Genomic DNA, 142994 nt, shown 5'->3' on the forward strand with positions numbered 1-142994 from the left:
TATTAAATGTTTTAAATACAATGCTAAGTAGCTCACCACCTAAAAGCACAGTCCTAGAACAATCAACCTGATTATTTGGTTTTAAGTAAATAATTGATTTTGCTGCTTTTATCTTTCTATGAGAGGGTTGGAAGGAAGGATGGATGATCATGTTATTGAGTGGACTAGTTAAATAACCTAGGTTCTTTACACTGTAACTAATATTAATGCCAAATAACTCTGGGAATGAATTTGTTTTTACTTAGTGTGAACAGAGAGCTGTAGTAGTTGCATGCTGTATTAAACATAAAAACAGTGTTTAAATACAGGTGGAGTAGGAATTTCTGAACCAGCAAGTGCAGCAAAACTTGAATGAAGCTTCTTGTTCAATTAATTGTATGTTGGTAAGTGTATACTAACCTGTGAGCCGGAGCCGCGTAGTCTGCTGCTTCTCCTGCCCATAAAAATAAAAGCAATGTGTACCTTCAGCAAACTCTGCCCATGTCTGCTTTAAGTCCTACTTTTGCTAGCAAGGGGGAGGGGAGCGTTTTAAAGAAAAACCAAGCTCCGAGGGGAGCAGCAGTTGACCTGTGATGGGCAGCAGCGGCTTGAGGGAGCACGCTGCAGCTGACAGCATATGTGGTGGCTGGAGTCAGGATTTGGGTGCCCGAAGTCGTGAGCTGGGTCAAAAGCTCCTTGGTTCATTGCCTATAGGTATGCTTTGGCAGTGAAGTAGACTCAGCAGCCGAAGTCCTAAATCTGGAGCAATAACCTTTTATTCAGTTTTTCTGTAATATTTATTTTAGTATAGGGAACAGTTGCTCTGCTCCTGATTGCCTTCCCGCCCCCCCCCCCCCCCCCCCCCCCCCCCCCTTCAGTTGATCTTACCATGAAGTGTGTTTCTGAACCGGGGACCAACCTTGGTTAGATCTTAAAATGCTTTGCAGAGAAATACGTATAAAATCAACTTAGGAGGAGGAAACCATTGCTAGCAGTTGTGTGAAACTGTTCATGCAGATGATGCTGACTTGCAATGAAAACATGTACTACTGTATTTATACCCTTAACTTCATTATGCTGACATGCTTAAGTGGTGATTCTCACGAGATGTACGTATGCACTCTCAAGCATCCCCCTTCACAGTAGCTTTTTGTGACATACAGTCTTTTTCAGCGCAGTTTACCTTGGTGTTTATTCAAGCAGGGTTTTCTGCTGAAAAGGGTATTTTAGCTATCTTATCATAAGGTTTACAAAAGAATTGCGTTTAATTGCTCACACTGAAGTGCTAACCCCTTCCCACTTGCACACACTCTGCCCATGAAACGTGTTAATCCCCTCCCACCCTCCCCCCATTGAAGAAGCCTGATACATTTCCTTTTGCATTAGTTAGGCCTTCTGGGAAATACATGCAGAAATAAAAGGCTTTTCTATAGCCCTTTCTCCCTCAGGAATGCATAGAAACCAGCTCCTTGGATCTGGTCCACAAACCTGAAACTTGATTTTTTGGGGGGGAGAGGAGGGGAGGGAGGGAATCTATAATCCTGTGCACATGTTACTGAGAGAGTCCCAATTACAGATTGAGGCAGAGGTATAGGATCTCATAAGATCTCATGGTACTTTAAAAAAAAAAATCATGTTCCTTATTTGCAATCTGTATGTTGTGCTGAGGTTTGTCTCCAAAGCAGGTATTTAAAACTCTCTTAGCTTTGTGACCTTTGTTTGTCCTTCATCTTTGTTAGCAGTATGTACCCAGACAGTCTACATAGAAGAGGCTTATTTTGTTTACAAAGATTACTCAAGTAGGGTGATGGTTTCTCAACTACCAATAGTACTCAGAGATTTTACCTTAACTACAGCAAGAAGTGTGCCCTTTGCCTTGGAATAACTATCTGTGCATACTAGTTACACATGCATGAAAACCCATGAGAAAAGGTACTGCAGGTTTTTGCAGTGATATCTCTATATTGATAGCTGATGTCAGTACTGTACCACAGGCAGAAAGGCCAGGCTGAGCCTGGTGTAGTCTCCGCTCCTCTGTGCATTGGGATGTATAGGAATGCCTGCAGCTTGGGGTGGGCTGACCATTGTGTTACAAAGGACCCTGAGCTTTGAGCTACCTATGCGTCTCAGTGGCTCTTGGGGCACGTAGGTGCTGTGCCTTCCTAAGAAAGACCTTGTGAGGAGCTAACCTGTGGTTAGCCATGGTGGCATGGTGGGGCTGTCAGGGTAGGGAGAAAACACAGTGGTGCGATGGCTTGGGCACACGACCTGTCCATGTCGTCGGGCATGTGCCGGTGTCCATGCTCTCCTCCTCCTGCCTAAAACAGATGTCGGTGTGGCTTGAGGTATGTGAAGCGTGAACGCAATACCTTATTGGCAGGACAGTGTGGTTGTTCCCAATGTATGCTTGCCTGTGGGTTCATCTTTACCATGGGCAAAAACAGAGTTGCCTTTTTCTCCACCATGATTATATGTATTGTTTGAATGTAGCTTGAAAATTGCACAATGAAACTGTTTTATTGTGAATACACATGCAAATACCCAATGTCGCCACTTGCTTGTTAGACTAACTCGAGACCAGCAGTGGTGGTGTTTTACGTGGTTCAGGTGGTCGTCGCATTCATGGAGGCTTGTGCTTCTTAATGTTGGTGCACCGCTGCCATTGCATATGCCAGAAAAGCCAGCCTAAACTTCTTTTGCCAATTCCCACTCCCTCTCCTTGCTCCCATGCAGCCTCTTCAAAAGTGGTGGTGCAGCTTGCTTTGAGGCCTCATGCTGCGCCACATCAGTGCTGCTTGCTGATGGTACAGCCCCACCAGCGACGAAGCAGCGCTGCTGCGGGGGCAGGAGCTGCTTCAGCTGGTTTTGCCAGCAAGAGGAGTGTCAGTGAAACCGCAATGTGATCCGTGCTGTGGTGAGCTGGAGCAAGAAAATGGGCATCGACAAATTGGGGGTGAATCTGACTTGACTGAACTGACAGTTTCTTTCAGCCGATAAAAATATTTCATAAATACTGGCTTTCTTTCAGTTGTTATCTAGTGTGGAATTGTAGGTCATGTTCCTTGGCAGCCACCAAAGGAGAAAATTATTTTAATTCCATGCCTCTCCCTGAAGCGAGAGATTATGATCTCTGTGATGACAAGTTGTCAGGTTATCTCTTCTCTCACCCCAAGTTTTAGGATGGAATTGCAGAGGCCGGGGTGTAGGAGACCTCTTGCACAATGTCCTCCTCCTTTTGATGCAAAGGTCTTTGCCTCACAGCCCGATGATCTCTGCTCCTTGGCTTCTGTTACGGCTTGGTTTAATAACAGCATCTGGCACCCTAATGTCCCTGCTGACAGTTTCTTAGAGCGGGCTGCGTATTTTGTCTTCTCTCTGATTTTAATTTCAGGCTAGCAATTGATCTTGTTTGTTCAGGCACAGATTTTCGCCCTCTTGTTTGCTCTCAGTAGGTGGCATTTTGTTGTACACGCTGTCTTCGTTTAAAAAAGGACCTTCATCATAGAGGAGGGATCTCCATAAGGTGAGCAAAGGTGGTGTAAACTGGTCTGTAGGCTTTAGGTACGTTTTCCAATGCTGACCAGCTTGCTGCAATTAATGACTTTACTACCAATGAACTGGGAGGCGTTTTCTGTGTTTCTGTTATTGTCAGTGGGTGGTGCTTTTTCACAGCTCATGTTCTGCTGCTTAAGTAGTTTCCCCAAGATTTAATATGCTGCTTCCAGCCTATATTTTTTAATTATGTTTAGCAAGTTGCTGATTTTAATAGCAAACAGTCATTCAGTAATGACTTGGCAGGCAGTAGGCGGTGGTTTGCTACAAAACTATCTTGCTTTAACTCACCCTTATGTGACAGTTGCCATGAAGTTTGTTGGTCCAGTTGACTTAGCGCTGGACTACTTACTAGGTAAGAAGACTGAAGGCAGAAGTTTTCGTTTTGATTTGAAAACTGTTAACTTTCTGTGGATTGATATACTTTTCATAGAATCATGTAGTACATAAATATAGCATATGGTTAGTCTTATTTGGGAGCATTGTTTGCTTTTGAATGGTGGAAAAATTCTAAGAAAAATGTGTTAGAAACCACAGCTGTTTAATGATGAGGGTCTTAGTTTACTCCTTGATTTGAGGTTTTTATTTTTAGGTATACAGAAATCTTTCTGTATCAAAACTTGCACCATAGGGACAGAATGGTGTGCAGGTTTTTCTCTTTGGTCGTCTTCCTGAAGGAAGGGATGCTATAGGCATGATGAGTCTTGAATCTGTTTGAAGAGTGCCTGGAGAATAAAATGTACTTAATCAAGCTGAGTATGTTTATCTAGTACTTTAAACTCCTAATTTGCCGGGTTTGTATTCTTCAGACTGGTTTTATTTCAAAGAATATGTTTGTCTGTGGAATAGGGTTTGAGAATGGGGAATGTACCTCCTCCTTTTACAAGGGATACAGCGTTGTTTTGTGTTCGTGGGTCAGAAGAGTGTGTAGATCAGCTGGGTTTCTTCAAAGCTAGAACTGGGTAACAGTTTGGGGTTTTTTAGGTTTTGTTTTTTTTTTTTAATTCTAGTTAAAAGCAAAATTGTTTGTCAATCAGGTTCTAGCTGAAAAACTTAGGCAAGAGTTTGGAGGTATAAAATGTCAACTGGTGAAAGCTGTCTTTTTGTGCCTTAGGAAAAGAGGGTTGACCCTTAATGTGAAACAAACTGATCAGTTAGTGTATTCAGCATGGATAAGATGCCTTTTAAGGGTCTGATAAATCAGTTGCATGGCTAACATTGAACAAAGCTCTTTTTTGAAATAATAAAACTGTCTGACACTGTACCTCAAATTATTTATGGTAGATGACAGCTGTATACCTCCTTCCTTCTTCTGCAAGGTATTTTAATGTCTGTCACATAGGGACCCTGGCTGTTGCAGCGGTGTTGGCCAGCAGCTGGTGGCTCGGTGTGGCCAGAGTCCTCTTGGGCAGTCAGTGGCTGATCGGGGATGTGAGATGTGGTGAGGGTCCAGGGAGGCTTTAACCCAAACTCTTCACCGAACAGAAACACAGCAGTGCATCCATTAAGGAGGGAATAATTACTGCTGCAATGGCAGGCTCTTCAAGTTTGTATCATCTGAGGAGTTTTTGAAGAGCATGGATTTAATTTTCTTTCTAAATTAGGTGTGGAGTTATTTACCCTTCTTGTGTTTGACAGTGACTCTTCTTTTTAATATCTTGATGTTAATTTTTTGTGTGTGTCCCCCCCCCCCTTGTAAGTACGTGGAGTCTGATGTAGCAACGTCAGCCCAGTGGCAGTAGGGCTGGCCTCTGTGGCCCTTATGCCCTTCTTGCAGGCATCGAGGGACCAGGAGGAATGGCCACCGGCCCTTCCCTGCTTGCGAGTGGTGTGACAGGAGAGCTGTGCCCCTGCGACGCCATCTCCCTGAAACGCCAGCCTTTGTGAAGGGCCGCTGGAGCTGAACGGGGCCGGGACGAACCCGCTCTGACTGATGAGGGGGAAGGCAAGCATGTTGTTTTTCTTCCCCCTCGGTTAATGAGTGAGAGGTCCAATGCTGCCACGGCTCCTTTCGGCACCACTACAGAAGTGGCCTCCATTTCTAGTAATTTATGCCTCTTACCGAGTTTTTACATGTCGCGGTGTTTTCTGTCGTGAGCACTGGCTTGAGTTTCCTGCCCCGCCGTGTCCCCGCGCACCCGCCCGCTCCCTCCCAGGCTCCCGCCGCCTGCCGGAGGGAGCAGGCCCTGAGCATCTGGGAAGTGTGAACTCCGTCTTTTGCCCTCCCTGTGGCTTTGGGGGGAACGGTGTTGCGTGGTGTGATTTGGCTTGTGTGGCAAACAGCTGAAATGGCGGTGTTTGAGCATACGGATCCAGGCTGGCCTTCGATCCAGCGCAGGGGAGGGAGAGCAAACCAAACCCTGCGGCGCAGGGCTTGCTCCCACTGACGGGGCGGTGGGACAGTGTCCCTCACAACAGCTGCAGTGACCTGTGTCCCCTTCTCATGTCGGTGAAGAGCTGTGAATCGCCTCTTTGTGTCTGTAGAAGTTGGATTTATCAAAAAAGGCATCAAAAAGCAGATGAACAACTAAGATGCCTTCTTGGAGGATTCGTATTTGGTACCAGGTGACCACAGGGCCTCTTGTGGGAGTTGGGCTCTGTCGCTTTTGGGTAACAGTTCTGTTAATAAGGTTTCTTCTGTGTAATCTGGGAGCATTCTTTGTCCAAACTGACATGTTTGTTCCGAATGCTAACTCATGCCATCTTGGGCCATCAGGTTTCTGTGATTTGCTGGGCTCACTTACAACACAGTATTGTATTGGATTTTATTTCTACTTTTCCCATTTTGGTGTTGCTGAGCTCTTTCCTGAAATCCTTTGGGTTCTGTAGCCTATTTTTTAAGTAGGTATTTTTACGTGTATTATTGAGGAGCTTTCTAGAACAGACACGGTAGCCACTGTCTTAAATCTCCGTGGCCTCTGCGTTCCTTGATGGACCGGAGTACTGAACCAAGATGACATCAGTTACTTCTTAAATAAGTTAAATTCTAAACAAAAATGGTTTCCCAAACCAGAAAGCTGACTGGTGGAAAACACAGCCCTTTCTCTTCCTGTGTTGTCGCCGCTCTGTTTTTGTCCCCTCAGTGAACAAGGCGCTTGTGTCTGGGAGGACAGGGGCTGGACACAGTGGTGGCCGGGCTGGCTGCGGGACGGGGGGAGGCGAGGCTGTTTTGGGGGGCACATGCAGTGTCGGACAGCGTGGCGTGGGGGGACTCCAGCCCCTCTGGCACTGTGCCTGGGCAGCCCTCACCTCACCTTCCTGCCTGTTTGTACCCGCCCTGAAATTTTAATTTACTCTTGTCCATGTAACGTTTTGAAGCTCAGCTGAGAGGAAGGCGTTAGGATTCTGGCTGCCTGAAGAAGGTAAGTGCAGATGGTAATTAATCCAAGTGATTTCTGCTGAGTGATGAAGGCAAGAGGTTTGCTGGCTTATAATGGATGAAAGGGCAAGAAGGAAATGAGTCAGAAGGTTTTATTTTGTTTTTCATCATCCCATTTGCTTCCCTTCCTCTTGGAAACTTTTATGTATGTTTTAGCTGATGGGAATAAGAGGACGAAGGGGTTTTTGTTGGTCTTTTAGCAATATGAGAATTGGACTCAGGTTGAAGAGAAGTATGTGTATTCGTGGTATGGTCAAAGTTGCGAAACGAGAAAGATCTGTTTTAACTGTCTCAGTAACTTATCCCATGTCCTTACTTAGGCAGAAGAATTTCTGCTTCTTGACTGAGCTTCTTTACCCACATGAAGTGGTGTACCTAGAGTCAAAAAAAGAATGCAGAAGTGCTCTAAAGCTTTCTTTTTGCTTCCCCACCCTAGGAGTGCTCTTTCTGTGCTGATCTGGCTGAAGTTGCATCACTTAATGAAAGAACTTGGTGTACTGAAATAATAGCTGATTTAAAAAAAACAAACAAACAAAAAAAAACCAAAACAAAAGAGATGGCCTTACGTATGCTTCTTGTGTTGTAAACCAAGGGTATCTGTGTCTTATAGGTTCTGGAGAGTAAATGCTTGCTGGAGGCTTCTTCCTTTCGGTAACTCTAGAGCTACCTAAATTGACTTGACATCAGAGGAGCCCAGTGCTGACAGCCCCCAGAGGCTGCTGGTCTGAGTCACGACTTTTGGCTCTGAACCTGGTTCCTTTGGGAAGATAAGGTTTTGGACAGCCATTGTCTGAACGTCTTAAAAAACAGATTTAAAAGCCACTGCCAAGTATGCATTTAAAAGTTTGGGTTTTTTTGTAGTGTCTTAGCCATTGTGAACTGGCTCTATGTATCTTTTTAATCTGTGACGCTTGTAATGCATATCAATTTAGCTAAGCTCACAAAAAAGTTGGTTTAGTCTCCTTCCATTATCTTGTTTGCCTGTGGACAAGTACAGGATATTATCCGAGTCCTAGAGGGTTGGTGAGTGCTAGAACATATGCTTATAGCGGGACAAATTCAAGAAGCACTACCTGTCTAACTTACCAAAGAAAAGGTAATGGGCATAAATTGATAAATACAAATGATGGGGAGGAAAAAGTTAGTTGACTCCTCGGGGTGAGGTATGTAGGACCCCGATATTTGAAAGCTGAAGGCAGGCATTTCAGACCAGTAATAAAGCACACTCATGTAACAGAAAATTGGTGATGGATTCTACCTCTGCAAGAGGCTGTATGTTGGGGACTGTCTCCTTTTCTAAGAGCAGATTCTCACTTCAGCTGACTCGTGGAGGGGTTTAGCAGCCTCTGTTACCCAGGAGGGCAAACCGATTTTCAGTGACAGCTTTTGGCTTTGTAGCCGCATGTTTTTTCCGTCTGTATTTTCCCTCCTGTAAATGCTTAACATCTATTGTTCTTTGTGTTTTTGTTTCATTGCTTACAGGTTTCTCCCCCTCTAATTCATAGCTGTTGTGTTACCTGCCTCTGTGTTTCAGCTTCATACATTATTTCATCTGTACCCTAATTTAGAAGCAGAGACGTTTGAAAGTAAGAGAAATGCTGGTACTTGGGAGAACTACAGCTTACATCTACTCTTCTAATTTCTTTGGGTTTATTTTGAAGATAGGGTTAAGGCACGCCTTCCTAAACTTAGGGTCATAAAAAGTAATGAATTTTAAGCCATTGTTTAAAGTCTTTGTCTGTCATTTTCATGAGATTATCACTTACAGGCACTTGACATCAGCCAACCCAGATGCATATTGCTAATTGAAAAACAGTTTCTCCCTACATGAATTCCTAAATCATGTGGGCTCATTACATAACCTGACACTAACAGGCTGTGATAGAATAAATCACTACCATTAGAGGCCCTTTACTTGTCTTACCCTGTTATTGCTTTTTGTTCAGGGTTTTCTTTCTTTGCTCGTTTGTGAAGCTTTGGACATTTCATCTGTTGCTCTTCTCAGGAAAATTGGGATAAAAGTATTTATTTTGCTCTTTTGAGTTGGTCCTTATATTATGCCAGCTGTGATTGCTGTTTGTAGTTAGTGCGGTTGATAGGACATCACAGTTAGAAAGAACGTTGATATGAATATGAATCGATTTTTGTTTTTAAATGTGTTGCACAAATTCACGGAGCACCACCAGGAGTTCAATATCCTCCTTACGTTCCTTTACGCAAGGAACCTTCTCCTTACCTTCTTCTGGTAAGTGTTTTGCAACCTCTTGTTATGTCTTTTTTTAATTGAAGAATAACTCCGTCATACCACAAACGTTTTGGAAGAAGTGGATATCTCATTTTTTGAGACATTGTCTCATATTCAAATGTCAAAATGTCGTATTTTATTCATATGTTTGAAAACTTGCAAAAGAGCACTGAATGTGACAACTTGGGAGGAGGGAAGGGGAGTAAACTGTCCTTCCTTGGGAAGCATTTTGTGCTATCTTTTCTAGCTAATGATAGTGGCTAAGTGGTATGATGTTGAACTTAAAAAACTGACGGCGCTTATGAAAGTGTGCTGTTCAGTGAAAAATTGTAATAGAAAGCTTTTAGGGTTTTTTTTACTAAGAATTTTCACCTCTTCTTTCAGTGCAAGGTCTTTTTTGCTGTTGTGTTTGTTGTTGAGAAGCAGTGCTACCTGCAGAAGTTCAAGTCCTTGTTTACTGTACAACTGTCACCTTTTGTTCTGCAGTTGAATATGTAAAGAAAGACTAACAATGATTTCATTATGTGATGGCTCCCGAATGCGCTGTTGTCTGATGGGCAAAGAAGCGTCAGCTTTAATTAATGGACGGTCTGTTAGTACAGTTTGTTCGTTTGAACTGTGCTAGCAGGCCCATTGCTCAGTGATACACTAACCTACAGGAATATTTAGTCCTCTGCCTTGGAAACCTTTCAGACTGGTGTATGAATTGCAACATCAGAAATCCACTGATAGGCAGAAAAGTTAGGCTTGCACCAGTAGCTGTGAATTACGATTTATCTGCTCTGAAGCTCCACTTTTGAGTGACAGGCTTAGCACCCAGCTCTTCTGACAGGGAAGTAAATGGGTACTATCCACCCTTAGGGAGGATTTTAATCACAGGCCTCCTGGTTCTACTTCTCAAGATGCTAGTACCCACCTAAATCAATTTAGTAACTGTAATGTTTTCTCTTTGGGACCCTGATGGTGTACCTTTATAGTGAGGTAGACATACCTTTTAAAACAAAGCATCACATATCCATTACTCAGGGGTGCATAGCACGTAAAGCAAAGGTTAATGAAATGCCCGTGTGTGAAGGTCTTAGTTGTATGTTAACTTTTTCTTTGGCAGCTCTAAGCTGTCCTGACTATAGAAAGAAGAAGAAATTATTACTATTGGAAGAAATTAGCATTTTCTGTCTGCTGCAGCCATCGTGGCTGTACCGTGTGTCTTGGTCAGTCTGTCACTGTTCCTTGATCTGGAGAGGGCCGCCATTAATTACTCACTTCACTACCTGTTTCTTTAGCAGTTTTGCATTTGGGATCTTCTGATGAGAATACCAGTCTAACTTTGATAGAATGAGATGGAAATATTTGATTAAACATTAGTTTATTTCAAATTAATTTATTTCAAATTGTTTCTTCAAAGAACTGTGTCTTTCAGATTGATTTTTTTTTTTTTTTTTTTATTCTTGCACTCTTTGCTTGCTGCGTGAAGTTGCGTGAAACTGAGAGCTCTGAGGCTTGTGTAACTAATTCAGATAGTTTGCGTGTTTACCATACGAATTGCTTTGGTTTTGTAAATGATCCTTTATGGTACATTCTCAGTCTTCAACATGTGGCAAGTAAAGTGTAAACATGCAGACAGTGCTTGTTCATACTTTTTTGTGATAACCAAGTAGTGACACCAACTTCTGGTAGAAATTGTACTTGCTAAACTTATGGTTCAGGGGTTTATCTGCTCTATCTCACAGCACTCAAATGGCTTTTGGCATTCTAAAGTCAGTGAAGATGGGAGACAAAAGTAAGCAAACAGGCTTCAGCACAGGTGACGTGTCCGTCTCTCTTCCTCCTCAGTAGTCCCTTTTGGGTCCTGCTGTTGTCCATTTTGAAGCATTATGCCCCTGCCACAGGCTGCTAGCTTTTGTCAGCATGGGAACTGAAGAGGGCTGTGGAAGAGCTGCCGTTCAGTGATTTGTAATCCTCTGTGAGCAGCTCATGTCGAGGCTGGGGGTGAGAATAGAGTAACAGAGGCTGGGCATCCCCCGCGTGCTGCCACAGAGACAGGATTTGGAGGCAGCTGAAGCCCATGCTGTCTGTCTACTGAAGGGACTGAAACAAGGTCTGAGATAGGAAGAGAGCAAAGGTGGCATGATCTGCATTAAGTCCTGGGTTCTGAACTCCGGATCTTCCACTTTTTACTAAAATCTGTTACAGGCTTTGACATGTTGATACTGTTGTAGATCAGAAGCCTTTAGCTGTGTGTGGCGAATGTTTTTCAGTGGTGCTCAGGTTGGTGTTTTTGAAGTGCTCTCCTACCCATGTATCATAGAAGCACAGCTCGTTCATTTGTACTTGTGTTTATTCAGTCCTCTGGCATCAACACGGGGCTTTCAGAGCCTGCGTGGTCCAGCCTTTCTGTATGCTTCTCACCTTCACTGGAGCTCAAACACAAGTTTACACAGAGTTCAAATAAAATAGGTTGGTGTTTGGCAGCGCTTTCTCACTTGGTTAGTAAGAGCGCCCTAGGAGCTGATTAACCCTGTGTGTGCTGTGAGCCGAAGAGGCGTGTTTCAGCGTTCATGTCAAGTCTCTGGTGCACGTGCCAGAAGGAAAATTATATACAAGAGACTCAAAAGGTACCCTCATGCAAGTACCAGTTAAGGAGACAGGTGTATCAGTGGAAACCCCAACCTGTGAGGAATGCATTAAAGATGCTTTGTTCCATGGCAGCAACTGGTCTGGTAGCTTCCAATCTATTTTCTCCGGTTGGCAGAATTTCAGTCAAAACCTTAATGCTTTCCAAAACTGCAGTTCTGCACACTGAAAGAGACAGAGCATATTTTTCTTGAAAATCTGCAGTTAAATGAGCTCTTACTTGTTTCCCTGCACTAGTGTTAAAACTTGTCTGGCTGTACAGTGAGCTACGTTCAGAAACTGATCCGACTGAAAAGCAACATGTCGCAACCTCCATTTCTCTCCATAAAAGCAAATGGCTTAGTTTTTCAGCTGGATAAGTTTCTTGAACCAACATAAACTTTAAATGTAGCATTCACGTTTATCTCTAAGAACAAGGGAAAAAAAACCTGTGCACACGTAGCTTTCTGCATTTCTTGTACTAGCATGTAAGTTATGTGTTTTCTGCTGTTGAAGTGTCATTCCAGGTGCTGTTAGCCTGGTGGTTGTATAAAGTCTGCTGTGAATTTTTTTGCTTGTGTGCCTTGTCCTGTTCTTCTGGTCGCTTGGGTGATGACATTCTGTCCCTGGTTGTAGGGGTGGAGAGGAGATCGTGTCTGCTGCTGGCAAGTCTCTGCACCTCTGTTAATGCTCTGCTAATATTTGTTCAAATTCTCTTCCCTCTCCTGCCTGACACACTTCAAACAAGTGAGCTTTGGGGCTTTTCTGACTGAGCAAACTTCAAGCAGCTGGTAGTTTACAACCTTTTTAATCCTTGACAAATAACACTGATCAGACACCAGACAACAACGGGGGGAAAAAATTTGCATTTGCAGATGTGATTCTAGCACCAGCCTGGAAGATAAGTTTTTGCTTAACTTGTTTTTATATATCCCAGAAGGATATTCTCCAGAACATGTCAGGTCTGAGAAGTGCTAAAACAAGTAGTATGGGTTCCTGCCTTAATCCTTTTAGCTAAGAACCCTGGTTTAAAAAGGAGGTGTGTTTGGGGGAGCACTGTTTCTCTTTTTGCTGTGTTGGTAGAGAAAGACAGCTTCTCCCCATGTAGCCTAGGTGGTACAGTATGCGGCGGGGAACGATGCTGGGAATTTCTCTTGTGTGTGAGAAGAGGAAAAGGAGTTGGATGAAGGTGCTGTTTGAGCCGTAATTTGCTAAGTAGCCACTGACTACCAAGCACAGATTGCCGTGCCACCTTTGATGCGAAGGTCTTTTGCTTCCCTTTTTGCACAGTGAGAGAGGTGGTTTTGGCTGCCTGTTTTCTGGCCTGAAACCAGGAGTGTTTAGGAACCGTTTCATGGAAATGGAGGGCACAGCATGCTGGATGCATTTGCAGTGCTGGTTTCCAGATGATTTGCAGCAAGGCCCGTCCTGCCATTGGTCTGCCAGGTGTGCCTTGCAACACAGAGAGTGAGGCTGAAGTGGATCAGTTAGTAAAGCTTTTGTCGTCAGGGCACAGCTTCTCAGGCCAGTGCAGAGGAGCGGTGTGTGTTTGTGTGTTTTAAATCGGCGAGTGTAGCAAACATCCTACTTAGACCATTTCCCTCTGAATTACGGGGTGGTTTTGCTGCTTAGAACAGGAGATGCTGTGTGTCTTCAACACTCGTGGCACCCTGTTGGTGCTTTCTGCTTTGATTTTCATGAGCCCCATGTATCAGTCACTTAACACGTGCAGAATGAGGAAATGGCACTGTCTGCAATGGGAGAACTGGCTTCTCATAGAAGCTGAGTTTTGGGCTCCCTTTGGTAGCTTTGACCTAGTTTGGGAGCTGTGTCTGTCAGCCACGTATTATTTCAGATGAGTTAGCTATGCCTGTCATAGTAGCAGCACGGTTGCTTTTGGAGAACCCCAGCACTGGAAAAAAAAATTAAGTCTTAGTCACTGCAGTACCATTTCTACTTCTGCTTCTCCCTGCCATGAAATCCAAAAAATGACAGCCTTGCTTTCATTGCTCTATGAATGTGAAAAGGCCAAATTTGGAAGGCACACTTTTTTAATTAATAGAAGTCAAGGACTGGTTTTTATTACAGAGAAATCTGGGAGAAAAACTGTAAATTGAGGTAGTTTTTTGGTTTTCTTCATGCTACAAGAGTCTTGGCGCTCTGAAGCAGCTATTTGGCAAATGTTCTGAAGTGTGAGCACAGAACTGGGATTTTGTCACTCAGTGCTGCAAGAGCAGAGCAACTGTTCACACTCAAGTTTTGGTCTGGAATTTTGCTGAATTTTTTTATATGAGCTTTACTCTGATTTTTGCCTGTCCTGTGCTACTGCCGTAACTCTCCTGGGCACCAGATGATTACTGAAATTTTGAATATGCAGTCTTAGTATGTTAGATGTGACTCCCACTGACGAAACTATGCCTTTTGAAAACTGCCATAAAAAAATGTTTGGAAGAGGGATTCTTCTCCCTTTCTTGTCCCCTGCCTCCCAGAAGGTCTTGCTGTGGAAACAAAGAAACCCAAAACGTGCATGTTGTATATTGAGGCTCTTGCTCTTGGTTGGTGTCCCCTACAAATAAAGTTCTGTGTTTTTTATTATGCCACTCATAGTTTTTTGCTGTCTTTTTGGTGATGATGTTTTGTTTGTAACTGAAGACAATGATTGATTGTTTTGAAAAGTGATCTAGAAGCGCCAGGCGAAATTGAAGGCTCCATTGTGCTTGGTAGTGTGATGAATGTATTTTCTGTTCCTAGATGGCTTGCAGCACTATTAATTTCAGAGTCGCCTTGGAAACACAATGAAACAGGTTTTTACCTTTTTGAACTTGCATTGTGAGTAAAGGGTGTATTTTTCCGTTGGAAAAGCACACTTACGCTTATTTATGCTGCCAGGTGCAGCAGAAGTTAATCCTGTGCTGTGATATATCTCCTTGAAAAATCATGTTTTAAGTCTGCTGCCAGAGGGGTGCTAACAGACGGGAAATTGGAGAAATGTACCTCTGAGTACGGAAGTGTTAAAAGTCAATATGTGTTACGTATCTCTACTCTGTGCAAAAGCACTAACTTCATGTAGGAGACCTACCTGTGCTCAGGGTTCGTTGTCGCCTGGTTTTGCCTCTTCCGGTACTCCTATCCCATACATCCCTGAAGGACAGGCAACGTCCTGACAGCTGAAACCAGCAGCTGCAGGTGTGTGGCAGTTAAGTTGTTCAATAGCCCTTTCCTATAGTCTGTTTTAAATCCGTATCTCCTGTTCGGTATTTTACAGATGGGTTGGATAGAGCTTTCGGAAACTAAGTGAACATAAGTTTTTTCATTTCTTGGTTATGCTTATATGAGGCTGTAGCACTGAGGTATTTTAAAATTGTGGATCAGTTAGATAGCTTCCTTGCTTTGACATTTGTTTACTTTACCAAATAACATACTCAAATACTTAAAAACAAGCGTTGCAAGATTTAATTTTACATGCGCATTGCAATTTACTATTCTATCAGCTTTCTTTAAAATACAAATATTGCCAAAAATGTTGTCAATAATATGATATCTGCATATGATGTATGCAGATACTGAAGTATTTTAACATACATATGAGCAAAATGTTTTCAGTAATGTTTCTTTCTGCTTCTTGCTTTGCTTTTTGCAAAGGTTGTAGCCTTGGGCTGCTAGCCAGGCTTTGAACTGTAAAAGGGAGCATAAAGAATGCAGGATGTTTTTAGAATAGTCTCAACTGTGAGCAGATGGCTTCATTAAATTATCTTTAGGAGCAAGGAGAGCAGTTGCTGCTTTTGGAAGAAAATTGGCTAGAGCAACTGCTTTTACATTGCCATCCCAAGTGTGTGGCAGGTACCGAGAATATTTGTACAACGATTTTATGTGAAGCAAGTGGTCCATGTACCTTCAAAAAACAGGTGCAGGAGAGTGGTGCCTCTGTTCTGTAAACTGGTAGGTATAGATTAGAACAAAAGACTGAATATGTCATCATTAAACTTCCTGCACATGTTTTAAATCTTGGGCAGGGGAAGCTCTGCTAGTTGCTTTGCTTTTTGCTCCTCAACCCTGAACATTTCATACAGTTCTGTTCTTTGCCGCAAAATCTTCTGGTTTGTTTTGCTTTTTTGCCGCCTTTTCTGAAGAACACTGAGGAAAACTACAATGTACAGTGTCATTTATAACTAAATGTAGTTATAAATGACTTGTGAAGGAGAGTGGTATACAAAAGCTAGTTTTCTTCCTGTAGAATACAAAGACTTCTGGCAGAAGCGTATCAAGAATCTGGTTGCTCAGGATTTCAGTGTTCTTGTGTGGATCAAAGTTAAGCATGGACGGTGTGAGCAACTTTTTGCTTTGCTTGGACCTAAGCTGTAATTAGGTACTTTATGCTCGATTTCCTCCCTATCCTTCCACCCCCGAAATTAAAAACCAAACTTCTGAGGTTTGGGTAAAGGCAAATACCCTCAAGTTACGGTATCTTTTTTTGAGGCTGAATAGCCTACTAAAAGCAGAAAAATGTCTGTTGGGCTTTAAAGATGGGGATAGATTTAAGGAGGAGAATTTGAAGGTGACTTTTGTACTTGTAGATGAGAAGTCAGAAATGTGGAAAAATGTTGTACCTGTTAAGCCCTTTCAGAGTTGTGTGTCTCCTTTAGTTTGTTGTTTTTAAAAGTAAATTTGGAGGCAGTAGACCTCGTAGCAGGGAAGACAATGTCCTGCTGTAATGGTAGATTTTATCAATATTGATTATTGCATATTCATTCTTTTGCCTGTGAAATGCCTCTTTATTACAAATTAGATGTTAGCCTGTCTTAGTAGCAGAAGAGGACTGGTGGGTCTGCTGCTGGTAGGTCTGAACTCCTGTTTTGGGGCTTGTCTGTTGGTGTAAGGTATATTCTGGGAAGACTTGGGCTCTAACCAAGCTGCTTGGCTGGTTTCAGCTCTATAGTCTGTTAAGATGCCTTCAGTAGGTAATCTGGGACAGCGACGCTGAGATGCATTTGTTGTTTGAGATCGCCGAGTGAGGGGAATGCCTTTATTTATGCAAGTGATTGTGGATCAGTTTGTTTCACCATATTGAACTAAATGCTTCTGTGTAATAGGTGTGCAGAAATTCATACATGCATGTTTACATACATTTGCATGATAAAGCAAGTCCATGTTTTTTCCCCAAGTTGCTTTTTAAGGGTAAATTTGTAATGTACACATGCGTTGCAGAAACTGGCTGAACGAGACATCATATTAACCACTATTGCTGCAGGAAAATTAGTGCTTAATTAGAATCAATACATTCCACAATGAGAGAAGACAACGACCTTGTATTTGGAAGGGTGAATTACTGGCATGTTATTGGCCTTGTTGCAAGGTTTTCCCTGCGTTATTCTCAACCCGAATTCTTCTGTTAAGTTTTGTACTTACTTGCTTTTAAAATAATATATTTTGTGTGTGTTCTCCAGAACCGCGTAGTACTAAGAGGAGCTGGACGGTACTATTATTTTGATAGAATTATGTGAGTAGATGCACCGTAAATACAATTCTGGCCCTAGTTATCATACCTGCCACTATCTGTAAGACAAACTTTTCGGACTTATCCTGGGACACCTTTATCAAACCTAAGGGTCTGTATCAAGGCTGTAAGTGGAACAGTTCCCCCCACCCTGTGGTGTAACAGGTAGTTTCCAGGATGCTCAGGATTGGCAGCATTTTTCATATCTCGTTTCTCTGCTTCATCTCCTTGTTGCTGATAGGTGCAGCAGTGCTGCATAGGGGCCGGGGACCCTAATGGGCAGGTCTTTTACAGCCCAGATTGTACCCCATTTTCACCTTTCCTTTGAACAAGAGCTGAACGTTGTATAACTGCAGTTGTGGTACATCAATGAGTTTTAGCAATATGTGCTACCAAAAATAGTCTTGTTAAACTCCAGGCCTTGCACGTCCTCTGGACAGGAACTCGGTCATGTATTTGTGTCTGTCATTCTTTTTTGATGTTTTGCAAATGTCTCACAACAAAGACTGCTAAGCCATTTGGACATCTGGGCTGAATCACATTGAACCAGCTTATGTGAGCAAACGTTTCTACCCCTTCACATAGTGAAATGTTAGCTGCAAAGCCTGGGACGTTCTGCCTCAGAGATGAACGGCTTAATGTGGTTATGATTAACTAAATTCACTCAGCTTATTCTGACTCTGGCTTTTTCCCATGAAGGCAGAAATGATTGCCACTTTGCAGTCCACGTTTTTTTGATTTTTTGGACCTGTGGAAATACTCTACTTTTCTGCTTGCTCTGTTTAGCTTTTGCCAGCCATAGAACACAAAAGACTGTCTGCAGACTTATCACAGATCAGGCGCCTCTTGTGTCCAGTCAGCCTTGGTTTGGACCAAATAATACACAACATCTGAAAACATCTTTTGTTGGTGATGATGATGTTTTTCAGTGCTGGTGGAGTAAATTATCAGCTTCCTTGAAACTGGAGCTGTAATAGGGGCCTGTATGTTAAAAAGATAGAATGTCCACTAAGACCGGAGTATAAATAATCCTCAGTTGGAGTTACAGTCCGCCTTGTTTCCACAGCTTTCCTAATGTGCAGCAAAGGAAAATGGACTGATGTTCTCATATTCACTCGTGCAGCTTGGAGCCGGTTGTCAGCGCTGGAGCTCGTAGGTGGGAACAGCTTCACGCTGCTCCAAGACGCTGCAGGAAGTGGCGCAGGAGCGGGGCAAGAGGAAGGCCAGTCCTTCAAGGATGCAGCCCTAAGTCATGGTTTCAGGTTATGCTTAATTCAGTAACTGCAATTGCCTGTTCCTTGTCCTGTTCTTCCCTTCCCTGACCTCCTGTGCTGCTGCTGCTGCTTCCCTTGAATGAGATCTTAATGATGATGGGACTGTAGGGTGTCCTGGTTAAAAATGTATTCTTTGTCTTGTTCCCCTGAAGTAGCTTTCCACTGAACTAGCTTGCTGTTTTGTTTTTTTTAAATTTTTATTTTTACTTTCTATCCCCACCGTACCCTGCGGCCATTGCTGTGTGGTGCATTACTTGCCCAAGCAAGCTGTGCTTATTCTGTTCTTGTATTGCAGTGTCCTCTGTAGTGCTGAATGCAAATCTGCTAATCAGCAAGGCGTTATTTTCTGTCCAGGTTAAAAAACTGAGGCAGTTTTACATTAGCTTCCTCAAGTCGTGGTTGATGGGCAGCATCCACTGTGTAGGCTGAGAGTCTGAACTGAGGCCTGTGCTTCCTGTCCTGGATGCTGTCTAAACCCTGTCCTGACTATAATCTTGTCTGCAAGAGTTGACTAATACTTGACTTTCTGGCCTGTAGACTTGCCTTATCCTCCCTCTGCTGGTGATCAGCCATCTGCAGTCTCCTGGATATAACTGTCACAGCCAGACTTTTAGAAAAGTGATGTGTCATCCTTACTGATTCCATAGAGTTTAATCTTTTGGACTACAAACAATTGACATTATTGAAATGGGATTTGACAATAATATACTTTGTCTAAGCATTTTTATTTGCTATTTTCCATTTAAATTCAGCAAACCAACAGCAAAAACAACCCCATGCTCTTCTGTGGTACTCTGCAGCTCTGAAGACTTCTTCATTCGAAACAGGATTTGTGTTTTGGTCATGTCTTCCAGCTTGCTGCAGTAACACATTGAAGTGTTTTCTCCATCTGCTTTAATAGATCACTTTAAGATATTGTAATCTTATTTGTCTCAGTTGCACAGCTATTGAGGGCAAGGAGCAGACGACTACAGGATTTTTATTTTATGAGCCTTTCACCTGAGAAATGTCATCCAGCTCTAGATTTTGTAGTGCCTTTGTCCTGCCCAGGCAGTGAGGTGATCCAAATGATCATGTGTTTATTTTGTGTGTCTTTGCCTGTTGATGACAACAGGTGTCCCAGAATAGGCCATGCACTTTGCTGTCTGAGGGACAGTGCATCTTGTTGCTTGTTGGTCTTAAAATATATCACCCATCCAGGAGTCAAAATGATGGAACAGGACCCTGCGTAGCACTGGGAGAGAGTTGCCCACCTGGCCCTTGGCTCTTCTGGCAGCATGGGAAGCAGTGTAGGGGCTCGTGTGGGGCACTTGCTTGCACCTGTGTCTCTCACTTATCAGAAGTGTGTGGAGATGTTTTTTTTTAGGGCACAGGGGAAGTCTGAGGATGCCATTTTAGCTGCAGCTCCTTGGGAAGCAGATAGCCTGCCACTTTAGCTGCTCCTCTTAATGTGTGTTACACTGATGGGTTGAGAAGAAGGTAGATGATACCTGCTCTTGTAAGGTGGTGGCAGAATTTGATTGCTGCATCTGCTGTGATATTTTTGTATGCGGTGCAGTGTTAGTCTGCTTGATTTCCGTGTGCAAGCTGCTAAAGACCAGATAGGGTGATAGTGTGAGAACAGGCACTTTTTCAAACCTGCCTGTGTTCATATGCATAAGACTAAGACTGTAATGTCTCTGCTGATGGTGTTTTCTAACCTTGCTTGTAAATACTGAAAGTACAGTGACACAGCGCCATGGCAGGCGTGGGTCATTGGATGCAGTTGGGAGAGCCCTGTGGTGGCGAAGGAGTGGCTGCTAGCATGAGATGGCTCTCGGAGGTGTGGATGAGGATGGCAAGCAGATGGAGATCCTCGTAGGCTGTGCTGCCGACTTCTCAGCCCATTAAAGAGCCAGAAAAATAATGTCTATTAAACTTGTATTCCCCCCTGAAAACTTGTGAAGTGGCTTAGATGTAGGAGAAAACTATTTGGTGAGTGACATAAGCATTAAGATGTTTAAGCTGAAAGTGGTTGAAACTGTGTGTGGTGCAGACTTTCACTGGAAGGTGCAAACTGTAATTTTTACAAGTGACACGAAAATCCTTATTAGAGTGCTGTGGATATCAGTAGGCAGTCCGCTCACCTTCTTTCTACTGGAGTTGCTGAAGACCTTTCAAGTATTCCTGGTAAGTAAAATTTTTTGTATTTGAACTGTTGCTCCTGTGCTCTACCAAGAAGAGCCTTTCCTTGAGTCCCTCGTGACACTCCTCTTGGCTTCCTGAGCCTGGCTTTCACCAGGAGCCTTTGCGCACCAGAGGAGCTGGTAGGGCTCTCTGCTGAGCAGCCGTTTTCCCAGACATGGTCACCTTCTCTGGGTTTTGTGGGTACCGTGTCCTTTGAAAGTGAAGCAGTTGATCCCAGGCTTTTGCACTCTTTCTCAGGCGTGGAACTGACAACTGGACTGGCACGTGTCAGGGAAGGTTAAACCTGACATATGTCTGTGGGAGCTGGAAATGTACCAAAGCATTGGACAGGAGATAAATGCCATTGAGAAGTTTTGGGCCTTGGATGGAAAGACCCATCACCCACGGAGTGGTCTGAGAGATTCTTAGTCAGCAGCTCGTCTTGGCTAGGATCTGACCAGATTGTCTTTTGGAAATGCTTTCTCAGGAAGTACGCTGTGAAACGTCACTCATGTCAGGTAGGAAGGACTCCTGTAGGAAATCCTGCAAAAAATCCTGTAGTAGCGAGAATGAAGCAACCCTGTTTCATACCCCGAGAAGCAGCAGGAGATAGGAGATCTATGGTTCCCTGTGCATCAGGAGTGGTGTGGTGAGCATAGGTGAACATCAACAAGATGAAGCATCTCACGTACGTTACAGCAGTGATGTAAATAAACCTAATTTTTTAGCTTTCCACTAGTTTGTCATTGTCTTGCAGAAGGTTAATTTTGAGCAGGACTTTCAAATGTTAATGTTTGAATTCCTTGTTTCATGCTAACAAAAAGATAAGTAAGCAAGGGCTTTTTTCCTGCTGAAGAGTGCTGTCAGTTCATATCATCCGAGATGACTCGCAGTGTGACAGTGTTTTGCTAGAAGTCTTGAGGGAGGGGTCAGCTGTAGTGAAATTGCATAACCATTGGCTGTCACTTAAATGTTGGATGTGCCACCAGTCTTTCAAAGCGTGTTAGAATTTAAAAAAACTTTAACTTATTCAGATATTTTTAAAGTGCCATGGCTCAAAAGAGCTAATGGTAAAATGCATGATACCCACTGTGTTAGAAAGATAGAGAAGCTGTTTAAGCATAGATAGTCGAGTACCTATATTTTTTTCTGCAAAATGACTATTAGTTTTGGGCTTTCTCAGAGGGGAGTCATGGAAGTTTTGTTGTGCCTTGAGGTGTTCAGTCGGCTGACCTTGCTGGTGGACTTCTCAGACTATTGCACGCAAACTGTAGCGCAGTTTCTTGTGTGTCACTGAACAATGAATCGGTTGTTATGGACGATAAGTGTTTTTGCCAAGCAGAAATATGTCTGCAGCCTTTAAGAACAAGGAAGCTTAAATGAAGGTTGCTATTTAAAATCTGCCGTAGTAAGTGAGGACCATCAGCAAACAGTCTGACAGGAGACAGGTTTCTTAGCAACAAAAACAATGAAAACTGTCATTCAGTCTTTAATTGTAGAAAAGCAGTAGCAAAACAGCTAATAAATGGTTGTTAATCTGGAGTACTGATACTCAGCTTGTAGTCTATATACACCTTGGTACCATGGATGACTTCTAAGAGATCTGCAAAAGCTACTTAACAAAAGCAAGCTGATTGTTAGTACACTTAAATTCTCAATGCAAGTCTGCACGTCCTGTGGGAAGCTTGAAGATCAGTGTTTTTCAATTTCTAAGAAAAAATTTTCTAGACTTAAAAAGAAGTCTAAATAATAGTTTGCTGGAAAGAAGACTGTATGTAAGAAGTTCCTCTGTTCATAAATAAATAATGTTACCTAGCTAAGGTCACGTTTTAATGCTGGGGCATTGTTTTACTTTGCTGTTGGATACTCCTGCAGTAGTTTAAAGCTAATATTCCAATTAGAGAAAATTGAGGGAAGCATCAAGGGAGAGTGAGAAGGAAACTAATGCTTAGTAAGAATCATTGTTTTGTTTACTGTATTAAATCTGCCCTTATTAAAAAAGAAAAAAACCAAAGCAAACCAGCAAACTTTTAGCAAATGAGCTGCATAACAATTGAAATTTAAATTTAGGAAATTAATATATCCGCAGAGAACTTTGGACTTAAAAGTTGAATTGATTTGCATTAATATAAAAAAATAATCATTCTGTAGAAATGGCCCATTTATTTTACAGGCTGTATGGGGACTTTGGTTTGTTTCTTGCTCTATTAAGTGCGCTTTGGAAGAGAAGAGTATTTTGCAATGCAGAATGACACTCAGTATAAACAATGACGATACCTTCTTGACTCCTGTCTATGCCTGTTCTAGGTCATGCAGCAGGAAAGAGGATACAGCTGTCTCAAGGATGTTCTCCTTTTTCTTTGTATATCTTTTGATGATGTGATACCTGTAGCTGCCAGCCTCAGAAGGTTATAAAGGGGTACAGGGAAGCAGCTAACAGCTTGAGCACCTCTACAGAATCTGGTTCACGAGTAATATTAATTGCCATTGAATTCTCTGACATATCTCTCTAGGCTGGGATTAATTTTTGCATATGGCTGAGCTTAACCTGATTTTTCCACCATGACATTTGAAATGTGAAAGCTGTGAGTGGTCTGGGGTGGGGATCTCTAGTTTGAGGTAAGATGTGGATGGCTGCTGCTGCTGCATTTGGAGGTCAGCTTCGCCAAGGAAGGCTTTGTGTTTCACTGAGCCCTAAACCTTGAAGGAAGCACATAAATCTTGTCTTGACCCTAATGCTTTAATATAATTTTACAGTTCTGCTTTTCTGTAGTACTAAAAACCTCAAATTTAGCGTTCAAAGGCTGGAAACTTACAGTAATTATCTGTTTTGTCAAGAAACTCTGAGGCAGAACCTCTGTAGTGTGCAGCTCTCACATCTCTTTTTCTTTCATAATGTCCTTAATGATCATGCAAACAAGATTCTTAAAAGTTAATCATCAAGTGTAATAATGACTGCTACATTTCGTTTGGCATAAGAAAAAGCTCATTTTAGGCTTGGCAGGAGTTAAAATCCCAGTAATGCTCATGAGAATGTTCTGCAAGCAGAGCTTCTGTTAATCCTGTTCCTGACATGCTCACACATAATTTGGTGTGAAATCTGAAGCACTTATACTGAAAGATCTGCACCTGTGTTTTTGAAGGTACTGAAAGCGGTAATATGGGCACAAACCAATACTCAGTTACTAGCTAAAGGTCAAAATGACCTTTGCGCTCTTAATATTAACACAAGGGTTGTATTGAGGCAGGAGCAGGTATGATTGATGCTCTACAATCTCATAGAGTGGCTGGAGCAACACATGATAAATGACTACATTTGTGTAAGTTCTCCCAAAGTCAGAGTTGTTTTTTCAAACTCCAGAGTTAGTCATCGCTAACTGAGTTGTTGCTAACCAAATTCTGCAACGAAACACCTATGTTTAACAAGTTCTGTTCTGCACAAACTTTTTTATAGTTGCTGGTATGTGTAATTTCTTTGTGTATCTTACAGAAGTGTGCAGACTCCCTGGCTGCACACAGTCAGTTTAAAAAACAGGGAAGGTTAGCGAGTGACAGTATAATAATCTAATGATGATTAGTAAAATCCGTGTCTGTGCTATCTGTGAAAAGCACTAGCAGCTTTTTTCAGAAGTATGGTTGTGTTACTTTTCAGCATAAAAAATGCCAGGGTTGCTGTAGAGGTTTTAACATGGAAAAAAAGGGTAACTCTTGTCTGAGCTAGCATAACCTTAAACACAGCAAAACCCCAAACTTTTTAAAATGCTTCCCACTGAAGCTGTTTGCATTAGGTGTTTTTTGTTATGGTGAAATCATGATGTCTTAAAATTTAAGGCTATTTTACTGCATTTCCATGGTGCTTGCCAAGAAAACATGAGTTGCAGTCTGCTATTGGAGATTAATCTCCTGTCGAGATCTTGGGTATTTAAAATGACCTTTGCAGTGTGGTGTGAATTCTGGATTTTAACCCTAAACCTGGTATATCCTGTTTTGCGTGGGGTTGACTGGGACATGCAGTTGTCCCACGGTACATGCTCTTTGCCACTTCTTCAGAGGGAGCTGAGTGTCCTGAATATGCAAGTGAATGTAAGGGTAACACCCTTGTGGCCAGGGTTTAGCTGATGAGAAGGAACTGTAGTTTTTTACTCACCACTGGCAGAATAAAGTAAATTGTTTTCATAATGATGCTGCAGCAGGAAAAGAGCAACGTTTACAGTCGGACATAGCCCTACCCTCGGGTAGTTCTGACTTTAGTCTTTTCAAGATCTCTTCCAGCAAGCAGTCCTGCAGAAAGCTCAGTCCCCCAGCGGGTGCTGTGCAGCATCAGAGGGGAGAGCTGCATCGTGTCCATCACAGGCCTAATCCCAGACAGCCCTCAGTCCTTCAGAGTTTTCTTTTTCAGGCCAGGATCCCTCAACTCTTCCTTGCTTTTTCATTTTTTGACCCTCAGGTGAGGCTGGGAGGACTCAGAGTTGAGTTTAGTACTTACTGGGCTTCCCCCCCCCCCCCCCCCAAGGCAGGCTCAGACTTAATGTCTCCAATGGTGTTACACATATATTTCATCCAACACAAGCTAGCGCTGCTACTGAAAGAGGCATTGTGGATGGATTTAAACTACCCTGACCCTTCCCCTCCCTGAAGTATGTTTTAACCTGTGGAAGGTGATCAGTTGACTTCCCTGACTGGTTACACAGCGGCACAAATTTGGGCTGGGAGGTGGGGATGGATGGAGACCAGGGGACACAGAAGTGGCCAGAGGTAGCAGGTAGGCAGGACAACTGAAGTAAGCAGGCTGGAGTCCTTGTGACTGTAAGAGGGAAGAGCAGTTATCTAGGTTGTTTCCTCAAGCCCTGGTTTGGGGATCGAGGGGATGATTTTTTTAAGCCATTCACCCTGGCACATTGTTAAATTTCTGATGTGTGTCTTAAAACTAAGATGTTCACATAATTTCTTACCAGTGCACAGTTGCTGTCTAGGACCTATAAAGCCTAAATGTGCTGTAATTAAATAAGACTATGGATAGAAGAGTGGGTTACCAGATACTACAAGTGGAATACTGCAGGGGAAAGAGGAAAACAGCAGTGACCTGGTGACAGGCCGGGTGTGAGAGCCAAGCATGTCAAACTCTGCTTCATGTCAGTGCAGGGAAAACTGCATTGCTGCTTGGTGCTATTGATGCTGTACCTGAAAATAAAACTTGACATTTGTTGCCCAAGGGTCAGATATCAAAGAATGGGAGGTAAAAATAAGATGTTTTTACATTTTTTCCATTAATATGGGGATGAGCGGACCTGAGGGAAATTATCAGTTTTAGTGGGGGTTTTTTGGTAGTTAATCTTTAACCTGTAGCAGGTTCTCAGTGGAAATAAATGTGGAAACTTGACTGGTGTTAGTTTGAGAAGGTTCCCTGTGCATCTTCCATCCAACAACTGGTTGTCAGGGAAGACAGAATTGATGTTCTGTGTAACTCAAAACACCCCTGTATCTGTCTTGTACGGAAACATGAGTGTTGAAACTTGCAGCAGAAAAAGCAGCTTACAGAAACAACAGCACCTGCATGGAGGCACTGGCTTCAGCTTGGTACTTATGAAAGAGAATTGATGGTGACTCTTCAAGTAACTGCCATACAAATACAATACGTATTTTTCTTAATTGAGAAAAAAACCCTGACATTTTGAAAGAAGGCTTTATTGCACCACCTTCAACATGCGTACATGCCTGATGTAGGAAAAATTGCACAGCTTTTACTGTTTAGCCAGCATGATTCACGTCAAGTGCAAAGCTGGTTGTGTGTAGTGGGCAGCAGAAGCAGCTCCATGGAGTGACAGGTGAAGTGCTGGGAGCAGCGACGCTGCCATCTCCTCGCTGCATCCGAAACTGAAAACTCAAAATTATTATCGCAGATCCATTTGCCAGTTGGATGTTATAGTTCTTTGTCCCAAATGAAACTGGGAATGTGATACAGGAGGATTCAGGAATGTATGAATTTCCTGCGGTCTGTCTGGTTGTTTTGCTATTGAGTGGGCATGTTTTTAACACGATAATGAAGTATCACCCTAACTAGTCTAATGACATTCTCATGATGTTACGACTTTGTGCAATTGGACATGAGAGAGAGGAAGATAGCTTTAAAGGTGTGTGTGTGATAAGGGGGTTGTAATGCATGATCAGTAAGATAAGGATATTCAGAAGCAGAACAGATTTTACCTGTGTTTGTAAGTCAGAGATGTCCTTACATAACTTGTAAAGCTTGAGGAAATCCCTTTTTATAGCTTTCTGGGGTTTTTTTGGACATGAACAGTTTTGTTTTGTTTTTACAAAAAAAAAAAGGGTAAATTCCAGTAGTGAATTTTAATTGTTTTTTAATAGTAAATACCGCTGCAAGGTTCAGCTACTGAATTTCATATAGCTAAACACGTGAAGTTTTGTTTTTGTTATTTCTCCACTGTTTTCAATAACTTGGTTCAAATCCCCTACTTCAGCGACCTTGCGCAGCTCCCTTGGGGAGGCTGTGCTGTGACTTACACAACCCAGGGAGCTCACTCTCTGGCTCCTTGAACTGAAGTCGCCTGTTTTCTCAGCACAGAAGCCTTTACTCAGAAAGGACAGGTAACCTCTGCCAAGGCTTCTCTTTAGTAAGTTGCAAAATGTTTTGCTCTGCAGGTTGGAGAAGTGCTGTTTTTTAATCTTGTGTGCTGAGATGAAGATTGCTCTTCCTTTTCCTCTTCCTCCTCCACCTAATGCTAATTCATTTTGGGGTGGTGGGGGGGGTGGTGAGGGGGAGAAAAAGGAAGGCAGTGATTTGGATGTGCTTTTAAGGTTTCTTTAAAAGCTATCTTTGCATTTTGCCTTCTTGCTGTAGGTGCCCCTGAGCAGTGCATCCTGTTCACAGTGTGTAGGGATATGTACAGCATGGTAAGTTGGGTGTTTTCAGTGGGCAGACTGGCTGAGGATGTTTTGGTACTGAAAACCTCTGCTGTGTGGACAAGGTGGCTTTTGTATTTGCCTCCTTTGAGAGTCAAGAAACTTCAGGGTCTGGCACCTGGCAGTAGCTGGCGTAATTTGTTAAGCTGTCTTGAAAGCCTGAAAAGCCTGCATCTGTTACTGAATAACAGGGTTTTTCTACACTATCATGATGGTAAAATATTCTGTTCTTTATACATTAAAGCCTCACTCCCATGTCTTCTCATTGCTTGCGTTTTTTTGGAAGAGGCCGTGCATTGCTCAAGGCAAGAGAGAAAGAAAAATGTCAAGACAGCATTGAAAAATGCTCAGTATGGAACTTCCTGGGTGTTGGTGGTTTGTTTGTTTGTTTGTTTTTGTGTGGGTTTTTTTTATTATTTGTTTGGTTTTGGTGTTCTTTTTTTTTAAACCTCTTGATTTGCTTGTAGTGTGCTTTGTTCATTCTCTTAAAGAACATTAACCAAAAATACAGGCAGAATTTAAACTTTATTTTCTGTTATTTTTCATTGAATACTTAAAGTAAGATTTGGAGGCTCATCTGCTGTTTCTTCTTGTTCAGGTTTTAGCACCAGCAAACCATTTTCTGGATTGCTCCTTTTCTGATAGGAGGAGAAGGAGACCTTGTAGGATAGTAAGGGATGATGGTTGTATGGTGAGAGGAGAGGTAATTGTCTGCTTTGTACAGACCTTGTTGAAGTAAAAATGCTTTGAATATGGGGATGTTCCCAGTGACCTCTGCTCTTCAAAGACTGTGTTGTTTGTTGACCACATAAAATATTCTAATGCTGCCTCTGAAAGAACATTTGCTTCCCTAAGCAAATGCACCCTGTTGCGAGTACATATAAATTTTATATGTCCCTAAAGTGGTGGTTTAAAAAGTTCAATCTTGAAGCTGAAGTGCTGGTATTTGCTATTTTCTTTCTGCAGTTGTGCATCCTCCTTTCCTTTCTCTAGTGCTCTGTGGCTCTTGGTCTCACACAGTTGTAGTGCTGGTGCCCTCTGTCTTTATTGGAATTTGATTCAGAACCACTACCATGGTTTTGATTAAAACTTTATTAAAATAATACTGTGTTGATATTTGTATAATATTGTAACTGTAGGAAAGTTAGAATTGTGAAATACATTCAGAGCCTTTCCTGAAGAAGGGTAGGGATGCATAGATAATACCATGAATGCTCCCATCTGGTTTTGTGGAAGTTAGGTTGCTTAATTACAGTTTCTCTTAATGTCCTTAAAAACAGAGGAACTCTGCTCTCAGCAGTAGCTCGCCCAACCTTGATATTCTTATTTTGTCATTGGGATGCAGAAGGGATTCGTAGCTGTCCTTGGGCTCTCTGCCTCCACGATAGTCTATATGTTGTTCTTGGCTTTTTTGAGGGTGCTTGTGAGATCTGAGGAGTGTCAGGGTGACAGGGGAATTGAAAGCTGAAGATCCCAGTCCAATTTGGGCTAAACTAAAATGACTGTTTAAGACATAACAGGGCTTTTCTGCTTTGTTCCAAAACCTGATTTAGCACGGGGCTCTGCTGCAGGTTAAAGCTCATGCACGTGAAGTCAAGCTCAAGGCAAACCTATCTTTCCTTCAATATAATGTTTAGAAAAAGTTGGGGGATGCTGATAGGCCAGTAAATGTTTCTGTGAAATAAAGATGTTTTCATGAAAAACGAAGCTTCACAAGTGGGAAAGGGGGAAAATATTTGAGGCTTTGCTCTGTAAATCCTGTAGTGTGTGTGTTACTTGACACTCCACCCACCCCACCCCCCCCCCCCCCCCCCCCCCGATGTCTTGCACGGATGATTAGCAGGTATCATGGCCAGTCCCATCAAGAGAGGGTGGGAGCTATGGAAATTGCTGCAGTCAGCAACAGTTATTTTGATATGTCAAATACCCAATTATTAAAATAAAGTGTCGATAATATGCCCAATTCTTGACTTTTGTAGTGTAGCCTACCTTTTCGTGTGATTACTTTTTGTTTTAAAACTCTCAAACCACACATAGCATTCACAGGAATGTTTTTAGCGTGCTGTCTGTGGGCAGCGTGCGCAGCCTTAGTTGTTCATAGCTATATGTTGGCTTTACCTGTGGTTTCTGTATGAGCATTTAAAACAGTTTTTCTAAGAAAACTAGCACATAAAGGTTGTGGCTGACTTGAGATATGGGTAGCAAATATACCTCTAGTTGTAATCATCAAGGTATTGATCTGGAAATTGTATTTCAGTAAGGTCAGTGAATAGTGCTGTAATCCTACAAACATTCCCAAACTTAAAATTTGCCTCTATGGTCTCCCACAGAGTTCTCTGAGTAATTAAAATTCGCTTATAAGCTAGCCTTCTTCTGTATTTCCTTTCTCCTTCTCATTTAGAATTCCTAGGACCTGCTTACAGCAGGCATATGCTTGAATAGAGGATTGAAGAAATGCTTCTGATCTTGATGGTAATTGATATGCAGAAGGAAGTAGTACAAGTTATGTGTTTGGGTTGTTCGGGTTTTTTTTGTTTTTGTTGTGTCTTTTTTTTGTTTGTTTTTTTTGTTTGTTTGGTTTTTTTTAATACAAGTAGGCTGTGACAGCCAGAAGTACCTTGTAATAGATTAATGTGCTTTGGAATTTGACAGATTAGAAGAAAGCCATCAAATAAATAAATAAATAAAAATATGCAAACACCCATATATGAAGGATTGTGGCTCTTTTATGAGAAATTTCCTTAAGGTGACTATCATGTTATTCTATATTATGTATTCCAGGCTGTCTTTCATTTATAATCCAGTAGGTGTTTTCTTTAATCTTTGAGGACTTAGTCACAGTTCTCAAAATAATGAGCTTTTTGTGGTGTAATTTTTTGTTGTTCCTGTGCCCTCCCCCAAGCGTAAGTAATAGTTACCAGAAGAAATGTTTTTTTTTCCCTTAAGTTGACACTGAAATATGGTTTTTACTCTTAAAACCCGACAGCGTATGAGGTTTGTTAGGGAGCTCCTGCAGTGTCCGCCTTAAAGGATCACCTGCGAGGCTTGGGTCAAACAGGAGGACCTGAAGGGTGCTTGCAAACCTGCAGTGCTTACATGGATGTTAATTTTGTACTCAAGTCCTGGTTGGATTAAAGGGTTTAATTATGTCATAGCTTTTGGCAAGCTGTGAGTAGTTACTCATGTGCATAGCGTGACTACAGGTGTTGTCCAGACAGGCAGCCAGTGGTGGCATGATCAAAGGAGAAGAATCAGCCCCTACTTGCAAACCACCCTTCACCTGAGCCCAGCCGCCCTCGCACCTGGCCCCGCATCCATGGGCTTCTCTGCCAGAAACACCAATGGTTAGTGGCCCCTTCCCAAGGGGCAGGCTGAGGAGGAACGCACTGCTCTTGGGACCTGAGTTCTTGAGCGGAGGTGCTGCAACTTTGAAGTCCTTGTGGCTCTTCCGCCTCTCCCGACCTCCACGAAGATCCAGGGGCTGGCTGAGAGCTGGCCTGGGCTCCAGCCGCCTGCCCACCTGGCTTTCACGTCCCCAGTGACCTCAGACCCTAGCTCAGAAACCTGGAGCCACTTGTGGAGACGTGGAAATCTCCATGACAGGCCGTTTCGAGAGCCAGTGAAGTCTGCAGGTCAGCTAATTTGCTGCAAGGGTTTTCATGAGCAGTTTGACACCTACTGTAGCTATTTATTTAGATGCAAGTGCTTCGTTATAGTGAAAGTGCTTGTACAAGCCACAAGCTGCTAGAAGTCCTCTCTCAGCAGAGGCAAAAGAGAATTTTCTTTTCCCCTTAACGTACCTACAGCTAAAATGGGTGATTTTACCTTTGTTTGCTCTGCAAGCAGTAAGCCATAAGGAAGCACGCTGGGATCTGAAAACTCCAGTTAGTGAGAGTGACTGTGGAGATCGATGGCCTTTCATGGCAAGCAGCGATTTTTGTAAATTCTAACTCCACTTAAATATTGAGTAGCTACAGCCATAGAGATGTTGTAAGCTGGTTCATGGAGAGCTTCATAATTCGTCGGATGATTCACAGTTTGCCTGCTCTGTTTCTCCAGCAGAATGAAAGGTAGACAGTTGTTTTTATAGCAAAAATAAGTCAGTTATATCCTGCTAGTGCTTGTGAAAAATATCCAGTGGGTAATAGCATAGATGGGCAACAGATTTCCATGGGGTATCTTGTTGAAAAAACATCGTGGGGAGAGTCAGACTAGATTCCCCTCTCTATAATGCAGAAGATCCAAAAGATTTTGAAAAGATTTTTTTGTAAGCAAAAGTAGGTTTGATATACCAGTTTGATACCTGCTACCATACTGGCAGCCATAAAATATGCACTGTTGAAGGACAGGGCAGACATTGTGCATTTGAAAAGACCCTGTATAGGCTCTCCCTTTCCTTAGAGACCTGCAATATTGAGCTGTTGCTTGTAATTTTGTCTGGCCTGTTTCTTGTCTTGTGAGCTTTTCATTATAATCTTCTGGATCAAGAATGAAGCCTTCAGCTGTGCAATGGAGATTTTTTTTTTTTAGGTGCACCCTCTTACTATTTGGATCTGTGGGAACCATCTTACTGTTGACTTAAGTGAAATCCATATCAGACCCGCGGTGACTTGCATTTAAAAAACACTATCCCTTCAGGTAACCCACACCCTTCTAAAAGCAGTTGGGTGAACAGTAGGAAGTATATAGGCTAAATACAAGCTGATGCAACAGTACTATAAGTCTGCATATTTAGAAGTATGTTACCTAGCATAGTGTTGGGTTAAATGCATTGTGTGCCCTGTTGTGATTGCTTTGGAGTGGCCCACTGTTCTCCTTTGATTACACCAAAATAAATACAAACGCACGAGGTTTCGTCATAAATATCCAGATATTCTTGTTGTAAGCTTGTGCATAATGCAGTTGTTCAGTAATGCAGGAGTGCTGGAACTGCTTTATATGGATTTAGTGAAGGTAATTGTTTGTGGGGCTGGCTGGTGTCTTAATCTTTCTGAACTTCCTTTGTACATCCTGTACCAGCGTAAAAGGGGTCCTAGGTTCTTACCAGGATCAATAATTGCTACTGCAATGCAAATGCTGAATAATTTTGTACTGAGTAGTTACCTGCCAGTTTGGGATAGAGGAAACAAATTGAGTTTGAAAAGGGCTGGTGTGTATGCTTTTTATCAGGACTGCTTAATAGTTTTTTGTGTTAAGTGCAGCATCAGAATCTTGGCTCGTTGGATGCAAATGTATCATTTCTGGTTTCTGTCAGAAACAGTCTGCCCTGCTAATCTGGGAAATAAAAGCCAACTTTTGCGGGAGGATTTATTATAATTCCTGTATCAAAACTTGCCCTTCGGTTTATGTGGTAATGATGTCAAACCCTGTTTCTTATCTCTGCAGAAAGGACGTGTTTCTGACGGCTCCCCGGCTCCAGGGGTGTGCAGGAGGCTCCAAGGGGCAGCAGGTGTGTACAGTGAAACTAGGGGTACCTCCTCGCAGCAAGGGGGCTGTGGTGGATTCATGGTAGCTGTGTTACAGGTGTCTTTGTTAGTAAAACAAATAAATACTCTGCAAGAACATGAGGGACTTAATTCATACAGAAAAACATAAATAAGGATTTAATGATAAGCTTGACTTATTGCTTTGTTTTGCTTCAAGACCAGAATACTTCTCAAGAAACATCAGAAAAGGGACTTTTTTCACTCGGGAACATACTGTATGTTTACCTGTGCTTTAGTTACCACTGAAAGGTCCTGTTCAGGATTGCCGCTCTCCAGCGTTACGCAATTTGTGTGTGTGAGGGGGTACTGGGCTTGCTTTCAGAGATGTTTGAATCTTTGAAAGTGTTGCTGGACACCTAGGATAGTTTTTTTTAAAAGCACGCGTGCCTGTTAATTTAGACACACAGGTACTTTCACAAGTGCCATTGGTTGCCAGTAGGCATCTTCAGATAACTTTGAATGACTGACTTAGTCCTATGAGCCTGAGAAGAAATGAGGAAGAAGCTGAGCAATATTTTTTATTATGAAAGTATGTGGTAGAGGAAGATGGACTTGGAATTTCAGGGACTTTTATTTCTTCGTCATTTGAACAGTTTTCACTGCAGCACTGACATGGTCACAACCCAAGTTCAGTATGTGGGAGAACATAGTGAGGCAGAAAAGGATCTTAAAACACATCTCTCCCCTGGGCAGCTCTTGAATTCTGGATGTGGGGTAGCTCAACATCCAAGTTAGCAGAAAGTGCTGGCACTGCAGCTGTGGTTGGGTCCCACTGATCATCCACGTAGTTTTACATTAATAATTTCTGTTTAGTTTGCTTCTATGCAGCCAGGCGTAGAAGTAGGCGCAGCAGTGCCTACAACCTCTGATAGCTCAGAGGTCAAGTTGTCCAAGGCCAGAGTTAGCTTTCTTTTTCTTAAAGAAAGACAAAGCAAGCAGAAGCAAACCCATTTGTTCTTTCCTGTTGCTCTTTGGAGTTGAAGGTTAACATGATATTTCTAACAATCCACCCATAATAATCTGAAAAATAAGAATTTTAATCTCCTATTTGTCTTCTTGTAATCTTTGCTTTTGTTTTTGGCATAATACTTTGTCATCTTGTAATCTTTGCCCAAAAAAAGAACGCATAGTAGTAAAGAACAGAACAGGAATGTGAGTTCTAAAAAAAAAACCAAAAAACAACTCTTCACGTATTCTACTGAAGATTATAAATATTCTCTGCTTTAAGCTCAAGCATTAGTTTCCTGAGTACTGCTTGATGGCATATTTATCATGCAGAATCAGGAAAATATTAAATTTCTGTCTTCACAGGTTTCAGCCTAAAACTGGGAATTTCAGTTTCCTCAGAATTTTTATCCTCTTTTAGCACTAGTGCACCTCCTCCAGCAAGCTTTGTGGTGGAGGTAAAGACCACATCAAATTATCTTAAAAAGCTTCATCTAATTTGTAGGCACCTGGCAATTACAAAGTATTTTGGTTACAGTTTGAAATGTGAATAATCCCATGCTCTACATGTATGTTAGTCATAAAGGGCTACTGGTCTGCTAGTTTGAGGTTTTAACTTCCTCTGCAGAAAATGAGTCCACACGTATTGTATAAGAAAAAAGATTGTAAAAATGATGTTTTTCACGAGACAGTCTAAAAACGGCGCTATGCTTGAGGTTTTGAAAGGGTGAGAGAGAACTAAAGCAAAGGATATCTCCAGCCTGTCCTTACTGGTCTGAAACAAACAAACTATGTAAATAAAACTCAACTGTCAAAGGTAAATTGTACACTTCTTACTGTGTAATTTTGATTACTTAAAATACGAGCATTGCTAACTTCTATTTTTGGAAACAAAACTTTGGGCAAATTGAAACATCAGGGCTAAGCAAAATCTCACAGTGGGAGTTCTGTGGTTTGTTTTTTCATGTATGAAGCCTTAAAATCTTTGTTATCAAATAGGCATCAATAAACATTGAAGCAGGTCTGTATTCTGTTAAAGCTTTTAAAAGCCTTTGAAGAAAGTTATTTTGGAGAACTTGCAATTTATGCCCTCTGACACATGAATCCTTTAACACATCCCCCCCCCCCCCCCCGTTTTCTGCGGGAGGAAGCAATTCGCTCGTAAATTTGCCTGTTTCCACATACTGAGCTTCATAACCCTCATCACAGTAACTTACAAGTTTTACAAATGTGTAATTTTTTTCTTTTTTTTTAAATTTTAATCTAAAAGTAGAAAGGTAGGCTGCCTGGGAAAGCTGCCGTGGTTTTTTGCTCCTGGTGGCGGGAAAGGAGGGTGCTTTGCAGTCACTTGTTGCTTACTGTGAGGCCCTTGTTTGCTGTGCCTGGACAGTGGGTGGTGTGAAAGTGATTTCATGGAGAGGCAGGGAAGTATATATGTTAGGTCTTCCTTCTAGCCCAAAGGAAGGTGGTCTGTTGTCTGGCAGTCTCACCAGGGCTTGCATCACCTGTGGTCATGTAGTTGTGCACTGCTTGTGTTGGGGAGGAGGAGGCGGTGGCAGCACCGATGGGAGCGTAAGCACAGAGTGGGTGGGGGATTGCAAGAAAAGATAACCCTGAGGAGGAGGATAAAGTGTAATACAAAATGGGAGGAAAACGATGTGGACACTTGGCATGCCTGGGGAGTCATGAAAAGAGTGACAGGATTAGGCCAGGAGGGCCAGTGCCCATTTGGTTTTCTGCAGGGAGAGGCTCGATACTCTGTGGTGCTAACAATCATTTCTTGGGAATCGCAAGGGTCTGAGCTATAATGCTGACTGCTTTGGGTGCGTCAGTAAATTCTCATATGGTTTTAACCTTCATAGAGAAGATAAAGATAGATCCGTTCAGGTATTTGTGTAATACTGAGCAGAATTCAGAAGTTGCACAATGCAACTAAGTATTTATTAGAAGAAAAAAAGATTTCAAAACCAAGGTTGCAAAATTGGGCATTTCCTAATTTGAAATTCCAGAATTTAGATAGCTTGTGCAACTATAGTGTGTACAAGATGCACCCTTGAATCCGGCTTTACCATGCTGACTGGGGAAGAAGACACTGACCTCTGGGGTTTTGATGTTGTGTTTTATTACTTATCAAAAAATTAATTTGGTACTGATAAGGGTTGCTGAATTGACATCTGTGAAAGATGAAATTTTATGTTCACAAATACCTCTTTGTACTTACTTTGCCTCTGTGTCATGGAGGATGGGAGAGATGGCAGTCGTCTTCCCATTGTTGTTTTTTCAGCTTCTCCCATTGCAGGGCTAGCGTTTTGCATTTTTCTAGAAGGTGGACCAGAGCACTGTTTCTTTTCCCACTGACACAGGCAATCTGAGAGCCAGATGTTTTTCGATCTTGGTAACAGTGAAAGTATGCCATCACAACTCCCTGCTTTCATAATTTGTGCTAATATTCCCTATTAGCACTTGGGCAGCCTGAAATTTTTCTTTTCTAACAGTGTTGATTTTCTGTCCTTTGAAAGAGCAGAAACTTACTTCTTCCTGTTTTTCTGCCTGTGCACGAAAATTATGCATGTCAATGGGAATGTTCACAGCTCTGAACTTCCAGCTGTGCTCTGCCAAACTGGCAGGAGCTCTGTTGATTGTTTGTTCTTCTATAGTTGCCCTGTTTTTAGTCACCATAAATACAAGCATTATGGAAACCTCATGCAAGTAGTGTACATACTATTTTACTCCAGTGCGTCATTATAGATTGATTTTAAATCATCATCAGCAGAATGCCTAAATTGAAATTACTGGTTTAAATTGGCCTCAGAAAATTTTCAGCAGTTTTGCAGAAAACAGAAAAGTAGACCTGTGATGACTTTAATTAGAGTTTAATTGTGTAACTAGGCATTTCAAGTTTTTCTTCTTTAATTCTTAAATGTTCTTGTTTTCAAGAAAGTTGTGGCTCATTATTAGGAGTAAAACCTAAAGCATTAGGAGACCTAACTTTTCAGAAATGTAAAGCACTCTAATCAAAGCCAGTGAACACTGATGGAACTGAGCTAATTTGGAAATAAGGCCATTGTCTGAGCCTTTTTCCCCCTTCCGCCCCCCCTGCCCCCTTCTACCCCTTGTGTTATGTAAAACCAGGTTCATATTAGATTATGGATGACTTCCCAGTGGATGTCAGTGAAGGAGTTATTCCAGATAATTTTCAGCACAGGGAAGGGAGGCGGGGGGGAGAGAGTAATTAAATTGAAGGCTAAATTAAAGGACAAGGTCCTGAGTGCATTTTCATCTCTATTTAAACTAATACGAGTGAGAACAAAGTGGATCCTGCACGATTGGGCACGTAATGTTCACTGTAGTCTGTCTCACTCCCTTTTCTAACATGCGAAATTTTACCTTAGATCGACAGATAATGTCCCACAAGTCAAACTTACTACTGTGAAAAAGGGGGCCTGTCTTGCAAACCTATATGGTGGGAATGAAATGACAGATTTCTGCTTTGTGTAGCCAGAGCAATTCTCCAGCCACACAGCAAAGCAGGCACTAACTAACCCAACCAGACCTGTTGTCGTCTTCAGAAGGTAATGTAATTTGTTTCAGATTTTGTTGTAATTTTACATTTTCTGAGGTAGGTGAGCTAGGCTAGGAGTGTAACCGTGGCTGTAGGGAGACTCAGGATTTTCCTTTATGAGGGCATAGATTTGATAATCCTATTTTAAAGTCCAGAAAACTTACAGGACTTCAGAAGTCTTCTCTGGAGACATCTCTACCGTATGGTATTGTACATAAATGATTGCTTATCGTTGGGACTAGTGCTGAATAATGATGTTCTGGATGTCTCTTTAAAAAAAAAAAATCAAGAGTTAATGGGGAATTGATTATTACGTGGAGTCTTTTCAGTAACAAAAGATGGCATGAAAAAAAGAATTAGCAGTGTCTAGAAGTAATGGCTCAAAGATCTTTCTTCAAACTGCTGTTTTCCCCCTTACATTTCCATTAAAATAAAATTGCTGAACTGCCTTGAACTTAATCATTGAACTACTGTTCACTCTCTAAGTACTTACCTGTAAAGCTGTTTGCCTCAGAATACCTTTGTGTCATACCTTGCAACTCTGATGAGTGGGCACTTTTTAATGTTTAGGAGAGCAAGACGTGGAATTGCTTATATATGATGATAAACAGGAAGGGTGCAAGAGAGACAAACAAGCCTACTAAGCTTAACTGAAAATATGATGCCTTAAAAACCAAAATGATTTATATGATCCATTACAAACAGTTGGATCTGATCCAAAGTGCTTACCAAAACTAAAAAAAAAAAAAAAACCCACAAAAAAACTAAATTGAAAAAAACACTTAAGTCACAGGTTCAGCTTGAGCAAGCTGGATTTGTGTGGGTTTTTTCTCAGTAGACAAAAGATTTGTAGGGATAAAAGAGTTTTTCATTTTTTTTTTTTTTTCTTTTGACCTTGCCTATGATCATTTAGTAAGGCAGGTGTAAAAGCTTCTAATGTGTTTGTCCATCTTCTGCTCAGGCACGTTACTTCTGTGTTCGTAGCAGATCCGCTGGCTGCACTTCCCAGAGGTTCTTTGCCTTTGCCTGCTTAAACCTGGGGCCTCTCCCTCCCAGAGAGGCTATCAGCATCATGCTTGTCCTTAGAGACGTTCTTGCTGCAGCTTCGCCTTAGTTTTTTACCTCTGTCCTCCTCAAGAGCTACCCCTTTCCTCCGAAGGCTACTAAGGATTTTGTAACCCTCCCTTGCCCTCCTGCTGGATAACGTCTAGGTATTACAGTTATCTTGGATTGTGGCGTGGCTCTTACTGCTGTCACACTGGTGTCTCACGCTATGGCATGGTAGCACCTTCTGTGCCCTGCTGCAAAGGATAATGTGCTTTTCTCACACCCCGCGCGTGCCGCCCCCCCCCCCCCCCCCCCCCCCCCCCCCCCCCCCCCCCCCCCCCCCCCCCCCCCCGTGTACAGCCCTCAATTTATCCATATGCAGTAATCTGGTCATTGATGAATGCACTTGCTTCTTGTGGTAAATACTTAGACAAGTCTTGACCTAGGGCTGGTTGTAGGAAGATGGGAGCAGTGGAGACTCGTGGAAGATGGTGTAGAAAGCAGTGAATGGTTTTGTTGATTGCTGAGGACAGGGCTCTTTCTGGGCCTGAGAGTAACCGGTGGCTCAGAGACAGAATGACTTTCATAGGACTACCTAGCAGTTTTAGTATTTAGGCATTTTTTCCCTTTATTTTTGTATGTGGTGCATTAGGTCTTTGTTTCCATAGCTGTATTTCTTTCTACCCCTGCACACCTTGAGTGCATTAGTACCATGAAAAGTCTTCGCTAAAAATGACACTTCTGTTCGTAAGGGGGTGCGGCAGGTTTGTGTAACTGATGCTTAAGATGAATGCTGCACTTCTCATGTCCTTTGCTCTCTGAACTTAGTCATAGTGATTTTTGTTATCTTTGTTTATCATTTATCAGAGAGGTGGGATTTTCTTTGACTCAATATTGAAAGTAAGAAAATATATAAACTAGAGTCAAATTTAGTGCATTAAACATAAGTGGCAGTTCAAAATATTTATACTTGGCATTCTAGATTGAAATGATTGCTTTTAATTATTGCCTATTTGCCATGTAATGTGTGGCTTGTTTTTAAGAATCGTATTTTCACCAATTAATGTACTCTTTATCTAAACTAAGCTATGCTGTAGAAGTATTGCAAGCTGTCTACAGACACTGTAGAAGTATTGCAAGATCAGTGCATACAGTGTGCTATTTTTGGCAGTACTTGGTTTGCTTTCTGTTCTACTTCTTGCTCCCCTCCTCTCTCCACAGCATCATTTATTTCTGCAACGAAACAGAAGAATGCACTCAGTTGCGCGTCTCGGCAGCTCTGCAGCCTGTGGAGAGTGTGGGCAGTCTCTGTATGCAGCATCCTGGAAAATGTGCATTCCCTTGAAGTGATCTGCTGAAAAGCACGTACTTGGACGGTTTCTTCCAGCCTGCCTTGTTGCACTGCTCTCAAGGTCTGCAATGCCTGGTCTCTAATACTCCCTGGGACTTGCATTTCTTCTGCTGAAGAAACACTACCTGCTGCAGTTATCTAAGGAGCCCTGAAGAGCAAGGACACTGGAGATGGCTCTGTGTGCTTTTTATGCAGTTTGGGGTTTGTTACTGGAAGTGGCAGTAGCATTTGGCCCAGTACCGAGGATCACTTGGGAACACAGAGGTAAGAAGAGAAACTTAAGTAGTATAATATGGAACATTGCCACAATGTCAGGGTTTCTGTGGGATCTGAAACTCGTTGAGGTTGTATGTTCTTCTAGCCTCCTTGCTGCGAGTTTGGTCAGGTGTTGCTGGCTTTGCTCAGTTTATGAAGTGCTTAGGACCAGAATATTCGAAAGTGACTCAGGCACTAGGTTAACTGATTTCAGATCCTTCAAGTAGTTCTGAAAACATAGCTTTTTAAACGAGGAATTTCGAATTGGGCTTTCTCAGCTGAAGGATCTTGCAGTTGAAGCTTGCTTCAAGAGAAAAACCCAATAGATGTATTTTGTTTTAATCAAATTATTTTTACTTTGAGTCTGAACATATTAGCAAAATGCACCTCTCCAGCTAATGATCTTTTTTATGCTTTTTCAGACTGAGATGTATTTTGACACTAAGCCATCCTGTGCGCTAAATAAATCACCAGGTGAAGGAAAGATAAGCATTTGGCCCTCTTCTAACAGCGTTATAAGGTGCCTAGAGTTGCAACGATCTTTCACAGAACACCACTTTCCCTTTATTTGTAGTTGCAACAAATAGTCACAACCTCCCAAAACAATTAGCAGGAGTGAGCAAATGTGGCGCAAAGAGAAGTACTAGGGATTAAGAATCATTTAGCTTTTGGTTTAATAATGTAGCCTGGGTCTGAAGAGAACTCTAGAGCAAGGACTATAAAGTAGTTATTTGCCGTTGTTTGTGAATATCTTTTTTTTTTTTTTTTTTCCCCCCCCTCCCTTTCCCTTTTCTCTCTTCCCCCCATGTGGCATGAATGCTTTAGGTTTTACATGGTTTTGTGTTTGGGTCCTCCTTTACTACTAGTTAGTTAGCAACAATTACTTACCCAAGTGTGCTGCAACTGAAAAAACCCAAGAGTATATGGGCACTATGAAGAAGCAGCCTTAAATAAAGATGTTAAATACTAAGCAGGAAAAGATACTGTGTAGGAAAAGATAGATGGAGATTAAGAAAGTAGTAACAATAAGCTGATTTATGAGATGACTGTAGGAAGTGTTTTTCCTGTTTATTGGTATAGCAGTTAGTGAGTTGCTGATGTAGCTTTTCGGAAAGAATAGTCTAGACAAGGCTTGTAGTTCCTGCTTAGACTCCTTGATGCTCGTGTCTTGTATAATAGTTAAAAATTTGGCAGGTGGCTGTTTAATGGTACTATGGTAATGCACTGCAGACCCACACCCAAATTACTCAAAATAAACGGAATGTATTTTAATTCCTGCTATTTCTCCCCATCTCTGAAGATTGTTGCATTTAAATATGGGAAGCCTGCTTTGAATAGGAGAGGGAATTTAGTTCAGTGGAGGAATGAACATGGGGAGTTGTTGGGGAAAATTTTCCTACCAGCTAAAAGATTTTAAGATGACATGCTTGAGAATCTAGTTTAAAATGAATGTTTCTGGCTTATTATGGTTGAAAATGTGTAACTTCTAATGTTAGAATTGGGACCAATAATACATTGTTTTCTGCCTGTACCTTAAAAAACCACACTTAATTAATCTTGTGGTAGTCTCTTGCACAAAATACAGTCTTCCAAGCTTTCAGTCATTTTTCCATTATGGTTGTACATGCAGAAAAAATATTTTTGTATATTAATCATTTTGTGTCATCTTTCTCCAAGCTATTCTGTTCCAGTCTGCATGCTTCCTCATTCCACTGCCTTTCCCCCCCAGTCTCCCTCTTTCTCTCATCTTCTTCCTTTTCATCTTAATTTTCGCTCATTGTTATTTCTTTCTATCACATGTGTTTCATCTCTGGTCTCCACTTCAAAATCAGCTTATTGACCCTCTGTAAATGGTTCCTTTTTAGCTTCTGTGTCTTCTTTCTGCTATGATAATATGCTGAAGTGTCGTCTTAAAGGTACAGGATTTTTTGTGAGATTTGTTTGGGGCAGTTGCAAGGGATGTGGTGACTGACCTCATTTTCCACAGTAGGTGGGTACGTGGAAGGGAAAACGTGAGGAAGGACCTGACAGCGGATGTGTAAAATGGAAGGTTAGAAAAAAGGGAATTAACAGTTAGAAAAAAAAAATTAAGGAAGGTGTGAGTTATAGGGATCACTGCAAGAGGAAATATTTAGGCATTTGAAATTGAATGAGAAAGCAGGGACCAGTGACTTTGATGTTGATGATGGGAACTGCTGTTTCTGCTGAACCAAGCTTCTGAGGGATCTCTCATCTGTTAAATGGGTTGTCCGAACTAACCTTTCTTGTTTACAAGATATCCACCAGCTGTTAAGACAACTTAGAAAAATCACCCATAAACTTGACCCTAAGTGATCGTGTTTCTTCATGTGATGGTATTTTTCTTTTATTTCAACAGAGGTCCAATTAATACATTTTCATGAATCAGAAGTGTCGAACTATTCAACTTTGCTGTTAAGTGAAGACAAAGATGTTCTATATGTAGGAGCCAGAGAAGTGATATTTGCATTAAATGCAATGAATATTGCTGAAAAGCAGCACGAGGTACGCATTTTAATACATTACCATCCATGTAAAAATCATACTCCAAATTTGACTTCATTTCCTGATAATCAGTAGCACTGCACTTTAGGTGGTAGGTACCTAAAAGAGGAAATACTCTGTGTGGGCTACTCCTGTGTTAGTTCTGGAAGACACTATAGAGCAAAACATGCCAGCAGATGAGAGGAAGGAGAGGTTGGATATAAACAAATAGAGGTCTCCTTACGTATTTTCTTCTTGAGGACAGGATGCTGGACTGGAGGGGCCTTAGGTATCATCTGTAATGGTGGTTCTTACACATATTTTTATTATCAGGAGTGGGCCATCTCCTGTTAATCTGAATCAAAAGGTAATCTAATCTGAAACAGAAGCAAAGTTGGAGCTTGCTGAGGAGTGGCAGGCTGCAGATGTGCTTCAAATGAAATGAAGGCCCTGTCTTTTCGGTTTCAGCTTCTGTTTTGTGTCTCTAGGTGTGTCTGCACAGCAAGCAGTGGTGCAGACAGGTCTGATCCAGCCTGCTCAGAGAAGTACTCTGGATGTGCTGATGCTGGCTTCTCAGAGTAGATTAGCCCATGCAGAAGTCTGCTAACATTGTATTGCTTCCAGTCCGTCCCAGGCTCCTGCTTCTCATCCCATCAGCAGCACAGGCTGACACTTAGAGGCGTGGCATGGAGTCCCACCAGGATGCTTTGGAAGATGGTCATATGATTTTTAATCTGAACAAAATGTTCACGGGTGGTGGTGGGGAAATTTCACCAGCATATAAAGCTTGTTTTATGAGTGCATGTAACTGTCAAAGTTGTACTTCTTCGTACAGTGTAAATTGGTCCAGTAAGTTTTCTTTGATTTCCTCCTACCTCCCCTGGTGCCCGCGGCGCCCGCCCCCCCCCCCCCCCCCCCCCCCCCCGTGTTTTTCATTCAAGTGTGAATGAAATTGAGAAGTACTTAAAATTGGGACGTACTTAAAACAGTTACAGTTGCATTTCCCTAATGCATATGGTAACTAATGGCAACTTCATTAGCAATTTGAGGGGAAACATCATGATGAACCCAAAAGATAATAGCAGTGGTTTAGCCCCACTTAAGGCACATGCATTGGGAAGTGTCACCTCCCCAGCAAAGAATGGCTTTGAAGCTTTGAAAGCTACTTGCAAAATGGCTTGCATTTGCTGCAGATAGTCATAGGATTGCCTTTTTTTGTGCGTTTTTGCAAGGTGTTCAGACCTTGCATTGAATTGAAGTGCTTTGAATGTGCCTTTTTGTTGCTTGTTTTTTCACTTAGTTACACTGGAAGGTCACAGAAGATAAAAGGACTAAATGTGCAGTCAAGGGCAAATCAGAACAGGTATGTACTTTTATTGAACTTTGAGAAAGATGTTATACATTTCACTTCAAGAAGAGTGATGTTAAGAAAGGCTCCAACTGTTTGAAATAAAAATTTTCAAATAATCACCTAAATTCTGTAATTAACTTGAGCTTTAGAAGGTGCTGCATGCTTAGTCCTTTTTTTAATTCTTAGTTCATTATTTCTTGCTGGTGAATATTATTTGAATGTTTGAAAATCTGAACACACCCTGATGTGTGCTTAATGTTGTAAGTTTTTCCACTAAAATGATAAATCAGTATTACTTTCACTGAGGTAATTGATAGCAACTGTTGTGTGTTGTTATTGCAGTAATTCCTTCGCAGCATTTGATTTTACAAAATGACTGATAATTTTGTTTGCTGTGCTTTAGGGCATAGGGTTTATTTATTAGGCCACTGCTGTTCCACCAGTGTATTTTTCACTAACTACATGTGTCCTTACTGTGGTGCTCTGCGGGCGTGCCCCTTGCGGCAGCACCTTGCTGATGTGACTGCTCAGACAGCTCCCCAGCACCTGAGCAGCCTGATCTCCTGCCAGCTCGGCTGTGCAGGCAACTCAGCCCCTGGGATCCCTCAGTGTTTCTGGAAACCACGGACTCCTCACGACTGCCAGTGCGCGGGCTGCCTTGCTCATTTTGCCTTTCTTTGGAGATGGTTTACTTGAGGTGGTTGACTATATGTGGATGTACCTTTCCCCTTGTGTAGCGCCACTGCGTTCAGTGATACGGTAAAGCGAGGGTTTGCTGGGCAAGGCTGATGGTCAGGCTTTTAGCACAGGTTTGAAAGTGGAAGTCTGCAAGACCTGCGAATACAAAAAGCAGTCCTACTCTACACTTGCAGGGATTTGGCATCGGCACCCCCAAACCTGCAGCCTCTTTGGTTCACCCTGTTATAAAACCCGAGGTGTTACATCCAGGGCTGATAGACATCCTGCATTCATGGGGCTCCTCGAGGTGGGAGTGGGCGCTCTCTCCCTTGGCTCAGCTTACTGCCTTTCCTTCGACTGACAATCATCAATGTATTATCCTAATAAGAGGTGTGGCGGGTATGTAAGGGCCATTTCCTCCTTTGTCTGCCTCTTCAGGATGCACTCAGAGAATGCTATTTGTGTTCTCCAGGTTCAGTTGGGGCTACTAGCAATAATACTCACATACAGCCACGATGAATGTGAGAGAGGTGAATTTCTCTCATGTGTATGTGCATACAGTTTAACAGATGGTGTGTGCATTTCCCCCAGTCCTCTGGAGAGATTACTGGTGTTAGTTACAAGGGATGTTAGACCCCATAAATAGGTACTTTGCCAGAGCTCCAAACTTCTCTTCCTTTTTTTTCCCTGCCCCCAGTTTAGCAAGTCACACTTACAGCCAGCCATGCTTTTTCCTCACTGTGCTTGTAACCTTTTACTAGTCACATTTATGTTGTAGCCGTGATGTTTTGCATAGTGCAATAGTTTCAAAAGGGTCAAGGTATTAAGCCACTACTGCTATTTCTTACACTAACATGGGCAGTCCTGTCCCCCACCCATCACCGCTATGCTGTTTAGTGCCAGCAAAAAGCATTTATGCAGCTGTTCACAGGCCTTATCTGGCAGAAAACTGGTTTTGCTCTTTTTTCCCCCAGTTTTCTGCCATACCGAACCCACCATACAGTCACAAAAATACCTGGTTTGGCTCATAAGAGGGAAGAGTAAGGACAGTACTTACACTTGCTTAAGTAGTTTATGGAACTACAGTACAGTGGTGGTATCTGGCTGTGTACCAGCAAGAATTATGGGGAGGTGTTGATACTGGGTTTTTTCCCTCTCTCTGAGTGGGTATTTAGAGTTGTTTTTCTTGGTTATTATTCTGAAACTCTATGGTATCCTTTATTCAAGGCTTTGCTCAAACTCCTTGTTCTATTTCAGAGCCAAAGGAATTAAGAAGCTTCCTTGGATTAAAAAGCAATTGATATCAAGGACTGAAAAAAAAGGACAGATATAAGTGACAAAGCTTTGTAGCTAATTTAATTAGAGGTATTAGAGGTTTCTCTCTTAAGAAACAACCTTGACTATCACTTACTGTTTCACCTAGGCTTACAGGGGATGACAAAGTCTAAAACTTACTCCATGTTTAACTGATTGTTCCCATGGATCGGATGCGTCTTTGGAGCTTCTGCTTTCATGAAGAGCTTGTGGTTTCATGAAATAACTTGAGATGCACCCTGCTGAGCGTATGGCTCTTGGTCATGCTACCCTGATAGGTGTACTGAGGCAGCTCCTCACTACTGGCTGTAGGAAACAGATGCTGCAGGACTAGAGCTCCAGGAGATTGTAGGGAGATGGTGTCCCAGTGGTGATTGTATCACTTAGCCTTACTGGTGCGTTGTGGCATAAGTAGCGGCAACAGGCGAGCTGACAGCACAACTTTAATTGTTTATTTATGTTGGAATGTGGAAGCTGTGGTTTATCAGACTGGTCCTTTTCTCATCCTCTATTACAGACAGAGTGTCGTAATTACGTGCGTGTCTTGCAACAGCTGAATGATACTTTTCTCTACGTCTGTGGAACTAACGCGTTTCAGCCAACATGTGATTACCTGGTAAGAATGTACATACGATTTGACCCAATAACAACTGTAACTTAAAAGCAGCTCGTTGAAACAGTGACTTAATCTCCATTCCCAAAGACTGTTGCAATTTCAGTGCTGTTCATAACATTTGGAGCATTTATTACACTGTCCCACAGCAATGATAAAGTATGGAAATAAACTGTACTGTTTGTTTTTCAAAGCGCTTAATTATTGATTCATCTTGTTTAACTGCAGATTTACTTTTTCTTAGCTTTCATAATTCTTTGTGTATTGCGTGTTAGCATAAAAACAATTTCTAAAACTGAAATGACATTCTTTGTGACTTCCATCCATTAGTAAATCTCCCTGAAATTTCTCAGATTCCTGTCTCTGCTTGTCTTGTCTCTGCTCCTGGGTATGCCACAGCTTCATAGTGCTGAATGCTTTGGAGTGAAGTCTTGGCATAAAATCAAAACTGCCTTTTCTCGCTGCTGACTCTTGTATCGTTCTCCTTACTGCAGCTCTTAACAACTCTGAAACTGAGAAATCTTGTAATTGTTTGTTCTTTTTTGTCTGCCCTGCCTGCAAGTCTGCCTGCCATCACCTCTGGAACATTGCCAGAAGTCATTGGTCTTAGCCTCCAATGTCTTCATTACACAGTATAACTGATCACTTCCCCGGTACTGTGGCTGCAGTTCTCCATCATCTTCCTGATCCTCATTCCCTTGGTTTTTAAGGGATTGGTAAAGTAGCAGCCAAAGTACTCTGTTGCTTTTTAAAATTTAGTTGGATTATACCGCATCTAACAAATTTAACGTAATCTTGAAAATTGCTAAATCCACTTCAGAAAGCCTTCTTGATTTCTAAAACTCTCCATTTCTGTGCAGGCTAATTCAATAATTGCCAGCTCTTTCCACATATCAACTTCTCTGCCTTTCCTGCTGTCTGGCTTTTTTGGGTGCTCTTCCTTGAGGTCTGTCTGGATTTAGCTTTTTGTCTTCTGTTCTTTTCTGCTCCTGCCCTCACAAATCATAGGATCACATTTCCTCTCTGTCTGCTGGACTCGATAAGATATTCTGAAAACACATGTGCCTTTTATAATCTTACAAAAAAATGCCCTTGATGCTGGAAGTTGATGATATAGTCCATTATTTAGTGTTAAATTTTCAGTTACCTTGGCACAAGTCAAGTGCCTGAAAGAAAAAACTGCTAACAGTTGTTTTGTGGTTTTCAACTTAATTTTTTGCAGAATTTAATTTCATTTGAACTTGGAGGTAAAAATGAAGACGGTAAGGGCAGATGTCCATTTGATCCTGCTCAAAGCTACACATCTGTTATGGTTGGTAAGTGCAGACTTTGCATACCTCATTATTATGTATAAAAATGTTCCATCTTTTCCGCTGTCATTCTCCAGTGTCTCAATATCAAAATGGTAGATTGTGTCCATATTTTTACATCTTTACTGTCTATCTAGATAGACATTAAAATACTTTCATAGTCAACCTTAGCATGTTTTTTTAAAAGGAGAACTTAAAACTCTAGGTTGTTTTGGAAGCAGCTTGTAAAATACTAATTTTTAAACTATATTTTCAAGTGTTTAAAATATTTAGTCCAGGCAGTCTAAATGTACTTTGACTGCCTTTGTAGTATCAATTACTGTCATTTCAGTAAATTTAACAAGTAGAATTTTTTAGCTGTCCTGAAGACATATCCATGAGACAGAATAGGGAAGTGAGATATTTATTGGAAGTATATTACTGCATGGTTAGACACCACTGAATCTTGATTTGGTGAAACCAGAGTTCATGGCTGTACCCTGGTGTCACAAAATCATAAAAGAGAAGCTCAAAGGAACACGAAACAGGAAACGAGAAAGAAAAGAACACACTCCCTGCATTGTTGCCCAAATTCTAAAAAGTTGAGTTTGAATAATGATGGCATAGAAAGAGAATAAAATAATTACTTCCAAAACTTCTGTGGCATTTCTTAAGTAAATTTGCATGTTTGTACATAAACTGTAGGTTTACATGTTAAGTGTTAAAGTACCACAAAAACAATGCTGACTTTTGCCAGTTACTTGTGTTAGAGCAATAATAAACCCAAGTGTGGAAGTGTTAGCCTTGAGAATGGTCAGCAGAAATGTAAACATAGAAGACATGTCTGGGGCAATTAAGAGGAAATCCTTGTTTGTCTTTTCTTGTGGGAAGTTTAAGCTTACATAGTCTCCTGAAATATTTATGTACCCTTTTTGGTATCCAGTGCATAAGAAAGTCTAAAATATTTGTTTTTGTGTTAAAGATGAAGAGCTTTATTCCGGGACTTCTTACAATTTCTTGGGAAGTGAACCAATCGTTTCACGACACTCTCATCAGAGCCCTCTGAGAACAGAGTATGCAATACCTTGGCTTAATGGTAAGTGGGCATGAGAACTGGCCCAACCAAATTGTTTTTCCTTCTTCAATGTCACATTTACAGACAAAAAGTTGAAGTGTTTTACCCCGGGTAAGGGGCAATTGTCGACTATCGCAAAGAGAATGTATTTTGTTATACTGGCATACACTGACATGTGAGTATGTGCCCTCACGTGGGCCATCAAGAGATGTTATTTTGAAGCTTCAGGATTTTTATCAGCATTGACAATGAAAACAGCTTCAAGAGATACAGACTTCAACTTGACGTTAGAGGGCTACAGTTTTTGTATCTACTTGTTCATCCTTGCAATAATTCAGCATAGTTATGATATAGTAAGGAAGAGAATGGTTTTGGTCTCTAACAGGTTTTCAATTTGAGCTGGTCGTGGTTCCTGATGATTTCAGTTCCTGAATTTCAAAATTCACCAAGTTTTGTGAATGCTCAGAGGTTTGTGGCTTTCTGCCAGAAAGGACCAAAATCATGAAGCTAGCATATTCCAAAGGATGCATTATGTCCAACAAGTACAGGATACTGAGTTTTGTGATACATGTTGTAAGGATACTGTCATTTTTAGTGTTTCAACTAATAGCTGAAATAGAGGAGAGGCCGGCAAGGGAGGGTACCTCTCCAGGCCCATTAGAAAACCACGCTTGAGTGTGGACTGAAGAACGTTGAAGTAATGAGATGTCAGACCATAGAGATCTCTCAGGTATCTTAGTTCTTTCACATAGGGTTTGTGGTTTTGTTTTTTTCTCTATTTTTTTAGAAATGCTATTCATACTATGAACAGCAAACTGTGTAGGCAGGTCAGTGACTGGAGAGCAGGTAAATGTAGTGTGAGGTTTGGGTGAAAGAGGACTCCTAGAGGGTGTTTGAGGGAATCAAGTTAGTCTCATATATAATATAAAATTCTTATCTTTGTATCTTTAGAGCCCAATTTTGTTTTTGCTGATGTGATAAGAGCAGATCAAAACAGCACAGATGGAGAAGATGACAAGATATACTTCTTTTTCACCGAGGTGTCTGTGGAGTACGAATTTGTTGGAAAACTGATGATTCCAAGAATAGCTAGAGTGTGCAAGGTGGGACATAGTTCAATTTACTTTTACCAGTTCAACTAGAATTTTGTGTGTGTGTGTGTGTTAAAAAGCATTTATTATTGTGGACTTATTGCCAGTTAAATGGAAGTGGTCAAACTTAGTGAATGGGCAATTTCAATCAGTTCTTCAGAACTGAGAAAGCCTGATTGTTGCTTTGGGAACAAATACCTGATTTGATTTTGCATAATGGTGGAATTTCAGTACATCTGAGGGTTCTGCCCACCCCAGGGGAAAAAACTCAACCACCACAAACCCCAGCAACAGAAAAAGTGTCTCCCGTGGGTTTCCTTTTTATTTTTTTTAAACAGCTCTAAGTTTAAGTATAGCTCCCTGGGAAGAACTGACTTTGGTTGGAGCTGAGTGGATAGGATGTTTGTCAAGTTACTTTCAAGTAGCGGTATACAAACAAAACTGTAGCTGTGTCCACAGCAGAATAGCTCTTGACTGTGGTGTAGCAGATGGGACTTCCATGAAGCTGTTAAAGCTACTAGAGCCTCAAGGAAAATGGACACCAGCAGCCTGATTCTGTCACACTCGCTGTGTTTAAACCTCAGTGTGTTAGGCTGATTCAAGTACGTACTCAGGGAGTGTTAGTTAAAAATCTTGCTGATGAAAGAGGTTTTTTCCACTAAAAAATGTTGATTTAACAAAAACTTTTTCAGTGGAATGTATGAATTTCCTCAGGATTTTTTTTTCCAACAGGAAATTTATCTAGCCGTTTCATTTTGATGAGGTTGAACGGTTTTATTTTGACTTCACTGTTTTATATTTAAACATGGAAGTCAAAACATCAGTAACAAGTTAGTGCCCTTGAGATCTCCATTAAACAAGCAGCTGGAGGCAGGTTTACATGGGACTTATTACTATGGCCCTCTGCCCACTGACAGCTTGTGTATGCTTTGAAAGGGGAGTATCGTGGAATATGAGAGCTTTATTGCTGCTGTTTGATTGAAATAGGAATCATCGTAGGTTGCAAATCTATAAGCGTTTATACTTAATTGTTTTCATAATTTTTGGAGATTTCCTTTAATACTTTGCATAACAGCATTGGATAATGAATGGGAAATATTAATAATGTTCAAATATGCCCTGCTTTTTGAAGAGAAGTAACAGAGCTACAGCTTGAGTATCAAGTATTTTGAAACATTTCTAGTCAATGTATATTTACTTCTTTAAGCCTTGGTACTGCCAGTCCTTAATAAAGATGGTAACTGCTTGCAGAGTTAAGCCATTGCTGCATTTCTTCTAATGAAATTATTAATGTCAGGCAAGTTTAAGTGCATATTGCCACATTAGAATTTAAATCACAGTTTAGATGTCACAGAACAAATGCAATGTTACTTATTAAAGGGACAGTATGGTACTTCCATGCTTATTTTACTTGTTCTAATAATCAGGCTTTTTGTGACGGTACATTGCTCATCTCAGTTTTTGAAGTGTTGCTGAAGTATGGTTCTTCTATAAGTTTCATGTCTCATCTTACCTCTATGTGTTGATAGAAACCATTCTGCATTATTTTTGTTGAATCAACTAATTTTCCTGTGGTTTCCTTACTTTTCTGTTTGTGTTAACATTTATTGATGTTGCTGTAGATGAAATGTTAGAAAATAACAGGGCTCAGTAACTTCATGTAGTATAGCAGTGGTTCTTAAATGCAAAAATGCTGCTAATTCTCCTCACAAACACCTTTTTATTTTTTTAATATCAAAAGAGGGACCAAGGAGGATTAAGGACCTTGCAGAAAAAATGGACTTCCTTTCTCAAGGCCAGATTGATTTGTACCATCCCTGATAAGAATTTAATTTTCAATATTATCAATGATGTTTTTATTCTCAAGTCTCCAACTTTGAAGGAACCGGTGATATATGGAGTCTTCACCCCGCAACTGTAAGTGTGGTATAGCCTTTCCTGGATAAGTACTTTCAATCTCAGTTGGTTACTACAAAAAGCAATAATTACTCCTATGATTTTTTTTCTTTCTTCCTGAACTGTTAGGAATAATGTGGGACTGTCAGCAGTGTGTGCATACAATCTGTCTACTGTAGAAGAGGTTTTCTCGAAAGGAAAGTATATGCAGAGTGCTACAGTAGAACAGTCTCATACAAAGTGGGTACGATACAATGGGGAAATTCCTAATCCTCGACCTGGTGCTGTAAGTTTCTGTAATCTTGGATCTGATGACTAGTCTTTTTTTAATGCTCAGGAGTAAATAAACTAGAAAATATTGGGTAACCTACTAAAGCTTAATTTTAGTTTGCCCTATCTGGATACTTTTTGTTGTAAAGACTTTGTAGAAAAACGCTCAGGTGATTTATTCTGAACTTTGTATCTGGGAATCAAAGTGGGGTTTTTTAATTCATAATTGAGTTATTTGCTGGTTTTGTATTTTCATTGTTTTGTTACTAATTGTCTAGTGGTGAAATAGATGTCAGTATACACTAGGCAACATCAAAATAGTTTTTAGTTCAGATGAGCAAAAGTATAGCAATTATTGCATTGTCTCAGTAGGTTCAGCAGGCTTATCCAATGCAGTGCATTGCTCTGCAAGCTGAAATGTTCATAGTGCTGGGTCTCTTTCACACTTTTCTTACTTTCTCATGTTCCCTGCAGTCATCTTGTTGCTACTGCTGAATGAGGTGACATTCAGCAGGTGACTTAAAAGTAGTTAAGAAGCATGAGAGTCCAGAAAGAATATTTTCCTAAAACATATTTTGGGCCCAAAGAGGAATGTTGCCCGAAGCTCAGGGATTAGTACATCACGGAAGCCAAGGTGCTACGAGACCTGAGGACCTTCCTCGGTAGAATGAGTATAATGTAGAGGTGTGCTTACTGGCCAAAATAATGCAGAGAAGAAAATGCATGTAGCTGCTGTTAATTGTCTCTATTTTATACGAGTAAATGGTATAACTTGGTTGTATCTTTTTTTTTTTTGGTTTGTTCCCCCCCACTGGTTCCCACTAGTGTATAAACAATGAAGCTAGAGCATCAAACTACATGAGTTCTCTGAATTTACCGGACAAAACATTGCAGTTTGTTAAAGATCATCCTCTAATGGATGATTCAGTGACTCCAATGGGAGACAGACCTCGACTAGTAAAACGAGACGTGAAGTATACCCAGATTGTAGTAGACAGAGTCAGAGCACTCAATGGCACCATATATGATGTTATGTTCATCAGTACAGGTGAGTTCTGCAAAACGCTTTTTTTAATGATGCACTGATTCTTTATGCTGAAGTATGTTCGAAGAGGAACTCTTGAGATTTCCGTATTTACAGTGCTTTTACACCAGCTGGTGTTTTCATTAAGAAGTAAGGGGCCATGGTGAGTTAAGTGGAGAATCTTACATGCTTTGAAAAAGTATTGCGGGAAAAGTACTGCAGAACTGCAATGAGTGCAGCAAAAACACACATAAGATAATCCCTGAGTGGTCATTCTTTATCCCAAAATATTTCTTGCTCAGAGCTCCTTATGATGGCAAGTTTAATGGTTGCCATTGACACAGAGTTGTGTGAAGTCTTCAGCTGAACAGCAAGCAGATTGTTGAGACAACTTACAGCAATTGTGCAATTTTTTTCCTACCTTTTTATTTTAAGGATCTTACTTAAATATATTGCTTTGTTGTTTCAGATCGAGGAGCCCTGCACAAAGCTATCAGCTATGAAAATGGAATGCATATTATTGAAGAAACACAGCTTTTTCCAAACTTTGAGCCAGTCCAAACTCTCCTGCTTTCATCCAAAAAAGTAAGTGCTATAAGCATCACAGCATTCATCTCATTTTACTCTTCCACAAAACTTTTTACTACCACCTTGTAGTGTTGTCCTGACAAAAGACCGTCACTGTGCACAGAGCCAAAGGCTGCATCTGTACCTCCTCGCACTACAGCAATATCATGTATTGCCTGCTGCATTTCAATGTGTTTGGTAGGTGGCAAGCTTCTGAAGGTCTGTAGGTACACGGAAGGGGGGCGGGGGGCACAGGTGTGCAGGTGTTCACTTGGATTCCATGTGCAGAAGCTGAAAGCTGTAACGTGTTTTAAGGTACTGGTTTTCAGGTTAGGAGTAATGTAAAAATTCTGACCCCTTGTGGCCATTGCAAATCCATGAGAGAAAATCCTCGGCGGTTTAGCAGAGGAGTAGTATATTAGGGGAAATATTCACTGAGGAAGTAGACCTAAGATAGGTCTATAGAATAATAGACCCTATTCACTGAGGAAATAGACCTAAGAAGAGAGAACAGTCTTGTCGAGCAGAGAGACTCATAATTGTGTAACTAATTGGTTTCTCCTGTCCCAAATCTCGCAGGCTTCTGCATGCTAGATGTATCATGAGAGCAGTCACGTTGGTGTGGCTGGGGGTGAGGACCTTTGGTGATGTCCTGTCTGCCCAGCAGGGCACCAGCTGCAGCACCAGCTGGGGGACACAAGCCTTGCCGCAGGCTCCAAACCCAGCAGTCATTCTGTGCTATTCATCAGTTGCTCAGTTTAATCCTGGAGTGATTTTGTGACAGTGGGAGGATAATCACTGTGTGTACTTTGTACACGAGTTAGGCTTCTGACCCTAGTTACTCAGACCTGCAGATCTGTGAATGTCTGTGAAATTATTACCCTAAGCAGTGGCTTGTATCAAGACACCTCAACTGGTGAAATTTTGGGGTTTCTTAAGGAAAGAATGACTCTCTTGAAGTGTCTGGTAGTAATACTGGCATTCAGTAGCTACCTAGTGATCGATAAATGCTCTGCAGCTAGGGATTTAGGAATACTGCCAAGATATCTTAGAAACAGCTTTTATTTTTGTGTGATATTTAATAAAATTTTGCATGCCAACATGATCAACTCAGTAGAAGAGAGCTTTATGCCATAATTCTTTCAAGCTCATCTTGCATGCTTATTTGTCCTTTCATGCTTATAATAGAAAGAAGTCTTGAGGACAGAGTATATTTTTGATAGACAAATGAAAATCAGTGATTAAAAACTTTCGTGCTAGTAGATTTCAGTAGATGTTTGTATTATTGTATGATGCATCACACTGGCAACTTACTATATATATGTGTTCGTGTATATATATGTGTGTATATATAGTGTGTGTATGTATATAAAAAATGTTTGCTGATTTCTTCTGCTTTAACTGCAAAGAAAGCTTCAAATGCTTCACTTTGACAGGAGGTTTCAGCATTTGCCCTGTGATAGAAGATAATGACAGATAGCTCTTCTAATATGCTAATGCCCATTCTTCTCATTGTGGGTAAATGGTGGGATCATTCATACACTGGCTTAATTAAGATTCCCCCATTTCTGGGGAGTGGAAGGGAAGGGATAGGCATTACAACCTGATACCAAAGACATGTGATCTAGCAGTTTCAGCATGCACTTGGTAGACAAGGCTAGTGTAGAAATGATGACACTGAATTTATTTGCTCTGAATCCAGGTGCCGCATTCTCAGTTCCTCAAGAATATCCTGGAAGGGGGCTGTGTGAGACATGGCGTAGGGGCTGCATAGGGAACATGCTGTCTTTTCACAGAGTAACTTCTCTCAAAGCGTAGTATTGAAACAAAACACTGCTTCCTGCATGGCACTGTGGAGAATAATGGCTTTTATCTTCTGCAAGGGAAAATTTCAGTGTTGCTAGAATAACTTTTGACACTTAAAACTAACACCCAAAACTGAAGCAGTGCTGCCCAGTACATTCCCATAAAAGCAGCAGTCCTTTTCAGTGATGAGGAGTTGGAGGTTGGGTCAGGCGCCAGAGTCATGAAAGCTGTATAGTTGCGGTACCACCCAAGCAGGGATTACTTCTGCTCCCCAGCGTGAAAACACAAGTTTCTGCCTCCTTGGACATCACAGTAGCAATCACAGTCAGTTGCTACTGAAGTCCTTCATAGACCTGGTATTGTGATATGTGTAGTGGCATCCCATAGTAATGGATTAACCACAAGAGGGTAATACTTGTTGTCCTGATGGTGGGCTTCAGGTCTCTCTGGAGTCAGAGTCCTTTCTGAACACATTATTGCAGTAGTCTCCAGGCCCTTCCCATATACCTTCACCTTGTTTGGAGGGTGGTGGGCAGAGTCAGATGAGCCCACAGTAGATCCTCATAACTCCTGCTTGACTGAAAGATGTGTCTAGATTTTTTAAAATGGTCTGTTCAGCTTGCTGGATGTTCTCTGAACTCATGGATGTACCAGCTGAGAACGATGCCGAGACACTACAACCCATGCGCAGTGTTGCACTGTTGGCTTGGATGTTGGCTAGCGGAGCACTAGAGAGATGAGCAGCACTCGGTGCATTGGGGGAGCTTTCCGGCAGAGTGGGAAGCTTTTCCTAGAAAGTCGTATGTCTCCAACACTGCAGACTTCCTTCTGTGGGCACTGCAGCATAGTCCGACACTAACCTAAGTTCAAGTTCAGGATGAAAGACTGCATTTGAATGTATATATCTGACGTTTGATTCTCTTTCAAAGTCCATCTTCCAGCAGTGCCAGCAGATTCTTTTGATCCAGTTTTGTCTTTCATCTTCCAGTGTCAAGAGTTTGTCTTGTGTGCTGTCTGCACACTTCATATATGAGATGGATCCAAACTGATTTGTGCTTGGTCTTGTAGCTTCCTCTAGATATTGCTGTTAGTCAGAATGCATCGTTCATTAGCTTAATTTTAAGACAGACTTCCTCATGATCATTGCATTAAAGAGACTAACCTGTTCCGAGTTCTCATGGCAAAGCCTCCTTACATCCTTAGTGAAAGAGTGACAGTGAGCCCCAAAACCTAAATTCAGCCCTAAGATGCCCTGTTCGTTGTTTTTTTTGAGGCTGTTTCTGATGTCAAGGCCAAAAGTCTGCACCACAAACGAGGTTTTTGAAGAATGTTTCTCTACTAGAAATCTTTCTGGGCTGTCTGCCCATCACTTTGTGACCATATTCCTCCTGCCAGAGTCAAGCAGTCTCACTGCAGACACAACCTCTGAGTACATTTCTACATACAGAGATCCATACAGCTGCAGTACAGGAAAAGCCACTCTGTGCTTGGATCTGGCTCGTTTGCCATGACAACTGTGGTAGGGTGCTGATAAATCCACTCGGTATTCTGCTCAGGATGAAGCCAACCCCCACTGCCAAGGTGGTGTGTGGTGTTTGGCTTTATATGCACAGCCTCTCAAAAGGACTAGAGGGTCGGTCACTGGTGGTTTTGGGTTGCAGCGCAGGCCCCTTTCTTGAGGCTTTGCATAATGATATGTAAACTCACAGTGTACCTTTAGCCATCAGTTTCCCTGAGCTTTGAAACAGATGAGTGAAGTAAGGCAGCTGCCTGCCTTTTATGAGAAGGGTGTTCGGGATGAGTACGGTCTTTTCCTGTCGTGCTCAGAGTGAGACTTGTTTGGGATCCCCAGCAACAGTGTGTCAAATAGCCGTTCTGTTTATATCCCCCTTTTCCGAGGTGTCATGCCAGTGCTGTTTCCTTTGAATACTATCCAGTGTTCCTCCTTGATTAGCAAGTAGGCAGCTGCATTTGACTCTTGTAAGGCTGATGTTGATGTGGCTGCAGAGACCTGACTGGCAGAAGAGCTGAAGGCAGGAGGGCTGCTTTGGGTTAACAGGAGCAGGAGCAGGTCCTGCATCAGCAAGCCTTGCCTGTTCAGGCTTGCGTGTGCCTGCTGCAGCCTTGTCATCAGCACAGGCTTGCCTTGCCTCATACGAGGATTGTCGGTGCATTCGTATTTGTGGAAAAACTGTGTGATAAAGCCATGGTTAGACATAGTTACTTTCCGTTCTCATAACTGTATCTATTTCAGGTTTTTGTTCTTTAGCCTTTTGAACTTCCAGCATTGCTGAATATTTTCAAGAGAAGTTTCCTTTCCTTTCTAGAAATAAAAGCTAATCAAAATGCTTATTCCCCTCATGCTCCAGTTTTTACAAACAAGTCTGTGTGTATGCAACTCTTTAATAATTTTCAAATCGTTTTATGAATTGGATTGTTCACTTTGAGAAAGTGATTGGCTGTGGTTTTTTTGTTGTGCTTTGTTTGTTGTTTTAGGGCAGAAGATACCTCTATGCTGGTTCAAATTCTGGTGTGGTTCAGTCTCCGGTGGCATTCTGTGACAAGTACAGCACTTGTGTTGACTGTGTTTTAGCAAGGGATCCTTACTGTGCTTGGAAACCCCTTGAAGCTTCCTGCATTGATATTTTTAAAGAAAGCGAAATTGAAAGGTAATGGTAGCCTTTGATAACCTTACAGTTACAATCAATATTGCATCAGTCTTGTCCCTTACCGATAACTGGCATTTTTTTTAACTCAATGTTTTCAAATACAGACTTTTTCCTATCCATCCATGTCTGCTTGTGCTATTTCAATAAGATGAATCTAACTTAGTATGAGAGGATGGGCAGGCTGTAGGAAACAAGATTTGAAGTTGTAATACTTGGACTTCCTTTTACAGGAACTGGATTCAGAACATAGGTGGAGATGCATCGTCTTGTTCTGGTGAGTTAGTCTTTAAAGAGCTCTTTCACATGTCTAGTGGAGTAGTGAAAGAGTATGTTTAGTTCGGCTTGGTTTTTGTGATTATCTGGATATTCATTTATATTTTAATAGGTATGAGATTCTGCTTTTAAATATTTGAGCATCAGTACAGCCAGCATGTTGTCTTAAAATGTCTTATGTTTGTATACATTTCAGTGTGCAGTGCACAAACCCCTGAAATGAACGGGGGCACCTCAACAGCGACTTCTGAATGAAAGCAATATTTACCATAAGTACTTCTAGTGCAGAGGCCTCTGTCTCTGTGATACAGCATTTGACATTCTACTGTGAGCCTTGATAAGTGCTTGGTTATTGCTGCTGGATCAGATGAAATGATCCTGAAAAAAGCTGGTTTTATGGTGAGAGGGGAGGGGAACTCAGAACATGATAAAGAGCAGCTGAAGTACTCTCCATAGTACTTTAAGGCAAGTAACCACAGGTCCTTTCTTTATAGTGTGTGCTGCTGCCACCAGATCAAGGAGATCTTAAAAAGAGTAGTGTTACAGGAGATTTGTACTGCAGTAAACAAAGCTATTGAAGAGTTTGATTTACTCCATTTTTATTTCTAATCCAAGCAAAGCATGGACCGCCATGAGAGTTTTGCTTGTTAGTTTTTTCGTTAATTTATGGTGTTGCATTGTGGGTGTGCCACAAGTGCTGATATTTTTTTAGAAGAGAGTTTAAACTGAGTAACAGCACTTTGTTCAATTTCTTCTTGGATATTTTGTAGTTGCTGATTTACTTAAAATGCACTAATTGCATATAAAGTGATACCAAGTTCAGCATCTTGTCTCAAACAATGACTCGTCTCAGATGCACGCTCAGTTGCGGATCAACAAGGTCTCATCTTTGTCTAGAAGTGGAGGCTGTCTTAGAGTTTGAGGTGTCCTGTCTCTTAGTCTGTCTTGATGTCTCGCTTGCAACTGTAGCTTGGTATGTCACTGAGATTCTTGCATGCTGTCATCTCGGTCTTGTGAGGTAATCTGAATGCCGTAATCCTTACGTTTCTGTTAAGACTATCGCACAGTCTTGTGAAACTGTACGGATTAGAGCAAATGGGGATCGTTGCTGATACTCTGCACATTTATTTTGATGTTCCAGATAAAGTAAGAGAGAATTCCCTACAGCATACATTCAAGCATGGGAGCACAGCAGAACTCAAGTGTTCTCAAAAGTCCAATCTGGCACAGGTAGTTTGGAAGTTCAAAGACGATGTGCTGAGAGTGGAGAGTCCCAAGTACCGTCTGCTGGAAAAGGCGCTGCTCATCTTCAATTTATCAGAAGGAGACAGCGGTGTTTACCAGTGTCTGTCAGAAGAAAAAGTGAAGAATAAGAAATTTTCTCAAGTGCTGGCTAAGCATGTTCTGGAACTGAAAAAGATCCAGCATACCACAGTGGGCCCCACCACGGCAGCTGCACCAACAGAAGGTAATAGCGATGTGCCAAAAGTGTCAGCTGTACCAGCCGAGGGGTCTACAGCTCACGCCTCGACCACTCATATGGTACCGGTAACGACAGCAAGGATAGTAACAAAGCCCATTGGCCCTGTCCTAACAAGTGCAGCCTCCAACACAGAGCCCTTCAATTCAGTTCCTGACGCCGTCCCAGAAAAAACGATGTTCCTCAAGTCAAACGATAACTTCCTGTTGATGTTCCTCTTCCTCTTCTTTTTTATTCTCTTCTTGTGCCTGCTCTCCTACAACTGTTACAAAGGGTACTTGCCAGGGCAGTGCCTGAAATTTCGCTCTGTCATGCTGCTTGGTAAGAAGAAAACGAAGTCAGATTTTTCTGATTGCGAGCAAAGTGTGAAGGAGACACTGGTGGAGCAAGGCAGCGTCAGCCACCAGAGCGGGGAGCAGCCGAAGCCGGCGCACGACACCGGCTACGAGACTGAGCCCGACTGTGGGAATGGCCAGCTGCAGCCTGGGGATTCGCAGGCATCCCGAGAGGCCAAGGACAAGCCCTTCGATGTCAAGTGTGAGCTCAAGTACGCCGACTCAGATGCAGAGGGGGACTGAAGGACCCAGTCGTCCATTTCAGTGGTGGAAATCAGCTGTGGTCCTGCGGCTAGCTATTTGAGCACAGAGAGTGTGGGGGTGACAGCTGAGCCATAGCGGGGTTTACATGCTTAAGCTGTACAGCAAGCCAATTTGCGTTCAGATCTCGCCAGATTAGAGAAGCGGTGTTCTTGTCTGCAGACCATAGCATCTTGTGTTGTACTGTTGTTTTGGTTTTGTGTTTTGTTTTGTTTTTTTTTTTTAAATGGCCAGTTTCAGATCACCATTTGTTTGTTCCCAGTTTTCCCCCCACTGAGCGCTTCGCTCTAGTGAACAGTTACTTGCTTGTTCTGCAGCCCTGTTCTTCCATAGGATAAAAGTAACTTTCTAATTCAGTTGGCTTTAAAAAAGTACTTCAGTCTACACATTTTTAGCTGCCATTAAAAAAAGACCTAGTTTCATTTTAATTCCAAATTGGAAATTAAGTTTAGTTTATCAGATTGGTAAATTATAGACTTTTGTCCAGATTGGGACATTTTTTTTCTTTGCTTCTAGTGATTATTTTTAGTTTTATGCTTTGTGTTTTGGCACACTAGGTCTCTTTAGTTGGTTAATTTTTTTAACTGCTTTTTAAGTATCTTAGATTTTAAGGTATAATGGGGATAGCATTGGCTTGATTTGTGTAAGACTCTCAGGGATAATCTTGTTTAAAGGCTTTTTTCTTTGCTGCTTTCTAGAAATTTAGGTACAACAATATCAGTACAAAACATGGAGTAAGTGGCGGGGGAGGGAGGAAATAATAGATTTAGGAATGCTTCCCCCCCCCCCCCCCCCCCCCGCAAGCTGGACATAGCCACATTCTATTTTCTATACAAAACTGGATTTTTTGGAGTTTTTCTTTTTATGAAACAGTACAGGCAAGCAGCTGTCAGTTAACAGTGACATGGAGAGAGGTTTTTTGCACTGTGGAAGCGAAACAGGAATTGAGAAGAATTAACTACAATAATTCAGCTAGTGACTCGCTGGAATGGACTGTTAGGCTACAGCCTGATGAGAAAGCATTGCCGATTCTTTTTCTTTTTTTCAGATTCAGAAATAACTCAGCTTCTTTTTGTGACAAATCTTTGCAGCGTCACCCTTTCTGGATGACACCTTCCAATCTCCTACGCAACTGGAGACTGAAACGGGAGCTGCTCAAACAATCAGTCATTTGAACTGTTTATGTGAATCATGCCTGCAGACGTGAAAGTGTGCATTTGTTCTCAGCCTGGTTCACAGCAGCACTGTTTGTCTGTAAAAGCATTTTGTGTGGTACAGTCCTGAAGAATTGTTCCTCTCACTGCATCTTTCTGTAAATATTGCTAGAAGTAGAATACATTTTAACAGTAAATAGCAGTATGCCTGGGCTGCTTTTCTATGTTGAACTTTCATGCGAACATAATTTAGACCATCTTAGTGTAAACAGTTTATATTTTATAAGATTCAGTTTGGTTTTATTTTTCTATTTTTAATTATGTACATATAACAGAATAAATATTAAAATAAATTGTATTATATCTTGACTTTTATGAAACTTGACACAATGACACTGCTTTCCATATTGCAAGCACTAATGTTCCCTGTGGTTTCCTTTAAGGGGGAAAAGTGAAAACTTTTGTAATTAATTTGAAGCAGATTCTCTTCTCAGCTTTAGTTGAATGGGTTATAACCCGTGGGGGATTGGAAGGATGGAAAAAGAAACGTGGGTGAAGGAGGAAAGCGCTCTTCTCAGGGGGCCTAGGGACACTTCCTCTTATTACCCTTCTAAAATTCATTTGTCGTCTTGCATTATTTCTTCAGTGTGTGATGTATTTCTTACAACCTTTTTCCTTAGTACCCTCTTTTTTTTTTTTTTTTTCTTTTCTGTCCTCTTCTGTCACACAGCCTCATCTCCTATACCTTTCCCTCCTACTGGTACCTCCTTTTTGTCCTGTGTGGGAAGTGATTCACCTCCTTCACCCACCAGTACCCAGCCTGATGTTTGGTCTAGCACAGACCCTGTAAAGGTCATGTTGTTGCCACCTTCCCTAAGTGACCAGGCACAGCATGTTAGTGTCCGGGAACCCTTTCGCCTCTTCTGCCATGCCACAGGTAAGTTGGAGGACCCCTGTATAAACCAGCATTTTCTGCGTTAAAGGTTTAGACATGTCACCATGTACTGTATATGTTTTACTTTTTTTCATGTTTTAAAAAAAAAAAAAAAAAACCATTTCAGGATGTATTGTCAACGTGCTGTTACCAAGAATTTGGCACTGCGAATACTGTAATGTAAAATGCAGGCTCTGATTTAGCAGCCTACTTCAGTATATTAATAGTTGATTTTAATAGGCTCACTTGCATACTGAAGGAGTTCACTGAATCATGATTGCATATGGATGTTTAGCAGGTAAATATTGTCACTGGCAGTATGTATGCCGTTTAAAAAACACACTTCTGTTGGATTTGAATTTAGCGTATTTTTCTCGACTGGGTCAGTTAGTCCTTTTTAGTCTTTAACTTCAAATGGTAAAGTGCTTACAGTAATGACAACTTCCATTTTATGAAGATATCTGAGGTGTACATTATCTGAGGTGTACAGGAGAAGGAGAAAGATATTTTTTCTATAGAAATTCAACATTTGTCTTTCAAATTTTGTTTGGATAGTATTTGCCTGTTTAAGCTGGGTGAGATTTAATGGATCTAAACAGGTCTTAAAATGTAACCTTATTCCTTAAAAGAAGAGATTATAGATATAATTTTTAAAAGTAGCATTGTTTCATATTGGTCTGTCTGTTAGTGTGTGTTTAGTGTTACATGGAATCAGATCAAAATGCATAAACATTAGAGTAGGTCTTAACAAAGGCATTATTTGTATTTCCATGGCTAAAAAGAGCAACAGCAGGATCAGGGTTCTTTCACAGAATAGAATCATAGAATTATTTAGGTTGGAAAAGATCCTTCAGCAATAATTTGTTCACTGTTGCTATAGACAATTCAGAAACTTTCTGTTGTCCACCATGAAAAAAATTGTAATAATAGCATACATACCACAAAGGATTTAAACAGTTTGATAATCATGCTACAGATCTGGAATTTATTTTAAAATTACTTTTTTTTTTTCATCCAGCAATGTCTGTTTTAACATGATACTCATGTGCTGCTTTTTAAAAATTGTCAGTAATTGTAATTGCCTTGGCAGTGAACTTAAGAAAGAAGGAGCAGTGTCCTAAAGTCAGCCTGTGGAATTCACTCCTGAGGAGGGAGGGACGAATAGTGGAAGAAACGGTAACGAGAATCAGACATCCAAGGGATGCAGTGATGGCACAGGCAGGGGCGAGATGAGCCAGCTGTGGGTGCGTTTCTGGCTTCTCTCAGAAAGCAGTGAAGGACTGGACTTTGTGTTATGGATGGGGGTTTTACTCCCTTTGGGAAACAAGACGTTTGGCTGATACATCACACCCTTCTCTTACCCAGAATTACAACTTTATTCCGTTGATTTAAAAAAACCCAAAAACCAACAAATGCAAATCAGCATACCAAACCAAACCATGTAGATCTTTTGCATCTTTCTGGGACCTGCATGAGACTGGTAGAGAGTTAAATGCTGTACCTCGTCTTCTGCATAAAGGATATGGTATCAGCAAATGTATGATGCAAATACAGAGATTGCCACATCATCCAGTCAAAAACCTGAAGCTTATTTTTAATTAAGTTTCTAACGTTATTCTTATGAGAATTACTGAATCTCTTCCTTTTTTTTAATTGTAAATGTCTGTTTCAAGCTGTCTGGAAACTCAGCAGGAGTTGGTGAGTTCTCATCTCTTAATCATCCCACATGTTTTAACCTGAAAGCTTGCCTAAGGATAATACTTTACAACGTTGTAACTGGCTCATTTCAACAATGTTAAGTTAAAGTGGATACAGCACAAACAGCCACTCGTCACATATGGTTATTTTTTTCTGGAAAATGAGTTTTTCAAGAATGGAGTACTGCCCTTCCTGAAAAGGAAGGAATACATCTCCCTTCATGAATTGCCTCCCAGTCTTTGTCTCTACTCCCCTGAAGAGTCTCACATCTTCACATTTCTCCAAAGACCTATCTGCTAGATACACACTGGCAAATGTTAGGTTTCCTATATACTTTCTCTAGTAGAACTTTTCTCTCCCATTACAGAATTTTTAAACCCTTTAGAGGCATCTGAGGCAGGCTTCAAAGAAATTGAAGAAAATACTACACCATCTGGTGCAGAGAGAGGCAGTGAGTTGATGATGTATGCACCTGCTTTATAATTTCTCTGGTCTGCTCTGTTGAATTTAGGTATAGTAGAAACAGGATTTTTCTAGCAGTTTTGGTTCTGCTTAAAGATTTTACTGACACCTCCTCCCCCAGCTGTAGAGTAAGTAGTATGTCCTTGACCTTAACTTCACAGACAAATGACATACTAGAATATCCTGAGTATGCTGAGCAACAATTTAAATGCATTTATAATCAGAAACAGTGCAAAACACTATGCTTTGTTTGTATTTCTGGCCTGCGGATTCAGGCTCGCTCAGTGTCCATGGTGTCAAGAAGTCTTACCTCCTCCCTTAGTTCACCTGAAGCTGGAGTTTTTCCATAACGGTTTCTTAACTTTTCAGTCTCATTAATATAACCCCGGGAGTGTGAACATAGAAGTTCTGCCAACTCAGCAGTATACTTTAAAGGAGTTATTATTTCATGGAGATACTGAGATGGGTATCTGATAACACCCACGTACGATGCCTGTTCCCTGTGGTTATGCTATTTTAAAGGGAGTGCAAGAAAGCTTCCCACATCCATGCGGGAAAAGATCCATAACTCGCAAGAATCGGAATCGCAAGTGGTTCGCTACAGTCTTTCTCTCTTTGGTGAAGCTTGAAGTTGCACTGAAAGGCACGCAGAAGGGTGGGGAAAATACGGTGCACTGCATGTGACTTCACCAAGCACTGCTGCAGAGCGAGTAAAACTCTAGACAAAGTGCCTGCAGAGTGAGTCTGAAACAGACCTTGCCCAAGGCAGGTCCCGATGTCTGAGGGATGGCTGTACTGGTGTCACCAAGTGCTCCTGCAACACGGGTCTCTGCAGTAGGGCTGAAAAGTCCCTACGCCCCACGGTGTGCCCGATATGCCCCCCCGGAGGAGGAGCTCAGCTGTCAGAGATTGACTTACCCACAGAAATGAGTAAGCTTTCCCTCTGGAAGTGGCTTCGTAAGTCATTCTTGGGTGAGGTTTTTTTAGATTAATTGCATCACCCGTGATGCCCTGGGGTGGTCTGGTTGGTTGACCTGGTGCACTGCATTAAGAGCTCAGTGAGGAGAGGCGTGGAGGTGTGCAGCACCCAGAGCAGAATGAGCCCGTGTAGGAAAGTGCTTTGTGCTAGACGTCAAAATGTTTGTCTAGGACTACAAATTACAGCATGTCAGTATCTTAAGATAGACTTCGCTTCTGTTGTTACTTTGTTCTACTCTTACACGAACACAAATATCAAATAGCAATTTTCCATGGACATATGCTTGTGTTTTATAACCAATTGCAGTTTTCCAGCTTTTCTTTTTGTGAACTGTTGTATAAAATAATCCCCAGAACATCTCCTCTTCCTGCCTTCGTTAGTGAGTGTTTCTTAGTAATATGCCTGTGGACAGATACACTGTTAGTTTTTGAAACCTGAAAATGGTTTAACTGGTAGCCTAGAAGGGAAAAGCTCTGCATCTCCCAGGACAATTCAATCCACTGGACAAATATTTTAAAGCTTTCTAAAATTTTTAATTTTTATATGGTATATGTTGAGATCTACATGGTGATGCTTTGTTGAAGCAATACGCTTGACTTTAATCTGTATGGTCGCTTAGTAATCTGTGGTTGGTTTATCTTTATGGGAATGCTAAGTTTATACCTTGTTAAACAGTTCCATATCCAGCTTTATGAATTAGCTTCTCCACAGACCTGTGGTGTTTTATCTCATGCTGTCTGCCTACGGCTCAGTTTCAGCATCTTTGGCTACAGTAATCTGATAGTAGCTGTTAATTTGTAATTTTGTAGTTTTGTATCACTTCTTTCAGTGATTTCTGCACTGACTGAACATTCATCGCTTAAAGGTGTCTTGGTACGATAAAACCATTCCTTTACGTGGATCTCTGATGTGCCACCTGTTTTTTATTATTTGAGATGCATCTAGAAGACAAGTTGAAAAATGAAGATTGTTCCTTTAATATATTAACAGAAAAGGACTTACACGTCTTAAGGTTGTAAAATGAAGTAAATACTGCAGACCCATTTTGCCTAAAAATCACAGATATTAAAAGTATCCTTCTTCTTACTTTAGATTGCAATATCTTAGGGCTGCAGTTATCTTACTAGAATGTTCGCACTTCTTTTTTCACACATCAGGGCCTGTTGTGGCCCTCTTACATCTAACTGTGCATGCAAAACCAACAGCATTAAACACCTTTGTAAATGTTGGTGTTATCCTGGCTCTGATGGCTTCCTCCATAGCGACTTCAGTAAGACAATTGAAAATTAATTTCTGTAAGGACTATGACATGGATGATGCATTCTTAAATTCTGGCATCAACAGCAGACTTCAAAAAATTTCTGTAGAAATGTCTTTTGCTGTGCACTTTTATATGTAAAGGCTATGATCAAACTAAGAAATGGTGTGGAAAGGCATGCAGGAAGAACACCTTTTTCCCTTTTGTTTTTAAGATAAATTATTTTCTTGTAAGGACTAGAATAAGCTCAGTGTAAACATAATTTAAGCATAAGGCACATCAAGTTAAAAAAGGGGAGAGTAAGGACGAGAAGTAGAACCAAGACTGTCGTCTTAATTCTTCCTCAAAAGATTTCCTTCGTTTTTTTTCCTGCTGAATAGAATCTTGTCTTGCACAGCGTGCAGCTGACTGCATTCATACAGATTCTTCCTGTGCAATTAATAATAAGGTGCAGTTGGGAAACCTCTTCTTGTGTGACTTCTGATAATTTATAAATGCATAAAACATAAGAAGAGACACTGAAACATCTTTCTCCCCATGAGGACATCAGTCCAGTAGGACTAGTAGTTGGAGCCTGCAAATAATTATTACTGTTGTAGTGTGCTTGAAACATTTCAAATTGCATGCATGTTGAAGCGTATCCCATATATAGCAGGAGGTAAGTGTTCTTGTACACTCATTGGTAAACTTTATCAGCTGCATCATATGTCAGCAGAAGGCTTAGGTAAATTAAGCCCATTGCATGGTTTTAAAAGTTTTGGATTGGTATCTACAGAGTTTGAATAAGCCATCCTTTTGAGAAAATAATTTCTCAAAAAGTCTCTTGAGACTAAGGAAAACGGCCGGTGCATCTATGAAGGAGTACCTCTGTGAAGCAGCATCTTTGCTGCTTAGTTGTTTAGTTCAGCTCTTCACCTTACTTCTGGAATCGGGTGCTGCGTGGGCCGTTTGCAGATACAAACTGATTTGGTCACAAAATAGGCAGTATTCACCATTGGAATTAATATACATGTGATTATGGGGCGACTACAAGGGTGCAAGAAAAAGAAGTATTGCCGAATCCATGGCAGCTTTTATAGTACGACTAGGTATGCATGCAAGGAGAAGTTGGGTTCACATCAGGGTCTTTGAGATCCAAATGTAATTTCTAAATGACTTTCGGCATGTGTCTTCTTTCAGGAGAGAGATTCACTTTGGTGTATATTTGCTTCTATGTACCATTTGCTTACAAGGTTTTACTGGACCTCCCAGCTTAGCCTTTCTTCTTTTGCAATTCAGCATAAATATTTAAACTGTTTTCCTCCTTGCTAATATGCAGCTCTGATTCAGTAATGTCTCAGCTTGGAGCGGTACACTGGTACTAACTCCTAAACCCTGGCCGTGATTGAGAAGCTGGATTTCCCAGTCCTGCCTAGTGAGATGTGATGGGTTTGGACTGGTGTCAGAGTCTCTGGAGCATAACCACAACTTTTACTCTTTTCCTCAGAACTTCTTGTTATCCCCACCAGCCCAGTTTGCAAACTGACTACCTGTACACTTACTGTGTACACTTTTCTTGTCTTCCGCACGAGAGCTACAACCTGTAGACTTGCAATAATTAATCCCTCAGTGTGATGGCTGATTAACTGGGTACTGATTTGGAACATAGCTGTCACCTTTTTTTAACTATTTCAGCAGAAATTGCTTAGCAGAGCTGCTTCAACATGTTGTGTGCATTGTCCCTGTGGTGCAGATGAAAACCTCATTAAACCTCATTTCTATCTCTTCCAGTCATCTTCCTGCTAGATCTGTCTAGCAAACAAAGGAGCAAAAGCAGTAGCTTGCGCTCTCTGGAGAGCAGGAGTGATTTCTGGAGAGCTCGTTGCTCCCTAAAATATGTTCTCCAGTTTTCTTCACTTTATTTTAAAACTTAATGTAGTAGCCATGTTAGCTGATAGGAGGGCCAAAAATAAGTAAGCAAACTCAAACTGGAAACTTTTTTTTTTTCCTGGCAGTCCCTAGTTCTAGCTTCCTAGTGCTTCATTTAATTATTCTTCACAGGCAATTATCTGGGTGCCAATTGCAAAACCTTTTTTTGGACCCACTCAGAGGATATCTAAATAAATGCTGTTCATGCTGGGAAGCGTAGACAGTTATGAATTGCATTTTCATCTCATAGGCGAGTCAGCCATTTTCCCAGTCTGCTCTTAAATTGCATTCTGAGAAGGCAGATGCCGTGTCCTACTTTCATCTGCATGCGCGGTGCATCGCTGCCTCTGGTGACTGGCTACTTCTTCTAGCTTTTGTGTGGTTTGCATTTCAGAGGAAGCACTTCCTGCTTTTAATCTACCTTGATAAGGCTGCATCAGCTTGTGGTGTTGATGTTGCACAAATGGACTAGTAATTTAACAAAGGCACCAGGTTTTTGAAGGAGTATGTATGTCACGCGTTCTTCAGTATGAATTATTTGGTGTTTGAAGTAATATCTTTGTTGGCATTTCAGGGAGGTCCGTTTTCCTTGGCTTTTTAAGGGATTTTTTTTTCATTGCTGTCCAGCTATTTCCAGTTTGTTTGCTAGAATGTACTGCCCCTACTTTAAAAAAAACAAAACCAAAAACCAAAACACCAAAACCCAAAACTACAAAAAACCTCCAGTTATCTTGAGATATAGGATACCTACTGTGTACACTATTTTTAGAAAACTGCAAAGATGCTTGTCTCAATTTAAAGATTCTTTTTTTCCCCACTTTTCCAATCTGTTACCCTCCTGATTGCTTCATTTACTATTTATTTAATATTTTGCTAGGTTGTCAGCAACAGTGACTCAGACTCCTACAACTCAAGAAACTGTGACCAGCCTTAAATCTAACTTTCATTCACATACTGGGTAGTGCTTGTGGTTGTTTTCCATATTAATGATTGACTAACCTTTTTCCTGTGCTAACTTTGATCTCTGATTTAAAATACTCTTTCTGCACCTAGATTAAAGCGTCTTTTTAAGACTTAATCCCTGCTCTGGATGAGAGCTTCCTATATGATCTTGGTTTTCTGAAATCTGGGATGTTTAGTTCACTAGCATTCAGTACAAGCCAAAGCTGCAAGCTAGACAGCAAGCATTAAATCCAGATGCCACTCTTTTTTTTTTTTTTTTTTTTTTTTAAAGATTAACTTTTTTTTTTTTAAATCTGCTGCATGTTATGAGCTTTGGAAGGGGTTTTGGTGTGTATAGGGGAATACAGGGGTTTTTTCGCAAACCTAAGCTTCCTGTCACTGCAGACAGCCTCTGGCAGCAGTTGTGTCTAGATTATAGGAATTTGTGAAGACGACTTTTTGTTGCCCTGCTAGAATTTCTCTGTGGGATACCTGTCAGTTACCTTCACTGGATTTCAATTTGCTGTCTTTAGTTTAGCTGGGGAAAGCTTTAAGAGGTTTAGGCTTGCTGATGGCTCCTGCTTTGTTTTACCCAACTCACCTCCCTCTATCTTGAAGTGTTTCCCTGAATAATTTATAGGGAAGCCTTGTTTTAATGTTACCCTTCAAGAACCATGTTAAAAATGAGTGTGCTAAACCAACAGCACTGGGGTAGCACTTCTGAGTGTTTCACTGTACAGCTTCATTGGATAGCTTTTGAAATGTCTACGCAGCTCTGCAAGTTGCAGCATTTGGCAAAAGGAGCTAGCTTGGCCAGTACTGCCTCTTGCTCCCCCACCTCAGCCTTATGTCAGTGAGCTCTACTTAATCCATAATCTCTTGCTTTTAAATTAGTGTTTCCAAGCTTTCTTGAAAGCCATATGTCTATTAGGATTTGATGCGTATATGGCAAATGCTTAATTTGGTGCATGTTTAGCAAGGCGCATGAGCATGCTGCTCTGACTCTGTAGCTGTATACTTCAGTTCTTTAAATCTGTATTGATGTATTTAGTGATTTATTTTAACCTAAGATCGAATTTACACCAATAATTCAGTGAATGCAGTTAGACTGTGGGTAGAAGTTTACAAGCAGCTGAAGTGGTTTAAGTTTTTAATGCTATCTACGGCTGCTGAAATTTTTCCTTGTGGAAAATCTGGAGGCAGCATCATCTGGCTATTAAATACATGGTTTGTGCAAATGTACCCGACTTGATGTAGGTCAGAGAACCCATTTTGCCAGCGGAAACTACCTGGACAGTACCTGGGCTGTTACTACCTGGACAGTACCACTTCACTCAAAGTGCTGAAAGCAGAGGTATAGAAAACCTATATGGAAAAGTAGCAAACACTTCCACAGACCCTGGAAATTATGAAGGGCTTATGCAGAGAAAAGGCGTAGTTCAAGCAGTGCAGCAAAGCTTTCTTATTTTGTTTGATAATTGTTAACCTTTCCCCTTCTAAAATCGTTAAAGTGGTGAAGTTGATTATTAATAATACACTTGCTGAGACTGAAGCAATGTTTTCAAAGTGTGAAATCTTTCATTGTTGCTTAAACGTAGCTACTTATGTATCTAGACTGATGTGCTGTTTAATTCTCTGCCTGAATATTATGTTTTAATAAGATGACTTTTTTAAATCTTTCAAGCATTCTTAAAATGGATGGCAAAGTAAGTAATCAAATGTATTGTTAGAAATTTGTAGTTTGCACTAGACATGTAATTAATTTGTATTATAGCAACAGTAGCAAATGCAGAGTATATGTTCATATTGATTTCCTTTATCTTCAAAAAATAATTCTCTAATCATTACATCTGAGTCTGAATTTTTCTCACTCTAGAGTTGTAGAAAATTTGCATTTAACAAATGTGATTCAAAGTTTTTGCAGATGAAACTGCTTCACAGTGTATTTTTTCTATTGCTCAATCCTGAAAAGGAAATCAAAGTAGAGAAAATAGTAGCACAGTGCCTGAAAATCAGGAATAAACTGGAGTGAAACATGATGATCAGTAATAACCCTGACTAGTGCTTGAACCTAGATTTTGCTGTTGACTAACTTGTATGAGTGGGGATGAGTGTATCTCTGCGGGGATTTCCAGTGCTTCTGACTGCACAGAAAACAAAGGTAGGGTAAAATTGCCCAGTTACAACTTCTGAAGGGGCTGACCTGGAACAACACAGCTTGCAAAATTTCCCATATAATGAAATTGCTGGATTTTAGTCTTTTGGTGAAATGTGTGTCTAAACTGAGCTTTTGGCAGATTTCTGGAACAATTGTGATCTTTAGCACCAGAAAATACAGCAGGTTCTCTGGTGTGAACAGTAACATCTGAAGTAAGTTTAGGGAAGTGTCCTGCAATGAACATGCCACTTCCTCGTATGGCCCTAAAATGGCATTTTTTCAAGCTCATGGTTTTAGGTAATGGCCCTATTCCCATGTGTTAGGGCTTGAACTACTGCAAATAAAACTTACGAGCTTGTGGCTTTACTTGAGCAGATGGCTTTTAGCTTTACAGTGCTAGAGTAATAACTCTTCTACGCTTGGAAAAGTTCATCCTGAGGCTTGTGCCACAGCATTCCCTCTGCTTATTGATCTTTACTGTGGTCAAGTTGGTCTTAACTTCTCCAAGTCAGTTTGACCTCTGCAAACACTATCGCTTAATTTCATTTCTGTATTAATGCCATGTCAGATGTATTGTGGCATCTATTAGAAATTACAATCCAGAGTGGTTTTGAAGGTAGTTTCTACTCTTCAAAGACTATTTTTTTTTTTTTTTTTTTTTTTTACTTAAAGATTTCTATCTTTCTGCTGTGCTTGTATTTACTAACTATTCCTCCCATTTGTCCAAATTCCAACTTCAGCATTACTGAAATAATTTGTCCCTGGTTCCACACTTCCCATGATTTTAGCAACATGTAACCTCTCTACTGTTAACTGTAGAATGAATACAATCATCCATAAAACACTATTCTTTTTTTTTGAAATGTGTGTGCTACACTAGCCGTTTTCAGTTCAGTGTATGCTTGCCCTCTCCACTTTCAGAGCTGTTGTCCTTCTTGAGACTGTGCCACATCTTTCCCTCCCTCTTTCCTCAGAGATAAACTCTACCAGGCTTTAACTAGATCATATTCTCCATCACTCACCATTACTCCTACTACTAATTTGTGTCTCCATATTTGTAGTACATTAGTTTTATTTCCACACGAGTTAAGAATTTAACACAATATGCTGAGGAAGTGCACAGATGTAAAGACTACCTTTTTTTTTTTTTTTGTCTGCCTGTGTGATTATCTAAAATTTAATTAGCTTTCAGAACGCTAACCTAGAATCAAATCTTTTTTAGAGAAAAATGCCACATTGATTTGCAATCTGAAATGCTCATAGTAAAAGCTGACTTCTGTAGTACGTTACCTGTTCTCTCAAGACATACTTGCAAAAATAGTCTCTTTTTACCCTGAATTTCTCTTTACGTCTTCTCTTGCTAAGGCTAGTCTGGATCCTAGGCCCTGAGGGAGAAATAGGCATGTTTTAAACATCAGAATTACTGCAAAGTTCTTAGATTGGCCCAGATGCCTTTCTTTTAAATGAAAAGGCTCTGACACTGCCAAGTACACTTCAGCCAACCTTGCTAATTTTCTGGGAACAGCTGTTCTGCCCTCTGGGCTACTGTCAATCTCCGATTTACCCAAATTCTGTCCTCGCAGGTTAAGACGAATAATAGCAACAAGGCTAAAAGATTAGATAGTTCTTTGTTGTTGATCCAGGCTTCTTCCAAGTTCTGTCTTGCCTAATTGCCTGCTGTGACTAATGGTTCTGTGTTTTTTCCAATTCTGCTTCTTTCATTACTAGTTCCAGCATCTTTGACACACTGAGTTCTTGAACTTTTTCCCCTCCTGGCCTTTATTTCAGATTTTGCAAGGCATGTCTCAGATGGTTTCAGCTTCGTACCAGAAGCTGGCTTTATCAGCAGTAGGTAACGTGGCCTAGCTCTACAGGAAATCATATAGGCAGATGGTGCTGATGCTCATTATCTGCTCTGTCATGTTTGTGGGGTAAGTTCCCCCTTGTGAGAATCCAGACAGAATTCCTTTATACACATGAACTCATTTACAACTTTGGCTTGAATCTAAATTACCAGTGCTAGCTTCATTTTATTCCAGGTTTTTGGTACCCAGAATTTCAGCTGAAGAAACCTAAGAAACATTACAATCAACCATTTATGCTTTTGAGCCTAATCTTGAGGTCTTAGGCTTTTGTTTTCTTTTCAAAGACTGATCTTGTATTTTCTTACAAAATAAGCTGCCTGACGTTTTTACAGGTCCGGATGACTCCTATTTTGTCTGGAAGAAGAACGGACAGAAGATGAAGGCATGCATCACTGAGCAATCCCATATGCTGTTTGATGGCAGAATGCATGTTCTGAGTTGGGTGAAAGATGCAGTATCAAAAAATACAGAATATAAATGTTCATTCATCTCAAAAGTTGGGAACACAACGTCAGAAGTGCTCATCACAGTGGAAGACAAAGGTAGGGTGGTTTTGAATGTATGCCATGTTTGGCCTGACCCCAATATGAGTAAAGCCCTGTAATTTTCACCCATAAAATGTGCATATCTGAAGATGGTAACTCTTGCTTACTGTATTAGTATCCACTTCAATTGTTTATGAAAAGGTTTTAGAGCCATAAAAATTCCTTCTTCCACCCCCTCCCACAAAGGACTAGCCTGCAAATTAGCAGTTATGATCTAGAAATGAAACCACAACTGCTAAACTAATGGACACAAATTGGAAGCAAGATGAGTACTACAGAGTTAAAAATAGGCACTCTGCCAGAACTCCATAGGGCAATGTAGAAAAATTCTTTAATGCCAACAAAGTCAGATGGTAAAGAGAAACCCCCACCTACCTGGACTTTCAAAAATCACATCATTTGTAAACCACCTGTAGTTGGGTGAGGTCAGTTCCTACCTCTTCATTTGGGCACTAACTGGGCAGGAGGTCAGTCAGCTAACTTCAGCAGCTGTGCAAGATCTTCAGGTACCCATAACTGACCGATGCAACTTGACCATCATTTGCAACTAGCTTTTGAGAACTTACTTTTCCAGGCCTGGAGAAGGTCTGAACAGTCTTTAATTAGCTGGTTAATAACAAACATGAATTTGTCAAGAACAGCTCAACCCTTCTTTTTTCAGTAAAAAAAGAAAAGTAGTAGGAGTTACACAAGTCATCTTGCCATCACTCCAGTAACTTTGAAGTCTGTCTTGGAAGCAGAATGAAAAGCATCTCAATGAAACTACTGTAAATGTGAAACAGACGGAGGCTTTCACTGTGCTCCAAAAGCATTATATACTGTTGCTAGTGTCCCAAAGGATAAATAGAAAATATTACATCTGTGTATGTCACCACCAGTGTTACATTCTGCAACAAAAACTGGCAGACAGAATTAGAACTAAACTTCATCACGATGCAGTAAAATACCCCTTCTTCTCAATGGAATGAAGAATAACTAACTACGTAACATTACTGAAAAATGCGAAATTACAAACTGGATGTAGTCAGCTGTATCATATCATTCTTCTCCCCAGGCTTGGTATGATGTAACTGGAGCATTCCTGCGCTGCTTAGATGGGTTTGAACTCTTAACTTGTAGGTCGTATTTTCTAGACCTTGAATCACAGATAAAGGCACTGAATCTGTTTACTCTGGAGGCCATAAAGTTTGCTGCAGAGGGGAAAAGACATGACCATTTGAACAGAACTTGTTTCCAAATAACATGAGCAGAGGTAGAGCAAAATGGAGGCCAAGATGGTGGCTTTTGTTCCTTCTAGCCCAATCCTCCAGAAGAAGTACTGCAACTGAACAGGTATCAACTTACTTCATCACTATATAGTTATGTAATCATCCCATGTACAATTCTCAGATAGTGCTGGTCAGGATGGATGGACCAAAGAATTTGATACCTGGAGAAGTGCCGTCAGTGAACATGACAAGATGATGCAAAACTGGAGGAAAACGTGGGTAAGAATTTTTGGAAAAGATATCTCCTACAGTGCTTTCTACGTGACGCACTACAGTCCCAATTTTATAAATAGCCTATGATGCTTCTGCAACCAAATGTATTTATGTAACAAAGTGATTAGTATTCCTGTACACGTTGTCATTTTTTACCCCCTCAGCAGTAAAATCTGCTTGATCTATGACATATATTAGTTATGTCAGCTTGCTCCTTCAGTCCACTAATCGAGTGCTAATCAGTCGGTAGTTCTCATCTTGCCTAAACCAGTATGTTTGTGTATACTGAATATAGTAGATTAATTTCATCACATTTGTAGACTAATTGGATTGCAGAGACTACTGGACTTCGTAAATGGTACTGTCCATCAAAGCTGGCCTTCCTTTAAAAAAAATAGTCTATACTTAGCTTTTAATGTTGTTCTCCAACAGTTAGAACAAAGATTACTTTTGATAACTTTTGGGTACAACACATGCTTGCTGCATGTGGAATAGTAAGTACAGGCAACCTTTACACCATTTTAATTTTTAAAGCAATATTAACACATCATTCTGAACTTTTGCTTCTTCAGGAGAGCTGCAACAAGAAAAACAGACTTTAATGGACAAAGGAACGAACAGGCTAGAAGGAGAAATGTATGCACGTTAAGAGTACCCAGTACTCTTAATATCACAGCATTCAAAGAAGTGTTTGTGAGTGCTAGTGTTGGCATTAAAATTGATATTCAGGAGAATCACCTGAAGCCTGAGGTGGAAGAGGATATCCTTACCGCACCAAAGAATAAATAAGTTATGTGCTACAAAAGAGGCCACCCATCCCATGCTGGAACTCTCTCTGGTTTTCTGATGCCAGTTATTTCAGCTTAATGAAGAACAAAAGTGGTCTCACTAAGATGTGTGCTGCTCAAACAATATAATATGATGTATGGCTTCTGTTTTGAGTTCATTAAGCAAACCAGTTAATTTTGGGCTTGAGGATCTTGGCATATGATGTAGAGATTATTAATAAGATGTGGATCACATTTATTTAAAGGCACTTCAACTCACCCATTTATTTTCTTTTAATGTGTTTACCCTTATACTCTGTTCCCAGTGTTTTGAAGAGCATTTCTTTCTGTTGTCAGCAAGTTCATTTGTTCAAACACATTTCCTTTGGTAATAAAGTTTCTGTACCGAATAAGGAACTTCTGACTAATGCTCAAAATACAGATAGATTACAAAGCACCCAAGTTAAAGCAGACTCTTTAGTTTTTGCAAATTATTCTTCTATATTTGAGATAACTATGGTAGCTTTAAAAAACTCTATGCTGAATGAATTCTAAGACTATTCCTAGTGAAGAACCACAGATTGAAAATATGAGGATCTACTTAATCCACAGTGAAACTGTTTTACTGGATTGGTGTTCAGAGTTTTGTCATTCTGCATCTAATAAACAAAAGTCTGAGGCATAATTCAAGTTTTCTGTCTTGTCTTCTCAATGGTTTTCAACAATCTGGAAGCAAGCAAGATGCCACCTAAGAATCCCTATAGCTTGAGTCCATGGGGACAGCAGCTCCTAGCCATAGCAGAAAGCTTCATACTTATCCCTCTGTTATCCTCTACTGGTAAATTAGATTGTTTCCCACATTGAAGAAAGCATTCTCCTCACTCTAAGACTTTCCTGAATGACCCTTTTTTTTATCTTTTTTTTTTTCCCCAGTACCAGACCACCTTGTGGTCACACATGCAGGGTGAAAATTCTTACACACAAACCATTTTCCATACTTTTCACATTGGCATTCATAAATTAATGCTGATGCACACTTCTGACACCAATGTTCAGAGGGAATTTTTTTCCCCATTGTGCTTCTCTTATGACATCTTTTATGGCTAAGGGACAACTATAAAAAGACTTTTCTTGAATTATCCCTCCTCTATTTGTTCAGTAGATTTGGAGCAGACTTAAGTTTAGTTCCATAGTGCTGAGCGGGAAGGTAAGGCTTTGTAAGACTGAGGTCAGAGTTTTAGATGAGCATAGCTGAGCTTTGCCTTGTCTCTGCAGCAAAGTACTGCAAGTAGTAAAAAAAGAATGGCAGGTTTTTTGTTTAACTCAACTTTGTGAAAAAACATCTGTGTAACAGAATTAGTGAACACAGCTGTGATCCCTTATAGTGATTTTTTTTTTGCTACATTTAAGAACAGGAAATAACTCCCTAAGATTTTGAACAACCTATAATGTTTCCAAAGTAACTGCAGAAGAACATGAAAAGTAAGACAAAATAGAAAATATGGTCAAAAAAAAAAAATAAAGCTGTTAATGTGATCTTCACCAACTGGTCCCCATTCCATGCAGTGACTAGGTTTAGCAGTTTCAGAGTTTTAGAGGTGTATCAAAGCAGCACAAGTACAAATAAATCACAACTTACCTCCACGTCAAGGATATCTGCTGGCCAAAACCATCTTTCACCACTGGGATCTTTCACCCTCAATTTCCATTTAAGATTAGAAAAAACTAATACAAAAAGATCATCATCATAACTAGTGACCAACTGTGCATTTCAGCTTGAGGCTGGCTTCCGTTATCAACGTTCTTCCTCAAAACTGACATTTCAAGTATCATTAAATGCCCACAAGAAGTGTTTACTTAAGTCACAACCATAGTTTATAGAATCAATATATTGTAACAGATTTTATACAATTTACATTCTACAAAATTGTTTGGATTTCAAAATTATTTAAAATTTTTATATCACTTCTAACTTCACAAGGCAGCTACTTTCCAAAGTATTGCACTACAAATGTTCAATGTGGTGAAGCACTTACTTACAGACATACTTCAGAGATGCTAGCAGCAGCACATGGCATCTATATCTTTCAGAACAGCTGACAGAATTTACATGTGCATCCTCCAATTACTTTCTTTAGACTTGTCCTCATGTCTGCAACTTGTAAACAACAGTATTTATATAGGACATTCCCACTAAGGTGGTCCACCACTATTATGGGCACAGTTTGTTTTTAAAATTTTATTTCCTATATCAGTTTTATTTCCTATAAGATAAAAATTTTATTTCCTATAAGATAAAAATTTTCCCTACCTTAGATACAAACTGAGATTGATCAAAAACTCTTACATATATGTACCGACACAACCCCAAACTGAAGGAATGAGGAGTCTGTCGGCATGGAGAAGGTACAGATAGGACAGCAGGCTGGCACATTTGCTGTCCTTCAATATCCTCTAACTTCAAAGCAGGACCTATGGTTAACTAGTATCAGTAGCAGCAGAAGCATCATCATTGTACACTTAATCAACTTTATAAAATTTCTAAACAGCGCATTTTCACTTCAGGAATTGCAGACCTTTGTAGTCCATGCTCTCTCCTTTACACCTGCTGTACGATCCCAGAAGAACAAAATATCACACAGAAGAGGTAACTGGGAACTTTGTCATCATGGCCTTCCTTAATTAGTTTCAATCAAGCAGCCTGCCCAAAATTAATTTCTTGCTGACTGGAAGAAAGTGACATTGATGCCAGCCTGCCCACCTGAGCAGGTTTATTTAAAAGTAAAAACCAAAAACAAACCCACAATCAAAAAACAGTTGAAGTTCTTTAAACAAGAGTTAAAAATAAAACGCAACTCCCCACAAGCCCCAACCTTCTGGCTCGTGGAATCTCTTCCCAAATAAAATTATCTTCCTAGCAAGCTCTTTTGGTATATTGTATCACTAACAAATCAATGCTAGTCCATAAAACCATTGAAGTATGCCACGCCATTTCAAGTGGTTTGGGGCTTAGACCATTTGCTGTTGTCAGCTGCTATAGTAATCAGCCAAATACAGAGAACGTAAAAGCATTAGCCAGTGCCTCCTGTGCTCCAGTGTGTATTTTGCTTAAAGGGATTCAGAACAGTTTATTTAGCTGACTTCAGATATTTCTTAAATTATTTTAATTTTGCTACCCTGTTCCTAGGGGTCTAAAAAAAAGTAAAATTAAAAGCCCAATGGAATTGGATCTGGATTTACTCATGCTCTTCCGAATTCACTATCACCATGTCAGCAGCTGCACTCTTTTCCAGTTCCAGTGCATATGGGTTATACTCTTCTTCAAGTTTTCTCTTCCAGATTTTAACTAGGGAATATTAGAATAAAAATAAAAAACAACAACAACAAACAGGTTACTGTATAATACTTGATGAAAATCTTAAATTGAAAAGTCACACTGATTCTCTACTTCCTCCTCAAAAGTAAGTGCTGAGATAAGTTGGCACATGGGTATGTTGGCGTGTACACCACGCCAGGTTTATAAAATTAGGAGGGTGGGGGGAAAATTACAGAAAAGCAGAATTTCCCCCCTTACTAACCACTAAAGTGCCAGATGTCATTTGTTTCAGTGAAAATGGTAGAACTGAAGAGCACTTTGAATGAAAACTGAATCAAAACCAAGTCAGTAAATACTCACTATAATTTGGTACATCCTCATCAGAGTCCTTGGAAGATGTTTTACCAGTTTCTGATAAGCCTTTTTTTTCATATTCAGTGGTTAAGATGCTGGGTTGGGTTTCTCTTAGTCCTCCTTCAGATTCTTCCTCTAAAGCTGCTATCATATCTTTGTAGGCCTTCCTGGCCTCTGTTGTCAGTTGTACCATTCTATGAAAATGGTCCTATGGAAATACAAAATATCAGTAGAGCTTAAATCATATAGTAAGTTTTAACACCTCCATGAAAATAGGTAATGAATATTCCTTATTCAGAACATATATGTTCATATATAAAAGTTGAGCAGCTAAGTATGTATAAAGACATGAAAACCAAACCATTTACAAGCATTTATAAAAACACCAATTCTCTTGGAAAAAAAATTTTGGAAAGAGATCTAGATGGAGAGGATGTCAGGAAGAGATGGCCAAGCTACTTTTTTGAACAGTGCTGAGTGGCTGTACTTCTAAAATCAGTTTTTCGTATAAGCCACTGACCTGGGATAAAGAGTGTAAGTGTGCAAAAGCAAAACAAACAAACGAAACCTTAAAGTCAGAGTATTTTTTTTTTCCCCTTTACAGGTAAAAAGTAAAGCTAAACAAAACCATGGACCTACATATTTCAGCTTACCTGAGCCCCATCATAGCTAAAAACTCCCACCACACTCACAGGCACTGCTTTGTTCACACAGCGGCCTAGGGCCTTGCGATTAAGGGCAAAAACAAATGGGATATTCTGTTCACAGGCACAGTCGATAATGTTGTGTAAAGTCTCATCCAATCCACCTGGAGCAGACAATAGAATTAGCAAAGAATGACACTATTCAAGCTGATTATAACTAAAGGACAGTACTGTTAAAAGATGGCAAAAAATACCCCAAGATTATGGGTGCATTTTGAAATTACAAGAGTTTATAGGAAAAAATACATGGATCTCAACAATAGCATTGGATCTCCATTTTTAAAGGAGAATTTGACATTTTTTTCTTAATTCTTAATTAGCAGTATCCTTAGACTGCTACTATTCCGTATTTTGTTATATGTGTAGCATAGTCTAATCTAGTATCAAAAAAACGACCCAGCTGCTAAGAAATTATTTAGAAGTTAATAGAAAGTAATGACAATAATTACAAATTTTAAACAAACTATCACTGACAACTTATTGTCAATCTGTGGCCTAAAACAGACTGATAGAGCAGGACTTCTTGTGGTGGCACAGCTGGCATCTGTAACCTTTGTCTCTTCTCAGCTGTGCCAGTGCAATCTTTTGTGCAGCTGCACTGCAAATCGATGACTAAACAGATAGTTGTTTCAGATAACTTCCCCCACCCCAGATAGTCGTGACTCAGCTCACGCTTCAGCTGCACAGCAGTAAACAATCTGAAGAAGGAAGGCATCTGTATATGACTGGATTTCAAACGCTACTCAAGTAAGTTCCTCCAATAATAATACTACTGCCAGTATACTGAGTCTGCTTTTTTACATTTATTAAACAAACATATTTTCTTTTAAACTTATTTACCCTTTGACTGAATCTTTTCACAGTTAGGAGAGATGATGACACACTTCAGTTTTTTCAGCTTCAGATGTTTCAAAACTTCTCTAAGACCCATAACAAGCCTGCGTTTTATCTTGGCCTTCACTGGGTCTTTCTGATACAAGCGATCTTGGAAACGAACCAGTTCTTTTAAGAGATCTGTCACACAACTGTCAACTTCTTTACTAAGTACCTGGCTGCAATAACTGGAAGAAAGAATCAATTAAATGTTAAAAACTCTAAAATTACAAATATGTAACACAAATATGTAATATGTAAAATATGTAAAATATAAACAGTTTACCTTCTATTCTATGTCTTTGTGTTTGTCTTTTTTTCTATTTCCACTCTAAACACAGTTGTTATATACATGAAAACAAAAATTTACTTAAGATTTTCTTCAGTGGCTGAGAACTTACAGAGTAAGTTTTGTTACTTGTGGTATCTGGCTCCCCTATGAAACTATACTAAAAACACACACACACACACACACACAATAAACCTCTCTATATATTTTATAACAATAAATATATATGTACGTATGTTTTTCTATTGAAGCATTTTTCTGAAGGCATTTATTTTGACCTATATAAATCAAAGTACAGCAACCAAAGTATAAAATTCTAATTTATTTCTATAAATACAAGGCTACTTATAACAAAGATGGAAATCTGGATCAAATTCCTCCTCCCCAGTTTCTTATTTTTTGTCTGTCATCCTATTTCACTTATCAGACTACAGCCTTGTGGTGTTCATAAGGAAAGGATAAAAATGGATGTGCTTCATCCTTCTAGTATTCCCTGGGAAAGAACAGGGTTCCAAATAATTTCCCCCCCCCCCCCATCTTTTACACAAAGAATCATTCAGTAAAGAAGGGTCTCAAAGAGAAAAACTAAAGATATCTCAACTGCACAAACAGAAAGATGCCAAGTGGCAAATTCACATAAGATTATGAGAAGAGATCACAAGATCTATATTAAGTTTTTATTTACTATTTCCAGTTGATTTCACTAAGTCTCAAAGACAAGTCTACTAAAACACTGAAAATCTAATCTAAAGACACAAAATATTCCAAGCTTTGCTGAATGCTCTACATCCTATAATAGGTAGGACTGAGTTGCCCAGTACATATTCAACCCAAACTGTGCTTTCAGTAAAACAGTGTTGCATAGACACAAATTAAGTAATTTTTAATGCAATTAAAAGTTAAACTAGAGCTAACACATGGCATGAGGAAGATAAAGAATGGGTGTATCAATATTAACTGTTACTATAACATTAACTGCAAAAAGGTCAGTGGTGCCTTTATGGGAGGAAAACTAAAAGTTAAAACACTGCTTACCTAAAGTAACTGTTTTAAACTGTCATGACTGGATCTCTGACTTCTTCACACAGAGTAATGACTATTTCTTCTTTTATAAGGAAACATGTATACACATCTACACATTTAAACAAAACTAAAAGTGTTTGCACATAATAACCCATAAATCTTCCCTTTATTTCTCTGCCTAGCCACAACATGAAAATATCACCTGGCTAGTCACATTCTTTAAATTTTTGCCATTTGGCTTGGCAGCAGAAAACCAAAGAACACACTAAAAATAAGTAATTTTTAGTAAAATACTAAGTACTACTCTTTGTCTTAAATATTGAGCTGGTACTCTATTTATTTAAAATAAGGTACTTTAACAGCAGCTCCTTTTCCTTCCTTAGTCTCTAATGAATTTCTGATCTTTTTCTTCCTTCAAGGAACATGCATTTTGAAGTGAGAATTACAACAATGCACAGACTACTTCTTCTCTGGATATAATTTCTTTGTTTGTGTGTCACCTTACAGAAAAACTGAAAAAAAAAAAAATTAGAACCTTCAGTCTAAACTCTAATTAGTGTAGCACAGAATGCAATTGAAGTATGTTGTTTGAAAAATGCCATATCGGTGGTACTGTGGAAAAACAGATATACAATCAATACTTACTCTCTAAAATTCCTACTATGGATTTTTGGAAGATTGGAGGTTAGCTGCTTTGAAGTCATAGAACCTTCTGTAGATTCCTTGATCCCTGTGTTCGCCAGAAACCCATCAGCAACTTGCATTACAGGAACAGCTATCATGTAAATAAAGATATTTCAATGAAAAGACAGTCCAAAAAGCATTGTGAAGAGACTAACTTGTCAAGTATCTCTTGAAGAGTCATTACTTCAGTATTACAACAGTCTGTGGTAGTAGGGCAACAGGTCATAAATTTTTTTATCTCTTAGTTTTTATTATTATACCTCTTCTTAAACAAATTGCCAGAGAGATGCAGGGACTCTCATTACAACATATAATAAATCCAACAGGCATAAAAGTGTGGAACAGTAATCAGAATCCCAATTACTCACCTACATCGACTATCAGCTTTGGCACACTTTAAACTCTAGATAAGTCCAAGCTGAATCTTAGAAAATTCTGAAGTTAGTTTTCATTTGGCAGTATTTGGTACACATTTTTGAAAGCACTAAGTTTGCTCACTCTCAAATCTCCATCTACATACTGTATTATAGGCCTCTCTTGAAAGATACCTGCTTGACTCTGCTGTAGAAGCGTTTCATCTTCAGTAATATTTTCTGCAGACTGACAAATATTATCTTCATCTTTTGGTACTGCTGTCTGTTCTAACAGGTGTTGCTGTTTTCGTTGTTCTCTTTCCTTCAGAATAATCTAAAATATATATAAAACCCAAATCAATTCAATGCCACATAGATAACAAAGCAGTTTCTCTTACTGTTTACATACTGACCATTCATAAAGAAGTTTGGCACTATCATTCAAAGTTTACAACATTTGGGGTTTTTTTAATTTGCACATAAAAAGAAGAAAAGATATTCCCTAAATCTACACAGAAAAGGACTTTTTCCTTGATTACCAGTGTCTGGGTGGAGAAAATAATTACTAGGACTCAACTATAAGGGCAGAACTGAAGTTAAACGGACCAATTGCCTCAATGCAGAGAAGCAGGTGAAAAAATCTCCCTCTACTTTTCTTCTTCAGACTGTCAATTTGTACCAATTCAGCCAAACACTTAAATACATATATATATATGCACAGTTACTCTTCCCCCTTATCCCCCTGTTAAAAAAATCTTGATTCAGTCTCTGAATTTGCTAGTTGAAGAAAAAGAGAAGAAATTACCATGGATAGCTAAGCCGTATGGTACATGGAAGGAAGGAAAGTAGGACACATGCTGGATCCGAACATGCTACCGTAGGTGAAAGCAATAGTCAAGTTTCCTGAAACTCATCTTCCTTCTCTGCTTTCATAGCTGCTAAGAAGCACTAATTGTATATATGACCAGTAGCTCAGCTAATCCACCCAAAATTTGTAATTAATTATACCACAGAATCTAATTGCAAAAGCAAATTTCTCCATTTGCATTTGTCAAAGATGAACAAAGAACAAAAGTAAGCTCCCTACCATACTCAGAACACAGATATTACACAGACAAAGCAATCTTTGTCTTCTCAAACTTACTTTGGAAAATAGATGGCATGAAGATAGAACAGCCAGAAGACACAGTAATTAGTATCACCCCGCAGAGTGTGTTATAGGTTATATGTTGTTTATATTGTACAGTTCTCAAATTAAATTAAGCAGCACAGAACGACCATTAAACTACCTTCACTAACTCTGTAAGAATTGTTCTAGACCAAAAAGTGACCTAGCGATGGAGTGGTATCTCAAAATCCTCTCTATAGAAGACATGACAGGAAGCAACATGAATGGGCAAAGAGGGAAGATACAAAAGAAACTGCCAGGTGGATCTAACACTAGTTGCTGCAGAATCAGCTAAAGTTCTGGCTTGCAAGAGCACAGAAATATTAAATGCTACCTTTGTTCGATCCATTCTCCCCAGTCCTGCAAACAAGCATATCTTGTCCAAACCAAATAAGATTTCTTTGCATGTCCCCTGTGCCAATGATGTGTGGACACTTTTGTAGTAGCACTTCTTCAGCTATCAAGTGATTTCAGTGAGAAAATACATTTTTGGGGAATTTGTATATGCTATTTAGCAAGACTCCCCTCTTCTCCCCACCCCCTTTTTTAAACCAAGGAAAGCTAAAATTCAATTTAGACAAGTGGACGCTGAGATGCAGGTCTCCATACCAGAAGGTTTAACAGACTCACAGAGTAATACTGAAATTACATTAGCCTATATTGTACTATTTAAGGTAAAAATATGAGCACCTTTTTAAGAGGTGTTGGTCTCTTTGCTTTAGGGACTTCTCTCTGTTTCCCTTTCTTTACCAAAGGAGCGCTGGAATCCAAAGGGTTATGAGGCATCTTTCCTTGGTTTAACCGGTGACTTTTTGTGGCTGTAGCAGGTTCTTTAGAAAGCAATGGTATGGCACCACCAACTGAGATAAAAAACAAGTCTGCATCAGACAACTATAACAAATACCTAAACTAGAATCCAATGCAAGTTTAATGACTGGATTAGGACTAGTATGCACATATTAAATTTGTGTTGTGTTGCTATTAAGAAAATTTACAGGCAGTCCTGTGTTATTAAACAATGTTATTTAATAAAGATACTCCTCCCAACAGACTGACACGTCCTCTACTTTTATTACACACCTAGAATCACAAGCTCTGTCCCTGAACTCTCAAAAGCAGAATTTGGCAAAACACTGCACTCCAAGCTACCTTCAACACCACACCACGCTGGCTTAGTAAACCTTCAGGAATCTCCATGTTTCACGGTAACGGCATTTCCTCCTCCACAGATTCTGTACTGTGTTAAGATAAATACTGAGTTGCAGTATTACAGATTTTAGATTTAATTGCTGTAAATAATCTGGAGCACTTACTCCTACCATTTGTTACACCTTAATGAAGTTAGATGAAGTTCATTTGCAGATGGGTAATGAGTAATGCAAAGCTACAGCTAAGTCTCTTTTGCTTAACCAGCACAGCTCTCAGGAGATGCCTACTTTACTTGCACTTTTCAGAGGGTTTAGGGCACAGAAGCTTTAAATGACTGGCCAGGTCACTGAACCTGGACCTTCCAAACCATGACCTCACACCCTAAAAACTACTCTCCCTTTTCAACTCACTATCAGTAGGAATTGCTGTATCCTGTGAGAGCACTTTGTCAAACTTCAGCTACCTGAGATACAAACCAGGTTACATTATCAAGTCAATGAAGAGGATGATGTAAGTATCAGTGGAACCAGCTTGACACCTTTGTGCCTCAGGCAACCTCTCTCCCCTAAAAAACAGGCAAAGCTTCTGGCAGCTTGTCTTAAGCCATCTTCATTTACTGCTTCCAAAGTATTTATGTGCTGATCCTCCAACGCTACATACAGTACTATTAGCATAAACAGTTTACTTCATAAAACTGCTAACCACAACTTTTCTCTTTTGGCTCTGTGTAACAAAGGCAAATTGAGAACACTGCCAAGAATGTTGTGCAGTATGTTAGCATAGGTGGCTACACGAATTGAAGCTGGATTTGAAACAATTCATAAGTATACATCCTGCAGACACATGACATTCCCTTCACTGTGTACATCACGTCTTCATTTCAAATTCACAGAGTTCTGAGGTTCCAGAACTTGATGGCTTTAACAGTCTGTGTCATTTTGCACGACTGATGCATTTCCAAAACATTATTTAAATTCAAATAATTAGTGCTTTACTATGCTGTTCCATCCATCCATTATTTACCAAATGAAGTAGTAAGTGGAATAAAGTAACTTTATTTACCAAATGAAGTAGTAAGTGGAATAAAGTAACTTTGTCTACAGTCACACTCCTTGCCATTCTTGTTCACTGTGCTTCTCTTCTGGTTACAGAGGTCAGCACAATGCCACTTCACAAACTAAAGTTACATTTTGGTATTTGCACACCAATTTAATGGGTACGCTGAATGTTAAAAAAAAGTATAAAGCTCAGGTAACATCTGCCTTATACTTCCAGGATACAAACATGATACATCAACTTCTCTTCTGCAGCAGATGCAGACACAGGCAATTTCATGTTAGAAAACAGGTACTGTGACCCATACCTTTGTGCTCCACTATCTACTTGCCAATCCATGCGCTGTATGTTTCATAGAAACAAAACTGGTTATTAGCACCTCTGCAGCAGTGAGTTTGACTGACTCAAATGAAAAAGAGATCAACTGCAGAAAAAGAATTTAAAAAAGCATCTTAAAAGTTCTCTCAGTTAGTGAAGGAAAATCCCATTGATGCTCGGTATTTTGAGCTTTTTATTTAAAAGCTCAGCTATTATATTAAACAACATGAGATGAATTCTCTTGTGATTAGCTCTCTTTCTGAAATAATTTTTTAAAAAATTCTTTACTGAAATAAGGAGAGAAATTTTACCATCATTAAATTCTAGGAAACATCATGTTTCCTTTTGCAAAATATACTGCACTAACATAGCCAAGACTAAATTTTGACCTACAATGAAAAAGACACTGAGCTACTTGTTTCTGCTTCCTGGTTATGCATCCACAAGGTTTGAAAGATTCTCTCCATCACCAAAACCTAGCATTTTGTTAACAGCAATTATTTCACAACTATCAGGCATGGCAGAACTCATCCTTTGGCTTGGGCTGATTGACTCTCATATAATGCCTGTGTTTGCAAAGGAGCTTTTTCACTCAAGTTACAGCCCTAGGATTTCTAGCATCAGAGGAGCTTAAGAAAGCCTTGTTACTGTGTAGCCCCTTCCTGCAGGTTCACGTCACAACAGTAACACACATGTTTAAGACAAAGCAAAAACCTCCAGAAACATTAGCATTTTCGTCAAAGCTAAATTTCAATCACCTCTCATTTATAGAAGGTATTCTTTTACAAATCATTGTCCTGCAGATTTTTCTTTCCCCAAGTCTTCCTCCAAACAATTCAGATTGCCATGCTGTTTAAAATTTTTTTTAAAAGAACCTTCATTTTTCTCTTGTATCTTGTGAACTGTGCTCCTGCCTGCACATTCAGAGATCATTACAGATCAGAAATCAGGCTACATTTAACATTTGAACACTTAAAAACAACTCAAGTTGAAAGAAAGGAAATTTCATCATAACCAATACCTGAAAACACCACAGGTTTAGAAGACTGTTTTGACTTCTCTGTTTGCTGCTTCTGCTCCAAGACTGCCAGCATGCCACCCAAATCCAACTGCACGGGAATTTGACTCTTCTTACCACTGCCCCTGGATGTTTCCTGAACAAGTTCAGTACCAATTAATAATGCTCTACATTTCAGAATGCAAAGACTGTTATTTTGTATGGTGTGTAATATACTCTTGACATCTTCACACGTGATACTTTCAATTTTTAACTTGATTCAATGAAATGATTTTGGTCTTTAATTACACATCAAATTTAATGTGAAAAATAAAAAAATCAGAAACAGTCCAAATAGCTTTTGCATAGCTACTGGGATAAAGCATAAAAGTATAAAGTCTTTAATAAAGGAGGTGCTTTATGTCAGGCTCCCACTTTGGTCAGACTGCCACCTATCTTTCAAAAAGAAAAAAGGCTTACCAGAATTGAAAGTTCTGTTCAAAATACAGAAAAACTACTCTGTGAATCTTCCAGGGTATGTGATTGCAATACACATATATCATTATCTTCAATGTCTTATTAAAAAGAGAGGTCATAATCTTTAAGCACCACCTCCTCATAAGCAGTAATCTTTCTGTCTGCTTTGAAGAGAAGGCAAAAGCACTGTCCCACACTTGGCACCACATTTAATGATTCAGAATATAAAAAGATTACAAATAAACAGTCTAGCAAAGACTACGAAAGGGCAAATTACAATGGCAGAACATGCTAAGGAAGTTACTCACAAATTTTGTACTTTTAGAAGTCTTATCCTGGAGGATCAATTCATTATAGCTTCTGTTACAACAGGGTTAAGGAATGTGACCTCCTCCTTCTGAGCCTAGGATCTCATCTTGCATCTGAGCTATGCCAGAACCTACTCACCAACATGGAACTACTTACTGACCCCACTGTTGCTCTGTATTTCTCCTTCTTGCCTCAAGCTAAGTGGATCTCCTTGCCTCCTTGTCTTAATCTGGCAGAACCGCTTTTAAGAGGTTCCCAGCTCCTTAAGACAATCAGTTTGGACTGGATTTATGCCATGATCAAATAAGACAAGTAAAAGAAAAATTCTTGATATCTGAAACTCACAGACATTAATGAAAAGCTAGTATTTTTCCCTAACAGGGTATCACAAACTGGGGGCTAGCAATTACTACCACTGAGTCCTTCTAATCAAGACAATCTTGTCACTCTTCTCAAAGTATGAATGACAAAGTATGAATACAATTGCAGATGAGCTTGGACTTAGTCTTTTATTTAAATACGCTAATCTCCTTTGTCATTTTGAGTTGTAAACTTCTTTTCAAACATGAATTCATTTACCTGCATTTTCTTTCTTTCTAATATAGAAGATGAAGCTTGCTTCCCTGACAGTCCCTCCACCACCTTGGCAGTTCCATCCAGTGCGGGAGACCGACTATCCCAAGGCTCTTCAGGGAGATGGATCTTTGAAATTCAGAGACAAAAGGTGACAAGGAGGAAGAGAAAATATTTAAAGACACATGGAAAAAATTCAAATGGAACATAGACAGTGGGATTGAGTGCACCCTCAGGAAGTTTGTGAATGACACCAAACTGAGCAGTACAGTTGATATGCTTCAGGGAAGGGATGCCATCCAGAGTGACCTTGACAGGCTTGAGGAGTGGGCCTGTGTGAACCTCATGACGTTCAAAAAGGTGAAATGCAAGGTCCTGCACCTGGGTTGAGGCAATCTCTGGTATCAATACAGACTGGAGGATGATGGGATTGAGAGCAGCCCTGCAGAGAAGGACTTGGGGATGCTGGTAGATGAAAAACTGGACATGAGCCGACAATGTGCACTTGCAGCCCAGAAAGGCAATTCTATCCTGGGCTGCGTAAAAAGAAGTGTGGCCAGCAGAACGACGGAGGTGATTCTCCCCCTCTACTCCCCTCGTGTGTCCCCACCTGGAGTCCTGTGGCAGTTCTGGGGTCCCCAGCACAAGAAAGACATGGACCTGTTAGAGCAGGTCCAGAGGAGGCCCACAAAAATGGTCAGAGGTCTGGAACACCTCTCCTATGATAAAAGGCGGAAAGAGCTGCGGTTGTTCAGCCTGGAGAAGAGAAGGCTCTGGGAAGACCTTATTGTGGCCTTCTAAAAGTGCGATCATTTAGTGGCTGCCATACTACTTAATCAGACTCATGATTTCCTTTTTTTTTTTTCAGATTTGGAAGAAAAAAACAGCAAGGCAGCTTCATCTTCAAATATTTGTCACAGAGGAGTATGAGTGGCTTAATGATCACATGTCTCTACAACTTACATAAGCTTTAAGAGGTTATATCCCACTTACGCCTACAAAGCTAAAAGGCTTCTCTCATTTGACGTGCAAGTCTGTATAGCACTTTTGTTATAACAAATCTGGTTTGAGCAATTACAGTGCCTTTTGCTGCTCATTCCTCATGCCTCAAACAAAGCAAACAAGGGTTTTGGTTTTTTGTGTTTTGTTTTTTTTTTTTTTTTTAAAACCACTAACATCCACAGTGAAACAAAACAAAGGACAAAAATTTCTAGCAGCAAAACTAGTTTCAAAGAAACAGAAACTGGGATTTTCACCTTTATTATTTATGTTATTTGCTTTGCAAGAGCAATCACATTTCCAATCCTTCTGATTTATGTTTGGGATTCATTCCCATATTGAATGAATTTCCAAATTAATCCTCGGGATTTATTTCACTCACGTAAAAAAAAAAAAAAAAAGCTTGGATTTATAACTGATATTAGACTCAAATTCCTACCCTTGCTCAGCTTGAGAACGAAGTGTTACACTGTTCAGATACCCTTAAAATTTGATTGTATGAACAAACAGCAAAGGCAGAAATTGAAAGAGTCTTAGTATTATTTTTACGAAATGCAAAATTAAACTAGAACACTACCTGTAGGAAAATAAACCACATAAACACAATTCATCTCAACTAACTTTGAGTGTCTGCAACACAGGTATCTATATCGGAATTAGTAGCCCAGAGTTGAGGCAGCAGTTCAGAGACCAAAAGGTATCTCCTTTGGAATGATATGAATCTACTAAATACAGTGAGTATCTCTTCACTGACCACAGAGTACCTAAGGGGATTGCCATGGGCAGAGTCCCACATCATAAGCATCTACATTTAGTCAAAAGAATCCACCTTTAGTCTCATTTAAAACTTGCAGTCTTTTCGTATTTATTTTCTTAACATTCACATTATGTCATAAGATTACTTACTTCAGACTGCTTTCTGACAGCAGGAGTAAACGATGATTTCTGAGATCCTAGCCTGTTTCTCCTATCAGAAGCAGCTGCCAGATCAGGAAACTCCTCAGCATCCTAAACAAACAAATCAGAAAGTTACTTTGTAAGAACTATCAAGTCCATATTCTCAAAACTGATTTTCCTACATTCAAATTATTTTCTCCCTGCTTATCAAACATTCATCATAATTTGTTTCACTGCACAAAAATTCAGAAGCCAAGTGCAGTGCCACCAACTAGAATCAGCGCTACAATGGTTAAGTCATCTATGTGGCAGCTAATTCAGGGCTGAAAGAGTTTACAAGATAAATGCTTCCAACAGCAGCTTGTTATTGCTGTCAGCTGATACAAATAATTAGAGGTAAATGGCTCCTAAAGGAGTGTTTCTCAGATCATTTAACAGCCTTGCAAACAACCTCCCTCTTCTTCCAGTAGAGTCTCCAGCTGTGCAATTCTGCCTTAAACATGTGAGTAGTGAAGAACAAAAAGGGCAGGCAAAAGGGTAATAACTCTTGACTACAGTATGGAAATAAACAGATAAATCACTCAAGTGATTATGTAGCCTTAGACACAAGAGTAAATTTTATTAGCAGAGGATATAGTATCCAGACTCCGGATCAACTAAGTGCAGACAGGCTGGAGCTTGCTCCACACTTATATCCACTATCTCAATCATAATGATCCTGATCCACCAGCTTGGTTTTCATTCAATTGCTTCTCCTCCCACTTTCTGAGAGGCCTTTTTAGCTGTGATACAATACTACTGAACACACCAACACTTCTTCTGCAGCGCAAAAGACTTCATTTAAACAGCCCAAGCTAGGAAGCTCTAGCATAAGGACAGACACACCTCAGTCAATGAATTATTTTTAAAGAAGCTTGGAAGTACGCCAAAAGACAACTGCAAGAAAGGGAAAAATGTTTCACAAACACGCTCTTCCAGCTCAGGGACAGCTTGAACCAGAATTAGTACTTTCGCATTTAAATAGCCCTCACTAGAATAAATTATTTCAGTCTGTCCAATCGCTTCTTGAATTCAAATAAATTTCTGGCATTTGCAACATCCTGTAGCAAAATGAAAAATTAAAATCTAGCACTCAAGTGTGACGTTACATCTCCTTATATTTGCTTTTAACTCATCACCTATAAGAACCAGAGGACATCAAACAAAATTAGGAGAAAGATCAAATAATTTCCTTTTCATCTCCTTGTCACTTCTGATTCCCACTTAGCCATCTATTTTACAGACTGAGAAGTCCTAGTTTATTCAGTCTTGCCTCCAACAGAAATTGCTCCACATCTTTGATCATTTTTGGAGCCTTTTGTCTATCTTCTTTAGTTCAAGTACGTATATTTTTTTAAAGAGTGGGGGAAACACAAGAAAACAAAATCCACACTATATTTAGATCGGACATGTCTTGGATTTATGTATTATTATAATCCATTTTCTTTTCTATTTTCCTAATAATTCCCACCACTGTTTGCATGTTTGACCAGTACTACCAGCACTGACCTGATTACCAATAGCAGCTTCAATTTTTTTTCCCCTCAGGGAATATACCTAGCTCAGGACCTATCAATGCGTATGGAAAAACAGGATCACTTTTCCCCAAATGCATCCATTTATGCTCATTAACAGTGTCTATAAATGAGTGACTGTCATAAAACTAGTAAGCAATCCAATATATTGTTCCAGTGAGCTGCTGCACATAGCAGAACCTTCTTAGATCTCCTAGGTGCCCAGAAGTTCCCTGTGTATGATCCTTTCATGCTCTTCTATTTCAAGAGCATCATACAAGCGTCTCACCCATTTTTCAAACTCATGAGCACACAAGCATTCCCAGCAAACCAGGAGGGTCTGAAAGCTGTCCCCCACTGCCACAACAGATGCAGCATCCATATCATGGATTTCAGTGCAATGCGTATGTCCTGTTCCATGATTCTATGCCTTTTTTTTTTCATTTTTGTCTTCAATAGTCCCGTTACCTTCCTACTATTTTCCGTGACTCCTGCCATTCTCCTTCTGTTTAGACAATAAGTCATTCACAGGTCAGACATTGTATGGTAGCATATAGTAAAAATTGGGACGGTCTCATGAGGGAAAGAACCTGCAGATCTTTGATTCTACTCTAACAAAGAGGTCTGTAAACAGTCATCTCTTGTGTCATTCCAGGACAACGAACCACAAAATGAAAATAACGTGTAGCCAAGTTCTGCTCCATGTTCTGTGTTAAAACGTACAGAACAGAAGCCAGATAGGAAGGCTTCTTTATGCTGTCATTTCACAGACTGAACATTACGTACACTAGATCGAACATATAAATCAACACATGTACATAGTAGAGTATTGGGCTTTCAATGAAGCACTGTTAAACCATGGACCATACAACAATTCTCTAACGTGGGAGAGTCTAAAGCCCTCACGATACTGATACACAAAAGTATCAAAATACTTATATGCATATTACAGCTATATGAATTTGTAAAAAAACCTGGAATTAGCAATCATGAATGTAAGCATTGACAACTGTGTTACACAGAAATTGCTTCCAGATGTGAAGATGGGTAGAACTGTAATACCAGTACCACACTCTTTGAAATTGCGGCACACTACGGTACCCAGAATATTCCCCGTCCCTTATGCACTTTGCTTTCTGCAACAGTTACTACTGACTATTTTTAATTTAGGAAATTTGACTTTTATTGTTACCTGTTAATATCCAGACATTCAGATGCGTCATTCCAAATTTGCTCCTAAGTCTCCTCTGCACTCCTCTGTGCTCACTGAATACATGATAAATCAAAAGGCACAACTGTTCCCTACCAGTAACTTCTGACAAACTTCTCAACTGAAATGGACCTGAACCAATATCCTCTACAAATGGGATCTGAACTTAAATTTGTACAAAGTTGTGTTAACATCTGGTCTTCCAATACACTCGTAACATTTAAAAGAACAACAACAAAAACCTCTTCACTGTACCTCAATCCTTGGTGGTTCCTGTATTGTAGTAGATTCATTTTGAGGTTTCTCTACATCAGTGGGTGACTTTGTTTTTTTCTTCTTTTTCTTCTTTTTTTTCTTCTTTTCTGACCCTTCTTCAGGCTCAGTTTCACTAGCGTCATTTTTTGTTTCTGACTGCTGAAAAAAATCACGAGGCGTGACCATTAGAAATTGATTTATTTCAATACCACCTACCAAAATAAATGCAAGTGACCACACTTATACAACCAGAGGGTATCTTAATCCAGGCTAGGACTTTAAGTGGACAAGGAAAATTCAAGATCTCTTAGAAATTCAGAGCTACTGCAAAAACTCTTCACTTGAAGCACACTACACGGTTATGAGAATGTATCGGGACTACTGAGATTTCAGTAGGAAACATCCACCCAAATAAGGCAAGAGTTCCACGTTTCATGTCTCATTCTGAGGGTCAGGAATTTGAAAAAAGTCCAGCCTAAAAGTTGGAAGTTCGTGTTGTTGGAGTAGCACTTTTTTTTGACATCTTGTTATTCTTTTCCACTACAAGAGAAGAAAAATTCTAATAAGGGCAAGGTAACTTTGTATTACTTCTTAAAAGCCACATTAGAAGTGGACACTGTACCGAGCCTAGGCAAAAAATGGCAATGTCTCACATCAAGAGACACAATCACACAGTGACAGAAATTACTGTAGAGCAGACAATTCTCAAGTACCTTTGCTTCACTATCCTGCTTCCCTTTGCCTCCAGAAAGACCTTCAGATGCTGGTGATGACACAATTTTCTTTGGGGGCTGTGAAAGTACCATGGCCCAAGACACATGTGGCTGAGCAGAGCCATCTGCAGGTGTTTCAGGAAGTACCGATGGGGAAAAAAGTGATATACAAAGATGTCTCAAAAATATTTCTCAAATATTCAAAAGGATCAGTAATGAATTAATCAAGGACTAGCAAATACAGCAGAAAGCCATATTACTTCTGAGGAAGGACTGAAATAAGACACTCACTTACACATTTCATTTCTCCAGAAAGCTTTCTAGAATTCTAACTGCTCCATATATTGTCCAGCACTATATACATACGTTTAGCCCAATTAAATTATAATTGGAAATCTATACTGTGTCATACTAACTACATACAAATAATTCTATGCTCATTTTCTAAGCTATTTTTCTTTAAAATAATGAACTTCTGCTACATTTATATACAAAGTTCCTTTAATACCTATCCCACTCAGTCATACAGCTTTCACGTACAAGGCTACATCAGTATTTTCTACTTTCTAAAAACTTCCCACTTTTACAGACATATGTACCAGCTGAAAGACTTCCTAATGTGCCTCAGTGTGTAAGAATTTCACCCACTACCACTCAGAGGTATCAATGTTTTGAAAGAACTCACACTTAATTAATTTTGTAAATACTCCTAACACCCAGCAAATACAGAACAAAATCTAGATTTTTCTTTAAGAATGAGGAAAACTTTCATTGAACAATTAAACAGCATAATGGGTTTACATGGCAAGGTTTGGGGGGGGGGGGGGGGGCCTGTCGGGGAGGGGGGGGCTCCAGGGGTGGCCTCTGTGAGAAGATGGACACTGCCAGCCCCAGCCAGCTCCAAAACAGACCCACTGCCAGACACGGCTGAGCCCATCAGCGATGCTGGTGGCACCTATGTGATACATATTTAAGAAAGGGTAAAAAACACTGTGCAAGAGTTGTGAGAGGGAAGGGTAAGAAAAAAAGTGAGAGAAACCACCCTGCAGACACCAAGGTCAGTGAAGAAGGAGGGCAAGGAGGTGCTCCGGGTGCTGGAGCAGAGATTCCCCTGCAGCCCCTGGAGAAGACCATGGTGGAGCAGGCTGTCACCCTGCAGCCCTGCAGAGGAAGGAGCGGCAGAGAGGAACTGTTATGAACTGACCACAACCCCCATCCCCCTGTGCTGCTCAGGGCAGGGAGGAGGTAGAAGAGTCGGGGATGAAGGAGTGAAGACGAGCCTGGGAAGAAGAGAGGGTGGGGGAAAGTGGTTTTAGTTTTCTTTTTATTTCTCACCACCCTACCCTATTTCTAATTGGCAACAAATTAATGTTCACCTAGTTGAGTCTGCTTTGCCCTTGATGGGCGACTGGTGAGCAATTTCCCCGTCCTTATCTTGACCCACAAGCTTTTTTACCTTATTTTCTCCTCCTGTCCTGCTGAGGAGGGAGAGAGAGAGAGCAGCCGGGTGGGAGTCCGGCTGCCAGCCAAGGTCAACCCTCCACAAACTGCTACTTTATTCTGGGGGATAGGAACTGAGGATAGCGTTTGAGGAAAAAAACATTACCAGATGACTTCAAAGTTTCTGGAATAACTTTATCTTTAGAGCGCCCTTCACAGCACTTCAGCAGATTAACCTGTCCTTTCTGAATCCTTACTGAAGTCAGTGGGAAGATAAGGACTGAACTGTCCAGACTGGTGCATGTCTGTGTATACACAGAAATCCAGTGAGAGGCACTTCGACAATTCAATGCATAATGCATGACGCTGCCAAGACAGAGTTCTGCTGAACAGAATCTTTTCTCACACAATTCTGGATTTAAGTATTTGAATTAAATTTAAATACTTACTTGAAACTAGCCACTTGACAGTTTGTGGCAATTTAAAAAAAAAAAAATAAATCTGCATCCTCACAGCCAGACAACAGGTAAACAAAACAAAAAAAGGGGATATTTCAGCATCACAGTTCTCCATAGCTATCCTTCTTTGTTTAACAGACTTGACAGAAATAACACATGCCACAGAGTAATTTTTAGGTACACACTAGACTCTAGACTGCCAGCTATTTAAAACAAATCTGCTTATCAAGACTGATCAAATATTTACCTCTCATTTATTCTCGAAAAAAATCTGAAAATGACTTAACAGACTTCCAATAATCAATGTGCATTACTTTCTCTCCTCTTCAACAACATGGGAGGCAACTACAGGAACATTTGCCCTTGAGAACCAATGAAACAACAGAAAAAGAAGATAATCCTAGTTTTGATCTGCTGATGAAATCTATAAGCAAGAATGAGCTATAAGTGGTCATCTCATTTGAAAGAAACTGATACAGCTTTGTTTGTTTGTTTCTTTTTCTTTTGTAATGAGCTTGCTGTTTAATTCCTTTTTTACTTTACACATCAACAGCTCCTCAGAACACTTTAGTTTTCCAAATTGATAAGATGCAAGCAGTTAAAATACAGGCAAATAATTTGTGTCTGGAGCACTTACCTCTACCATCAAATGAACACGGAATTAAGCTGGCTACTGTTTCATCTAAAGTTTTTGATGAAGCTTTGCTTTCCGCAGAAGTATCTTCCTGTAAAACAGACAGTCAGGTATCATAAAAGTAGGATTAAAATCACTGACCTAAACAGAGGTAAACGTAAAAAACCCCATAAATTAAAAAATCCTCAACTCGCACACAGATAAAGGTGTAGGGAATTTTGTAGCTTGACTTTTTTTTGTTGCTTTTCTTAGTGGAACCATCATTTTGACCCTATAGCATTACAAAATATATGCAGATGCCTCTCCACTCTTGTATAAGCAAGATGATGCCTTCTTACGTTTTACAAAAGCATCCAAACAATGATTCTAAAAACGAACAAGAAAAAGTTTTAATGTTCCAAGTACATTAAAAACAAAGTCCATCATCAAATTCAAAGTAGCAATGAAAAAGGAAACTCAAGTGACAGCAGAAAGGTCTTTTTTCCATCACAGGCAGTTTTCCACTCAGAGGCACTGGAAATATACTGTTTGGATCCTTCAAAATTATTCATCTTTAATCATTGTTGAAAACTCTGATTCAATATAGGTGACATACTGCTGAATGTGTCAGTATTGTACTTACTAACAAACAGGGAACCAAGGAAATCAAGAAAAAGAATAAAGTTAAATGCTTACGTCTCAACAGTATTTTTCCTCCTTCTGGAATTCAGTTTCTTATTTTTGTCCTTTAGCACAAAGCAATTAAGCACAATATTCCAGACTTTCTTTTTTTTAAATCTGTCAAAACTATTGGATAAGTGACTGCTTACCTATTATTTCCAGGCAAGAGAGAAAACAAGAAGCTGTTAAGAAACCTCAGGAACCTATGTGCTCTGTATAGGCAAGCTAGCAGTCTAGACCATAGCAGTACCAATCTAAATTCTAACAGGACTAGGCTTTCCCCTATCTACTGGCAGCACAGACAAGAATAGTGAGAAAGGTAAAAGAGGAGACAGCCAGCACTGAAACCACCATCTACAGAAAGAACCATAAAACCTCTAGCTCTGAAACTCCTTGCTTGCAAGGTACTTAACAGGTCTTAAACTACCACACTGAATGCAAAATACTTGCATTCAGAAATGCCTGAACTTTAGACAAGTTTTATTTTTATGAGTTCTGTAACATGAAAGCATCAGCTAACCTCTGTGTTCAACAAGAGAGACATCTGTGGTTGACTAGGGCACGTAATGTTACTTTCTGCTGAATATATTGGTCCACTTTTGTGCTGTACATTCAGTATCTCACTGCTTCCCAAACTCTGTGACTTCTGGCAATCCAGAATGGTAGCTTCAAGAGCAGGTACAGGAAGACACTCTGTTTTTGCAGTTTGAGTTGACTTCTTGTTTGTAGTTTTATTGAACCTGTCTGAATAAAGCATGTAAAGTCTAAATAATTAAACTTGCTTGTGATCATTTCTAGGTATGTTTTACAGTACATTAGTTGACATAACTACAGTAATCGTCACAAAAACTATCGTTACACATAGCTCATATTAAAAAAACAACCTAGCAATTATAACCAACGTATCTACACAACACTGACTCAATAAGCAACTGTAAATTCAGATGCTTGCTTAGGAAGTTTTTCATATCAGTTTACATGAATCTGTTCAATCAGCAAAAAGATGTAAGTCACCACCCCTTATCAAAAAGTTACACAGAAAAGAAATCCTGTTCCTTAATTATTCTAGATTTAGAAACATGATCACAAGCTGGAGGCTATACCACAGTTAACCATTTTATGTCTATTCGATGTATTTCTAACCAAACAGCGCATTTGTACCTGGCTTCACAGAATCTCTGCTGTATGCGGAGGTCTGGAACGAAGTCCTGCTCACAATTCTGACAGAAGAGTCATCTCCATCATGCCTTTTCTTGTCTAATTTTCTCTCACCCTCTTTTGATCTCCTCTGCTGCAAGTATTTGTGACATATTTAGTTGATTTTACTTGAACTTTGTAAAGTCATCAAGTTTGCCTTGAGTTGCAGTTAACTACCTCTGCATCTGGAGCCTGACCATCAAGTTAATACAACATAAATAGTTAGTATACCATAACCACAAATAATCAATAAAAACAGGAACAGCCAGTTAGGGATTTGTTATTTAATTTTATCTACCTTGTTAACTGTGTCATTTTTAGCCCATATTACAGCCCAAGCAAGAGGGATTATTCAATGTGTTTCTAGACAACTGTACTTTTAACATCTCATTAATCAGAGCATTTCCAATAGTTTAAAGTTGTTTGGTCTTAAATCATCCAGTCTGGTTTTCTAAAACTGAGTTTCTTCTAGAACAGGGCTAAAATCTTAAAAGCATTGCAATATTTTGTCTAAACTACGCATTATGGGCAAAACTAGGCAAGACTGATGTCACAACATCCAAAAAACTTGGAGCAGACAGAAAGTAACTAGAAAAGATACACCTGTATGATCCCAGTAAAGGAAACACATTCACCTATACTGTAAAGTCCTGAAAGCCTTGTGATTCTCGCAAGAAACACAGCGTGGCAGAGCTGGTCTCAGGAATCAGTATGGCAGGCAAGGAACAAGCACTAGGCCTGCATCTATGCAAAGTACCCTGTATCAACCTAGACAAGTGGTTTAACTCTTTCTGATTACAGGATGCTGGACTAAATTCAAAGTACATCTGGCAGCAACATTACTTTCTTGGGTGGGAGGACAACGCATTTCCTGACCTCCAAAGCTAAATTGTTAAAGCTTTAGGCGATGTGATCAAATTAATGCAAAGCTGCAAAGACCAATCATTTCTCTTCAAGCTCACAAAAAAATAAATGACAGGGAACAATGACAAAAAGACTGTCAAACAGTACACAGCTCAGCCCAAGCCGCTACAAAGATCACAGAACTACTCCCGGAAGCTAAACTAAGTTTCTTCATATTATATCACCTGTGCTAACGCTGAGCTAATCATCTCCCCAGGCAGCTTCAGTGTTTAATTTTTCTCTCAGCAAGAAAACTACTAATTTTAGGTCTCTAGCCTTTGTATCTTATGTCTAGTAATGCATGCTTAGGACCTAATCTTAAAACTTCCTCTACACAGGCTTGACCACAGTGAAGTTACCAGGTCTCTGCCTAGGGAGTAAGGTCCACCAGAAGGATGTGACTGGAAAACAGATTACTTCAACCTGTTGGAAACAACAACAGCCTTACAAATCCAAGGGACACAATATCTGACCACAGAGGGAAATGGGTTAATAATACATTTGATTTTTTTCCTGATTTTTATATTTTGAGGAGTTTGTCTGTTTTTTGTCTGAAAATATTATCCAAGTTTCAGGAAATTTATCCCCAAACAGGTACACACAAAAAATGACAGAAGATGTTTACTGAATATCTGTTTTACTTTTGATTGAAAGAGAACATTTCTAACATGAACCTTTCTTCCCTCTCCGCACCAACACAAGTTCCTACTTTCTTCTGGATTGTTTTCTACCTGTAGCATGTCTTAGAAATCCTTCAATGACAGATGTGGTCTCATCACTTATCAGCCACATAGCTGATCACAGCCACCAGATCTCTCTTAACTCAGGTTCATGGAAGCTGCCGCTGGGCTCAAAAAAAGCCCTTCCTCCCTCCCCCCCCCAAGCCCAAACAGTGAACAAAGGAAAGTATAATTCACAGATGGAATGGTCACCTTTTTTTTTTCCCCCAGATGCTGCCTTCTGAGGAAAAAGAATTAAACTCCCCTCATCTTCCAAAAATACTGCCTGAAAAACTGTATTAATTTGAACTGTAGAATTCCATGAACTTTTCTGAAATCTGAAGTTGGGCACATTACTACCATCCTCTTTAAATGCCATTCATTATCACTACAAGAACACAGAGTGATTATTCACTTTAAAAAATGAACCAAACATTTAGAAAGATTGATTTAAAATAAGAGTTTCATTTTTAAAAAACATGTATTTGCTCACCTTTGAAAGATTCTTACTTTCTTGTCTGATTGGATACGTTTGCCCAGCAGATTCACTGACTATTCCTGAACCATTATAGTGTGTTGAGTTGTTAGAATGATATTGTGAGCCAGCTACTGGATATACATTTGAAACAACATCAGGTGAGTAAGAGCAGCTGGAGTATTCACGGAAGGCAGGATCTCCCAGAACACTATGTGACGGACATTGAGAAAGAGATGAAAAGTCATCCCGGGGCAAATTTTCAGCATATACTTGTTGCCTAGATAAACATATCACTCCTTGGCTAGAAGAATTTGTTTAACAAGAAAGCTACATTTCAAAAGAAAACTATTCCATGTTATTTCAATTAAGTATTTACTCACTGCTTTAAAAATAATTTTGTTTGGGGAAAACATGCAGTTTGGCAAATATTTGAAAACACAGTTGTTATCTGTTTCCAAGTTTCAAAACTAGTCTGCTTTGCAATTACAATCCTCATTTCTGTTTAAGGTTATCAAGATTCTCCGTACTTATTTTCGGTAGGCTTTTTCTTGTGAAACAAACCAAAAGCACAGTGTAACTACATGACATACATTACATACTTGACTGCAAAAATACAAACATTAAAGAGTAAAACCTGTCTTAAAATGCCATAACAAAGCAGGAGTATACCATCTTATGTGGTATAAGAGATGTATGAAATACATTACAGAATTCTACAATAATAATTAACTGACCTGCATTTAACCATCACAGTTCATGAAAACACAACATGCCTGGGGCATGCCTTTTTCCTTCAAATGTATACTCAAAGTTCCCTTCCAATTTCCTCCTACACTTTGTACAGAAACTATATGCTGAGATCCAAATTTGATTAGGGAGAAAGGAAATTTCTCAACTTAAGAAAGTTGCATTTAGTTTTTAAAGCTGTTCACGATGAAGTGGCCAACCTCTGAATCTTGGGTATATAATGACAAACAGAGAAACTTTCCCATCAGAACAAGAGCCTTCAGATAACACATTTCTTACTGTCTGTTGCAATTCTGACAGACTGTAATCAAAAAAACTCTTAAAATCATAGTTTACACACAGAGCAGAAAAGAAACAAATGAGAGTCAAAAATGTAACTATGGCTTAGTCCCAACAAGGCAAAACATTCATCAGAATATTGCTGCTGTCTGCTGGTTGTTTTTTTTTTTAAATGCTAATTGATTTAATGCTAATGCTGTGTTTTTTCTAATGCATAGATCAGGCCATACTCACCTCACTGTTAAATTTCCGTTACAAATCAAAATGGGTTGAAAATACTGAGATTTCCTGTAGGACAGAATGAAGGCCTACAATGAATGTGTTCACTAAGGCTCTAACTGAACTTGTTTGGACGCACCAATAACTTTGCAGTAATTGCAAAGTTAATCCAATGCTTAGAGAAGCTGAGAAGCAACTGGAGAACTATGTAACATCACAAGATTCTTACAAGACTCGATTATTTCCTATCCTGCTATGTAGGCTTTTTTCTAGCTTGCTCTGGGGTTAACAATACTTTTATAAGTTTACCACGAATGCCTTTTTTCCAAGCCTTATTAGAAAAAAACTTTTAGAAACCTGTAGTATTCTTACTAAAACTGCCTTTCTGGGGATGCACAGGTTGTGGAGAGGAGATCCAGGAGGAGCCCCACACATTATTTAAATGTTTTACAGCATGAGAAACCTTCTTGGAGGATCTTCCTCCTCCTTTTACATGACTATATTTACCCCAGCCTTGTCATAACACAACCGTTCTTTCACCCAAGGACTGGATTCAGCTCCTTCCAAAGCACAAACAAGCAATCGTTACAGATGAACAAATCCTTCTTAATGCTCTGTCACAATACAGGCCCTTGGGAGCAAGAGACAAGGTACCAGATATATGCTTAAAGAACATAAATGCAAAAAACTAAATCATGAAGACAACGCACAAGCGTTTCTACAGTTAGAATATTAACGCATCAGAGCTTTCACTTCATAAGAGTATTCAATGTCTGAAACTGGAAGGTTAAAATCCCCCAAGAAATAAGATTCAGAAAATATACATACTTATCCAAAGATGGTTCCTGAACAAATGGGTAGCATGTAGTTAAGTACCTAGGAAAGACACATGCTTCTGAGGGTTCTGACCATGCCACAGTTACCGCTGCATGTTTTGGAACAAACGGTTTGACCTCTGCTGACAACTTGATGCCCTGAGAAACAAAACGTTTTTTGGCTACATACATTTGGAGATTAATGTTTTAAGTGAAAAATACTCATCCTTGTGAGCTTAGCTGTCACAGGAAAGTGTTAGTTTGCTCTCTTCTAACAAAACATGCAAAACAACAAAGGTCACCAACAGGAAATGGAGGAAGAGGGTGAAACAAAACCAGGGAATGCTAGGAGAAACGTGACTGTTCTGGAAGGTTATTTCCTTTAATACCTACATTTATCATGAAATACTCACAAAGGTCAGTTATGGAAAGGACAGAGGCTTGCTTAACACAAGATGCAGTAAACACTAATATACAAATTCTTACTGTAGATTTGAACAATGTAAGCTAAAACTCGTAACGTATACTAGCACTATTGTAAAATCAAACTCTGGAAGTAACAATAATGGCTTTGTGTATGTCTGTATTTTAACGCAGTCTGTCTGAAATGAATACTTAATTATATAGCCTTTCCATTTCTGGCACAACACAAATCTATTAAGACGAATTTTCCATTTGTTCTGAATTACCATCGGCTGAAACTGGATAGGTATATATGGAAGGACATTGAAATGAGACTCAAAGTATTTACTGCCGTTACAGCGTCACACAGCTTTACTCACCCTATTACATGCCACAAGTCATTCCTACAGCTGATCATGTATTTTGGGGTAACAGACACACTACATGAAAACTGGGATTTTTTTCACTTGTCAAAGCCAATTTCAATAACTGAGTAACACACAAGGCTTTTAAAAATATCTGAATGGTAATTTCAATGCTTGAGCATATAAACTGGACTCCCTGCATAGTCTAGTTGCTCAGCAGTCACTTGTATCATAAACACTTAAAGAGCTGTGACAGCCTAACGTAAATTACACATTACTGCAAACTCTTCCGTTTCTGAATTTACCTGGCAGATCCAAATATACAACGAATATCCATTGTAACAGTGACAAATAAAACGTGAAATTGGCACAGTTAAGTACACTAACGTATATGGAAAGCATAAGCTTGGGAGGTAATTAAAGCAAAGCATTATTGAACAATTACTGAGAATACCTTACTCACTAAACACATAGTGTATCACAGGAAGCAACTGTGATTGCAGGCTAATCACTAACTTCACGGACCCCCGAGCCTGACCAGGAAATACGTCCACGTGCAACGCAACGCCGCTGTTAGCAGTCAGAATTCGTGCGCCCATCTTTAAAGCGCCTGGGATGTCTACCTGTCCTTGCAGCAGAGTCTCCACTCCCTGAATAAGAAGCGGTTTTCCTACTTGAGCTCAGTGGAAGTCACGTCTGGGGTTCCCCCTCCCAAGCGGTGGGAAGTGACCCGCTGTGCACCAACCTGAGCCGACCCTCCCCCCCGGTTCTGCCCTTCCAGAAGGACTCTTCGCCCCTGCCCTGAACCAAAGGCCGATTCAAGGCGCGGCGCCACTCACCCGCCCCGCCCCGGCAGAGGCCCGCGGACAGGCGGAGCGCTCGGCCCGGCGGGGCCGCATGCAGCCGCCCCTGCGCGGGCAGACCCCGGCTTCCGCCAGCCCGGCTGCCCGGTGAGAGAAAGGCAGCTCGCCGCGGGCCGCGGCAGGCCGCCCGCGGTCCCACGCCCGGCGGAGGCGGCGGCTCGCTGAAGGCGGCTCCGCACCCCCGTTACGCAACTGGGCCGGAAGGACTTGGGGAGGGAGCGGGGGACTGCGAGGAGCTGCCGCCGCCGCCCTTACCTCGCCGCCTCGGCCCGAGCCCGGCCGCCGCTCCGCAGACATGGCGTGGGCGGGCCGCGACCCCCGCCCCCAGCGCAGCCCCCTTCCCTGCCGCCCCTGCCTCGGCGCAGCGGCGCGCCGCGATGACGTCGCCGCCGAGGGAGAGGGGCAGCGGCGGGTCGGCCCCGCCCCCGCGGCGCAGGCGACGAGGCGAGGCGGCGGCACGCGCCGCCGGAGCGCGGGGCAGCGGACGGCAAACGTTTGCGGCAGTCACGTCCCCTGCGGTCGCCAGCTGGAGAAACCGGCGAGCTGTGCCGCCGCATGCGCGGGGAGCGGCCCCGGCCCCGGCGTTGAGGGAGCAGCTACAGCCAGCATCCGGGGCTTGATCCTGTCTGAGCCCTCCCGCCGTCACGTGCAGCTCAGCCCCGTCCCGCAGGAGAAGGGACGGCAGAGCCCAAAGGCACGCGCTTAGAGGCGACAGCTCAGCAGGAGGCCTTTGAAGGGCCACCAGTGGCAGTGGGACATCAAAAGGCAACACCCAGGGCTCCGGTGGTAAAGCCGTGGGGACAAGAGTGGCTTAAGCACAGCTCAACGAGATTCTTACTGATGGTTCTAGTTAAGGTGTCTGCTTGGCACTTGGAGAGCCCCACTGTAAGGGGTAAGAGCATAAAGTCTTACACTTCAGCGCTGAGAGCCTGTTACAGACCACTTGACCACCACCAAGGTAGACATCTCCAGCAACTGTAGAGGAAAGACCAGGAGGTTATTTTCCTCACCAGATTTGGCAGGTTACTTACCACTGCCCATCATCGTGACCACCTTAATTGCAAGCACACATTACACAGGGAGAGCATGTACTTTACCAGGTAAGCCACATGCAGACACTCCTGTTTTTGTTGGCCTTCCAAGTCCTATACAGCTGTAATGCTAGCTTGCATTTGAAATGAACCAGACACAACCACTGGTACTGCACAGAGTTATTCAAACACCAACTATACTGAAGCACCTTTTTAAAAAAATCTGATTGTATGGCTACTGGTACAGGGTCCCAAGATGCCACAGTGACCATTCTGATGCAATTTATTACTTGTCAGATCGAGTCCATCCAGCAGCTCACTTTTGCTGGCACACAGCTTCCTAAAAAAGGACTGATCAGAGTCCCACTATATTAGCCCTGACCTTTTATATGGCGAGAAAACTGAGTTCATACTGTCCTACAACCAGCGGCTGCTTTTGTCAGATGAAAAGCACTCAGTTTACTTTGACAACACTTCTAAACCTGTACTGCCTACAGAGTACAAGCTAGCTTCCCAGAAAAAACAGGATGCAAGACAGGAAGTGCAGGCTAAAACCCCAGACTAAAAAGTTTGCAGCAGAAAGATGAACTGGTACTACCAAAGTAAAGCAAACAAGCATAAAAATATCTCTATGAAGTATTAAGTACTACCTAACATCTTAAGACAAGTTTATACCAAGTCATCATTGAATATCCTGCATTGGAAGGGACCCACAAGGATCAAGTCCAGCTCCTGACTCCACACAGAGCAACCTCAAAGTTAAACCATATCTTTAAGAGTGTTGTCCAAACACTTCCTGAACACCAACAGGCCTGGGGCCATGACCACTTCCCCAGGGAGCTTTTTCCAGTGCCTGACCGCCCTCTCCATGAATAACTTTTTCCTATTATCCAATCTGAACTTCCCCTGACACAGCATTAAGCCATTCCCTTGCGTGCTATCGCTGAACACCTCATGAGAAGTAGGATGACAAGTAGTCATTACAGAATAATTAATCTCATTATAACCTGCATCAACTACAGAGTCCCACAATTTGAGCATGTCAGAAGCTAGTCTGGGTATTACCTATCACTGCCAGCTTTCTTTTCAGATTGCCTGCAGTTCCCAATTAAATCAAGGTTAGGAAATTTGGCCTAAGGGGCAAAAGAACTATTGCCAAGAAACAAAACGGGTTCACAGGGTTAGTTTTTTTCTATAGTAGGTACTCTTAACATGTTAGACAATGAATATTTGTTTTATCTGGTGAATTAGAACTCTAGGCACTTAGGTTTTATAGAGCATTTAAAATAGAGTTTATTTCTTTATGCCTGCTACTGAACAGGTGAGCCACTGGATTCGAACATGCTACACTTCAGCAGAAAAGCTGAGTGCAAAAGTTGCTGAATACAGGTAACAAGTGATCATCTAGTCAGAACATGCAATACGTAAACTTTAATAAAATTCACTGAAGAGTCAGACAGGCACTTACATTAACAGTAAAGAAGATAAGTTCATCACTCTTTGAACACCATAGCAGCCTACTTGGAATTGCATTTGACTGAGCTTTGTTGCTGTGAATAATACAGCTCATGCACAGGTATGGATGTATGTTTTGTACATTTTAAAGTATTCACTGAATACTACCAACATATATACACTCATATACATAGTTCCAGAAGATTTAGGAGAAGATTTATAGGCAATGGTTCACTTCTGCTCATCCTTTGGAAGAGGTCTTCTGAAGAGAAGAATATGCGGTTCTGCAGAAATAAAATTGAACAAAGTGTCAGTCTGTCCCCTAAGTCTTGATTACAGGGGTTTCTTCCATTTAAGAAGTCTTGAACAATAGTTGAAGCTTGCTGTCAAATAATAAACAGATTAAGAAGTCAAGTCGACATATATAGCCCCATGCATAGTATTAACAGACCAACTTTGCAGTAACCTTACAACAGTCAAACAGGTGCTTTTGAAAGTTTTATACCAAATGTTGGCAGTATCATAAACTTAAGATACTTACAGGAAGGAAGCACTGGGAAAAAAATACAGAGTATTTTTAGTTAGTATTGGTACTAACTCTGTCTCTCTACATTAGGCTATTTGATGAGCTTTGTTACTGTAACTTAGACTAACAAACTGCTGATGCTGTCCTTGTTAGGTACATAGTGTCAGGCATCAACAAAAGCCACTTTAGTTAATACAGCCAGCTTATGTTATTATTCATCTGACAATTGTAAAGTCCTCCAAAAAAGCCTAAAGTATCAAAGGTGCCCCAGTAAGGGAAACAGTGGAAGGTTACACTAGTTTCTTCACTTGGTTCTTCAGAAACTTGGAACTCCATGCTGCTGCAATTCATCTATCACCAGTTACTTTTTAGTCAGGCTTGTCAATGGTAAGTTATCTTGAATGGCTGTTTTCAGTACATCCTAGTTGGTAGAGTTTTAGGGCTTCACACGCCATTAGCTGAAAGACTGGTTTTAAGTGCTGCTTTTAGTAGGCTGTATAACTAGAGTTCGAACTATACCATAGACTTTGCAGAGCATTAATACAGAACCTTGTCTACATGAGCATCTATTAATTTTCTGTACAAAAAGTAGGTGTGTCAGCTTTATGGTTTAAAGATATGCTGCTACGTAAAGTTTGGTTCAGTCACTGAGATACTAACATTATTCAAGAACTCACAAGAAGCCTGCTTCTACAGGCGGAGGTAGAAACAGTTTCCAGGCTGGCATGTTTTGTCTACTGATAGACCACACATACGTAGGACAAGGCTAGCATTTTGCAGTTCTGGGAACAAGATGTGAAGGTTTAAAATAAAGGCTGTTATGTTGCCTTTATTGACAAATGGCTGAAATAGCAAGGAGATAAAGAGGAGTCTAAACATTCAGTAGTGAATTCCAGCTGGATTCCACAGCAGGAGCAATTAGGCACTACACACTTCAGCTGAGCACCAGGCAGTTGATGTTTTAGATTCTTTTGTTCATCTAATTCTGTTCAGATGTGCTTACCTGGCTCATGGATCATATAGTGAACCCAGCCAAGACTTTGCTGAACACCAAGTCGTCTCCACTCCTCTTCAGACATTAGATGGGATTTTGGCACTTGTTTTGAAAGTTCTCTTGGCAGCATCACATGTCTGTAGATGTTTAATTATTAAACACACACTACATACACTAATGCTTGTGTACACTAGAAAACTTGCACAGATCTACACTGAAAGACAGTGAACAAGTTCAGTTATGAATACCAGCATTCCCTATAAAGAAGCCTAGGGCACTGACTGATACCACTAATTTCATTATGAAGCATCTGTCCCAGAATCCAGTTTAAAATCACTTTGTCTGCTATACAGTGCTGGTTTAGAAAGACAGAACACTAACACCACTTATGAGCCTGATCTGTCAGCTGAGGAGAAACCTACAGCCTGCTCCCCACGTTTCCAAGTTCCTGTATCACTTAATAGAAAGCAAAGCATTCAATCTTGTTTTTGAGATCGTAAGAGTCAGCTGGTAAGAGGGACACTTAGATCTCTACACAGAAGAGAAAAAAAGCTGATTTGTAGTAGTGCTTTCAGGTAAGCCTAGAGAACTGTACTTCAACAGTATTAGTTATAATCCAGAACTGACTGGTGCTATAACATAGCTTTGAAAACTAGCAGATAAAGCACTGTCTCGAACGCTTTACAAACTACATTGATTGGTGCTATGTTTTGACGTGGCCTTACAAACTGCCTTCAGAGCTGATGCGTTAATCAAAACGTATGCTTCATCCACATTCAGAGCTCGAATTGAGACAGTACGCGACGTTACTCTTAGCAGCGTAGAGCATTCTGAACACAAGGGTTCGAGTTCCCTGCTTCAGCTCCTTACGGCATCTAAGCGAGTGAGGCGGCAGGGCCCGAGGCAGCCCGGACGGCCCAAGCCCTCCCTCCTCCCCCAGGAGAGGCGCCGCCGCTGCCCAGCGCAGTTAGCGCTACCGCCACCAGCGGGGCGGATGGGGCTGGCGCTCCGCGGCGGTTGCCCCCCCCCCCCCCCAGACTCTCGTCAGCAGGGGCCGAGCGCTCCCCGCCGGCAGCGCCGCCCAAGCCCAGCTCTGCCCCAGCCGCTTCGCCCCGCCGCGCCGCCACTGGTTCCTTCAGCGCCCTCTGGCTGGGGCTTGCGCTGCCCGCTCACCGAACGATCGCCCTGGACGGGCCCGCCGAGACCAGCACTCCAATCACCTACCCCCCTCCCCCCCGAGCTGGTCAAAAGCTGCGCAAAATCCCACCACGAAGAGGCAAGGCACGGCCCCTCCCCGCAGGCTTCTAGCCCCACGGAGGCCAGAGCCACGCTCACTGCCGCCACCGGCGGAGCTTACTCCCCGAGGGCATCGCACAAGCCCCGGGAGAGGCGCCCGCCCAAGCCGCCCCCCTCCGAAAGGGCCGGCAGGAGCCCCGTCCTCATCCCTTCAGCCGGCCCTCCCACAGCCTCCTACCGGTACTCGTACTGCTCGTCAAAGTACTTGTCAGAGTAGTAGATTTGCTTGTGGGCCATAGCGAGAGGCGGCGGCAGCAGCAGCAACGACCCAACCGGCTCTCTTCACGCACAAGCCCGCAGACTAACCGCCCGCTTCCGCGCCCCGCTCGGTTTGAATCCAACAGCTCAGCTCTCATTGGCGGTGCCGGGCCAGCCAATAGCGTGCCGCGCCGCCACGCACGCCGAGCCGCCGCGTGACTCGAACGCTCGCCCTCCCACCAATCCCCGGAAGCTGCAGGGGATCATTTACGTAAGGGGATGACGGTTGGGAGAGGGGCGGGGCGGGGCGGGGCGGGGCGGGGCGGGGGCGCGTTGCCGAGGGCGGGCGTGAGGTGGAGGGGCGCGGTGATTGGCCAGCCGCGGCCGGCCGCGGGCGGTTCCAGCAGTTTCTAGACTGTAAGGGGGGGGGTGCGGGTGAGGCGGTTGTGGCGGTTAGTGACAGGTGCCCTGCCGGTGTCGCGATCTGCTTGGCGCGGCCCTCGCGGCGCAGGTGGCTGCCGTCACGGGTGCCCAGGGGATTGCTCATGGCAGGCAGCGGGAGGGCGCCTCCTCCGGCCTCTTAGTAAAGCTTCAGGTTGAAATTAAATGTGTGCCGTGCCCTGGTGCGCCCTGTGTACTGCACGCGCCGGGGACGAGCGGGTTTTGTGAGCTCGTGGTATGCTGGACTATGGTTGTTGCGCAAACACGGCTGCTCCCCTGAGTTGAAAGGCCGTCGCGTCTGTAGTGCTTGACGTGCTGCTTGCTCAGAGTGCAAACAGAAAATAAACATGGTGTGCAGGTGTGTTCAGAGCTGTGTGGGGTATGTGGACAGGATTTCAGCTTACCGACGTTCTTACCCAGCAAAATAGCACAGTACATACTTGCGTGGTAAAACCTAAGTAGCAGCTTGCCTAGGATATGAATGTTGGTTTTGGCATCAGGCTTTTTCAGTAGGTAAATACTGAATTCTGCACTTTCCTAAACTCCAGTGGCTTATCGTGGGTGTAGTTGCCCTGTGAGATGAGATAAACTTAGTGGGAGTGTTGCCAGAAAGGGCGATCTCACCGTTGCTTGCTTCTTCATCTTCTGTGCCCCCTGCCTACAGTATGCTGTTGTCTCCTCTCCTTGTTGGTCCTCTGTAGTAAAAGATGACTAGTTTCATTTTCTGCTTTCATGGTGCTACCAGAAACGTGGATATTGCCTGTGATTGTGTAATGCGTCTGTCTGAAAACTGTTCTGACGGGGGAAAAAAAATTGAAGTCATGTGAGGCGCAAGTGCTGACACACATGCGTGGGTAGGGATCATTGTTTTTAGCAGCATTGTTTTTACTGGTACTGCAGCCTGATGTCTTAAATGCTAAAGTTTAAACCAGTGTCACACCTTACAGCCATTACAAGGAGTGCTTATCATAATCTAGCGGTAATATTTTTCTCTTAACTGGACTGCATCTTAGGGCATGTTGACATAGGTCATTTACAGGCAAAATGAAGTCAGTATTTTTGTACTGGTGTAATTAAATGTGTGAAATTCCTTTCATTAACAAAGATCCTCAGCAGGAATATCAGTTCCAGTATGATCATACAAGTACAAACCACCTGCAAGTTTTCTAAGGTATTGGTTGGATTATTCAAAGCACAGTGTGATTTTTTTAGCTTAGTTTCAGGCAGCACAACTGTTATTTTTGAATACTTAGGCAGAGAATGGCGTTGTGTAGTAATGGAAAAAAAGATCAAACTGCCATGACAAAGGGGTTCTGCTGGATGGAAGACATTTCATGCATGTGCCACCTTTGTAACCTTTCAGGTTATCTCGTGCATATTGAACATGAGAGAAAATTGACCTTTATGGAAGCTTATGTATAAGCCTCCTTTGAGTTCACTTGGAAGTGAAAGCCTAGAGTCCCTTTAAAGCAACTATTGCAAATACTCGTAATTATACCAAATCATAATTTTGAAGAGGATTAAAAGGATTCTTAGGCAGATATGCATCCAATTTTCTTTGAGATCCCTCAAATTATTTTGAAAATCCTTGTTCCTCAGGATTGAAGAACTGTATTTGTCAGGCAACTGGCAGAGCTAACAAACCCAACATACTGGTTTTAGTAATCCAGGGTTAGAGGATCTTACTTAGTACCAGAGTGCCATTTCAGCTTCTTCTTTCATCAGTTCTTTTCAGTGACAAGACTTAAAAACATTGGTGAATGATAAATAATGCAACAGTACCAGGAATTTGTGAATTTCCACTATTAATTTGATATCTTTTTCCTAAAAGGAAAACCTTAACGTTAGGGATATCATTTGTAAAATTACTGAAATAAAGTACTAAGCTTGCTGAATGGTTAAGCTTGATAATCATTTCCAGGCACATGAACAACAAGAAAAGCATCAGGGGTAGTCAGCATGGATTCACCAGGGGGAAGTCACGGTGACCAACTTGCTAAACTTCTGTGACGAAATGGCCTGGCAGAGCCAGGGAGAGAGTGGTGGTCATCGTCTGCCTAGACTTCAGTGAGGCTTTTGACACCATCTCCCATAACATCTGTCACATCCCACCTGTGGGAAGGGGAGAGTGACTCAGATTCGCAAATCCCCTCGGTTTGGACTAAGGTGAGACAACGCTCAAGGTCTGTACAAAAACATCAACTTTAATGAGGAACATGAGAAACTTCCATAAAATGAGTATTTTGTAAGCGTTGGCCCGTGCACGAAATATATGTGTACCTAAGCTATGCTGTTTTGCATGAAATCGAGGTAAGCCTTATGTTAGCAACTTCAAGAGAAGGGAGAGAGAGAAAAGGGAAAGAGAGAAAAAAGAGAAAGAGACAAAGAGATCACCGATCCTGGACCCAGCGTTGGACCAGCCAACGGGGGCCCTTCGGGGTGGAGAGTCCCCACGTGGGGCGCCGACCTGCCCCTATTTATTGGCCCCAGGCCCTGGACTTCTGGAGCCTTCTCTCACTCCAGCTCAGGAGTAGTTGAGACACCCATCAGTCAGATCAAGAGAAGTGACGCTAAGGCCCCTCTCCATGACTTAATCATTTTTTGGGGTGTTTCCCGGGCTTAACAGTATAGTCACTTTGGGCCTGTCCCTTACAACATCTTCACAGAGAAGCTGTTGATGTATGGGCTGGATGTGCAGACAGTGAGGTGAATGGCCAGCACCAGAGGGTGGTGATCAGTGGCGCAAAGTCTGCTTGGATGCCCGTACTAGTGGTGTATCCCAGGGGTCAATACTGGGTCTGATCCTGTTCAACGTCTTCATTAATGATGTGCAAAATGGGGCAGAGTGTACATTCGGCAAGTTTGCAGGTGACACGAAACTGGGAGGAGTGGCTGATATACCAGAGGGTTGTGCTGCCAGGTCAATGGGCTGCAGAAATGGGCTGAGAGGAACCTCATGAAGTTGAGCAAGGGGAAGTGCAAAGTCCTGCACCTTGGGAGGCACAACCACAGGAACCAGTACATGGTGGGAACCACCCAGCGGGAGATCAGTTTTGCAGAAAAGGACCTGGGAGTCCTGGTGGACACCAAGTTGAACAGGAGCCAGCAATGTGCCCTTGCAGCAAAGAAGGCTAATGATATCCTGGGCTGCATTAGGAAGAGTGTTGCCAGCAGGTTCAGGGAGGTGATCCTTCCCCTCCATTCAGCACAGGTGAGGCCAGTGTGGGAGTACTGTCCCCAGTTGTGGGCTCCCCAGTACAAGAGAGAGATGGAGCTACTGGAGAGAGTCCAATGAAGGGCCACAAAGATGATGAAGGGACTGGAGCATGTCTCTTATGAGGAAAGACTTGAGAGAGCTGGGACTGTTCAGCCTAGAGAAGAGGAGGCTCAAGGGGGACCTTGTCAATTTATATAAAAACCTGAAGGCAGGGTGCAAAGAAGGCGGAGCCAGGCTCTGTCCAGTGGTGCCCAGTGACAGGACCAGAGGCAACGGGCACAAACTGAAATATGGGATGTTCCTCCTGAACATCAGGAAATGCTTTTTTACTGTGAGGATGAGGAGGCACTGGCAGAGGTTGCCCAGAGAGCTGCCGGAGCCTCCATCCGTGGAGGTCTTCCAAAGCCGTCTAGACATGGTCCTGGGCAACGGGCCCTGGGTGGCCCTCTGAGCAGGGACGTCAGAGCAGATGACCTCCAGAGGTCCTTTCGAGCCTCAGCCACGCTGTGTGATACTGCGTGAGACAGGGCTCCTCAGCGTTTTCCTCAGAATGTTGTACACAAAGGCACTGACAGTGACGCTGCAAAGAAGGGAATAAACTGTTCTGTATCCAGTGTGGAGAGAACAAAAATGCTTAAACTTTGTCAAGGCAGCTTTGGGCTAGACCTTAGGAAACATTTCCTACCAGTGCCTAATTTAATTATCTAGAGCATTTCAGAAAAAAATACATCCTGCAGGAATGTTTTAGGCCCAACTGATCCTGTCTCTGATCAGTGATTTCTTTGAGGCCTGCTTTCTGTGGTTGTGTCAGTTATGCCTTCCCATCGTAACTTTTGCCAGTATTAAGCTGTAGAACAACAGTAATTTTTTCTCTCCAGTGCTCTAGAATGATCTCTTAATTTGAATTTTAATACATTTTCATATTCAACGAAGTTAGTTTCTGGAATTAGGGTTATTAGGTGGTGGATCCAGATCCTGACTCAAGCTTCTGAACCAGGTCAGAAATGAATGAAACCACAAATATCTACATTTATTAAAGAGAAAACCTGCTGACTAGCTCTTACCATACACTCGTGCCTCAGCGTGTTGAAGGCATGTATCGAAGCGTGTATCAAAGAAGTTTGCCATAGTACAGACTGAAAAGGGTTCCGCATAGCCTCAGGGGCATAGGTCTGTTAGGAGAAACAGGTGAGCTGTTCAGCTGCAAAGCATGCTTCTGCTCAAAGCCCCGTCTGATTAGCTCTTGCTGCTGAAACACAAGATAAAATGGCAAAAGCATAAAGAGTATATTCTTGAGCTTGCTTCTCCCTCTGTCTTCTGTAGTTGTTATGGAGGCGCGTATAATTTTGAGCAGTGGTAATCTGCGTTCTGTGTGAGAACAGCATGACTGTAGTCAGCATAGGGCCTCTTCAGCACTGAAGATGGACTATGAAGGTGGTTTTTTTAATTGATTTCATATATCTAGACAGGAGCAGATTCAAATCCTCTGTGTAACCTGTTGCTTGTGACCAAGGCCATCCACAGAGTTATGTGGGCTATGATAAATAAAAATCTGTTATAATGAAGGGCCCATGTGCACCTTACTATTGCATATACAGAATTCAGGATGTAAGTTATGGTGGATAAAAATATTTTCTGTGCTTTTTGACAGAAGGGGAAGTTGCAAAGTTTCCCATATGTTGTGTGCATAGCAATTTCTGATTATAATTCTCTACAGCTTTTTCTGCTCAGTTCTATGAGATACTTGAAAAATTCAAGTTACATGTACTTTTACTGCAATTCTGTTTTCAAACATGTCCTTATAAAACACTAATGTCGGATAGTTGAATGTATTTTCCTGAATAGAACAGCAAGATCACAGTCAAGGAATCTTTTGTACTGTCTTCATGAGTCATAATGATATACACAGTTAATAATTTGTGAATAATTTGAGTGTGAATCACATTTATAACATGTATTGATGAACCGTTATCTACGCTTTTATATTTTTAGTGTTTCCTATGGAAGCAAGGCTTTAACAATTGTACTCCCCATCGGTTTTGATCCTCAGTTAGCTTTTGAACCTATAGGCTGGTTTGGTAAAACTTAACAGAAATGTTGATAAATAAATTACTGCAGGTTTCATGATAACAGGTGGCCGTATAGAGCAGAAGCACTCTGATGGGGGATGACGTTATAGTTAAACTCATACCTTACTAGACACCAAAGAATCTACATGGGAAAAAAGACTTTGTATGAATGTCTTAGTGGTAAATATCCTTCAGCCTTTGGTGTGCCTGCCTTCTGAGATGGTAAAGCCAGTCATTCACAACCCATGAGTCAGTAGAAAATCAGTCGTACTTAGTTCTGATATTCAGTGAACTAAATTTTTATTTGACTGTGATTTTATTTTCTGGCTTTATATGGTATTTGCCTGGTATTTCACAACCCCAGTAATCCTCAAAGCACTGATCCTACAGACCTAATCAGGCTACTCATATGTGTAATATTAACAATATTTGTCTTTGCAGACTTGATCTTCAAAATCAGCTTATCTCAATTTAGATACTTAAATTTGGATTTATTGCCTTACTCAATTTGAAAAACATTTTCATAAGCACAGAGTTGTTTGTGTGCTAATTAACCTCCCTGCAGTTAATGAAGAAAATGGTTTATTTTTGTTGTGTTTTTCAGTTCACACAAAAATGTGAACCAGGTCTTGGAGAGATTAAAGAATGATGCTGTGTTTTGATGGTTTAGCTGTCTGTAAATAAGCTAGTGTAAGTGTTGAAAATAACCTAGATGAATTACTGAGGATTTCCATCTGAGAGAGGATAAACTGACTTGAGAAACAGAGCCATTTATGATGCATGCTCCTTCCAGTACCTGCGCTGGTTCAAGAACTGCATTTTGAAGGCGTTCTTGAATAAATTACTCCCAAGTCATAGAAGAGCCCAGCTTGCAGGGTGGGTGTAGAGATACAGAATGTCTGTGATCCATTCAGATCCTTGCAGAGCTTGGAGGCTAGTGTTGATCTGTGTCTTTTCATTGAGATTTAATTCTCTCTAACTCTCTTTCTATGGATTTTCGTGTGAGAGGAGTGATCAGAACCTTGTCTAAAGACTCCAGCTCAGATCTGAAAAGGCGCCACACTGAAGTATTCCCATATTAAACAAAATCAATAATGCTGAATTTAGCAGATGATGATTTCCATAGCAACCAATGCTCATATAACAAATTCAGGATGGTACTGTATAATGACTGGAGAATCAAGCACAAGAAGATGCTGTCAAATGAGGCACAATCCTGCTCAGATTTTTCCTGTAGGCTGTGCAACGTGGCAGTATCTCAAAGTGGACCAATGGCAAAAAATGTGTAGTGGAATCTCAGAGTTCTTCAGTTACTGGATATTTTTGACACCGTGGCTAAATAGTTTGAGTAAAGGTTTTATTTAAACTTAAAAACGTCAGTGCTAGACCTGAGAAAAAGTCATTTTAGCCAAACATATCTCTGCAACTTCCTATAATGGATGCCTTCCATAATGGAAGAGTGTAAGAGTCGGAGAAGTATGTGATGATGCATTCCCAGATTACTCTAGACTCTAGGGATTACTGATGAGGGATTTCTTTGCAAATGACAGGCCCAGGTGGATTTTTTTTCATGAATGTTCTGGTCATCTTTGGACCAAACATCCTGTCTCCACAGTATCTTGTGGCAAGGAGTTCCGTGGCTGAACAAGTTCCTTTATGAGAACAAGCGTCTTTTGTTTATGTTACATCTGCCACGTCCTGGGTTTTGTATTGGAAGAGCCTGTGAATGATTTCTTCATTGTCCCAGATGTTTGTGGTTTCCAGAGGTAGGATTTATATACTACAGGATTATAGGCTAGGGTTTTGAATTTGAGCCCAGTGCGTAGACTTTTTTTCCTCCGCTCTCCTTAGGTAAATATTCCTCATTGATTTCTGTGAAGTTACTCAAATGTTTAAAATGAATCAGTTGTAAATTTTGTACATACACAGGAGGGAAAGCAAATGTATGTGAGCTGAAAATACATCTATTTGCAAGTATTATAAAGCCTTTTAATAGGTTGCTACAAAGTGTTGTTTAATTAAAAAGGTAGAAGATGGCTGAATTCAAATGAAATTGAATGGAATCTGAATAAACCACACATACACAAATAGTTTTTCTTGTGGTTATTGTAACAATGTAAGGTTTAACATAGCCACTGGAGGGCTCACTGATTTCATGTTAAATGACAAACAAGCTGGTCTTTGAAAGCCAGTACTTGCAGTTTTTGGCTAAGACGGTATTAATTGGTGCACTAACGGTTTGAAGAAGAGTGGATGATAACAGAATTTTTGCAGATAATGGGCAGAGAGCACGTATGTTTTCATCTCAAAGAATAACACTCTTGTGATTAATACCTGTGTCACGGTGTGGGAACATTTACAAAGGTTTGGAAGGTAGGAGGGTCTAAATGTCGTAGAATAAACATGGAGGACCAGAATTCCCACCCCCTTACCATAAAAATCTAAAAAGTTGTCCTGTCAGGCAGCAGGGTTTCCCCATTTTGGGGAGCCACCCACACATCTGCCAGATTTTCGCCTCGCTCCTCTGTTCTGCAGGTGACACTGAAGCCTCAGTGATGAGTCAGGCCCAGGGCTGTGGCCTTTTTGGACTACTTGCTAGAGCTGGGATCAAATGCAATGCATTTAATTGGTGTCAATTTCTTCTGGCATTTTGAATCAAATCTTTCTTTCATTGCAGTTAAACAGAACTTAGTTTTCAAAAACTTTGGGAACAATGAATTCTACTTACATATTCTAATATTTTTGTATTTTCCTCAGCCTGAACTTTTCCTTTGTCCTTGATTTTTTTTATAATCTTTCTTGGATATGTAGATTACCGTCCTTTCCCTGATAGAATAAGTGCAGCTGAACGTTTTATATTCAGTATTGCCATCTTGCTTCAGTTCACAGCACTATTTACTGCTCTTCTGTGGGATAAACACGTGCTGAACAAAATACACTGTTCCTGGACTGATTTTGCCAGTCATATGTGGGCTTATATCATTCTTTCTGTTCTGTGAGTATGTATTATCCCAGGACTTCACTAAGTCTGTTACCTTACTTCATGGAAACTCATCTGATTTGTTGTTCTCCAGTGGTCATTTTCAGTTCTGCTTATTTCCAAATATTTCCCTTGCACTGAATAGGTATTTGAATTCTTTCCCATGGTTTTGAATCCTGCATTTTGCAAGCTAATTCTGTCTTTTTTTTTATCCCTGCTTATATGTCTCAATTTTCAGTGTTCCTGGTGACTCCCTTCTTTCTTTGTTTTAGGTAGTAGAACAGTCATCTGTTGCAAGGGATACACAGAACTTTGAATTTGTCTTGGCAGGTAAACCTCTTTTATTGTTCACAATTAAGTATATATATTTTTCGTTTCTTAGTGCTTAACCGACATCTTCCTAACTTTTTAGTCATTCATCTAAAGAAAAATATCCACCCGTTAAACTCTCCCATTATACATTACCATGCAGTATCTATGCAGAAAATACTTTAACAGTTGTAACATAGATGGGAAGAAGATTCTACCTGGAAATAAATTTTGTCAGAGTCCATCCTTCCTACTGCTCAGACTAAAAACATTCATCAAACTCACCTCTGCATTACATTGCCCCACTGTTCATGGGGCCATGTTGCAAATGTGATACAAAAAAGAACTTCTTCAGGTGACTTCACTTCTGAAACTGTTTATGTTGGAAATATGCTCAGTTTGAAACCTTATTCTTTTTTTCCAGCTGTATCCATTTATCTAATGAAAAGGATTGCCTCTGCCCTAAACTATTGCAGTTAGAAGAACATAGGAGAACATGCCTTTTTTCAGTTATCCTTGAATATCCTTGACTGAAGTCTTGCTTGGCCATACTTGAATCTTACATCATTACCTGCGTGTATATACAGACTTACCTTTTTAAAAAAATAAAAAGTTCAGCAAATTCATAGAAGAGAAACACAGGCAAACTGATTCAGCTGGCTTTACGAGTATTAAAACTTAATGCGTTTTCTTGGTTTTAGCAGCACATCAGCAGTGTTGTCATGGATACTGAGCCAGGTCCTGTTTTGCCAGCCTGCAGATGTGCTAAAAATGGGATTTTCCCTTCCAACCTGTTAACCATTCTTATGGACTTGATTGAGGGTCCACTGAAATCAGTGAGAAGTCTTTGGTCATGTCAGCAGATTTTGGACTAGGATGTAAATGAACAGTAGAATGCCAGCAAATGTTCTGTTTCATAACAGTTGTCAGATATTTTTTATGTCTTATTCCACTGTTGAAAATTAGATACATGTTATGAGCTTTTTCTCATGCTGGAACACACCAAACTTAAAGCTTCTGCTGGCTTAGTGTGGTAGTGCAGCTCCTGCATCTTGTTATTCCTCCCACGGTAACGTCTCATCACTGCAAGAGAGGCATGCAGGCTCAAGCTATTAGGTCTTGAGGCTACCTTTTTGACAAATCATTTTTTTAAACTTTTATTTTGGGGCATGATCTTTGCATCAGAGGTTCAAAATGTGGACTGACAGCAGATTCGGAAATCATTCTCTTACATTGTTTTATCTTCTGGTACTTTCAGCTCAGTGTAAGTGCCCTGGGAGCATGCTCTCCCTCTGGGTGGAGCTGGCTGTGGGGACCAGGGCCACCACTGAGCCAGTGCAGCCGAGGGCGGCCCCTTCCCACTGGTGACAGTGGTGGGAAGAGGATCCCAGGCAGTGCTACGGGGAGGCCGTGCCTGGGTCGATGCCAGCCTGCAGGAGCTGCTTTCAGCTGTGTCCAGCCCAGCTGTGTCACAGGCATGCCTGTGCCTGGCCAGGGACCCTGGACCTGCTGGCTGTGCTGTCACACTGAACTCCCAGCGCCCCTTCCCTTAAGGAGCTGTTAGTCCTTGCTTTTCCCCAACACTAAAATTTTTCAGCTGTATCTTAAAACTGTCATGTCTATAATACCTCTTTTTTTGTCTTTTGCTGTAAATTCAAACCCCACCAATACTATGTGCCGGCTTACAGAGGGAGCTAGCAAGATTTCAGTTTCCCCCCTCCCCTAAAACTTTTTTCCATCTCGCCCTCCCCTCTGTGATTCTGGAATCACCTGCCTTTGCAGCACAGCACTGCTGCTCCTAACTCACTGGTCTCGCTCATCCTACCTGCCGTAGAGCACAGAGCTGGAGTCTGTGTGACTCTCCCCGTCCTCAGCCTCAGGCCAGAGGTTGTATGATGCACTGTATCTCAAAATACTGCTGGTAGCTGAGACTTTATGAATTGTGTCTTAATTGTTTTTTTGTGAAATTCCCTAAACTTACTGCTGGCCATGCTGATTTTAATCTTAGATGAAACAGTAAAGGCTATGGAAGACAGTAGCTTGATTCTTTGTGAAGACAGAAAAATATTGTTAGTTCGTCTCTTTATGTGTGTTCTGGAATGGGGTGTTTGATAATGTAACCACTGCAGTGCAAGCGTTTGGCAGGGGGAGGAGTGGGGATGTGTAAGCTTCATTCACGTTTTTAACTGAATCTGCACTGTGGCACTGTACATACATCTATGCCTGTGGGACATGCCTGCCAGAGTGCATCCTGGGCTCTCCATCCCTGTACTGCACAGACCAAGGACTGGCCAAAATGTGCCACAACTTTATTTCCTGTGGAAACTATGGTGGGTGGTGGAAAAGGCTTGCAGCCACGTCTTCACTGAACTGTAATCTGCAAGACAAAGTTGCCATATTCATCTAAACCTGGTCAGAGCTTCCGCTTTCAGCCTCCTCAGCTTAGATAACTTGCCTTACAAATTTGTGTGTTAAGACCATTGCTAGGTCTTTGGTATATGTAGCTTTCCAATAGAGTCTAACTTTAGTATCAAATCCTACAGCTGTCTTTAGAAAGAACTGGGATAAATATTGTCACTGCTCTTGGTTTGCAACTGCAGTATGGTAAGGATATAAATCTGGGACAGTAGTGTTTAAAAAAGCCATAAAATGCATAAAACTTTGAGAATGTACTTGGGTTTTAGACTTACAAATCTGTTTTGGGAAGGTACTAGAAACAAAACTGGGAGTAAGGAGGGTGTGTTTCAGGATACCAGGTAAATTAATTGTTGCCTGACATTGAGTTACAGTTTTTTTCGTTCAACGTTATAAAAACTACTTACGAAAATTATTATGCTTTGGGTAGACGGTGTTGTACTTGGAGTTTGGGTCTTGACAGATAGAAACCATTTAATTTCATGTTGGAAGAAATGGATTTCAAAGACCTTGTGTTGTCAGGTCTACCATTTTGTATGTATGCATAATGGCAAAACAAATCTGAAACGAGTCCCCATTCTTTGGAAAAATTCAGATGGCACTGGTCTGTAATTACTATTATACATTGTTATCATATGTGGGGTGGGTTTGCAACAGAAAGAAGATTAAATAGTAAAGGCTAAACTCAGACTCGTTATCCAGCCTGAAAGCAGGAGATGGAGTTCTTTCTCCATGGGCTCCAGTTGGCAGAAGTACGAAAGCACAGTATGGATCTAGATGTGTGTTTTTTCTTGTAGGATGAAAGGCTGCATATGGGACGAATGCTCTGGCTTGATCATGCTCTGTTTTCTCCTGCTTGATATCAGCTACTAATCTGTGCTGCTGCAAGGGACCCCTCAGTGAAGATAGGGCTAGTTTGATTTTTAAGGGCACAAGAGCAGTCTAAACTTAGTATAGCTGGTCAGCTAGGTCTCGGGTGATAGAGATGGACTTTCCTAAAGACAAAATTAGTATGTGCTCTGAATTTTCCTGTAAAAGAATCTTCTGCTGACTGGAGAGAAAGCCTAGGCAGATTAACCTGTTGTCCCTCAAGTTAATCCTTATGCATATCACTTGTCTTTTAATGACATTGATCATTGACATCAGTAGTTGGATGCTGAGCAGTGAAGTTTAGACTTCAAAATTGCCAGTTCACACTTTGAGAGCACTTGTAGTGTATTTTAAACAGCAAAATGTGTTGCATCTGTGAAATACCAAATTGCCTTTCATTAGGGACAGACACTTTTTCCACTGTCTGTGTATTAAAATTTTTTAATGTAATATATATATAAATAACAAATCTATGGAATCTCCTAAAATAGTATCTCCGGAGTGTTTCTCTGACGTTATTGTGCATTTTTGTATGTCTTAGTTATGCCTGAGGAGTCTGAAAACTTTCTTCAATATGTCCTATAGCATAGCAAGCGTTACCATGGTACCTTTTAACATTTTTCCAATCAGCAGATGGAGCCACAAGGGGAAAAAAAGATTAGAGTGAAGAATTTTGGAATGGAATAATGCTAAAATAAACTTGTTATAAAAATGCTCCATATGATTGATGATAAATTAAAGGAAACAGTCCTGTAATGTATCATCTGTTAGTTAAACAAGTACTCTCATTTATCTGCTCTGTACATAACTAAAGTAAATTATTGTAAATTAGTAACAACTAATGACAGCCTTACTTAACTTGAAGCTGTATCCCTTATTTAAGCCCTCACCCTAATATTTGAAAGAGTGGAAAAAATTAACCTTCAGGATGTTTAGTATTGTACTTTCTCAAAAGGTAAAATTAGAATAGAGCCATCAGACTGAATGTGGCAATCGGGAATGTGGTGATTTAAGATTTTCATAGAGTTGGTTTGCCAATGAAGTTAGCTCCTTTCTGGAGATGGGGTGGGGTGCGAGAGGGGAGAGATCTTCCCAAAGGATATTAAGTGGTAGCAAGGCTCCTCACCAATCCATTGAAGACTGATAGAGATGCTTAAATGAATCCATAGTTTACCCAGATTTTCAGAAGCACATATTCCTCACCACTGCCAAAATACATCACTTTGCCCTGTTTCAGAGCGCCTCACCCAGTGTGGGTTTTGTGATGTTTCCAGGAGATGAGCTACGTATTGAGGCTTTAAATCTGTTTAAATGTGTTGCTTTTTTAATATAGTCAGTCTTATGATTGAGCTTTTTTAACTACAACATGCTTGTTGAAGACATACTGCTTTATCAGTATGGAATGCTTTGTATGCTCCAGTTTCAGCTTGTCACAGGATAAGGATGTGTTTTGCTCCAACTGTTGTTCAAGATGAAATTTTTTTTAGATAAAGAGTATATAAATTGCAATATGGATTGTACAGTCCAGTAACCAGGTGCTGAACTTACTCTACTCTGGCACTTCAAAGAACAAGAGAAGTTAGACAGTAAGAGGATCAAATTATTTTTGTCCTTTTGTTTGCTTCACTTTTACGGTGACCAAAATAAAGACATGGGGGAAGAGTCTGAAGCTCCATCTAAAATCAGCAATTCCTCAACATGTATTTTGGCTCCATCAGAATTCTTCCTGCTGCATGAAGCTCATTGAAAGGAAGAAGCTGGGTATTTTACAACACTACAAGTGTAACTGCATAAGTGTATCTCAGATTTTAACTTGGAAAAATGATAGCTTGAACCTTACTTGGTGATTTGTGTTACATTAAGGTGCTGTTGCATTGGCTATTAATACTGTATCTCTTCTGTGAATGAACAGAGAATTTCAGTATTCAGGGTGACTATCTTTGGAAACATTAAATGCATATACAAGCACTTTGAAATGGCAGAATGTAATTAGAGCCGTGAGTTTGACAGTAATTCCTACAGAATTACAATATTTTTCACTGTGCAGAAGGCAAAACTAAACGAAATGGATGTTGTTAGCATCTGGTAAGCATGATCACAGTTTTTTTGAGATGGTTGGATGTCATATTTATAGCATTCTGAGTGAGATCTATAGCTGTGACTGATTGTGCCTTACCAATCAATTGTTGCATCTCAGTCTGCCTGATTTGTAATTGGGCGTTATGGAGGATGCCTCTTTCTGCAGCTCCAAAATATGAGGGGGGAGGAGGTCAAGTTACCTTTAGTCATTCAACCAGGAGTGCTCCAGTGCAATCATACATGCAACCACATGCTGAAGACCTATTATTTGGGAAAGCAACTGTCTAGTATTTTCCCAGTGCAGACAATTGCCAGGGACAGAATAGGTTCCTTGAATTCAGTTGTCCTCCTCCATTTAAGATTAGGAAAAATGCCGCTTTAGTTCTGTTCCTGCAGATTCTCTGGTCACCTTCTTGCTCCTGTTATACCCTGTACTAACTGCTGGCTTTGCTGCATGCATGACGTATTAGCACACATGTTTGCCTAGTGTTAAAAGAAGATTCATGATTTGAGGCAGCATAGGTGTGGGTTATTTGCGTAAATTCCTTGCATTCTTCTAGTTCTGCATGAATTTCTATAAGTGGTTCACTAAGGAGTATGTACGCATCATAAGTGTGAATAAGAATATGTTCATTTCTCAGTCTATAGGCCAAAATGTGTATTTACTCACTTACTACTTTCCATACATCACAGGTATCCTTTCAGGATGGTTTAGCTCTATGTGAAGCCCCCTGCTCTATGGGATTTTCCTGGACTGCAAAATTTCTATTGTTTTTTTTCCTGTTTTCATGCAGTGTCTTCTATAATGGTGTTATGGTCCATGACGTATGTCACTGAAGTATGAATAGTGAAGATGATGATCATTAGAAGGAAGATAATGGTAGCAGGGTCCCAGTTGGGTTTTAAATGAATCTAGAGATTCTGATTTGCTGAGTTTAAAACAAGCCTTCTGGAGCAAATGAGAAAGATTCCTGTAATCTTGCACTATTTGTGCATCATTGTTAATTAAAGGGCTTCGTTAGACTTAACTGGATCCTCAAAAATATTATAAATGAGAGAAGTGTGTATTTGCTTGCTTCTGATCTTTCTCTTAGATATTCTACGAAGAAAATTCTATCCTAGTGAATAGTGAGCAGTAAAAGATTTGATGGGAGAACTGAAATATCATTCCATTTTATACTTGCATGAAATGTGGTTTTATTCATTAATTTATTCATTTATATATTACTTCACCTCCAAAAGGTTTGTTATCTTCTCACAATGCAAGTAAGAAAATGTAGTACCTCTTCTGAAATGTTTATAATGTAGTATCTGTACACGTCTGCAGTACATTCCAATAAATGTTGTGGGGCCCTGCGCAGGTAAAAAGGTCTCCTGCAAGACTTATTGTGGAGTTACCTCTCAGATTCTCATAGGATATAATAAAGAAGAAGTTGCATGACTTTCCCCGCCCCCCCCCCCCCCCAAATAAAAGCTAGTATATAGCATCTATGACAAATTATTTAGTATACAAAGTAATTACCTGGTGTCTCTGATGTCTGATGTTCCTAGAATGCAGAAATTGGTAATGAGGAAGGCTCTCTAGGTAGATTTTCTGAGCAGCTATGATGGCATGTAGACCAGAAGCTGTAGGAATATGGTTTTTGTCCCAGGAGATAAGCTTTTTTTTCTGAAACAATTTTTTTTAATAAGTACGTATTGTAACGTAGCAATCAGAAGATAATTATATCTAAAGATGTTTAAAATTCAACTAGGTTTGGATTTGTTGGTTTTTTTTTTTTTCACATTTGCTTGGTTCTATTTTTGCAGTTGCACTCCATGTTTTTGCCTTTATTTAGTCAACTATATTTGGCTCAGAAAATGTGTCATTACATTATATACACTGACTAGATAGCTTCCTGTATTCATATTTTTAAATTGTAGATGGTTGAAATGGAAAAGGCAATAAATGCACGTATTTGTCCTATTACCGTTTTCCAAGGTTTGCTGTGTCATCCTGTAAAATTTTTTAACTGTAACTATCAACAAGTTCTTTGTCAGAGATTTGGCTTTCTGGAGTAAAATTGGTAAATGATGATACCTTTCCAGGCTTCCTCTTACTAAGTAGCATGTGGGACAGAGCAGAGGTTTCAACTGAGAACAGAAAATCCTTGAACACCATTCAGAGTATTTGGGATTTACGAGTATTTTTAAAGTATGCTAAGCCATTAGGTGGACAAGCTGCTCACCAACCTGTAGTTATCAAAAACCCCAACTCTGTTATGCTAGTCTCCGAGAGAATAGATTGTTACTTATTTGCCACCTGAGGAAATAGGAGGAGAGATGAGGAAGAATTATCTCTTTAAAAAGATACTAAATACGGAAAGAATGATGATTAAAAGGCCATCGAGTTGCTTTTCACAGAAACAGCTAATGAGAAGATTGAATTAGGGGAGAGAAGTATACAGCTCATTTAATGATTAAGTGGAATTTGTTTGTTCCAAATGCTATTCAAACATTTGAACTGCTAATATGCAGATAGCTTCAGTCTGAATTACTGAGTAGGCATTCACTAAATGTAATTCATCTGTGGTAAAATCTTATCAGCCCTCAACCGTTGACTGTCTCTTTCCATAGCCTGTAGAGAGAGTTTAGGATGACTAGGTTTCTAACTTAAGCCCTTCCACTAAGTTCCTAAAATTAAGTGTGTTGAAAATTGACTTAAGGGACATGCCACTCAATGACAAAACTAGCTTTGAACCTGGAAACTCCCACCTGCAATCTGTATATTAACTTGTCAGAAACGTGTGCTATATATGGGTGGGATAAAAACAGTTGTGCTGTTTATGGTCACTTTGCATTTCTGTTGAGAGGCAATAATTATACTTGAGATGGCTTTTTGTGGCTATTTTAAACACATTGAATTCTCATTGACATCTGAACTTTCCAAGCAAACATTCATAGATCTCATTCATCGCCTTTATTTGTTGCTCTGAAAAAACTTGTTTGTGTTGGTCAGCCTCTTACTATCTAGGAATTAATTTTTCACAAATACCACAAATGGCAATAATGAATTATAAAAGCCACCTGATCTTAGCCAGCTTTTTAAAATTGAAATTCTGTATCTTCCTTTTTTCATCTATGCCACTAACATTGAGAGAATATCCTCTTTTCTGTAAAATACGTGGTCAAAAATCTGGCTTCCAGCAGTGTCAGCAGTGCCCTTTTCCCAAGTCAGTAACCTCTTTTGGGCTAAGCTCTGAAATGAACCTATCATGGATATGTCTAGCATTTTATGACCTGGCCATGATCAATGGAGAATTAGTCTTGTGTTACTTTTCCATTCCAGTTAATCATTTTGCAATTTTGAAACAGTGGAGGGAGTTTAGTGTTATAAAGAATGTAATATTAACATTAGGAAAACTACTTTCTCCTGAGTAATGTCACATAGTTGTTGATACCACACAAATGTGACCTTACATAGGAGCTTGGTAATCTTGGATCCCAACATTAATAATGTTTAATTATATGAAATGATTTATCATTATGTTGATTAATTTCCTTCAAAATGTAAGGCAAATGTTTTACAACACTGGTAACCATTAGTACTACATCATTGGGACATAGGACAATTTTATGTTCTTTTGATTAATTGTATCTCATGTTGTCTTATTATAGCAATGTATTTTTTTACTAGGGATTCAGTGAAGAGGGTGACCAATGAAGAGCACAAAGGACAAACTTTGCCGTTTTCAATTTGCTATTTCAAATTCTCTGTAGCGCTCTCCTTAGCTTTAATGCAGGTGGAGGAGGAGTGACCTGTTATCCAGACTTTCATGCTGATTCCTAATTCTGTATCTGATAGCAGTGGTTTTGAAAAGACAATTCTCATCTATGAGAGCTTTTTCACACTCTCTGAGTATAGCAGTAGGATATTTACTTTGTTGTGTTTTGTGAATTTTTCCAATAAATTATTTAATGCTTTGTTGCAGTTTGCAAGCAGGGAACTATTCCTTTTTAAGCAACAAATATTAACTAGGAATATACTGGTTTTTTCTTTTTTCCTGGCAAACAGTCTTTGAGAATATTTTCGAGTCTATGTTAAGAAACCTAGTTGCCCTGTCCAGGGCAAAAAACCTGCTTTTCTTTGAGGACTTTGGTATTTTTAAGTTTACCAACTATTTCTAAATTAAACTTGTCCTATTAGAACCATTAATGTGTTTCCAAATTTCTGCAGAGTCTCTTGCTAAATTATTCTTCAGATATGTTTCTGGTCTGATTTTTTTTTTTTTTCTTCCTTTTGCTTTCATCTTCTTCTTCTTGACTGCCCGTATATGATTTTTCTCTTTTCCTACTCTTAATATGTAAGTGAGGACCTTCATTCTTTTTCTCATGTGCATCCCTTTTTTCTGTAGATACAGCATTTCATTACCCTTCCAAGGAAGGATATTTAAATAACAAGGTTTGTAGTTTTTAAATCTCCTTTGGTTCTTTTTTAGTTTCTTTTTTGGTTGGTGATAAGAAACTAATTAATTTCACTCATTCCTGTATGCTTTAAATCTGTGGACAGTGTTTTTGGATGACTTCTGTCTTTCAAGTCAAAATAAAATGAGTTTTTATTCTGATAACATTTCAAACACTCAAATTTGTCATTAGGGAATTCTTCAGCTTTCAAGCGTTTCTACAGGATCATTATTTTTCGTGAAAAATGAGAGTTAAAATCTTCATCAGTTGTGCCTATGCTTGTATGTAAGATATGAAGCTGTAGCATCTGCTGCTAAGAATGATGTAACTGATCTGGTATTTAAAAATGCCAGAGTGAGTAGGTAGTTGTGGGAGATGATATGAACACTTTTAGCAGGTGCCTTGGTTTCCAGTAACCATGGACCTTAGTATGGGATTATAGATACCTGACTTTTTAGTGTTTACTGGTTGATTTTTTCACTAGAGTCTTGTTTGAGTTTCACCTTTTGTATGTGGTGTACAAATATTCAAACAAGTAAACAATTACACTTTACAGAGTAGTTAACAGGCATATAGGTATGAAGCCAAAGATAGAATTTGCAGTGAGTAAACATGGGACAGAAATAGGAATGTGAAGGCGAAGGAATCTATTTTGGAGCAGGGAGTTGTTCTTGTGCTTTAAAAACTCTCAGGAACACACAACAGGTTTTTTTGAGCTTCACAGCTAAGATTGCTTTGCTGTAGACTTTACACCTTTCAGTGCTCACTTTATTGAAAGATTTTGTTTGAAAAGTTGTGCACCACAGACACTACAATGCATTGCATTTGTTTTGCTTTGCCAATTAATGAATACTTTTGTTTGTTGTTTGTTATGGGTTTGGTTTTTTCATCTGGAAGTGATCATTAGCAACATGTGGGAGATCTAAGCTGAAGAGAAAGTGAAAAAGTCATTTCACTTTAAGGCTAATATTTGCTATTTTTATTGCACCCAAAGAAAAAAATTCTACGAGAAACAGTATTTTTGTGTCATTCCAGTATTAGTCAAAGGAGCTATAGCATTAACCAAAGGCTGCATATACACCTACAGTGTAGCATTTTGCTCTTGTGTGCTGATACTGTTAGAGTCCTCTCCTCATTGCCTCGAATGCGGTTCAATTCAGCACTGGATGCTGCAGTCTTCTATTGTGGTGCAGGTCACGTAGCAGTGAATGAACAAGGTTGCATGAATAATGTGCTTTTTATTCAGCGATTGGATAAAAATGAATGCCCTCAACACCTACGTACATCCAATCTCCACCACTTCCTGTGTGCTTATTCTTCCCGAAGCTTTAATTATTTATCCTTGGAGAGAATTTGACAGTTACAAGTAGTCACGACTCAGCAGGTTAACCCTAGAAACACCAGAACCGATCTCCATATCAGGTACACTCAAATGTCTCATGGAATCAAATATTGATTTTGAAGTGATGTGACTCCCAATTAACAGAAAAAAATTGGCATCCCTAAATCTACGTATATATATAAATCTAACACTGTTTTTAATGAAATTAAAATTGGTCTAATATTCTTGCTAATTTCAAGAAGTGGTCTTAAAGACTGAAGATTGCAATATGCTCTAAATACTGACATTGGCATTCTGCAATGGTAATGCATTTTCAGGAGAGAACGGTCAAGTAATGGGGAAAGCAACATTAGTTAACAAGCCAAAATATGTGCACAGTTGCCCATCATACGGTATTGCATAGTGATGAGAAAAAAAAATAGAATTACGTAAGATGTCTGCTGATTTTGCTACTTGTCTTTCTAAAATATGTTCAAATTACAGCAAAACTGTATGCATAATAGGAGTCAGTATATCAATATACATGAAGAGAAAAAGAGCCTTAGAAATAAACTGCTTCTTTATATTGGTTATAGAGAGAGAAAGGGAGGGAGACCGTGTGTGTGTGTGTGTGTATGTATATAAAGATATATACATTTTGTCTACTTGATCTGAGTGCAAGAAGATCACCAAAGAAACAGTAAAATTATTTTTCATGTGAACATTTTGTTTCCTAAAAATATTTGTTACGTGGCTGCATTTTAGAAGCCAATGCTAGAAAAGCCAATATTACACTACATTGCCGCAGCTTGTTTTTGCTGAATATTTTGTCTCCCCTGCCCTCCACGCTCCCTAGCAATAGTGCCCTGCACGACCCAAAATTTTTTTCATTCTTTTCTTAGGGAGGGCTTCCACACTTTTATATCAAAATTAGAAGTAACAGCAGAATATCGTTACTCCTGGGGTCCATAATCAGGATCCAGAATAGCACAGAGAAATTTGTATATGTTTTTACCTGTAGATTGTACCCTTGCTCTGTTGAATAATGTTACTGTATGTGCTGGTTTTGGGTGGGATAGAGTTAATTTTCTTCACAGTAGCTAGTATGGGGCTATGTTTTGCATTTGTGCTGAAAACAGTGTTGATAATACAGGGATGTTTTAGTTATTGCTGAGCAGTGCTTACACAGAGTCAAGGCCTTTTCTGCCTGTCACACCACCCCACCAGCGAGTAGGCTGGGGGTGCACAAGAAGTTGGGAGGGGACACAGCTGGGACAGCTGACCCCAACTGACCAAAGGGATATTCCAGACCATATGATGTCATACTCAGCATATAAAGCTGGGGATAGAAGAAGGAAGGGGGGGACATTCGGAGTGATGGCGTTTGTCTTCCCAAGTAACCGTTACGCGTGATGGAGCCCTGCTTTCCTGGAGATGGCTGAACATCAGCCTGCTGATGGGAAGTAGTGAATGAATTCCTTGTTTTGCTTTGCTTGCGTGTGCGGCTTTTGCTTTATTTATTAAACTGTCTTTATCTCAACCCATGAGTTTTCTCACTTTTACTCTTCCGATTCTCTACCCCATCCCACTGGAGGGGAGTGAGCGAGCGGCTGCGTGGTGCTTAGTTGCTGGCCGGGGTTAAACTATGACACTGTATTGTCTGACTGGACTGGGTGAATCACGGCAGGTGGGGGCAAATCTGTCTGTATCATTAGGCTGCATAATGTAGGAGTATGCCCAGTACTGGTAGCTACTAATGGATTGATTTAAGCCTTAACAGTTACCTAGAAAATCTACGCCTGATACAGACCTTACTTATCTCCCCATGCTAAGAATAGACTCGAAAGTGTAATGTGAGGTGGTTTTGTTTTGTGCTTTTACTTACAAACAGTAAACAATTGGGTGACTGATTACAGTAGCAATTTACCCAGAGTTGTGACAGCCTCTCTGAATTTTTAAAAAACACTAGGTGTTTTCCTTGAAAGTAACACAGTGGCCCAGTGAATAATTAATTCACAGAAGACGTTCCCTGTGTTACCTGAAAGATCGGAGTAGCTATTAACAGCATGTCCTTTTTGCCTTTTGTTCTAGGAATTATTAACTGTAAATATTAGGGTTAAGCTTGTTTCAAACCTGTTGGTAAACTGCAAATTGCATAGTGTCATATTTAGTGCTATTGAAATGAGTGTGCAACGGAGCAGCTGGACCAGTGGTTTGAGATTTGCCAAAACACCGAGGAACCTTGAGTTTTGTATTCTAATAAGTTATAGTGATCATGATCATGGTGAGATGGATCTTTGACAGATGAACTGAACTGGTTCTAATTGCTTTAGTATATGGAACTTGGCAAACTCAGATTTTAAATTTTTGAGTGTTAACATGAGGGATAATAACTGAAATAACCATAATAAAACAAGTGTACTGAAGTACAATGACGTGCCGAGGTACTGTCAAGCGATTCTTTTATGCATTTATGACAGGTTTATCCCAGTCTGAACGAAGATACGGGTGAAAGGTAGGTTGGCATGTATCCTGAGATAGATTAAGGGCATATGAACAGTCTCAGGATTTTGGAGAAAGGAGAAAGTGGTCTGAAGCTCCAAACTTACATTAGTAAATCATTCTTACCCATAAATGTAAACACTGCTCTATGGCATAATACAGAGTCTTTTTGCTCCAATACGATGACAGCAAAACAAGTCCTGCTAACCATGTTGATTATATTCCTGATGTCTTTGACATTATCTGTGAAGTTTTGCAGTGCTGGTAATATCTCTCATAATACATAAATTATGTTTATTAAAAACATTAGATTTTAAGAAATGTAGGCTAACACTATGGTGCCTTCCTCTCTGGAGGCGTGGGTAGAATTTCATGTTTTTCCCTGCCTGCTTACTCCATGAATGTTTTGTTACTTAATATCTTTGAGACCTCCCCTAGTTTCATTAACTGTTGATTGACCGATGATACACAGATAGAGTTACAGAGTTACTGAGCAGTTACAGAGGTAACCAAGGAATGGAAACCAGGCTAAAGGGTCATGAATTTGATAGTCACTCTGTATATGTAAAGGACACTTTTTTGGTAGTTTCCTAGCAACTAATTTTAATTTACTTTGGCCAAAGTTCTATTTAAAACAAACAAATTAATGATGGTTTAGAAAATAAATAGCTTTCTCAAAAAGGCGCTTTACAGCCCTTAAAGAATATTTTCTTATTGGGAAAGTTCAGTAAAATCTCTGGTGGTGCCAAATGAATATTCTGCTGGTTCAACCGACTGTTTATTTATTAATAAGATTCTGGGTATCTGCTGTACTGAGAATTTTCAAACTTTATTATCTTGAAGTAAAAATTAATTGATAAAAGGGAAGATTTGTTGTGGGGAACAGAAAAATGCATCTTTATTTTTGAGTGTTACTATCTATGTTATGATGAATTTACCTCCTTTTTTTGGTCAGCCTTTTGATCTGTTTCCTCATTCATAGCTACAAGATAATTTTGTGGACATAATTAAAAATTATAGAAAGATGAACCATATGATCCTTCCTACACTGCTTATGTGTCATGCTTCTGTTCGCTGTGCATCACCTCTCCTGGCAGTACATATCCATCCTTAAGTGATGGAAACATCATTTCTGCTGCAAAGGACCCCCTCAAGGCTGAGGAAGATGGTTTATCTCTTGATGACATTTTATAGACTGCTTTCTTTCAAAAGCACGAAAAGCTGAAGCATCAATTGAAATAGCGTTGCTGGTCAGTGCAGTATGCTTCTGAACAGATGAGAAAGGCAGGCAGGATATTGCTGCCCTCTTAAACAGGATTAAATTGTGGTCTTACTTTCTGATGGCCAACATTCACTTCTTGCTGCCGTGACATGGCCTTAGAGGGACTTAGATACAAGTTTTTCATTCTCCTTATTCCCTCTTTTAGGTGTGATTTGCAGGCTGGTGATATAGCTGCCCATAGATGCTAATGCTCCAGAGAGAGTTAATGTGCTCTGTAGAAAGGAAAAGCTCCTTCCAGCTTCTTTTGCATCTTGGACGGCAGAGGGCAGGTGTTAGTTTTGTGTGACTGAAAGTTTATTGTGTGGAATGGCTGTGTGTGTACACATGAGGAAAGGGTCTGCGTCCTAGAAAGAGTTACAAAGATGTAGTATAGAGCAGTTAAATATAATTTATGCTTTTTTGTGCATATAGGAAGTTTTTTTGTAGCAGAATATTCTTTTGCTTTTTCTTAAAGAACTTTTGTTTTGGCCAAAGATGTTAAAACAAAATTAAAATGATACTGGCAAGGTAAGAAAGAGTGTCAGTCCAGGAACATTACCATCTACCCACACATCACTGTGCTGAAACCTCTAATATCTTCCTTTTCTCTCATTTAACTGTCATCACGGTGGTCTGTGAACATTCATATTGATATTTGAGTCACTGCACAGGAGGCAGACGTGTATATTTATTCTGATACAAAATTTTGTGCAGTAGATTTATTTTGGCATTAACTGTTGAGTTTAATTGTACTTAAAGATTTTGTAGCCACATGGCAATCCTAATGCTTGTATCTAAACAACAGATTTCTGCCTGTTTAGATATGCTGGTCAGGCATATGTTGGTCAGGTGCTGTGCAAAATCAGGCTTTTAGTAGTTACACAATGTTATGTGCAAAATCATGTTTTTATTGGTATAGTTTCTTGCACTTGGGTAGACTAGTGGCTTTAGTAGGACAAAGCACTGCTGTGGCATTGTTTTGGTAGTCCTAGAGAGATAAAGTGCTGCTAGTCATATTAAAATAAAATATTAGTTTAAAGGTAATTGCAGTTCATGGTGGTCAGTAATAACTGTTAGAGAAGAGGCTTAACATGTTGCTTCAGTGGTACATAATAATTTCAGAACAGTATAGATCCTTACTCTTTCCTATCCCAGTCAAAGTGAATAATAATAGCAGACAATCAACATTTATACAATGCTAACATGTTGACTGTAATGATAGTGTTCAGGTAGTCTCACAGATATGCTGTCGCTTAGACTTGTTGAACTACGTGGAGATAACAGCACTACTGTTGCCAGCAGGTAGTAAGGCTGATTGTTTTCAGTGCCACTTAGTAGGATTTTTCCTTCTACTTTACTTATTGCCTTAACAGGCCTTCTCAGGCCGCGTGGTGGTTTCAACATCCCTTTTCCCTTTCTCCCTTCTGGAACTGGGAGCTAGCGTCAGTGTCTCTGCCGGTGGCATTTCTCCTCCACCTCTTTGTCTTGGCACCAGTGCTTCGTTGAAGCCCAGTTCTCAGTGTGCACTGTGCAGCTCTGAAGGTGGGCTATGGATGCACGCATTTCTCAACTGACCCTCATAGCTGACCATTTTCTCCTATTCTGGGATAGCTCCTCTGACCTGGGTACCCATCAAATAGCTGTGCTTGGCCAGTGGGCTTCAATTTCTGCTTGTCTGTTCAAGCTCTGGCCCCAGCCTCTCAGCTGTACGTCCTTGCTACATGTCTTTGTTGTTACTGAAATCTGTTCCTAGCTTATGTGCCCAAAGTCCTTCGGAGAACTGCTGACCTTCAGGATACCAGTAGCTTCCATCCTTTCTCAACCTTAATTGTACTGAAGCTTCTCAGGAGCTTGTCCTGCTTGGGCAAACAAAACAGATTTTCTGAGGGTACCTAGAGAAAGTCACTATATACTTTTGTTATAGCAAAGAAATACACAAGTTGCTGTGGACGACAGTAAAGCAGTACACACATCTTTGTCTCCATTCGTCTGCCACTCTAAACGTTTTTAATCTTGGAGTCCTTTTTAGAGTGAAGGATGCTTGCCTCCCTTCTGGTCTGCTTCAGTGCATGGAACTTAAGACAGAGTTTCTCAGTTGTCTCATCTGCAGCTGTTTTACCTCTTGCCTTTCCTCACATAACTAGCAATGGAATTTGTAAACTTCAGTTAAGCAATCATTTAAACAGCTATTTAAATCCTGCCACCCACCCCTGCTTCATTACTGGGTCTTTTGCAGGTTGTCCACCTGTTTGCCATGCCTATTGTCATATCTAGGTAGTCCAACTCAAATGTAAGGAAGACAAGCAACCTAGCTGAGAAAAGAATACATCCTTAATACGTGCATGCACGTGTGCATGCCTGTGCACACGCACATATACACGTGTCTGCGGATGCCTCTTCCACCTGACTGTACCCAGAAAGAAGTTAACCATCACTTCAGGTCAGATAACAAGCAGCATTAGCGTAAACAGGTACAGTGACTCACACCAGCAATTTGTACAAATAATGCAAAGTACCCCACATTCTGAATTCACCGGGATGAGTGCTGCTGCGAATAACCCTCCACTGGCGCTATTATCCACTGCTGCAAAATTGCCAGAATTCTTTCAGCACAAGCGCTGATCGGTAATGGCTTTGCTATAAATACAGCACAACGTGTAACTCTTTGTTTGCCAAGAAAATCTGTGTGGTTTGGTGGCACGCGTTAGTGGGTTGTGTTTCAGGGTGAAGTTGATGTGAGTGGGTATTAGGCATTTGTCCTGGCCTATGCAATTCATACATTTCCTCTCCCTCTTCACAGTCCATGACTGCTTATCCCTACCCTTGCTCTGCCTTCAGTTCAATATGTTTAGTGAATCAGCATTTAGAACTGATCTGGCTGAAAAAACCAGCAATTTTTTCTGTGTTATTCTTCAGCCAGATGCCACAGCATGCGTTTTATGGCAGCACAGCAAAGGTGATGCAGTGACAGGAGAGTGAGAGCAGGCTGAACAGCTCTGTTACTGCCACCAAATCTCTGCACATACTGCCAGAATTTTGGTCTGATGTGCAACATAAGAAAAAGATGGCCATTTATACTCTCCGTTGTTTTTTGATTCTTATAATTTCGATTATACTCTTTTAATTAGGGGAGGGGGAACATACGGATTTGGGAAAGTTTGGTATTTTTAATGGACTGCTGTCTGCTCAGATAATGTACAATTAGCCCTGCCTGATGCCTAAAGCTACAAAAAAGAGCATTGTGCATTTCTCCACATCATCCTTTCCATTGCTGCTCTTCTTGCCAATATTTAGCTATCTTAATAAAGAGTAGGTACTGGATTATAAATCTTCTCGTGGTGGTAAAACACATATTTGTATGTATACTGTATATGTAATAAATTATTTTGTCATGTATTTAAAAAGGAAAATAGCAATAAAACAATTTACATTTTCATAAAAATAAACATACTTTTTGAATAACAACCAATGAAGTATCATTATTTTAATAACCTATACCTCATAGGTATTTTTCTACATTTTAATCAGTTTACCTAAGAAATTTTGTACAAAAATTCAGAAACAGTTAAAATTCCCAGACTTGCATTTGGATTGGGAAACCTGTGATAAAGTTCCACTCCTATTGAAATCAGTAGGAAACTCGTGAAGTCAGAACTTCATATACGATTTTTCTAAAGCAACTTTGCAAACCATTCCCAGGAAAATTAGATATAAACAGAGTAAAAAGAAAGTTCACCCAAAAAACCCTACCAAAACCCACCAGAACAAAAATAGACACCTTATTACAAAGTAGAAAAGAGAACAACTGAATTATTAAGTGCATCTCATGAATGAGAAGCAAAAAGACACTGGGTTGACAAATAAGTAAGTGACTGGCTCCCCATCAAAGGAAGACAGGAGAAAGAGTTCTTGCATAATTTGTCAGTGAACTAGGTTGCTATTTACTTTCTCCTACGAATGTCCAATTTTTCTATATTGTTTAAAATAAAAACACTTGGAGACACTTGGACGTTAATGCATATATGCCCAGAAGAACTGTCATTTCCATCAGTATGAGTGCATCATAGGACCAGAGAGAAGGTTATGGGCCTCTTATTACATTATTCACAATACAGTGCTGTTTGTTGACCATGTGATAGTTTGTGGCCACAGAAGAAAACATGACTGGGGGGTATTTCTTTGGGAAGCAGAGTGCCTGTCTAGGGTGATGCTCCAGCTGGAGTGTGGCTCCTGGTGCAGAGGGCTGGCGGTAGCTTGGGACAGGGAGAAAGAGCAAGAGTGCCTACAAAGGGCTGTGGCAGGTGCAGGCAGCCACACAGACATGGCTGAGCTTCAGATTGTACTTGGAAAATACAGCCCCATTACACTGCTGCTACTGCTCTTTCTCACCTCGGGGGCTGGCTTAGAGAAAGGAAGAATTTACTGTAAAAATTTGAGTTTTCCTAAGAGCAGGTCCCATGTTACAAAATTGATTTAGTGCTGGTTTGCAGATTTTAATACACTCCCCTGTCTGATCCTGGCTTGCAAAAGCATAATGTCGTGTTCGGGTTCGGGTATTATCTCAGATCCATCTTTACTCTGAACTTTTATAGTACGTTGACTTTTAACAATAGGCCCCCAGGAACCACTAATGGAGCAGAAGGAGTTACAAGTTTCATTTTCTTCCAAATATTTCATGTCATATTTCACAGGGTGAAAGTGTCTTAAGACAAAATTGTTTCAGTATTTTCAACTAACAGAAAAAACATCCTCCTTGTTTAGGGTCAGCTTCTGGCTCAAAACCTAAGCATCCACACAGAAATTTGTAGGCATATTTCAGACCTTAATTTTACATTCCACTAATGTAAATTAAGTCGGAACTTGATCGTTAATGATTAGTGATCGCTGATTTTGAACAGTAATACTTCCAACAGTGTGGTGTTCCAGAGAAATAACTTGCAAAGCCGCAGATAATGCTCCCATTTACTGGCGCAGCCCACCCTTAGCAATGAGGTTGCCACGGAAACAGCAAAACTCTGATCGGGTGAGAGAGACGGGGCGAGAATGAAAGGGAGATGGGGGCAATTTACAGCAGTTTTTTGTTGAAATATATCAACTAGAATTTGTTAAAATTGTTTTAGGGTTTTTTTTGCTAGGGGAGAACCATAGCTTTTGCCTACAGGCCTTGGGGGTTTTTTTTGTTGGTGGTTGGGTTTTTTTTGCATAGGACAATAAGCTGAGGTCTGACTCAAACACCCAGTATGGAAAAAAATCTAAGTGTTGTGAGCCCAGTCTATGTTTTTTTCCTGAAAAATGTTTTGAAGTAGAAATACATAGTCATGGCTCCTTTTAATGACACTGACGGAAACTTCAGTGCTTTTCAATAGAATTTCTATCAGCTATGTGATGAGTCTCCCTTGAAATCACAGGAGCATGTAACTGAGCTCTGGGTGCAGGTATATCAGAGACACAGAGGAAGACAGAATATGATGTATTAAGTATGCACAAACAGAATAGATAAAATTATTTAGAAATATTTTTTTATTAAAATAGCTACCTACCTTCTTAAGAAGGTTAGATCATAATGCTTTTTAGCTTGTCTTGATGTTATCTTGCTTGTCTGTAACTACGTCATCAGAGTTTGTCTCACATAAATAAAGCTGGATTAGGCTGATTAATACATGGATAAGAGATTTCTAGTATATATCTAGCTCGTGCAAAGAAAGCTGGTATTTTCCTTTCTCAGTTAACTAATCAAGAGAAGAAATGCCCCCACAGGATATTAGAAACCTTTGTACTATTGAAACACTATCTTTTTATGTGAGGAATTGGCCATTTGTGATACTAAAGATTCTGCAAGACAATTTACTAAAGCAGAGCATTAACGCTTGTGTCCATCATGTGAGGAACAGCATTGTGTTTGCTGATGACTTAATGCTGCATCATAGTAACATTAATTGTTTAGGGCTTGTTGTAAAGAGGAATGTCAACTACGATGGCCCTGTGGCTACTTTTTGTGTGCTGCAATTAAAACTCGTAGCAACATCTACATTTAAGTTAGTCTGACATATTCACTGTTTCTTATAACTTAGCTAACCCAAATTCAGTTTGGATTTTTTTTCCAAAGTCATTGTCTTTCTCATGGTCATTTTTTAAAAATTCAGTTTAGTCCAACAGCAATTTTACTGCCACTGGCCAGAAGCTGTTGAAATGCAAATAGTCTTTCAGCAGAATTTTAACAGTTTCTAGCACTTGTTTGTATAGAGTACATATTTAACCACAGTGTGTTACTGGAACTAGATATTTTTGCTGGTTCTGATTATATGATTAATACTTCTGTAAATATGGGTCACTGAAAGTCACCTTTTTTGCATTCAGGAGAGTTTCTTACTACAGGTCGTGGAACGTAGCAGTTGTACTGCCTGCATTTCTTCTTTATGGTAATCACACCATCTTACCTGGTTTAGCTTGTGTATTGACAATGTCTCCTACCTTTTCATCTGCAGCAATTTAAATGCTTTTAAACCTCATCCTAACAATGGAAACCAAAATGTATTTTCTCCCCTTTCCTCCCTCTAATCTTACCCCCCAGTATCTTTTTTTTCCCTAATCTTTGCTGTTAATAAAACTTACTTGCTTCTGAAGTACAGGCTGCAGAGGTAGTTAAGATACAGAAGGAGAAAAGGTGGCAGCTAAGGATGAGCCCCTGAGAGCCACTTGGAGGGAGAAAAAGAGGAACAGTCACATGAGACATGTACTGCATCAGGGTGAGAGGAGGATCCATGAGAAAACAGAACTGAAAAAACAACGGAGAAAAAAATCCAAAAAAGAGGGAATGGTCAGAGATGCCAAAATAACCAGTAGTTCATAAGGAATGCTGTACTTCGTCAGAGGCAGTGTACACCCCCTCACTGTGTATGTGTTGCTAGGATTATGTATTTTGCATTTATCAACATTGAATATCCACCTGCCATTTTATTACTGAGTCAACAATGAACTTATTGTTCCACAGCCATTTGTTAGTCATGGTGGCAGTGTCTGGCTCGTATCCCTGCAAAAAGAAAAGAAAAAGGCTCATTTTCAACTTGGATCCACTTTACTAGCTGACCTAGCATAGGTGCAGATAGAGAGATTAGAGAGAAATGGCAGTTTGAATGTCTTGCTGTCAGTAGTGTTATGATAATAGTAGTAACAAGCTTGTTTAAGGCTAGCATGGTATAGTCAGTGTGCGAGCTACAGGCATAT

At 40.5% G+C, this 142994-nt stretch overlaps 3 protein-coding genes across 8 annotated transcripts; 1 reads left to right on the forward strand and 2 right to left on the reverse strand.

Annotated features, from left to right (window-relative positions):
- Positions 1 to 33012: 33012 nt before the first annotated feature.
- Positions 33013 to 77030, forward strand: SEMA4D (semaphorin 4D). 2 transcript variants are annotated; one of them, XM_050913270.1, is made up of 17 exons: positions 33013 to 33072; positions 39885 to 40278; positions 42647 to 42792; positions 44072 to 44134; positions 46632 to 46730; positions 47950 to 48043; positions 48999 to 49112; positions 50043 to 50194; positions 51924 to 52099; positions 52208 to 52364; positions 53174 to 53396; positions 53842 to 53957; positions 58242 to 58414; positions 58645 to 58688; positions 74454 to 74663; positions 76056 to 76153; positions 76720 to 77030. In XM_050913270.1, exons 2-17 carry the CDS (start codon positions 40185 to 40187, stop codon positions 76747 to 76749), a joined length of 1989 nt encoding a protein of 662 aa, XP_050769227.1. In that variant the 5' UTR covers positions 33013 to 33072; positions 39885 to 40184; the 3' UTR covers positions 76750 to 77030. The 2 variants fall into 2 exon arrangements, with proteins under 2 accessions (XP_050769227.1, XP_050769226.1); XM_050913269.1 differs by lacking the exons at positions 74454 to 74663; positions 76056 to 76153; positions 76720 to 77030 and adding an exon at positions 59829 to 61505.
- Positions 77031 to 79670: 2640 nt separating this feature from the next.
- On the reverse strand, positions 79671 to 105138 carry SECISBP2 (SECIS binding protein 2). Of its 5 annotated transcripts, none has more exons than XM_050912728.1 (18): positions 104747 to 105138; positions 103934 to 103987; positions 102689 to 102881; positions 100538 to 100664; positions 99897 to 100120; positions 98720 to 98807; positions 96185 to 96309; positions 95472 to 95630; positions 92463 to 92564; positions 90564 to 90686; positions 89223 to 89355; positions 86369 to 86538; positions 84706 to 84844; positions 84119 to 84248; positions 82129 to 82349; positions 81238 to 81392; positions 80591 to 80792; positions 79671 to 80260 (listed from the first exon to the last, which is right to left on the reverse strand). In XM_050912728.1, exons 1-18 carry the CDS (start codon positions 104923 to 104925, stop codon positions 80151 to 80153), a joined length of 2634 nt encoding a protein of 877 aa, XP_050768685.1. In that variant the 5' UTR covers positions 104926 to 105138; the 3' UTR covers positions 79671 to 80150. The 5 variants fall into 5 exon arrangements, with proteins under 5 accessions (XP_050768685.1, XP_050768683.1, XP_050768687.1 ...); XM_050912726.1 differs by having other exon boundaries at positions 100538 to 100667; XM_050912730.1 differs by lacking the exon at positions 103934 to 103987 and having other exon boundaries at positions 100538 to 100667; positions 104795 to 105138.
- A 3672-nt stretch (positions 105139 to 108810) lies between these two features.
- On the reverse strand, positions 108811 to 112016 carry CKS2 (CDC28 protein kinase regulatory subunit 2). Its single transcript, XM_050913318.1, has 3 exons — positions 111844 to 112016; positions 110379 to 110506; positions 108811 to 109133 (listed from the first exon to the last, which is right to left on the reverse strand). The coding sequence occupies exons 1-3, from the start codon at positions 111900 to 111902 to the stop codon at positions 109081 to 109083; spliced, it is 240 nt and encodes a 79-aa protein (XP_050769275.1). The 5' UTR covers positions 111903 to 112016; the 3' UTR covers positions 108811 to 109080.
- Between the last annotated feature and the right edge of the window lie 30978 nt (positions 112017 to 142994).

The sequence above is a fragment of the Gymnogyps californianus genome, chromosome Z, assembly GCF_018139145.2.
Source record: "Gymnogyps californianus isolate 813 chromosome Z, ASM1813914v2, whole genome shotgun sequence".
Lineage (NCBI taxonomy): Eukaryota > Metazoa > Chordata > Aves > Accipitriformes > Cathartidae > Gymnogyps > Gymnogyps californianus.

Bases quoted from the DNA above. Each gene is read 5' to 3' on its own strand.
- SEMA4D (XM_050913269.1), top strand. From the start codon at position 40,185: ATGGCTCTGTGTGCTTTTTATGCAGTTTGGGGTTTGTTACTGGAAGTG. The intron at 53,397-53,841 runs GTGAGTTCTGCA...TTGTTGTTTCAG, and splicing joins TGTTATGTTCATCAGTACAG to ATCGAGGAGCCCTGCACAAA. The intron at 53,958-58,241 runs GTAAGTGCTATA...TTGTTGTTTTAG, and splicing joins TCCTGCTTTCATCCAAAAAA to GGCAGAAGATACCTCTATGC.
- SECISBP2 (XM_050912726.1), bottom strand. From the start codon at position 104,925: ATGTATGTAGCCAAAAAACGTTTTGTTTCTCAGGGCATCAAGTTGTCA. The intron at 92,565-95,471 runs GTACAGTGAAGA...TTGTTTGTTTAG, and splicing joins AGGAACCACCAAGGATTGAG to GATGCTGAGGAGTTTCCTGA. The intron at 89,356-90,563 runs GTAAATGAATTC...GAACTTGTTCAG, and splicing joins TAGAAAGAAAGAAAATGCAG to GAAACATCCAGGGGCAGTGG.
- CKS2 (XM_050913318.1), bottom strand. From the start codon at position 111,902: ATGGCCCACAAGCAAATCTACTACTCTGACAAGTACTTTGACGAGCAG. The intron at 110,507-111,843 runs GTAGGAGGCTGT...AAACATCTACAG, and splicing joins GACGAGCAGTACGAGTACCG to ACATGTGATGCTGCCAAGAG. The intron at 109,134-110,378 runs GTAAGCACATCT...TTATTTCTGCAG, and splicing joins CTATATGATCCATGAGCCAG to AACCGCATATTCTTCTCTTC.